Source organism: Equus quagga, chromosome 14, assembly GCF_021613505.1.
Source record: "Equus quagga isolate Etosha38 chromosome 14, UCLA_HA_Equagga_1.0, whole genome shotgun sequence".
In the NCBI taxonomy this organism is placed as follows: Eukaryota; Metazoa; Chordata; class Mammalia; order Perissodactyla; family Equidae; genus Equus; species Equus quagga.
The window spans coordinates 28983368-29127546 of record NC_060280.1 but is presented as its reverse complement, the minus strand read 5'-3'; the positions used below and the strand labels follow the sequence as shown (position 1 = coordinate 29127546).

Sequence of the window (144179 nt, the reverse complement as noted above, 5' to 3'; positions counted from 1 at the left end):
CCGAGGTGCGCGCCACAGGCCGCGGCGGCCTGGCCACCTTCCACGGCCCAGGCCAACTGCTTTGCCACCCGGTGCTCGACCTGCGACGCCTCGGCCTGCGCTTGCGCACCCACGTGGCGGCGCTGGAGGCGTGCGCTGTGCGCCTGTGCGAGCTCCGGGGCCTGTCGGACGCCCGCGCGCGGCCCCCGCCCTATACCGGTGTGTGGCTCGGCGAGCGCAAGATTTGCGCGATCGGTGAGCGCCGCGGGGCGCGGCCTGACCCCTGGAGGGGAGGGCGAGCGCGGGCGCGGGGGAGGCGTGTCTGGCGCGGGCTTTGAATCGGAGCTACCCGCAGCGCGGGAATTTTTAAGCCTCGTTACTGACGTCTCACATTCAGAACCCTCAGAAGGGCCCTCAGGGGTCATCTCATCCAACGCTTGTCTTTACGAGAAGTGAATTGCCAGGTTACTTCCCGTGAATCACAGTCAGGACAATAAGGGCGGTTAGTAGTTTTCAGGTTTTTTTTTTTTTTAAAGCAACACAATCTTTATGTTAAAGGACTTTTTCTGGAATCTCCATAATAAGTGCAGCTGCTGTGGAGCCTCACGTCCCTCCCTAATTTTGTCCCCCTTCCCCGATCTGTGCACGACTCCTTGGGTGCTCCAGAAACAAAGTTGGAAAACCAGTGATCTAGTCCAGTTCCTTCATCACACTGAGGGGGATTGTGAATCCCAGGGACGGAGGGTTCCCATTCTAAGACCCTCTGGCTTGTCTTGCAGGAGTCCGCTGTGGAAGGCACATCACGTCCCACGGCCTGGCTCTGAACTGTTCGACGGACCTCACGTGGTTTGAGCACATTGTGCCCTGCGGGCTGGTTGGCACCGGCGTCACTTCCCTGAGTGAGGAGCTCCAGAGGCACGTCACTGTGGATGAAGTAATACCACTTTTCCTTGAGGCCTTTAAGGAGACTTACAAGTGCTCGTTGATCTCAGAGGATAGCCCCAACTGAAGGACGTTCATGTTACCACAGCTGGGAGGTCCTGCCTTGGAAAGCACCGAGCCTTACTTGGAGTCGCTGAAACCCAGATTCTAGACTTGGTCCCATCATTCACTCACCATGCGACTGAGCAAAGCATGAGCTCTGAGCCATTGTTTCCATTTGTATCCTGGTTTATTTATATCTTTTCCACCTCAAATATAGTAGATGTGAAAACATTATGAAAAGCAACACATTATATGAATAAATATAAGACATTCGCACTACTGTTGACACCATTTTTCAGAGAAACTCAGAAAGCATAGTGTGTCATTTCTCAAATATTTATCACTTCCTAAAGACTGCATTTAATTGGGCAGTTCTGGGCTCCAGTTCCTTTCATGTTGTAGGAATCATATCTCTGTATGGCCCAAGTGAAGGTGGTGTTATGTGGTGCTTCTTCATTCTCAGGAGACCTGGGTGCTTTCCACAATAAAGGGAAAAAGGAAAGACCCTTTTAAAGAATAAAATGGGATCCTGGCTTCCTGGGTTGGATTCCCCAAGCCTGATGGCTATTTTTAGTTAGGTAACCTGAGCTAGGCCAGAGGCTGGGGGAAAGACAAGAATAATTTCTCACACTGTACAAATGCCCAAGATAGAAGTCAGTTTGTCTTATATGAGATCCGTAAGTTTATAAGGCTGTGTGTTAATTATCTATTGCTGTGTAACAAGTCACCCTAAAACTTAACGACTTAAAACAGTAAACATTTATTATCTCATATATATTCTGTGGGTCCAGAATTTGGGAGAAGCTTAGCTGGGTGATTCTGGGTCAAGGTCTCTCATGAGGTGCAGTCAGGATGTCAGCTGGGGCAGCTTCATCTGAAGATTTGACTGGAGCTGGAGGATCAGCTTCCAAGGTGGTTCACTCACATGCTTAGTTGCTGTTGGTTGTTAACAGGAGGCCTCACCTCCTCACCTTGTGGACCACTCCATAGGGCTGCTTGAATGTTCTCATGACCTGGTGACTGGCTTCCCCCAGAGCAAGTGATGCCAGAAAAAGACAAGGTGGAAGCCACAATGTCTTTTAAGGCCCAGCCTTGGAAGTCACACAGTTATTTCTGCTGTCTCTTAATAGGCGAATCCTACTCAGTGTGGAAGGGACTACACAAAGGTGATGAGAGGTGAGGATCATTAGGGGCCATCTTGGAAATTGGCTACCACAGGCAGTTAGGGTGGAAAGAGCCTTGACTGAGAAGTCAGGTGACCTGGTTCCAGACCTGGCTTTATGGGCAAGTCATTTACCCTCTCTGGGCCTCAGTTTCCCCTTATACAAGTATTGTCCAATAGAAGTATAATGTGAGCCACATTGTAGTTTTACATTTTGAAGTAGCCACATTAAAAAAGTAAAAAGAAACAGGTGACATTAATTTTAGTAACATTTTAATTAACCCACTTGACCCAAAATATTGTCAATATAAAAATATTTTACATTCCTTTTTTTATACTTAATCTAGATATTCGGTGTGTATTTTATGCTTAACAGCACACCTCACTTTAGCCACAATTCGAATGGCCACATGTGGCTAGTGGCTACCATTTTGGAAAGTGCAGCTTTAGATAATAGCATATCTAAAGTCCTTTTTGAGCTCCCAGGGTTCTGTGGCCTCACTGGCTTCTAGAAAGAAAGGTGAGTCCTCCCATATCTGAGGTTTGGTTTTTGACCCTGCACATAATTTATATCAGTTATCCAAGCTGAAAGGGACTTTACAGGTATATTCCTGTCTCCTCATTTTACAGAGATAAAATCAAGACTTTGGAAGAAACTTGCTCAAGGCCACACAGTAAATTAACAACAAAGCCAAGACTAGGTCCCAAGTATAAGCCCCTTTCTCACATTTTTCCTGCTGTGCACACTGACTTGGAGCCCAGGACATTATGCTTTACATGTCATGGACACTCAGTCAGTATTAGTTGATTGGTGCTTTGTTTGCCCATAATTTACCCATATCCTTTGTAGGCCTTGGTTTCCCAGCCATGGAGCCAACAGTACTGTTGTAGGAGTGGGCGAGGTAGGGAGTAGTTGATAATTACTTTGCGGTATTACTGCCAAGAAGAGAAATAATTATTCGAGGAAAAGTGGAGTTAGATGCTCATGGTTGGAAGGCTGTGCACAGTGTTGCTACCCATCTGGTACTCAGCCAGCAACCCTAATAAGTGACTATACAGCCTGTTCTTGAATGCCAGAAACATTTACTCAGCATTTATTTTTAGTCTCAGGTACTGTGTTAGTGGTCTGAAGTACATTCTCTCATTCCGCACCCTCTCCTATCCTTCTGGATCAGTGAGAATCATTCTGCCTGGTATAGTGGCTGAGTTACCTGACCTTCCTAAGCCTTGGTTTCATTAGGCTCAGGGATTGGCGTGGAATAGGCAGCAGGAAATGTAAGGTAGTTATTAATATTGTTCACCAAATATTTCAGGCACATGGCAGAACTATTCACAGCCCCCTTGTGGTTGGGTTGGGCCAGGTAACTTGCTATGGTCAATGAGTTACAAATGGAGGTGACATGCCACTTCTGAGCTGGAGTATTGAATTGCTGGTGTCAAACCCCTTAGGGTTTCTCTTTCCCTCTGGAACAGTGACCAACAACATTCAGGATGGTGGCTGCTTCCTAAGGGACTGCAATGAGCAGAGCCCCTGCTGCTGCTGAACATGTCATGGAGTTAAGTCACCGAATTGTGGGTGTTGTTCCTTACCACAGCATAGCCTAGCCTATTCTGGATTGATACGATATGTTTATATTAATTAGGACTCTTGTACGGTGTATTTGCAAGTGTAGAAACCCAACTCAAACTAACTTAAGCCAAAAAAAATTAGAGACAGTGGCAGCATTATTGGAAAAGGTCCTGAAGCTCTCGTAACATCCAAGAGGTGGGCTGCAGCTGGGCTCAAGAACAGAACCAGAGCATGTAGCCCTTTAGGAACTCACATAGTCTTTTCTCTCCTACTCTCTGCCAGGCTTCTTGGTGTATTTGCTTCATTCTGTCTTGCTTCGGTCCCGCTTTCTCTGTTTCCCAGGCCACGTGGTGGAAGGTGGCTGCTGCTGCTGTTGTCCGTGGGTGTTGGAGTCGAGTCAAGGAAAGTCCCCAGGTTTCTGGCTTGAGCAGCTGAGTGGATGCTAGAGGTATTGCTGGGATAAAGAACACTGGATGAAGACCAAGTTTGGAGAGGAAGATGATGTGTTCCGTTTTAGATAAATCAAGTTTGAGACACTTGTGGGAGATGCAAATGGAGAGGCCCAAGAGGTAGCTGGGTGTGTGGATCTGGAGCATGGGTGTGGTGAGTAGCAGTTTAGATCTGGGAGCCCAAGGAGAGAGGAGGGAAGAGGACTGATAAATGTGAGGCACAGGCTGAGGAGGAGCAGGCCAAGGAGACTGAGAAGCAGTAGACAGAGAAGTAGTGAGGGGCCCGGAATGAGGCAAGTGACCATCTCATTCACTCCTCTGGCAGCGCGGCAAGATAGGTAGGGTTATTTCATGGATGAGAAAACAGAGGCTGGGGAGGCTGAGTGACTTGTATGAAGTCATACGGTTAGTAAGGGGTAGTGTCAGTCCCGGCTCCCAGTCTGGGTCTTTCCACAGTTGCCTCTGACAGGTGAGCACGGCAGATGCCCTAGAGGAGACAAGCCTCCAAGAACAGGTGGGCTGTGGGTCGGCAGAGCCAGGGAGGATGCAGAACAGAAGGCCAGAGTTCAGTTGAGCCCGGGCCTGTGGAATCGGGTAAGGCCACTGCTGTGGGTTCCTGACTCTCCTTCCTGCCTGGACAGAGCCCACCGCCAGTTTCCCACTGGGTCCCTTCCTCAAAGAAGGAAGCTGAGCATATGAAGGAGGATATTTAACACCCTGGCTTTCCCGCCTGCAGAAAGCCTCTTCTTTGTGTAGAGTCTTTTCCTCATAAATAAACAGACTGTCCAGGACCCGGTGAACAAGTGCTAAGCGTGAAGACGTGACCAGCTGCAGTGACTGGTCCAGCATCTGGTTCCTCTGGAGAGGCTGGCAGGAAACCAAGCAGAACCAGCACAGGCAACGTGACCAGGTACACCTTGCTTTGTGGAAAAAGCTTCTCTCTGAAAACCCCATGGAAATCAGATTTTTGCAATCTAAATCGTATTTTTCTTCTTACCAAGTTGTAATTTACCATGCATATTATCATACCATATTATAATACCTATAAATTAAAAAAAAGCAACCAGCACTTCCATTCCCACCTAACAACACATCCCTTTCATTTGTGTCTCCAGTACTTGATCATGAACAGACATATTTTATGTACTTTTAATTATTATATGGATAAAATTTTGTGTATTCTTTTAAACCAAACATAATATTACAAACATTTTCCCATATTGCTACATAGTCTTTATAATTATATTTTGGAATGTCTTAATTTTGTTTTCTTTTAAAACAGATCTTTTTTTTAACATAAGTCATGCATGCACATGGAATAAGAAGGTACAAAATGGTAGCATTGAAATGTAAATCTTGCTCCTGTCACTTTCCTCTGTAAACCTAATTCTCTTTCCTGGAGGCCTAAATGATGGTAAATGTCTTTTTGATGTACTTCAGAAATATTTTATGCATATATAAGCATACATGATTATATACATTCTTTCTCGTATGTAGCATAATACACACACAGCACTGCCCTTTGGCGAATGTTTCAGATCAGCGTTTAAGGACCATCCTCATTTTTAAAAATGGAGTATTCCAGGGGCTGGCCCCGTGGCCGAGTGGTTAAGTCTGTGCACTCCGCTGCAGGCGGCCCAGTGTTTCGTTGGTTCGAATCCTGGGCACGGACATGGCACTGCTCATCAAACCACGCTGAGGCAGCGTCCCACATGCTACAACTAGAAGGACCCACAACGAAGAATATACAACTATGTACTGGGGGGCTTTGGGGAGAAAAAGGAAAAAATAAAATCTTTAAAAAAAAAAAAATGGAGTATTCCATTCAGTGGATTTACCATGACTCATTTAGCTAGTGCCCTATGGAGGCCATTTAGGTTATTAATAATCTTTTACTTTTACAAACAAGGCTGCCATGAGAATCCATATGTAAATGTGTGTATGTTTGTGTATTATATCTAACATGGTGAGTACAGAAGTTGCATTTCTAGAAGTGATTTTCTGAGTCAAAAGATATGTGCGTTTTTATTTTAATAGATATTGTCATATTGCCATCCATAAAAGTTATACCAATTTATACGCCCATCAGCAATGTACAGGGGAGATGCCTGAATTTTAAATGTTCTAGAATCTTAGATTTTTCATTTTTAAAATTTTTCATCATAAAATCTTTTAAACATACAATAATGAACCCCCACGTACCCATCATGCAGCTAAAACAGTCATTAACTCATGGCCAATCTTAGTTTATCTAAACTGGTGCCCACTTCCCGCTTCCTCCCTGGATTATTGAGAAGCAAACTACAGATACCATATTATGTCATCCATAAATATTTCAGTATGTATTCCCAAAAGATAAGGACTCTTTAAAAAAACATAACCACAGTATCATTATGACACATAAAAAACCTTCTTCAATAATGACAAATATTCAGTCGATATTCAGATCTCTCCAATTGTTTCTTTCTTTCTTTCATTTTTTTACAGTTGGTTTGTTCAAATCAGGATTCAAACAATGTCCACACGCTGCATTGGGTTCATATGTCTTGTAAATGTCTAAGTGTCTTTTCACCTATGGTTGCCCCTCGATCCTTTCTGTCTTTTTCTCTTGTATTTCCTGAAGATTGAAAGGTAGATATTGACACTTGGTCTGATTCCAGTGTGATTTTTTGGGCAAGTCTGCTTCGTAGGTGGTGGTGTGTTCTTACATCAAGAGGCGGGTGATATCTGCTTGTTTTTTCTTTTTTGTGTTGACCATTCCCTAGATCCATTGTTTTATTAGGGGTTTGCAAAATGTGACACTCTGATTCTATCATTCTTTCTTCACTTACTAGCTGGAATACTTCTACAGAACTGGCAGGCTGAGTGCAAAAGAACTCAACATGACCAGTCACATTCGTGTTGTTGCTAGAATTTTATTTGTTTTTTAGTTTTGTTCATATTCAATAAAAGTTTGTATTGAATGAAAATTGTCTATATAAAAGATTTGCTTTTCCGGTTGGCTTGGAGTTCATACTGAGTTTAAATTTGAACATAGTTAGGTTGTCAGCCCTGAGGACCTCAGTAATTTTTTTCCTTTAAAAGCAGTCCATACATTATTCCAGTCCAAGAGACACTGGTTCAAGGCCATTGTGTTACGTTTTTTCAATTTTCCTAAACTGTGAGATTTTCTAAGCCAGAGACTGTTGGCGTGTCTTTGTATTCTAGTACCTAACACGTAAAAGGAAGGAGTGGCTTAACGACCCTTACAAGGCATTCCCTATAGCCTCCACATTGGTCCTTTCATTGACAGACATCAATATGCAGTATGTGCAGTGGTCATCCTGGCCCTGCTCACCCAGCCCGAGATATGGAGCAGGCAGCTTCCATTCTTGCAGAATTCTGCCGGTTAGAAAGTTAGTCCTTATCTTAAGCTCAAACCTGCCCCCAACATTGTCATAACTTTGTGTTCCTGCAAGGCCTCCTCTGAGGGGTCTTCCCTGGCCACGCCCTACATCCCCCTCAGGTGGCAGTGGCCACACTGCATTGTAGTTACTTGTTTCTATGCCTGACCCCATCCTGTGAGCTCCCCAGGTAGGGACTGTAGCTGCATCATCTGTGGCCCCCTCAGACCCAGCCCAGGGCCTCCTCATACAGAGGAGGTACCCAGATATGGCCTGTTGAGTCAGCGAATGAATCTATCCCAGGAGTGGTGTCTTCTTCAAGTTAAACTTTCCTGATGCTTCTGTTCTGCATAGAACATGGGCTCCAGACTCCACACCACTGCCCTCAGCTCAACAGGCTCCAATTGGCTAATGTGCCCTTAATCTGTGTTGCTTGGAATTGAAGATAACATGCCTGATGTGGTCTGGCCAGTGTGAGGTATGTCAGCCTGAGCTGGGCCCCAGGGGACACAAAGATGGATCAGACTTGGTCCCTGGCTTCAAGGAGCTCACAGCTTTGTAGCGGAGACATGCCTGTAAACAATATTCACCATAAGCTGCTACAAGTACCATGAGAGAAGTTTGCACAGGGTACTGTGGGAACATAAAAGAAGCAGTGACAAATCTTAAAAGGGAGGAGGGGCAGACAGGGCTCAAGGTGACATTGGATTAGACTTCTAGGTGGCAAGTAAGAGAAAACCCAGCTCAAACTAGCTCAAATGAAGAGAGTATCTTAGATCTCATAACTAAAAAGACTTGGGATTGACTTCAGGCACAGATTGATCCAGGAGGAGGTAGCATCTAAGGGTGAGTTGGCCAGGCCTAGGAAGAAGGGTATTCCAGGCAGAGAGACCAGCACAGACAAAGGCCTGGAGGTGACAGACAGCTTGTGGGTATTTCAGGAACTTCAGGCTGTCCTCCTACCCCTTTCTAGGGTAACCAGACTGGGCTTACAGCCTCCTCCCACACTGCTTAGTTCTCCTACTCCTCTATACCACCCCTTGCCCAGAGCAGGCTGAAAAGGGGTGGCGAGGACCCCAGCCATATGACTGTTGTCACTGCCTGTACTCATCCTCCCACTTGCCCCTCCATGCACTCACCACCATTCTCCATCCACCACGGGCCTCCTTGCTCTTGAGCTTCTATCTGGGTTGGGGCAAAGGGAGGCAGTGGTAGACCACAGTGGGGAGGGGAAGGAAAAAAAGGGAGAGGAAGGTACTTATTTCCCCAGCTCTCTCCTTGCTGGGTCAGCATGAGTTGGTGCTGTCTCTGCCAAGGGCCGCAGCTCCAGCCCAGCTGCCCTCTCTGGGTTCCAGTAACCCCTTCCTCCTCTCGCCCTCTCAGCCCAGCGGTGGCTTCCGTCTCCACCCACTGATAGCCAGGCCTACTGCACTATTCATTGTTGGTTTCTTAAACCCTCCTTCACACTCTCTTCAAATTACACAGTTTCAAGGTCATCTGTTTCCTGCCAGAACCCTGACTGACACACGGCCCTAATCTGCAGTCAGAGGCTGGACTGTGGGTGTGCAATGCCCTGTGAAATGTTGGGTGCCTGCAAGGAGGTATTGTTACCCAGCTCAACTCAGTTCCACCACACTCGCCCCTCTCCAGCCCAACCCACGAGGGCCCAGGGCTGTCCTAAGCACTTTCCATGCATTGTTTAATCTTCACAGCAAATAACAGGCCCACAAGCTTGAATTACTGACAGTGTTTTGAAAAGGGGAAACCGGCTCAGATGAAGATTTGCCCGAGTTCCTGTTGTTAGTTAGAGGCAAATCTATGGTTTGGACTCAAGTCTGGACTCCAAAGGCCATGCGGTAAACAGCACCCCTGACTCCCGCTCTGCCCTCCTCACAGGACAAGTGAGAGGACCAAACAAGGCAGTGAGCGTGAAGGTGCTTTTGAGACCCTGAAGAGCCCCCACCCCTGGTTCCCCTGAGAACTGTGGTGGGTCCTGTCCCTCCCAGGAGGCCAGGTTGAGTCTTTCTTTAACAGAGCATTCGCCTTAGAGAGAGAAGGCGTCAGGATCAGGATCGGGGTGGGGGGTGGGGGGAGGAGCTGATTTCTGGACCACAGAATTTCAGATTTGGGAAATGAAAGGGATCTCAGAGCTGATCTAGAAGGCTTCTCTGATAGCCACTCTGAGAAGGAAGCTCTGCTTGCACACCTCCAGTGATGAGAAGCCCATTCCAGCAGAGGCAGCCTGTTCCATGCTCCCGGTGAGCAAAGATCTGGGTCCTGTGACTGCCCCATCCTCAAGCCCACTTGGTCCCAAGTCTTCTCTCTAGGACTCCAGAGAACATGCCTGCTCCCCTGCCCCAGATGCGTGAGTCGGGCTCACAGCACACTTATTCCCCTCTTCTCACTTTTGCTGAGCTCTGAATCTCTGGGGTGCCTTCCTCCCTCCTCTCTGCCTGTCCAACTCGTATCTGTTTTCCACAGCCCACCGTAGAGAACACTTGTTGTTTCAGACTGCACAGCCATTCACCCTACTTCTGATAATAGTGTCCAAATTTTCCTTAGGGAATCATACCCCCTCCCCGCACCAACTTGAAGTTTATGTGGTTTTTTTTTGAGGTATAATGTCAATCATACTTCAAAAAATTGTTATAATTGACATATAACATTATATTAGTTTCAGGTGTATAAATGATTTGACACGTGTATACATATTGTGAAATGATCACCACAATAAGTCTAGTTAATATCTATCACCACATATAGCTACAAAACCATTTTTTCGGGGCCGGCTCCGTGGCCGAGTGGTTAAGTTCACGCGCTGCAGCGGCCCAGGGTTCGGATCCTGGGCGCGGACATGGCACCGCTTGTCAGGCCACGTTGAGGCGGCGTCCCCCATCCCACAACTAGAGGGAGCCACAACTAAGATATACAACTATGTACAGGGGGGGTTTGGAGAGAGAAAGCAGAAAAAAAAAAAGATTGGCAACAGTTATTAGCCCAGGTGCCAATCTTAAAAAACACCTTGTTTTCTTGTGATGAGAACTCTGAAGGTCTACTCTCTTAGCAACTTTCAAATATGCAACAGAGTTTTATTTCCTAAAGTCACCACGCTGTATGTTACATGACTCTTTCTTTTATAACTAGAAGTTTGCACCTTTTGACCCTCTTCACCCATTTCTCCCACTCAAGTTTATGTGGTTTGAATAGAGATGACGCCCCTGCCAGCTTCTTTCCGTGGCTTCTGTGATTGGTGCAGGGATGGGCACTGGGCCTGTATCAGGTCAGTAAGAGTCTGACCCAGGACTTCTGTCAGGAGGGTTTGGGGAAAAGAATTTCTTTCTACTGGTTTTACTGACAGGATAGAGTATACACATGGACCTGAAAGCAGCCATCTTATTACCACAAGTGGTATCCTGCCTGAGAATGGGGAAACTATGAAAAAAGGAGAGCCCAAAGATGCACAGAGACAGCTTCCTGAAGACATCATCTAAGCTCCTGGATCCAGTCATACCTGAATACCTCTGAATTTTGTAATTACATGAGCTATTAAAATTACCTTTTCTACTTAAGTCAGTTTGAGGTGGGTTTTCTGTCTGTTGCAACTAAGATTCCCGACTGATACACCCACCTCCTCTGCAACCCTAGTCCTCACCTACGCCACTTTTGCCTGCATTCCAATAGCCCCTATTGTTTAAACCATAAGATTCGAAAGTCCATACTTACGTGAGCATGAACACACATGCCCTCATTAATAGTTATTCTTTATGGAACATTTTCTAGGTGCCAGGTACGAGGTGAAGCACTTTACATGCACAGTCATGTATCACTTAATGACAAGGACATATTCTGAGAAATGCGTCCTTAGTGATTTCATCACTGTGCAAACATCATAGAGTGCACTTACACAAACCTAGATGGCACAGCCTACCACACAGCTAGGCTATATGGTACTATCTTATGGGACCACCATCGTGTATGCGGTCCGTCATCAACTGAAACATTGTTATGTGGTGCATAACTGTAATTTCTTACTATAATCCACACAACCATAAGATGTAGGTATTTTATCCCCATTCTACAGATAAGGACACTGAGACTCAGAGAAGTTAAGCTCTCACAGCCATTAAGTGGCAGGGCTAGGATTCAAAGCCAGCTCTGTTGGACCCTGAAGTCCGTATTCTGGACCACTGTGCCACCTCACTTACCACAAGCAAGGACACAGTGTGTGTGAGGGTGAGGTGAGAAGAGGCCACCGAGGTCTGCAGTCTCCTGACACCACCCCACCCCACCCCAACTTTGTTCCACCTCTTCCAGTGCTCTTTCCACAGCTCTGTGCTGCCTGCAGAGCAGGAGAAGGGTGAAGCGCAGAACAAAAGGACAAAGCATTCTGAGGGTCAAACTGACAAGCCAAGAGGAGATAAGATCATGGCAGCACAGGCACAGCCTCCTGATGAGTAATGGAATAAAGTAACATGATGTGACCGTTAAACTTCCTCTGTGATTCATGCTGTTTTTTCCCTGGTGACCCAGGCTTCTGAGACTGTGGGCAGACACAATCCATGCTGATCCTACCTCCCAAAGCTTCTCCTCACCTACGAGACAGACATTGAGTTACATCCGGGGTATTCTATGGTGAAGAAGATACCCCTGGTCTGTGTTCTCGTAGTGCTTACAGTCTAATGGGAAAGGCAGACCCCAAATGAGTACTCAGATAAAAAGAAGACTGCGTTGAATTCTATGAAGAAAACGTACGGGGAACTGGATGGAACAAGAGACAATCCCTATGTTCAAAGATCTCACAATCTATATATAGCTGAAATAAATAGTCCTATAAAGTCAACGCAATGCCCTGGCAGGATGTGAGAAGGAACCCTAACTGAGCCAGGGCTGATCTTCAGGGCTGGTCTCAAGAACCACTCCAATCAGAATCATTAGGGAATCCTTTTTCTTTTAAATGCTCATTTCTGGGCTCCATTCCAAATCTCCTGAAGCAGAACCTCTGGAGTGGAACTCAAAATCTGCTTTACTGAGAGGAGCTCCAAGGTGATTCTTAAGCAGACTGAAATCTGAGACTGCACGCCCAGGGTCAGGATGACTTCCTTGAGAGGTGACATCCAGACCAAGAAAAAGGAGTAGCTGGGTCAAAATAAGTAACCACAGAAATAACAAGGAAGTAACGTGTTTTGATGAAGATTAGCAATTTTGGACAACATTCCCTCCAGTTCTAGGTCTTTTTACAATGATAGCACTTTTTAGATATAATCTGAGATTCTGTGATTGAAGGAGGGTATGTGTCTCGGATGTTCTAAAACAGATCTTTGTTTGCAAGGGAGCAAGAGCTCGCCTCGATTTGTTATTAATTATTCTAAGGCTGTAGGCTGGTAAAGAAGGCTCTGACAGGGACTCCCCCAGAGTCCCTGAGCGGCTGTTCCCTGCCCCCCCCCCCCCTACTCCCCTCCCACAGCCTCCCATTTCCCAGCTTTTCTTTTAAATGCTAAAAGAAAAGGCCCTCATTTCCCAGCTGTCCCTGGCGGCCTCTCTTTTCCCGAGCCTGCGAGCCTGCAGTGTCACCAGCAAGGAGGCAATAGTTTGAGTGAGGGCCTGGTGGCCAGAAAGTGAAGGAGTCCTGGGACAGGGACCAGTGAGGTGTGGCTGGACATCGGTTGTCTGGGCATGTGAGGGACTGCTGAGACTTGCAGGGAGGAGACATCGGTTAGGGTGAAGGAGAGAGTGGTGTAGTGGATTCTGAGTCTGAGCTCTGCCACTGACTTCCTTGAAGCCAGTCCCTTCCCCAAACTGAACGAAAAAGAGAGTTTGTGTTAGAATCAGATGACTTCTCTGGTGACCATCGGGCTTTACTACTTTGGATTCTAAGATCTCATCTGACCCTAACATCACTGTGGAGAATGCTTGCAGGAACTGTACCCATTTTACAGCGAGGAAGCCACGGCCCAGAGAAGCAGTGACTTGCCCACCATCACACAGCCTCTTAGGAGCAAACCCTGATTCCACCAGCACCCAACGCTCAGCCTCGCCTTCCGGAGATCAGCCTAGCGCCGGGCAAGCTGAAGTGAAGGGAGAGGCATTTGGTCTCAGATCCAGGAAGCGGGCGCTGCAAGGGACGGAAGGGTCGGAGCCCACAGCCGGGCGAGGCCAGGCCGCTGGGCGGAGGCGCCCGAAGCCAGCCTGGAGAGGAGGAATGGGTGTGCTGGGGGCCGGGCGGGGCCGGAGGAGGGGACGCCCCGGGGAAGGAAAAAGGGAGCCGACAGACTGCAGGTCGGCGCGCAGAGTGCAGGGGGCGCGGGGCGGTGCTGGGCGCCGGCTGCGCGCGGAGAGGCCAGCGGAGAGCAGAGAGGTGCCCTGCAGCGGCACCGCGAGCGAGGGCCAGGTGTCCGACGAGCAGACCGGCGCCCCTCGGAGTCTTGCCGAGAGATAGGTAAGGCGCACCCGCAGAGTTGTCAAGGCTGAGTTGCAGCGGCGGGGAGAGGTGAAGGAGCTTCCCGCCTCCGTTGAGACCGCCGACCGGAGGTGGGGGGCGACTCAAATCCGAGCTGATCCTCCCCAGGACTGAGCCGCAGGGATCCCGCGGCCCCACGTGGGAGTGCGGAGCTGGACTCCTGGCACAGCCCGCCTGAAAACCGTGGAAGCTTGCTCCAGCACTCACAGGTCCCTGGACGGCGCCACTAAAGTTCCTTCCACATCCACAAACATGCAAGCGATCACCTGCGGGTCCCCAGCCAGCGCACACGCGGAAATGGCCCACCCGGACCCAGCGCGGTCTTCTTGCTTGGCGGAGCCAATTGCTCTGCGGGGTTTACTTGCCCGTTCGCTGCTCCATTGGGCTCCTCATCTGGGGACTCCCAAAGGCATCTTCTGCTGCTAATGACATAGGTCTGGGCTGGGAGTCGGGAGACTTGGGTTCTAGTTTACAGGGTGTGTAAACTTGTGGCGGTCCCCCACCGGCTCTATGCCTTGTGCTTTCTCTTCCTAGGTCACCGCCTGTAAAACGGGCCTCCTGGTCCTGTTGCTCTTGCACTTCGTGTGACATGCGGGGAACGGGGTCTGGACCTGGGAGTCTCTTGTCCAGAAAGTGGATGAGTTCAGACCCTTGTGTGAGGACCTATGGAGCATATCTCCTCCCATCCCCCTTCCCTACTCCTCACCAATTTGTAGAGGGGGACCCTGAGGCCCAGGGAAGAGATGGCTTGTCACACGAGGGACCAGACAGAAGTAGAATCCAAGTCTCTCACTCCTAGCCCAGGGCGCTCTCCACTTCACCTACAAAGGTGCCTTGTAAATGTGTGAGCTCCCCATTATCTCCTGGCATCCAGCCATGCTATCGGCTCCAAATGGAGAAGTCTCATGCTGGAAGCATGGAAACTGATTTCAGATTTCCTTGACGCCTTGAGATGATAACCAACAACCTTCTTCATCCCTCACTCACTCCACACTTCCCAAAACACGTGTCTATCCCTAAACTGAATGGGTGGATACTCAAAATACCTACTAAGGGGGAGGCAAAACAAAAAAACCCATCTTACTGATGCGGAAAATGAGGACCAGAGTGGAGAACCGACTTAACCAAGACACACGGTTAGATACGTCAGCAAAATAGAGACAGGTCTCTTGTTTCCAACTCTGGTGTGTTCTCCATCAACTACAGGACTACAGAATGGTACCCCTAAATGGAAAGAGACTACAGGGCTGATCAGAGAGGACTGGAAACAAGAAAGGCTCCTGAAGGAGGTAAGTGTGTCTGAGAACCACAAAGAGTAAGAAGAATCTCCTGGCTTCTTCTGAGGGTAGGAGAACCAAGGGTGGGGAGAGGGGACATGGGGATGGCTGTTCTTGGTAATATTGGGTGAGGGGGCTAGGGAAATAGAAAAGGAAACAAGGTGACTAGCCTGCCTGATAATTACCTCATGTTTATATAATTCTTTGCAATTTCTAAAATACCTTCCCATCTGTTGTCTCCCCCAGTTCCCATGTGAGGTGAGCAGGACAGGGGTGATTATCTCACCTCAGAGATGAGTTCCAGACAAAATAAATACAGTGCTCAAGGTCACACAGCCAAGCATACAGCCAAGATCGGAACCATGAAAGGCACACTTGAAAGGCAGAGCACAGGCTGCGCGACTGGGAGTTGGACTGTGTGTGTGCAGTGGGTCGGGGGGTGGCCACACCCTGGGTAGGTACACAGGAAAGAGGATTGCAAAGCCGCTGCCGGTGTTTTGGGGCCAAGAATGTTTGCCCTTTGGATTGAATGGGGTTCAGGTGCAGGGAAACTCTGGGCTTCCAAAGGAGGCTTAGAATTCCTCCTCCTCTGACTCACCTCCCCACCTGGCTTGTCTTTGAGCCTCCCCTTCCTTGCACCAAATGGAACCTGTTTTGGCCAGCCCTTGAAGTTGCTTTTTTAAAGTACTGTAAGCTGTTTTCATGAATGTGTATGTGTGTGCTGAAAGGGGGATGGTCTAATAAGAAGAGGCATTGATTCATCTATTCTTTTTTTTTTTATTCTTTTTTTTTTTTTTTGAGGAAGATTAGCCCTGAGCTAACTGCTGCCAATCCTCCTCTTTTTGCTGAGGCAGATTGACCCTGAGCTAGCATCCGTGCCCATCTTTCTCTACTTTATATGCGGGATGCCTACCGCAGCATGGCTTGCCAAGTGGTGCCGTGTCTGCACCCGGGATCCGAACCGGCGAACCCCGGTTTGCTGAGAAGGGGAACGTGCGCACTTAACTGCTGCGCCACCGGGCCGGCCCGATTCATTTATGAGTGCTTGCTATGTGCTCAGGCCCAGAGAATAAAGAAATGTATGAGGCACACAGCTCCTTGCCCTCACACCTCACAGCGCACAGTTTAGCATTTATGTCTATCAATATCTATATAGATACACACAATTTCAGTACACCATAGCGCTCTAATAGGGTTTTATGCAAAGCACTTTAGGAACAGACAAGAAGGAGAGACTGATTGGCTAGGGAGTGGAGAGGGGGTGTCTCAAGAGAGGGTGTACAGAGGTGACATTGGAGCTGAGTCTTGAAGGATGAGTTCACCAGGCAGATAAGAAGAGGAAGGGCATTCCTGCCTAAGAAAACAGCATAAACAAAGGCAAGAGGTGTGCAGGTGCAGGAAATGTTTGGAGAATGGCCTATAGCTCAGTGTCATGGGGCACACAGCACTGGGGAGAGCTGTGGTGAGATGGGGCAGAGGCAGGATCACATCCAAAGGAGCTTGAACAATAATCAGAGGAGGTTAGATTGTCCTACAGGCAATAGGGATCTTACAGTGGAAATATCTGTGGACAGGATACCTGTCTCCAGTCCCAGTTCCACTCCTCCTCACTGTGAGAACTTGAGCAAGTAATTTCCTCTCTGGGGGGCCCTCTGTTGTCCCACTGGTTGAATGAGGGAGTTGCACGAACGACATGATTATTAAGATCCCTCCCAGCTCAGATTCTATTCCTGTATCTCCTTCCTACTATATGATAAGGTCCATTGCTTCAACTCCTCTCTCACTCCACCGGTCCCCAGTCCATGGTGGTGATCAGACCACCAGAGGGACTAGTAGCAAAATTGTGTGGTCCCAGGAGGTGTCTTTGCATCCCCTACCTGCTTTATGTGACTTTTTCTCCGGCTTTCTCTGCTACATTTCCAGGCACATAAGACACTCATTCTCAAAGAGTAGCTGAAACAGAGCAACGGGGAAACCAGAAGAACCACTGGTGGAGTTTCCCTTTTCCCCAGAAAAACCTGAAAGAAAATCTCACTAAGATACGCAGCTCATCCTTCAGATCGCAGCTTTACACCTCCACCCCCTAGTTAGAGGTCCGATGAGTTCAAGTCAAGAACATACAGGGAGAACCTGCTAACGTGCAGGGAAAAGTAGCAACAGAATGTGGAGGACGAGAGTGCACCTGGCTTGTCTGGGGGATGAGGAGCAGGTCTGGAGCAGAAAGGGCCGTGGGAGATGAGAATATAAAGGTTATCTCCTCCTCCAAAACTTACCAACTTCCCCCTTTACCAGATCCTCAGTTAAGATTGGCGAGAATCTGTTGTGCAGGGAAAAGCAGTAGTAATGGAGTTAGAGGAGATGATGCCCCAGGACATGAGGAGGCTGTGTTTCATGTGATATGCAGCTCCGATGCCAGGGAATGTTGCCATCTGTAGTGGAAAGAGCACCCAAACAGCATCCCCAAAGACCCGAGTTTTCACCCGAGTTCTGCCATTTACTAGCCGTGTCATTCTGGATGAGTCACTTTCCCACCCTGAGCTTCAGTTCCCTCATCTACAAAGTGAAAGGGTTGGCCTAGAATTTAGATTCTAAATGATCTTCAAAATCTCTTTCAGCTTGGTCAGTCACTGTTCACCTTCCTTCCTAGCTGGTCGACCTCCTGTTTCAAGTCAAGGACTCTCCAGGGCAGAAGCTTTGTCTCTCCCATCCAAAGAGCTTCATAGTCAGTGACCATCCTAGAGAGGAAAGTCAAGGAGCTCAGAAAGAGGAGCAAAATTCCCAATGTTGCCAACTGCCAATCCCTGGCTTGGGACCCAGAGGCAGGTCATAGAGAACCACCCTGACCCTTTATCAGCTCTCTGCCTCTCCTGACCCAATAGGATGCCCTTGCACCCAGGCCCTCACTGCCACCCCAACCCAGCACCTAAAGATATGTAACTATGGCTTCTTTGCTCCCCGCATGAACCACAAACATCCAGGTCTATCCAGAGAGGCCCCAGAAGGAGAATCTGAGGAAGAACAGTGTCATGAATCCTTATTTCCCTCACTGAACTCTGCTTCAGAGCCCCCACCGTTCCCCTACCCCCACTTTCTACACGGAGTCTGTCTCCTCCCCAGGCTAGATCACCCTGGCAGATGAGCTGTTATGAGGAAAAAAGAAGTCAACTGTTTTGGCTCTTAGTTAACCAGATAAACTTATCTGGGCTGGACTATGAGGTACAACTCGGTCCCAGGGCTCAGAAGCATCTTAACCTGTGAGGGAAAAATCTGCAACCTTCTCTATCTTGTGATTTGAGGGGCTCTAAAAAACCCCCAAATGCCTCTCCCCCCAGCCTCTCCAATCTCCCATAATCTCACAGTACGGTTTTGGGATTTGTACCTTCATGGGATGTTAGAGCTGACTGGGACCTTACAAGATTACATAGTAGAACCTCTTCATTTTACAGATGGAGACAGAAGCTGGGGCCCAGAAAAGGGAAGTCACATGGCCAAAGTCACACAAGTAGCAGCTGAACCAAAACAGCTCCTTGGGTTTCCATTTCCTTCACTGTAACATGAGGGAAGTTAGACTACATGGACTCTGAAGGCCCTGCCAGCTTCTGCTGTACAAAAATAAAACCACCACCACGTCTGTGGAGTGCTTGGTGGCAGGCACTGTATAATTTTCTCCTTGATTTTTATAGTGAGCTATGCTATATACAATGTTGATGCTGTAACCACATTTGTACCCTGTCTATCCAAATAGATTGACTGGGAACAGCATTGTTCCTACGTAAAGTATCAGCCCCACTGCCAACTGCCATTCTGCCACTTGCATCATTCCCTTGGGTCTCAGGCCCTTTCAGCCTTTTAGAGGCTCCTGCTAAGATGCCAGTACACTTGGGAAAGGGAATGCTTTAGGCTGCACTATGAGCTGATCCCTGAGCAGGAGTCCACATGTTAAACTGAGGTTTCTCATGAAGTCAGCCAATGGAGACACTGCAGGTCTGGAGTCAGGGATAGCAGTCAGATGTCCCTTGGCCACTGCACAGTTCCTGTAACTGCAACCCTAGGCTAGCCTGACCCAGATGCTGCAGGAAGGGGAGGGGAAGCGGGAGGGGGTCAGGGCCCACAGCAAGGCTATTGCACAACCCTTGGGGCCCGGCCTTGGGCAATCCACCCTGGTTCTGAAGTTTTTCCTGTGTGTCTGGTTCCTTCCTTTCTGCCCCCTCCTCTGCTTTCCAGTACTGGGCCTTCCCAGCTTCTGAAGTCCACACTGAGCCCCTGGATGTGTCCAGAGGCATCCTGAAGAGGCTGAGGGACTGAGAAGCCTAAGGCACCCACAGGGAGATTCCTGAAGCCGACTTAGAGCCAGCGGATTGGCCTGCTGTTGGGGGGGGTCTTCCAGATTGAGTTTGCCCCGCTTCTGCCTGTCAGATAAAACCCTCTTGTAAGGATATCTAAGAAAACTGCCAACAGTGACTGTCCCCAGAAAAAGCCCTGGGCCCTTTGAACAGAGAAACTTCATCTTCATTCATGCTTCAAATTTATTATTATTATTATTATTTACTGTGTAGACATAGTTACCTCTCAAAAATGAAAAATAGATTTTCATTTTAATAAAAAACATGTTTTTCATTAAAATATATTTTTAAAATCCTCTTCACCATAATAAAAGTGCATGGTCAAGTGAGCCTGGAGGGAGGCAGGGCAGGAAGGATAATCTATTTTTTCTTTTAAATTGTGGTAAAAAAACAGATAAAATAAACTTTACCATCTTAACCATTTTTAAGAATACAGCTCAATAGTGTTAACTATACTCACATTGTTGTGAAACAGATCTCTAGAACTTTTTTTATTTTTTAAATATTGGCACCTGAGTTAACAACTGTTGCCAATCTTTTTTTTGCTTTTTCTCCCCAAATCCCCCCAGTACATAGTGGTATATTTTCATTGTGGGTCCTTCTAGTTGTGGCACGTGGGATGCCACCTCAGCATGGCCTGATGAGCGGTGCCATGTCCACGCCCAGGATCCGAACCAGCGAAACCCTGGGCCGCTGAAGCGGAGTGCGCCAACTTAACCACTCGGCCACGGGCCGGCCCCTCTAGAACTTTTTTATCTTGCAAAACTGAAACTCTATACCCATTGAACAACAACTACTGGTGATAATCTTTTTTGGTAGATGATGGAACTGAAGCTCCGACAAGGCAAGAAACTCGTTTACCTCAAAGGGGGCTCCTCCAACACTTAAGCTATCTGCCTGTCACCATCTGTCTGTCGTCTATCTGTAAAACTGTCTGAGGCCCCTTCCTCCCTCAGTCCTCGCATTAGCCCTTCCCTCCCCAAAATGCCTGTCACATTTCACATCTCTTCCCGCCCCACCTTGTCATCCCCTCAGCCCCAGCTCAGGACTCGGCATCTTGCACCTGAAATATTTCAAGACCCTTGTCGCTGGGCTCCTTCCTCAATTCTTGCCCCCTCCAGTCCACACAGCAGCCAGAGTGTTCTTTCCAAGCACAGATCTGATCATTTTACCCCTTTTTAAATGCCGTTCCATGCCTCTTCCCCAACTTCAGGATGAAGTTCCAACTCTGCAGCTTTGCACTCAAGACTCTGCATGATCTGGCTCCTGCCAGTCTCTCCATCCCACATCCTATCTTGTCCTTCCATGCAACTCCTTTATACTACTTTCCATTCTTTTAAATGTTTTATGTGCTTCCTTGTTGTCGTGGCTTTGTTATCTCTTTCCTTCCCTTGCCTTCTCTACTTCCTAAAAACCATTCAACGTCCAAATCAAATACCTCATCACTATGAACACTCTCTGAGCCCTGATCAGAATTCATTACCTTCTTCCTTTAAGTCCCAGTAGCTCCTGGCTTGTTCTTTGCATTATGTAAGAGCTGGCAATGTACCCCTGAGTGCAGGGACTGGGGCGAGCCTCCCCAAGCTCCCAGCATGAGGTCTGGCCAAGAGTGGGCCTCCGGAAATGATGACTGGCTGAATGATTCATTGAGCCATTAATTTCATTGTGCTGCTGCTGCTTTCCATTGGACATTGGATCGTGAGGAAAGAAGAACGCACAAATTTCTTGCCTGACAAGTTAGGTATTAGATGAGAACCTCCACCTCCTAGATCAACTCAGTGAGCTCTTGTTCTCTTCCCCTCCTCCATTCAGACAAGGTAGCCCAAGTACTAGATGGCAGGGGGCCCAAAGGCTTTGCATGATGTCGGCTAGTCCTGGGTGACCTCTGTATTATTTCGATTCTTCCCTCTAACTTCTGCATTCATAGAGCCATTCATGAATATTTATCACAGTCATAACTAACCGTCATCTTTTCCAGGGAAGAGACTTTATGGTTAATAGTCATGTTTATCAACTCTGGTTGGTTGACACCTCTACCTAGATAAAGGAGGGCTTTGGAACCAGTCAGTGAACTCTGAGTGCTTGGCCTATGGAGAAGTTCTTGAAGTGGCCATCTTTACTGGAGACCATTGAGGGAAGGAGAACACCCAGCCAGTCTCAGGGTAGACACCTGGGGAAGAGAACACCCAGCAAGTCTCAGGGTAGACCCTCGGGGAAGGAGAACACTCAGCCAGTCTCAAGGTAGTCTGCTAGACTTGGGGGACCCAGCCTTACTGACCAGGAGCATGTAATCTGCTGATACCTTTATCAATAACAGGAGGACAGCCACACATTGCCTCTATGTAAGTGCTCGGGGAAAGGGAAGGCTGTGATGATAAAGCTTGTGGAGTATGGTTAAGGGGTGGGGAACACTTAATGAGGTTTCCTGAAGGCAGTGAGTGTGGAGACTTATTTAAAGGGAATGACCTATGGTTTTTCAGAGACTGGGATACAAGGTTGTCTTTGGCTGTTTTTCAATATTGTAGACTAAGGATCTCTGAGAGGAAGGAAAAGGAACATTTCTTACCACCTATTATATACCAGGTACATAGTGGCTTTGTGTGGCAAGGCAGGAGAGTTGAGGTGCCTGTGTCTTCTCTCTCTGGGGCAGGTAAAACCCCAAACCAGACTGAGTGCTCCTTTCATGCCCCTGTCCTCAGGCCCAACCCTGTTCTTCTCTTCTCCAATGCCTGCAGTGGTTATCAGCCTCTCTCTGCTTCCCCAGCCACCTCCTTTCCAACAGTGTTTCCCCCAAATAGCTAGGAATACCTAGAGTGACTGGGACATAGGATGCTTGAGAGGTCAAGTGACCCAGCCTCTGGCCTCCAGGTAGGGTGAAATCTAAGCCATCCACAAACATCTTCTAAAGGTGTCTGTGGAGTATTAAAAAGAACTGCGCTGAAGGAGAGTTCTGAGGGATGTCTTCTAATGGTGCCACTCAGTCCTGCTGAGAGCTGGCATGGAAGCTGAAGGGGCTCTGAGCTGGCCATCAAAGAGAGGGGCTCTGTCTTGGCTCTACACCTAATATTCTCTGGGATCACAGACAAGCCATTTATTCTCTCTGGATCTCAGTTTCCCTGTGTGTAAAATGGAAGGAGTTAGATTAAATAATCCCTAAGGTCCTTCTAGCCTAAAACTCAGTCATTTATAGAATCCAAAGAAAGGAGAGATCAGCATAGTTTGCGATGGTCAAGGAAGGCTATATTCCACAAGTACTAAGCACCTACTCAGGGCTGTCAAAAGTGCTCGTATATAGCACTGAGTAAAACAGACATAGTGCCTCCTTCACTGAGTTTGCAATCTAGTGAAGAAGACAGAGAAGTTAACAAGTAGTTAGAATAAACTGCGATGCTGGGACTTTAGCTGGGGTCTGAAGGAATGGGGAGGCCATTCAAGCTGCAGGTAACCAAAACCATCCCCTCTCTTTTGTCACCACCAGAGCATTCTTCCATTCTTCCCTCACCTCAATCCCTGTTGCTATGGAGACCACCAATGGGACGGAGACCTGGTATGAGAGCCTGCACACTGTGCTGAAGGCTCTAAATGCCACTCTTCACAGCAACTTGCTCTGTCGGCCGGGGCCAGACAACCTGACCGAGGAGCGGCAGGCCAGGCTACCTGGCCGTGATGACAACTCCTACATGTACATTCTCTTTGTCATGTTCCTATTTGCTGTTACTGTCGGCAGCCTTGTTCTGGGATATACTCGCTCCCGCAAAGTGGACAAGCGCAGCGACCCCTATCACGTGTACATCAAGAACCGTGTGTCTATGATCTGATGCTGGGGGGCCCAGGCAGCTGAAGATCAAGACACCTGAAGATTGTCTTCTGGAGCCTCCAGAACTCATCCATGGACCACATTAGGCCTCAGTATGCCTGTCTGTAAGATTAACAAGAAACAGTGCTAAAAAAGATCATCATTGGGCTGGGAGGACAGGGGCAGACCTGGGTATAAGGATTTTTTTTTGCAAAGGTCGACTTTATAGACAGTGAGAGCCTCATGAATAAATATATACAAGTAGCAAAGGATAATAACCAATGATTTGTCCTGTGGCTGGCGTATGGGTGCTGGGGGCTGGGGCTGGAGGAAGGAGAAGTTGTAGCAGAGGGACATGGAACAGGAAGATGCACTGAGGACACATTTTTTTATGTGTTATCTTTAATGACCATGAAAAGCAGTGATGATTATCCCATATCACAGATGGAAATCTGAGTAATGTTACTTATTTATATTTGTTCATATTTTATGTTTTTCAACCCATTTAACATTTGGGATTTTACCCCATTAGGGAAGCAGGGCGAGTGCTGTTCTGCCCATTTGGGCCAGAGTGGGGCCATGACTGGAACCCAGGAACTATGTTCTCCTTGCCTAGTGCTTTTCAAAACTCTGTGCCACACAGGAGTGGGTCCAGGCCTGAAACTTACACAATTCTGGGGGCCCTCCTTAAGAAAAAGAGTTAAAAAATATCTTACTTTTGCAAATATTACAAAAACATATTACCACTTTAATACATTGCTAGGGCCCCTCCTAAGACCCTAAGAAGGGGCCATGCAAGCGCAGGGCCCTGAATGTTAAGCCTCCGTATGTCTACGGTTCAAGTGCCTCTCCAGTCATGTCACAGGGCCCTTCCCAGCCACATCTCCAGTCATGGGGACTTCACTACCTCTAACTCAGCCTCTTCTGATTTGAGTACTGTGAGAAATTTTCTGATACCAAGTTGAAATTTGCTTCTAGAAGATTTTATCACACTTAGAAGATTATCTTAAGAGAAGCAGAGTGTGAAAGGCAGGTACCTGGTTCAGTGGAAAGAGGATGAGCCCTGATTCTACCACTAATGTGGTATATGAACTGGCCAGTCACTTCTCTCTCTGATCCTTTTCCCTCTTCAGCACAACAAAATAGCCTTGAAAGTCTCTAAGAGCTCTACCAGTTCTGACATTCAGGGCTTCACATACGTTAGGCTGAACCATATAACACTGCTGTGCTTGTAGGACAAAAGCAGATGAACATCAATAGTTTCATATGGTTCAATCCAATACATGCAATATGGCAGGTGAATACTTTACAAGCTACAAATCCCAGTTTGGGACCTCCTACTGTTCTGTTTGATTCCTGTTCACAGGGTCTCCATGGGGTCTCCAGAAGGCCCTGTTGAAACTTACATATCTGTGTATAGCAAAAACTCTGAGAAATATTTTGATAGCAGTTATCTCTGAGGAGGATTATGGGTGATTTTCCCTTTCTACTTTAAAAATTTATGTAATGTTTGATTTATTTGACCATAAGTATGTTACTTGTATAATAAGGGGGAAAAAGGGGAAAAGCTACTTCCAATTTGAAAAAATAAAAATGAATGCCTATGTGTTTCCTGAATGGAGGATCACAGACCACATTTGCTCCCGTGAGCGGTTAGTTATGTTGACTCCCTGCAAATCTGTGCTGAGCCCCGTGTCTGCTCAAGCCTTTGCTCATCTTTTCTTGAGGGAGAAGGTGGAGACCTGCTTAAGGAGATGTGACATATGGAAAGACAACAGATTTAGAAGTCGACAGCTGGATGCGACTTTAGAGACCACCCAGCCCAAACTTCCAAATAAAATATGAAATGCAATCAAGTGTAATAACAAATGGTCAGGTGACGGATGGTATCAGGGTTTTGAGAAACAAGATTGAGTAGATCTAGAGGAGTCAGAGAGGTAGAACTTGAACTAGGCTCTGAAAGATAGGACAGATCTCAGCGGGCAGAGTGAAAGAAGGGAACGAGACAAGGAAATCTTGGAGGCAGAAATGTGGAGAGCCGTTGGCTGGGGGACAGAGCAGCAAGCAGGCCCAGTGTGGCTTCTCTGGGACTTCAGTGTCCCTATCCATGTAGGCAGCTCCCCTCATACAGTCCTCATACTCAGAGGGCTTAATAATGAAATAATACAAATTCTTTTGTTTGCAAGTTGCAGAAACCCAACGTATATCAGCATAAACACAAAAGGGGATTTACTGAGGAAAGTATGGGGTAGTCGCAAGTTCAAAAGAAGAGCTGTAGATACCAGGGCAACTCCAGGGATCTCAGGGCTTGGGGCTACTTATTTGTCTGCTTATTTTAATTCACAAAGTAGGGGCTTGGTATACCTCATTACATACACCTAGGGTTGGACTAAATAAAATTCTAGGATGTTAAGGTGGTATAATTTAAACATCCTAATGTTCTATGACGTAGGTACTCCTCTGAGGCCTCCCCCCAGCTCTACCCGGCCCCAGCTGTCTGGGAATTAGTTCTATCCCCCTACGGCCCTCAGCCCACAGGATCTTCTGTCTGTGCTGGTTCTGCCCTCTGGTGGCCAGACCCCACCACATCACCTTTAGCCCTCAAAGCAAAACTTCAACAAGCACTCATTCAACAGATACTTATTGAGGGCCTAATATGTGCCAAGCACTCATTTAGGCACACTTGGAAAACATAAGTAAACAAACAAACAAAAAATCAAACAAATCCTTGCTCTCATACTTAAGAGATTTATTACATGTTAGGCAGTAGTCTAAGCATTTTACACATATTAACTCATTTAGCTTTTACCACCCTCATAACCACCGTCATTAGTGGGTATTCCTTACAATTACTTCAGTAGAGCCCACTTTTTCTTCATCTAGCCCTGCAGCACCCTCGATCCAACTTTGGCACCATGGTACACCCAGCCCAGAGTGGACTGAGCAGTCCCTAGAAATGAATGGGAAAGTGATTTGGAAAAATGATGGCCGAGTATTGAGACTAATCGATTGAAGTTGGGTTCCCTAGAAGCAGAGCCTGAGACAGGCATTTACTGAGGGAGCACTTTTCAGGGAAAACCTGAAAGGGAGAGAGTGAAGTAGATAGCAAAGGGGAAGAGCCAAACAAGGTGTGTCTCAGGTCATGTCTAGCCCTGGCCTGATCCACAGGCAACTGTCACACACAGATGGGCATAAACCACATGGCAGGATTACACCCCGTTGAGGCAAGGGGACTGGCCATTTATGTCCCCATATCAGTGAGTCATTGGTTGTGAGCCACCCTGGTGAAAAGGGCGGACAAAAGAAGGGTTAGAAGGAGGATCTCACAGGTTGAGATCAATTCTCTGGAGAAGGGTGGCACCTGTGAGCTACTGCAGGCCAGAGCAGTGGAAGAAAGCTAAGCAAGGAAGTTGTCTTGGTTGGAGATCACCAAGAGCCTGGATCCTCAGGAATGTTCTGAAGCTCAATTTTCATCATAGAATTGGCCCCACCTTTTGTGGCTATCCTTTTCTATCCCATGTCAGTCATCATTGGCTGCTGGCTGCTAGCAGCGGCATTTAACCTTCCAGGGGTGCCTCTATCTGGCTGAGGCCAAATCCAGAGAAGGAAGCAGCTCCAAGCTGATGGCAGCCAACACTCCACAGCAGCTGGGGCAGGGGGCCTACCTGGGGCTCCGTCAGCATCCACTACAGCTGTGCTGTTGGAGAAATGGGAGCAGAAGCAGAGCATCACGTCTTGGGAGCTCCTTCTAGTTTAAGAGAGAAAAAACACCCACCAAATAAAGAGCAAAACAAGATAACACCAAATAGAACCAAGTAGGAGACAATATAGTTAAGTACCAGAAAATGTGGGGAACAGATACTAATGTGATCGTCGAGAAGGGAGAGGGAAGTTTTCATGGATGTTTCCTGGAGATTTGAGGAAGGATATGAAGAACTGATAGGATTTGATTAGAAGGGCCAACGTAGTATGATCCAAAGCAGCATCCCAAGTAGGTGGATGGCTCTGCTCTCCTCAGTCATTCAGAGACCTTTAATAATGGCTGCCATCCTCAGCATGTAGCTTCCAAGTTCACTCTAGTCAAAGCACTTCTAGTTAGTGAGGAGAGAGAAAGAACAGAAGTCCAGGGCTAGAGATTTACTCTTAAGCAAGGCAAAAGCGGCATACATCCCTTCTGTTCATATCCATTGGCAAGGGCTTAGTAACATGGCGAAAACTGGCTGCAAGGGGAGCTGGCAAATGAGGTTCCTATCTGGGCAGTCCTGCCCCAGCCAGATCTCTATCACTATGGAAGGAAAGAATGTATTTTGGTGGACAGCTAGTGGTCTTCACCCCACCCTCCTCACTCTTCCTCCACGACTGGTCACAATCAAAATATGTACAGCCCTGGGCCGGCCCCGTGGCCGAGTGGTTAAGTTTGCATGCTCCACTTCTGTGGCCCGGGGTTTCACAGGTTCGGATCCTCGGTGCGGACACCGCTCATCAGGCCACATTGAAGCGGCATCTCAATGCCACAACTAGAACGACCACAACTTAAATATACAACTATGTACTGGGGAGCTTTGGAGAGAAGAAGAAGAAGAAAGAAGACGGAGAAGGAGAAGGAGAAGAAGAAAAGAAGATTGGCAACAGATGTTAGCTTAGGGGCCAGTCATTAAAAAAAAAAAAAGTACAGCCCTGCCAAGAAGGAAAAAGTGCTGTTACTCTGATAAGATCATGTTTTTTGGGGGTGTGGGGGTGGGAGCCTTGTTGGTCAAACTAATCCTGTCCTTGGGAGTGTGACTTTTGATCATTTTTTTTCTAGCACTGGTGAGTCTGGTTTCTTCTCTCATTGGAATGGTAATATCCAAGATACTGGTTTAGGCATAGGGGAAATAGACAAAGCAAGGCTTTCAGCCAACATTGTGTAGCAAAAAGAATCCTGTTTCAGTGCCACTAAGAAACCGAGAACATGATCTGCCTGATGAAATCAGAGAACCTACCTGTGGCAGTGGTTAAACTGTGACAGAGAATGAGCTCCTGGGAGCAGGAGAGCCAGAAATTAGTGAACAGGAAACAAAAAGGGAAGAAAAACTAATATTTGTTGAGCAACCAATCTCTGCCAGGCAGTGTGCTGGGAATTTGCATGTTACCTTATTTTACCCTTTCAAAACCTCTTGAGATAAATTGGGGTGGGGGAGCAATGCTGGGGACGAAGACTGGCCCTGAGCTAACATCTGTTGTCAATCTTCCTCATTTTGCTTGAGGAAGATTCTCGCTCAGCAAACATCTGTGCCAATCCTCCTCTACTTTGTATGTTGGACCCTGCCAAAGTATGGCTTGATGAGCAGCATGTAGGTCTGTGCCCGGGATGCAAACCCACGAACCCCAAGCAACTGAAGCAGAGTGCACGAACTTAACCACTATACCACTGGGCTGGCCCCTGAGATAATTTTCTTTTTTGAGGAAGATTAGCCCTGAGCTAACATTTGCGCCCATCTTCCTCTACTTTATGTGTGGGATGCCTGCCACAGTATGGCTTGACAAGCGGTGCGTAGGTCTGCATCCCGAGATCTCAACTGGTGAACCCCAGGCTGCCAAAGTGGGATGTGCGGACTTAACCGCTGTGCCACCAGGCTGGCCCCAATAATTTTTTTTAATCCTATTTTATAGATGAGGAAACAGAAGCTCAGAGGTGAAATACTTGTTTAACCTTCACTCGATTAATATGTGGAGCTGTCTAGATTTTAACACAGACTTGCCTGATTTTCAAAGCCCCTGTTTTCCCTACTGTAGCTGGTTCCTTTGATAGTCCTTAGAATTCCTCTCTGTTCTACTTTAGAGATCAGGTAAAGTAGTCACAATCTCGTCCTTGTTCACGTCCCCTACCCCCAGTCAAGATGCCTCAAAGAGAAGATGAGGCACTGTCACAGTGCTTACAGGAATAATAAACCAATTGGGACAGCTCTCAGGTGAGGGTCCCTGAATGCCTACAGCACTGACTCTCAACACTGGGGACAAGGGTAACAGAGAGGCCAGCCACAGAATCTGCTGGGAGATTAGAAAGATTTAATCTCAAGAAAGAATCTAATGTGAATCACTGGGGCATCTCCCTCAGCTGGAGAGAGGATGGGATTATTTAAATACATCTCAATAGAGCTCTGTGGGACAGCTACAGGCTTACGGCTCTGCTCTTGGTTAATCATTCACTCAACAAATATTTATCAAGTACCTAGATGTCAGGCAACGTGTTTGGCACTAAGAATACAGCAGCAAACAAGACAGGCACAATCCCGGCCTTCATGCGGCAAGGATTACCTCACCCGCTTCCATTTTTCTAGAAATCTCCATTTCTATGAAGCTTTACTTTGAACCTCTCTCTGCCCCTCTTCTGCATAGGTTGAGGCTTCATTCACTCATCTTACTGTCCTGCTTATAATTCTATAATAATTTTTATCACATTGGACTCTCTTTGCATGTCTTTTCCCTCCTAGAAACAATGCAAAGGTGCAGGCAGGGACCATATCTAATGCATCTCTATTCCCCCATCAACTAGGATAAGGCTTGCCACAAAATGGATGCTCAATAAATATTGGCAGAATGAATCGATATTATTATGAGTATTGTGCTACATAATCTCTCACCTGTATACGGTGCTTCCAACCTTTCAAAATATTTGTCTCCATTATCTCATTTGGTTTAGAGAGTTTGGTCCAGTGGATTCAATTAAAAGTGGATGTGAGAGCACTTTGTAAAATATAAATGATGAAAAACTGTTATTGAACTCTCTTGCTAGTGCTGAGGCCAGATAATTTAGGTGACATACTTAAGGTCATGCAGCAGGAGTCTGTGGTAGAATCTATGTCTCCTGACTTCCACTTCTGGACTTTTCCTCCCTACGTCAAAAGGAAACTGACAAAAGAGAGATACAAAGTGCTCAGGGAGTCCATGAACATTACTGCAAACTCCCAGGAGTGGACAGAGTGGTGCTCTGCTGAGATCTTTGGGACCAGCGCACCCATTGCCCAGCTGCTGGGAAAGCACACAGCTACATCCCTCGCTGTCTGTTGCCCTGGGCCACAGGGAACTATTTTGCCTCAAGGCTATACCCCCTCCTGGGGGTGGCTCACAACCAATGACAGACTAATGCAGAGATACCGAGGTCTGGTTCCATCACATCAATTTGGGATAACTCTGAGGGGCCATCTCAGCTCCAGAACTCCCTGTGAGATCAGCTGAGGCTGCAGTTGCAGACACATTGTTTGTTAGCTTCTCCATCCACCCACTCCCACTTTCTCACTTCCTTACTGGTGTATCACTCCCCCAAAAAACCTGCACGCTACTCCGCATCTTGGGTCTGTTTCCAGGGGAACCAATCTTTCCCTCAGGAACTGTGTCCTGACACTGAGCCTGTTCCAAAGTAGCTGTCAGTAATGAGAGAGGAATGGGATAATAGAATATAGATGGAGGCAGTTAGTGGTTCTAGCAAAACCAAAAAGAAAACAAGGCAGTGATGGAGACTGGCAGTGTAGAAAACAGCCCGTTACTTGCACTGAATAAGAACCAGCCACTAGAGGGCCCAGTACGACAGGTCTATAGATCTGCTGCTATTTTAGAGCAAGATTCTAATTTTGCCCTTCACCTAGTAGAGACCCAGCATAATTGTCTGCACTAGGGGAAAGAAATTATTGGCCCAACGCTTTCTTTCTTTACCTAATCCACGGAAATCAGTGTCCTAGCCTTTTCCAATATTGTGTCAAGAAGCCCTCTGGGCCATTACATATAAATGTATTCCCATAAATCAAGGCTTCCTAAACCTGTGTTTTTTCCACCCACTGCTCTCATTGTTCCCAGGAAGTTCAGAAGATCAGAAATGTGGAATTCCAAACAGTTGGTTGTGACAATTCTCACCTAGAAATGGAGAGAATCAGCAACATAATCTGGGGGCTGGCCCGATGGCATAGCGGTTAAGTTCTCATGCTCCATGGCGGTGGCCCGGAGTTCGCAGGTTCAGATCCCCAGCACCTACACACTGCTCATTAAGCCATGCTGTGGAGGAATCCCACATACAAAATAGAGGTAGATTGGCACAGATGTTAGCTCAGCACCAATCATCCCCAAGCAAAAGGGGAAGATTGGCAACAGATGTTAACTCAGGGCCAATCTTCCTCATAAAAAAAAAAAAAGGCAACATAATCTGTCTAGTCCTGTCACTTTCTCCACCCCCTCCACTCCCCCTGTTTGCAGTAAAGATAAGACATATAGGCTTAGATGTGAGATATAGTGGCCAAGGGAGAAAAGGGTTATGGGAGTCTTCGCAGAAGATGAAAAGGTTTGAGAACATTGTGTAATTGAATGAATTAAATCAATTAATTTTTTTCTGCTGGGGACTTCATAAAAAGACTTAAGGAAAGTTCTCCTCTGTACCCTTTTTGGAAGGACAGTTAGTCCTTTGTAGGTGGGGTGGCTTTCTTTATCTGAGGGGGAAAACATTTAGAGGTCTCTGATTCCAACAAATACATTCTTGAAGGGACAGAGCTGGATTGTTTGAAAGAGGGAAACTTTAAAGATTAAAGAGGAACGGAGTTGGATTCTACAAAGCAGGAGAATGGAGGGGTAGTGGGACCCGCACTTGGTTCTCTCCCATTATCTCTGGCAGTGATGACTACAGGGACACCCAGGGAATGAACACCAAGGTATGGCTTTGGGAGCCATATAGGAATTCTTGGTGGCTAGATTTAGAATGGAAGGAGTAAATGCCTTGAACAACTGGCCCAGGTACATCCGACTGGAACACACCTGCTTGGACAATGAGCCACAACTACAATGGACTCAAGACAGTTCCCTAGGTTTCCTAGACTGGGTAAGCCCTAGGGTTTCTGCATCCCCACAAAAGTTCTGAAATCGGATGTCCCACCAACCTGGCAGGTGGGGGTGAGGCTAAATTTAACTTGATCTGAATTAGAAAAATAGTAAAGAAATCTAATGTTTTTGCCCTTGTTATTGAACAAATCAAATAGTTCCAGTACTTGAAGCTCTGATATCACAATAGCAAATCTAGCCTGGCCAGATTAATGAAAGAATGGTAATAATCTTTCAAGGGGTTATCATGTGTTAGGCAATGCATTATTTCATTTAATTCTCACAACACACCTATGAGGTAGACGGAGACGGAGAAGTCAAGTGGATTGCCCCAGGTGACATGGCTAGTAAATGGCAGAACCAGGTTTGTTGGACTCTATGCCTGTCTAACTTCTATAGCCATTCATTCACTGACATCTAGTCCATCCCTCACTAATTCATTTAGCCAAATATTCGCTCAGACAGTGAATGGGATTAATACAGTTATTCTGTTACTTGAACAGTGAGATAAATCTAGAAGTAGTTTGAAAAACAAACGAATCTTAGAATCACAGACTGTTTGCACTTGCAGCTGGTCCAGTAGAGAAGAGCAAAAGCTTTAGAGCCAAATGGACTAGACTGGAATCCTGGCTCTGCTATTCATTCCCTATGTGACCTTGAGCAAGTTATTTAACCTCTTTCATTCTCAAGTTCCATAGGTGTGTGTCACAAATAATAATGCACATAAATTCTCAATAGACTGAGGGAAGACTAGAGATAATATCTATCTACCTGTCTATTTATACACATCAGTTACATAATTTGCAGGACCCAGTGCAAAATGAAAATGCAGGCCTGCTTGTTTAAAGAGGATCTCAAGATGGTGAAAGCAGAGGATTAAGACAAGCATGGGGCCCTTTTAAAAAGGGAGCCCAGATGTGCCATCGGTGGATGGCACAGAGTAAGTGTGCAATAAACAGCAGTCTTTTTTTCTCTCTAGGTCATTGATTCTAACCCTCTCCTTTTGCAGATGTGGAAAATGAAATCCAAAGAAGAGCGAAAAATGCAAGTTAGTGGCAGAGCCAGGATCACGACCCAGACTCCTCTATTCCCAGTCAATAGACTTTACCTCAGCATTTCCCAAGCGTGCTCTGTATTATGATAATAGATTTTCCATTAAAAAAAGTTTCCACCAACAAGCAAGTTTGCAAAACATTGGATTAAGGTTGAATAGACATCTTTTGCACAGCTCTTCAGAGACTTCTCTATGAATCTCCAAGACAAGGATATAATATTCCCCCAAAGCATTGATGTGGAATCCTTTCTCAGGAGCATATTAAGTATCTCTTAGAACTCTCTCTGAAATGCTGCTCAATACACTGCTGCAGGGTACTGGAAGTTTCCATGGGTTTTGATCTGTGGGGTGTGGTTTTTCTTATTCTAAATTAGAAGCAAACATATTCCTTCCATTAGGCCTTTCTGTCAGCATCTCTGCCCCGGCTGACTTGTGAGCCTGAGGATATAAAAATAATGAAAACCAGACTCCAGGAAGAGCGTACTTGTTTAGAGCCACCCAGTTCCATCCAAAAGGCAGATGCAATCTGCCCCTCTCCCAGGAGTAGGAATATAGAGACAAAACGTACACTATGACCCCCAAATTCTTTCCATTCTGAGTAATTTGCTCACAGCCATCACATTACAAAAGAAACAGCAAAAGTCCCATATAAAGGCACACAAGGAGCCAGGAAATCATGATTCTCATCTTAGCTCCTCCAATTAGCCACTTGACATAGACTGGTTAATTCATCTACTCATCCCCTAACTTTTATTGAAAACTCTCTTACATCAAATTAACCTCTTGCTTATTTGAACTATCATACATTTATATTTCATCTGTAACACTCCATCCCCCAGGCTCTTGAGAATCTCCATGGAACATAGTTTGAGAACCAGCAGCCTAGATGATCTCTATAGTTCCTTTCAGTTCTGATAGTCTGTGATCCAAATTTGCATTTAGTTTTGCAAGCTCTTGTCTCCATCTGTTAACAAAGGACCCTAGCTCCTTGAGAAATGCTCTTTTTGATTTCTGGGAGGCCCAGAGAGTGATTCTCACTGCTTTGTGGTTGACATGCCAGGTGACACTGACCTTCCTGTGGTCCCCGGTACACAGAACCATCAGATGAATTGTGCAGAGGGAAGAATACCTTTTTCCCCTCATCATGCTATACTTCACAGGAGCTTCCAATAGGTATTATTTATACCCTTTGACTCAAAGTTTTTGTTAAGGCAGCTCTTCTTTATTTTGCTGATTCCTCCTCATCCCCATTCCTTTCCACATTACTAAGCATGAGCCAATGGTGAGGGTAGGGGAAGGGCTGTAGCAACGCCAGGAAACAAACCCGCGTGATAAACCTCATGTTGAACTGAGACTCACTCTTCTTTGATTCTGAAGATTCTGTTACTGGACCCACATTGCCTATCTCCTCACTTTTCTTAGGATGAGTTCCCTCCCAGGAGAGACCTAACGCCCTCATGAAAAAGAGACTTTTGTGAGTTGGGCCTACTAGGTTGGAAGCATCTGTTTGGATCCTCCAGGAAGCAGATGCCAAAATGGAGTAGGAAGTGTGAGAGGTTTACTGGGGGAAACACCTGTGAAGTATAAAGGGGAGAGGGAACAAGAGTAGGGGAGAGGGAACAGGAATAGGTGAGAGGGCCTCAGACTGTGATGCGTTTCTGACATCGATGAGAGGCGGAAGGAAGGAGTGGGCAGGAGATGGCTCAGACTTCACTACAGCTCTGAGAAAGTCTCAGCCGGGCTAATGGGGAGCTGCAGAGCAAAGATTACCCATTAGAGGAGTCTTGCATTGGGCAGGAAAGGCCTGGCTCTAGCACGTCTGCAGTGCTCAGTGATTGACAGGGAGAAGGACAGGGAGAGCATGACCATGGTATAAACACTGATTCTGAAGGTGCTGCAGCCAGAGGCGGTCAGCTAACTACACTCCTGCCAGCAGGCTCCCTGTGTGGGAGACCTGAGCAGCATACTTCCTCCCTACACCTGCCATGCTGGACATGCCCACACCTGTGTGAATTCAAAAAGTGAACAGAATTTAAGCTTAAACTGAGGCCTATTTTGCATATTTATTACAAATATCTGTTGAGCCTACAAAAGGTCCTGCACTCGGTGCTACAGCAGCCGTGCCCTCTCCAGCAGACTGACTGAGTCCCGGAAGGTTTCAGGTAGTCGGGTGAGTTTTTATTACCATTATCATCAACAACAGGCATGTTTTAATAGCCTCTTTTGTCTATTAATACTGTGTCAAGCTTAGTACAATCTTTAGGGAGTTCAAGGTAGGTTTGCAATAAATGTCCCTCACCCTTCAGAAGCTCAGAGGAGACTACTGAAGACTTTCCTCATGCCAGTCATTGGATGCTCCAAGGAGGAAGGAGTCTCTTACTAGAATTGGCCTTGGAGGTTACCAGAGAGACCTTGAAACTGATCTGGCAGCCAACCGGGTGGCACAAGGGCACGCTCCACCCCCAGGACCCTGCCAGCCAAGATTCATGATTTGCTAAGAGGCAGGCCCGACAGCTGTTGTGGCTCCTGGATCAGAGTCAAAATTTGAGAGGGAGAAAGGAGGGAAGAGGAAAGAACTAGGAAAGAGGGATTTGTCGCTGGAGAGATAAGACAGCAGGCTTTTCAGAAGCATGCCAAAATTCATTCCAACCTAATCACCTGGCAAACGAGAGAGTGTCCGCAGTGGAAAGAACGCTTTGACACGACACCTAAGCTCTGCCTCTAACTTTTGGCCTGACCTTTGTCACTCAATTCCCCTCTGGGCCTGTGCTCCTTGGCTGTAATCTGCAGAGCTAGGCTAGACATTCTAAAGTTCCTCCATTTGAACAGTCTAAGATTCTAACAGCTTCCCGAAAATAATCTCGGAAGAGCCTGCCGAGAGGCATGAAAGAGAGGAGGTGTAGGATGAAAAGAATTTCCAGGAATAATATAATATAATGTTGGAATAATATTTCCAGGAATATAAATTTCCAGGAATAATATAATATACACAACACAACATAATGTAACATGACACAACATAACAAGCATTATATTAGGCGGGAGAGTGTAGGAATGGGGACCTATAACATCTCTAAAGTGGAGTTAATTTCACGATCAAGATATTCGGGGCATCGAAATGTGACTCTATTCTATCTTTATATAGAGTTGCAGATGATCCAGGAAGGAAAATAGTTCTACCTGTCAGCTGGTTCTAAAAGATCTGAGATTCATATACATTCCATCAATATAGGAAACCCCAAGTAGTTACCAAAGCAAAGAGGATGGAGTTGTCCCTGTCTTTTACTGAAGCCTCTTCCAGTATTCTCTTGTAAAAACAAACCATTTCTACTCCCCTTTAAGTTTGCATTTGCTGTTTCTTTTTACCTAGGTAAGAATTCTGGGAGGGGAAAGCACACCGTGGGATTTTTCCCAGGCCTAATATTTTAGGATTCTAAGAACAGGGTTTCACGCTCCCTTCTCATTTATTTCTCCTATTGAGCTAAGTAAACACCAGTGAAAAAACAAAAACAAAAACTGCAGTCAAGGGAATGGCATAATTAGCAGCCAATCAGGTGAAGCCTCTACAACTCAGGCCTTCAGACATGGTACCTTCCAGACTAGCCCCTCCCAGAGAGGATCGGGTTTTCCCTTGGGGTTTCTTCCTGTTTGAATTAAGCACCACTGAGGGCTATGGTCCAGAAACATAAACTCTTAACCTAGCATCTGGTAGACAAACAGATCTAGGGAGATTACATGACCTGCAGGGAGAGAGGACTCTGGGCTCCCTGGGAGACGGGCTGCAGTGAAGGGAAAAGGGTGGGGCACCCATGAGGACACAAGAGCAGCCACAGGAGGGCTGTGCTGCCTAAATAAATAATGGCATGTTTGGCAGCAGACTAAATTCTTGGACATGCCTGGGGCCTACCAGTAGGGTGTCTACTAACTTACTTTCACCCTTTAGATCTCAGCCTAAATGTTATTTCCTCTGGGAAGCAGGGTGCCACACATAGTTGTGCAGGGTGCACACTGCACACACCAAGGGTGTGCCAATTGCAGCATAGAATTTACAGATTTATATATTTTATGACAACTTTCCAGCAGTTGGTAGTTAAGTATTTTGAAGAAAGAGCATCTTTTTTCTGATTCACAAAACGGTGCCAGATGGCAGTGACCCTGCTGAGAAGGCTTTCCTAACTCAGGTCAAGTTTAGTGCCCTCTTCTCTGCTTCAGAAGGACCCTGTACTCCCCCCACCATCACATTTGCCACACTTTATTCTAATTGCCAGTTTACTGGTCTATATTCACACTGGATTATCAGCTTCATGAGGGCAGACACTGTGTCTTGTTCCACACTGTATCCTGGGCCTGAGAATGGTGCTCGGCCCTAGCACAGGCTCAATGGTATTTGTTGAACAAATGAACAACATATTCTGAGCCAGTCCAATGCTTTTTCCTAAGTGGACAGAGAGCCTGGCATAATGGAAAGAGTACCAGGCACATCCTGGGTTCAAGACCTTGCTCTACCTCTCACAGACTAGGTGACTTTGGGCAAGTCACTTCACCCCAGTATCCTTGATGCAAAATAGGGGTAACCTTGCCCTGTCCACCACAAATGGTCATTGTAAGGAGCGATTTAAAACTACCACTTGGTAAACTGTAAAAATACTAAACGCGTGGGAAGTGAGGGGCTGTTTCAGGGAACCTGGAACTATGAGGGGACCAGGACCCAGAGAAAACTTATATCTTAACAGAGTAAGAAGTCACCTCCAACAGAAAACTAAGGACTTCTAGGTCAGGCAATACTTTTTTGGTTACTAGGGACAGAAACCCAAAAACGTCAAAAGGAAAATTTATTGCTTCATATGACAAGAGGAAAGTTGCAGCTGGGCCTCCAGTACAACTGGAAATAGGCACAATAATGCTACAAGATAGACTGCATTCTTATTCTCCTCAATCTTCTCACTGCCCCCACGCCTAGCCTTCCTCTCTTGTCAGTCTACAGACTACAGACTGGCTTCCTCCACACAGCAAGGGACATGGCTACCAATAGCTTCTGACTCCATCTCACAGTTTTGCCATCTGAGAGGGCCTGAGCCCCTTCTCTTAATTCCAATTTGCAAAATCTCCCTTTGCCCTGGCTTGAGTGACATCCACCTCTGTGCCAAGGCAGAGGGATACTATGATCTCTAGTCCTTACTGGAACCACAGGATTAGAGTTGGGGAATCAGTGCTCAAACAGAAGGGAGGTTACTGTTCCAAGAAAGGATGGGTGCCAGGCAGACAAAACAATAGATGTCCACCAGTCTTCTAAAGATCATTCCAACACTGAGACCTGAAGTGCCGCCGTTTGCAATCACTTAGCTGTGGTTTGGGTTCTGCTCCTCGAGGCTCATTTTTTCACCACCTTCTCTATAACAGAAGGAGTAGAGCAGAAGTGTGACAAAAGTAGGGAGAGAGACAGGCAGCTAAGTAGAAATCACAGTCCACTTCCCTCTGCAAACCTTCAATAAATAAGCAGAGAGGCGAGCCACAAATCTAGAAAGGTTGGTTCCCTTTCTAGAACTGGTAGCTAGTGACTTCACCTGCTCAACATCAGATCCTAAGTCCTATGTGCTTTGGCCAGGTCATGGCTCAAGTGACAATGTTACTTGTCATGGAAATGGAATACTATTCCCCTAGTCTGACCACTTTCACTTTCTGTTCCGTAGCATTCCTTTCTTGTCTCCTTTCAAATAGTCTGACCCACACTGCTTACAGACAGAGCAACCAGTCTCAGAAAGGGAATATTTCTTATCCAACATCACATACTAAAAGGGAGTTTATGGCCAAATCAAGATCAGACTCTATGTCATCCGACACTCCTTTTTCCCATTGTACCACCCTTTGTTTTTCTGCACATTAAAACCTGAAAGATGAGCAACCCCTTAATCTCACCTTCTTCCCAATCTTTTGTTTCTCTGGGTCACCGATTGAGACGCCTTCTCTAGGTCAGTTTTCCTATATTACTGCTTAGTCACCCCTGGGTCCCAGTTGCCTAGCTGTTGTCTTACCCTCAGCTGTCAGGAGTGAAATTCCAATACCAGAGACCCCCCCCCCCCCAATTATGCAGTATTCTCTTCCTACCCCTCAACCTGAACCTACTACTTAAGCAAGCTAGTCTTGATGCATGGCCAAATTTCAGGCATCACCTCAGCTAACTCCCACTTGTCTCTCAGTTATCCATTTAGACCACTTTATTTCAGGAAGCGAAATATATTTTTTTATTTGGTCTCCCCAGTATGGGTCAGGAATACCTCTTATAAGCACTCGCAACGTCTATCACCCTGGACAGTAACTGCCTGCTTTCTTTGTCTCTATTCTCCACTCTACTGTAACTTCCACGAGAACAGAGAGTATTCCTGTTTCCCCGGACCGTTATTTGCCCCAGGACCCAGCAAAGAGCCCAGCACATGGCAAATGCTGCATAAATATTTATTGAATGAATGCTTAGAACTCCCTGCCATGTTAACAACTATCTATCCAATATTAGTTTCCTTTGCTCTAAGTCATACAGTTACTTGACATTTCTAAGGCCTGGAGTGAATTCTTCCTTCCACTCCCCATAATCTCCCTACAGTCTGCTTAAATCCTATACTTCAATCAAAATGTAGTTCTACTCTCATTTTTACAAAAATTTCCAAAATCACTAGCCTTCAATAATTGTCTGTTAGAAAATTCTAAAGTTCGGTGTCTAAATTAACTGTTCTCAGGCTTTCCTCACAGAAAAACTTACTAGATTAAGTTACATGTTAAACGATTTATTGTTATGCACAATTTGTAATTTCTGGCTAATTGGATGTAATTCTACTCCTTTTTCCCCAATTTAAGAAAGCATACTGAAATGTGAATAAAAATGACTTTATTATCCTTATAATCTGCTCTGATTTATTTTACAAAGGTAAATCATTTGCAAAATTTGCTTCATTATTAGCAACAAATTACTTGTGATGCCTCACTGGTCTAAATTCCTCATTTGGCGCTAAGCACAAACTCTTTTATTTTTAAATCTTTTTTAGGATATGCCTATCTTTCTGACTACGTTAAAAACATCAAGAAAAACAAGGATATTGATATATACGCCTATACATGAATAAATATGCATATATATTTAATTTATCTTGTAGTTATATCATAGTGCACTAAGCATAAGAGAAAGGCAAGACACATTTCCAAAACACTCCCTGTTGAGGTTTATGTCAACAATGAGCATGAAGCAGCTTGGAACAGTAGGAAAGAAAACTGGATTTAGAAGCACAGGCTCCAAGGCAATACGCTGGCTCTGGGATTCCGGACCAAGAAGTTACTTACTTATCCCTTGAGCTTCTCTCATACAATAAAAGAAAACATTGGATGAAAACATTATCTTAGGCCAGTGGGTCTCAATGGTTTGCGGGAGCAGCCACTTTTAACCAAAATACACAGGCCTGATCCTTCTTTTCTCTTGCTCATTCACTACCCTGGGATGGGAGGGCAAGAGAAAACGAGACATATTTGGAAAACTACAGCCTTAGACTCTGAGATTATTCAGTGTAGTGACCTCTGACAGCTTTGTGTAGTTGCAGGGAGAAAGCGTCTTTCACCATGTTTCCATGATTATTCTGATTACTAAGAGCCGTTTTTATTAAATTGAAGTCAGTTACTGTTTTCTCAGAGTTGTCATCTCCGGGGGCTGGAGAGGGAAACAGAGATTCATAGGTGTCCTAAGCTCTCTACAGTCTACTTACAAAACCCACCTTGTGAAATTCCTAACAATATAATTGTTTCCTTCAATGTTTTCCCCGTTATCACAGTCAACTCATAAAAGGCCTTACATTGATAAGAGTTCACATAAAGCCTGGAAGATAGCACAATACATGTTTGCTGCTTGACTAATCTCCAGTTGCACAGAGGGCTGCTGTCTCTGATAATTCACACTAACAGTTTGTTGTGGTTATATTTATATCTAGCACAGTAGGAGACACTAGAAGGTGGTTAATAAGTGCTTCTGAATTTACTAGAATAACCTGTACATCTTGGTTCTTTTTCAAGGTAGTGAGGAAAGCTCTCTAATTTAATCCGACTCTGGCCCTTAGTAGCTCAGAGAGAAGTCTCTTACAAAAAGGGAAGAGGATAAAACCTTGTTAGCAATTTAGCATTGCTGAGTCAGGTGACAGCATTTAATTTGCTCACTAAAGACAGCAACATGATCTCCAGGGCATGGCAAGAACAAAGCTGCTGCTAATAAAGAGCCCTCACATTTGTTTAGTCCTTTATTGGTTACAAAGTGCTTTCATATCACTCATCTCACTTGAGCTCCCAGCAACCTTGTCAGGCAGATGTTATTCACCTTAATTTCACAGAAGCAGAAGCTAAGGCTTAGATGGCTCATATGACATGCCCAAAGTCACACAGCTAGGAAATGGCAGAGGGGACTAGTACCAAGATATCCCTACGTGAATTAATCAGGGTTTTTTTCAAAACAAGAAAGTTAAAATAGTTTAAGCAGCAAATAAATTTTTGGCTTATACAGCTGGTAAGTTATAGAAGATACTGTGGTTATCTCCCCAATATCTGTTCCCTTTTCTCTTGGCATCTCCCCTAACTGTTGTTCATTATCGACTCTCCCTCTCCATCCCTAGCGTGGAGCCCATCTGCTTTTGGGGGAACTGACACACCCCCACCCCCCCCAACCCCCTCGATTCAAGGAGGGCTTATGCTCAGGTTTCCATTAATCAGCATAATCCCACCTCCTGGCCACAGTTATTTGTTCAAGGATGGGCATGTGACACTACATGGACCAATGAGAAGATAGGAGAGGTTTGCTGAGAGTTTCAGGGAAAGAATTTCCTGAAAAAGTATCTGGAAGCAACTGTCTCCACCAGATGTGAGGGGAATGGATACAACTGCCTTTTTACAACTATACAGAAAACCAGCCTTAGAATGAAGCTGACACTGTGGATGGCAAACAGGGTCTTTGATAACACTGTCAAACTACTAATCAACTAATTCAGAAGCACAACTATCTCTGAATCTTGCAGTTTCATACACCATGAGCTGCCTTAGAATACTTCATGGCAAGTAACAGAAAACTCAGATTGGTCTAGACGCTGAAGGGCTTCCTGTTCCTCGCCTGTCTGCCACGGAGTATAACTCAGTTACCTGAGGGAATGGAAGGAAGAGCTGCAGAAACAAGGGCTTTGGGGATCGGAATTCAGGTCTCCAGGTCACCAGGACTTTCCCTTTTCATCTTGCACTTTCATTTTCTTCTCTTGTAGACATGCTTTTTCCACCAGGTGGCAAACAAATGATTACCTGCCACCTCAGTGTATCAGAGAGAGTGCTGACAGGAAATAGAGGCGTTTCACATTGAGTAATTTGAGGAGAGTTTAATAAAGAGATTATATACAAAGATATGGGTGGAAATACCACAAAGGATAATGTAGTGCCCCAGGGCTAGAAACAGCCTGGTGGGAAGATGTTACCTCTCTGAACCCGAAGAGATGAGGGGAGGTAGCAGTTACTGGAATTAGAGACCAAAAGGGCTATGTGGAGAGGGTACCCTGACATGAGTTGTGTCAAGGGATAAGTCAGATTGCATTTCAACATCAATCTCTTCCTTCCTCCAGTTACCTGCTGATGTTTCCCCATTGGCCAACTAGATTGGCAGCAGACGAGAAGGAAGCCTGTGGATGTACTCCGTACAGGTCAACCTCCTGAGGCAGAGTGGGCTGTAGAAGAATGGAGAGTAGATTTAGAGGGGAGTATGGAAGACATCTGGTACACTAAGGTGAGCAGCCTTTGCAGAATGAGAGCATTTCTTTTTCACATCATCTGAATGTCACTACCTGTAAAAGGATTCTGGCCTTGTTTGGGACAGTGGCTTGCTTCTTGGACCAACTATCTAAACATATAAATAATTCCTTGCTCCCAACAAATACTCTATAGAGTTGATCTTGGAAAAGTATATTGGGGAGAGGTTTATTATAAAACATAAACACCACCATGAACAGGCAGAATATTTAGATCTTACCTGGTTTTCCACTAATCTTTTTAACTTATGAAGTTAAATACAAGGCTATGGCTATCATAAAGCAGCTCAGGTCAACGTAGCAGTTATGATGGGCAGTACATTATTATTTTTATTGTTATTATTATTAGATTATAACATTATATTTATTACTGTTAAAACAAATTATTATCATTATTAAATTACAGCTTAATGATTAGAAGCAGGACCTTTGCTCATAATAGCAAAAACTGAAAACAACCTAAATTTTCCTATGTTCTCACAATGGAATATTAATCAGGAATGAAAATGAAGTGACAAAAAAGTTTTAGTAACATAGAAAATCCCAGAAGATAACATAGATTATTAAAATCTTTTTTAAAAAATAAAACGAGTGAGCTGGGGCTGGCCCCGTGGCCGAGTGGTTGAGTTCGCACGCTCCGCTGCAGGTGGCCCAGTGTTTCGTTGGTTCGAATCCTGGGCGCGGACATGGCACTGCTCATCAAACCACACTGAGGTGGCGTCCCACATGCCACAACTAGAAGGACCCACAACGAAGAATATACAACTATGTACCGGGGGGCTTTGGGGAGAAAAAGGAAAAAATAAAATCTTTAAAATAAAATAAAATAAAATGAGTAAAACAAATGACGTGTGTGATAAAAAACCCTCTCCCCAAAAGTAATGATAAAAACAAAATTCAAGAGGGTGGGTGTCTTTGAGGGGGAGGCAAGGAGATGGGATAGGGATGGAGAACATAGGAAGATGTAAGTTATTTATTCTTAGCTTAAGTGGTAGGTTCATAGATGTTCATTTTATTAGTACAGATAAATAAGTGAAAATAAATAAATGAATAAGAGGGCTTTGTACTGGACCAGTGATGACTATATATCATAAACTGAGGATTATATTTAATCTATACTCTCTACTAGGAACAACAACATTCTTCACCAAGAATAATGCTCATAACAGCTTTATTTGTAATAGCGAAAAACCGAAAATAACCCCAATAGCACCAACTGAAATTAGTGACTGGTTAACCAAACTACACATCCATACAGTAGAATACTACTCAGCAATAAAAAGTAACAAACCAGTAATAAACACAACAACCTGGATGGATATCAAGGGCATTATGCTTAGTTAAAAGTTAATTTCGAAAGGCTATTTACTACTCGACTCCATTTAATAACATTCTTGAAATGACAAAATTATAGACATGGAGAACAAATTAGTGGTTGCCGGAGCATGACAGGGTGAGGTGAAAATATAAAGGAGTAGCTCTAGGGAGTTCCTTTGTGGTTATGGAACAGATCTGTATCTTGAATGTGGTGGTGGTCACACAGATGTACACATGGGATAAAAGTGCATAGAACTATACACACACACACCAAAAAAACATATTATAAAGATACAGTATTCTAAGCATGTTGGTACAGACACATGAATGGACAAAAAGATCATTAGAATGGAAAAGAAAGACAGTTATGGATCCAAATACATATAGAAATTAAGTATTTGATGAGATGACTTTTCAAATCAGTGACAAAAAAGATTGGTTATTTAACAAAAATTGTCCTAAATAGATAAAAGACATATATAAGTAAAAAAAGCAAAATAGTTAATGTGCTAGGAGAAAGTATGGGATAATTTTTCTTAAATAATCAAGGAGAAACTGAGAAAACAAAGTAAAATATTTATATAGATTACATAAAATTTAAAATAACGCACAGTAAATAATACAATAAATAAAGTCGAAAGATAAATGACAAGCTGGAAAAAATGTTTGCAAGATATGTGACAGACAAAAAACTGATTTCCTTAACATACAAAGAGTTCTTACATAAGACAGAGACAACCAATATACAAATAGGAAAAGACACAAACAGAAGTAACAAACTAAAAAATGCCTGCAAAATACATAATACGATGTGCAATCTCAAATTTTAAAGATATAAATTAAAATTAAGAACTTTTTAAAAGTTTGATAATTAATTGTTTTGGCCAAGGTTTAAGGAGGAAAAAAAGTCAAATATTTGGCATCTTAGAAGGCCAGAGACCCTAAATCTTACAGGCAATTATCATTTCATTCATACATTTATTCATTCAGCAACTCACAATACTTAGTATCTACATGTGCCAGGCATTCTTGGTGCTGAATATGCAGCAGTGAACAAAATAGATAAAAATCCCTGCCCTGGCGAAGCTCACATTCATTTGGGTAAAGAATTGGGAGGCATGCTGACAGCAAGCTTTGGATGAAGAGAGGAGTAAGATGGGGGAGACAAGGATAAATTTTACCTACTTTACATCTCCATGTTCGAATCTCCTCCCTCTCAATGGTCTGGCAATACCCTACCCATTTACTCCAGAGTTCATTTCTAATGAATCTTACCTCCCTATTTCCCACTCACCCTACATTGTAAAAAATATTTTTTTTAATTATAAAACAGTATATAATGTAGTGTTATTTTTTACTTTTCCTGCAATGTGTACAATTGTGCCTTGGACACAGCAGATGTTTGTTAAATGAATAAGTGAATTTTTGTCAAAGGCAGTATATGGAATATATAAGCAGTAGAGCTGTTACGAGAGCAAGCAGATGGCTTGCAGGGAGGGGCAGAAGAACAGATGACCAGGTTGCTGCTCCAAGATGCACAATATACCTCATATTAACTGTGTAATAAATGTGAATCATCAATACCATGTCAGCAAATATGAAATCACTTTTAATACGCCATAATGTAGCAAAAAGAAATAATGAAATACAGTAAATGCAGCCCAACATGCATATCCATTTTTGTTTGACTATTTGAAAACAAAGTATTAATAGGTAAGGCTATAAACAATGAAATTATATTTAATTAATAGTTAAATAAAAATACTATAGAGTCCAAGAATTACTTTTTAGGCTTTTCACTACCCTAACTTTAATTAACTAAAACTCTTTTGAAGTAGAAACTATTCAGTCTTTTTGAAATAAAATATTTTCCCCAGTGCTATTATTATAAAGCTGGAACACAGCATCCTTGTCCTAGCATGTCATAAAATCCGCTTCTTTTGCGTGTACTTGTAATTCAAGCGTGCAGCAAAGAGAGACTGCAGATCATTCAGGAATCAAGACTGAGAACAAGCAGAAAAGAAACATAATAAAAACCAGGGTTCTAATGTTCAAGTGACATGGTGCTGAGAGCCTTAATGAATGCACTCTTCAAAGGGTAGACATCACCAAACTCCCTTTTCACCAACAGGAAGTCAGTGAAATAGAGGAAGTAACATAAAAGGTAGATTTAGAATAGAGACGTGATATAATTCAAGTCAGTGATTCATTAGGAAATAGTTTTTGAGGATCAAATGACTCATCCTCAATTTTAAGCAGTAAAATTTTCCAACTCTTATTTTGGGGAACAAGTACAGGGCTCTACCCCTACTTGGAATCAGTAGTACAATAAATAAACATATAAAAAATGTTTTTTTGAAAAATTTTTAAATAAAAAATGAGGGAGTGGTTCTGTATCTGTGATAGGTAGAAACCAGAATCAATTCTGAAACTGTTTGTATGGCAGCTGGAGCCCAGGGGGTGTCTGTGCCCGGGGTGGAAGTGGAGAGAATGAATAGCCAAGAAGGGCACCCAGTGTGAGGAGCAGTCTTTACCAATATGTACCAAATTAGGCCAGTTCCAAATTAGGTCAGATCCAACTTGGGAACAACAGCCCTCTTCTAAGTTAGTCTCAGCTTGCCAGTTACCAGCATCTACTCCCGGTTGGAGACGTTGTTCCCCAACATCCCTTGGCTGCTCCATCAGTTGGGGACTAGCTAGCTTCTGCACCTTGGAGAGCACCTGTCAAGGCCAGCTGCTGCTACTCTGCCACAAGTCCCTTCCCCTGAGAGCATCTCAGCAAGATAGGATCAAGCTGGTTTGTGTTCTTCTACTCAAGACACCCTGATAACATGGAGTGGGGGCCAGCAGGGATTTTTATTTAGCACCAATTAGATATATTTTCATTATGTTACTTGCCTGCCTGATGCATTGGGTGCATCAGGCACCTGCACTCTGGGGTGGACTAGGGCACAAAATCTGTGGAGAAAGGGGCACACTGTGGCTACACAAAACTTTTCTGCCCCATTGGCCTCTAGGTTTTCCATGTCCTACTTGTGTACGCTGCATTGTAATATCATTCAGCAGTATGCCTGTGTTCCCTACAAAATAACATAAAATGCTCAGCATGGACACACCACATAGCCCCCGGCTCTCATTGTTCCCTGACCTAAATCCATGTTTCTACCCTTGTCTGGTCAGCAGTCAAAACAATCTTTCCTCACCCTGAGCTTTCCAGTTGTCATGGTAACCAAAAGATAGGTACAAAGAAAGACACAGCAAAGCCAGACACAAAATTTGAGCTATCCCCAGGTGACTTGAGGAGACCACTTCATTTCTTTTCCTCTTGAATGCATGTAAGATAAAAACTACAATCTGTGTGGTTAAACTGTTTAACTTGATTAGTTAAAGAAAGGGGAGGCAGAACTGGCCCAACCTGTTTTAAATAGGCTCGCTGCCAACCTTGAAGGCAACTTGCTTTAATTGTCTCAGGTTTTTGAAGACCTCACACGAAAACTTCAAGTGACTCGCAGAGAAATGTAATGAATTCCACTCGTTTCAGAAAAATAATATCCCATTTCTTGGTGATAAAGAATGCTCTAAGTAAAAGCAGGAAGTCCACAGAGCTCCATCCTTGCTTACTTTGCCTTGATTGAAATCAAACATAGAAACGATTTTTCCGTGTTCCATGAGCACATATCGTAGGGAAAACAGACTGCTCTTGGGACAGACTTTATACCAAATATTTGAAAAAGTATTTCACGAAGCCACTTATTATTTCCTCTAGCGTAAAAGTTCATGCACTCAAAAATAAGAATTAAGCACCTACTAATTTTACATCAGCTCATCTCTCTCTCGAGGTTCCTTTGGGAGATGTACGATGATTTGATGCCCTCCCCAGGAAATTTTGATGCCACAGTGTGTTCAAGAGCTTAGGATAGTGTGGCTTCTCTGTCTCTTGCTCTGTCTTTTGGTGTAACTTTCTCTCTCTCTACTTGTTGTTATTTTTCCTGTCTCTCCTTGTCTTGAGCAGATATTGTTGGAGATTTTGTGTAAATAATGGCCACAAAAGAAAATGCATAATGGCAGAAGTTATGGAAACATTTGATATGGACAAAGACTGATCAATGAATTAAATCTTTGTTATAAAATGTAAAGAGAGAAGAATTTCTGTGAAAAAAGTAATTTTAGAAAAAATCAAAATAAGTGAGGAAAAGTGGAAATGGTTTAAAATATAAAATTTATCATGGCATTAAATCAATTTGATAGACTTTACTCCATGAAATATTTTCTTAATGGAAATTCATCAATATTGACCTAATTCTGATGAGATTCTTTATATTCAAAATGTCCTCACGGTTGAAATAGTGGTGTTAAAAAAAGTATTAGAAAATGAAGTCAGAATACTTTATTCTTGTCTGTGAGATATTTACTTGATAGCGTTCTCAAGTTAGAAGAGAGACAAAGGCTGAAGTCATTGGTTTTAGAAACATCACCAATTAACTCATAATTGAAGCCACAGGAAAACAAAAAATCACCCAGGACAAATGTGAAAATTAAGAAAGGGGCTTCAGATAGAACCCAAAAGAATACCTATTTACATAATGGGCTCTTAGAAGAAAACCCACCAAAGAAGATAGAAAAGAAAACCATAAATTGTAGGAAGAAGAGTAGGAGAATGCGGTGTTTTGAATGCACCTTACAGACTTCCAACTATAGGAAAGGTAACTGAACATGACTCCCACTGCTAGACTCTGAAATCCGCTGCTGTGTTTGCCAGAGAACCACACCAGGCATTGAGCTAGGTGTTGGATAAATGATGCTAATATGCTCTTCACCTTTACAGGATACATGTGACAGTTTCTAAAGAGGTTAAGACGATGAACTCTTAATTATACATAATATAGTTTGTAGATGATCCAGATCTTAAGCCACATCTTCTTTCTTCAATTGTCACTGGTGGCAGCACTGCTAATTACCTACCAAATATCCATTCTTTTTTCCTTACCATTAGAAATTGATTTCCCAGGAGTAGCCATATGACATACTTCTGACCAATGAGATGTAAGAGAAAGGCTACTGGGAGGGGCTCATGGAAAGCGATTGCTTTTCCTGATTAAAAAGACAGGTGGACAGACTTGGTTGACATACACCCTTTGCTCTTCACCCTTCACCCTTCTTCTTGCCTACAATCAGATACAATGCAAAGGTAGTGTAGTCATCTTTTTTTAATAGACTTTATTTTTTTAGAGCAATTTTAGGTTCATAGCAAAATTAAGCAGAAGTTACAGACATTTCCCAAATACCCTCTGGCTCCACACATGCATAGCCTCTCCCACTATTAACATTCCCCACCAGAGTAGTAATTTGTTACAATTAACGAGCTTACACTGTGACACATCTTAATCACCCAAAGTCCATAGTTTACGTCATGGTTCACTCTTGGTTTTGTACATGCTATGGGTTTGGACATATGTATAACGACATATATCCATCATCATCATATAGAATAGTTTCATTGCCCTATAAATTTTCTGTGCTCTGTCTATTCATTTCCCCCTCCCCACTAACTCCTAGCAAACAATGATCACTTTACTATCTCCACAGTTTTGCCTTTTCCAGAATGTCATATAATTGGAATCATACAGTATGTAGTCTTTTCAGATTGGCTACTTTCACTTAGTAATATGCACTTAAGTTTCCTCCATGTCTTTTTTTTTTTTTTGGCTGCTTCTCCCTAAAGCCCCCAGTACATAGTTGTGTATTCCAGTTGTGAGCATTCTGGTTGTGCTATGTGGGATGCCACCTCAGCATGGCTTGATGAGCTGTGCCATGTCCGCTCCCAGTATCCGAACTGGTGAAACCCCGGGCTGCCCAAGCAGAGCACGGGAACTTAACCACTCAGCCCCAGGCTGGCCCCTCCTCCACGTCTTGATAGCTCATTTCTCTTCAGCACTCAATAATATTCCACTGTCTGGACATACTACAGTTTATTTATCCATCCACCTACTGAAGGATATCTTGATTGCTTCTAAGGTTCGGCAATTATGAATAAAGCTGCTATAAACATCCATGTGAAGGTTTTTGTGTGGGCATTAGTTTTCACCTTTTGGTAAATATTAAGGAGCAAGATTGCTGGGTCAGATGGTAAGAGTATGTTTAGTTTTGCAAGAAATTGTCAAACTCTTTTCAAAAGTGGCTGTAGCATTTTGCATTTCTACCAGCAATGAATGAGAGTTCTTGTAGCTCTACATCCTTGTCAGGACGTGGTATTGTCAGTGTTCTGGATTTTGGCCATTCTAATATGTGTGTGGTGGTATCTCATTGTTGTTTTAATTTGCATTTTCCTGATGACATGTGATGTGGAGCATCTTTTCATATGTTTACTTGCCATCTGTCTATCTTCTTTGGTTAGGTGTCCGTTAACATCTTTGGTCCATTTTTTAATTGAGTTGTTCATTTTCTTATTGTTGAGTTTTAAGAGTTCTTTGTATATTTTGGATATCCTTAATCAGATATATCTTTCGCAAATATTTTCTTTAAGTCTGTGAGTTGTCTTCTCTTTCTCTTAACGGTGTCTTTAACAGAGCAGAAATTTTATTTTAATGAAGTCCAGGTTACCCTTTCTTTCTTTCATGGATTTTACCTTTGGTATTGTATTTAAAAGTCATCACCAAACCCAAGGTCATTTAGATTTTCTCCTATGTTTTCTTCAAGGAGTTTTATAATTTTGTGTTTTATATTTAGGTCTATGATTCATTTTGAGTTAATTTTTGTGAAGGGTGTAAAGTCTGCATCTAAATTCTTTTTTTTTTTTTTTTGTATATGGATGCCCAGTTGTTCCAGCACCCTTTGTTGAAAAGACTGTCTTTGCTCTATTGTACTGCCTTTGCTCCTTTGTCAAAGACCAGTTTACTATATTTATGTGAGTCTATTTCTGGGCTTTCTATTCTGTTCCATTGCTCTACTTGTCTGTTCTTTTGCCAACACCACACTGTCTTGATTACTGTCATTTTATAGTAAGTTTTGAAGTCAGGTAATGTCAGTCCTCCGGCTTTGTTCTTCTCCTTCAATCTGGCTATTCTGGGTCTTTTACCTCTCCATATATACTTTATGATTAGTTTGTCAATATCTATAAAATAACTTTCTGAGATTTTCATTGGGATTGTGTTGAATCTATAGATTAAGTTGGGAAGAACTGACATTTGACAATACTGAGTCCATCCATGACCATGAAATATCTCTCCATTTATTTAATTCTTCTTTGATTTCTTTCATCAGTTGAATAATTTTCCTTATATAGATCTCGTACATATTTTATTCGATTTAGATCTAAGTATTTCATTTTTGGGAGTGCTAATGTAAAGAGTATAGTGATTGTAATTTCAAATTCCACTTATTCATTGCTGGCATATAGGAAAGCAATTAAGTTTTGTATATTAACCTTGTATCCTGCAAACTTGCTATAACTGCTTATTAGTTCCAGGGTTGTTTTCGGTCAATTCCTTTGGATTTTCTTCATAGACAATCATGTCATTTGCAATCAAAGACAGTTTTATTTCTTCCTTATGTATCGGTATACCTTTTAATTCCTTTTCTCATGTTACTGCATTAGCTAGGCTTTCTAGGACAATGCTGAAAAGGAGTGGTAAGAGGAGACATCCTTGCTTTGATCCTCATCTTAGTGGGAAAGATTTGAGTTTCTCACCATGAAGTATTGTTAGCTGTAGGTTTTTTGTAGATATTCATTATCAGCTTAAGGAAGTTCCCCTCTATTCCTAGTTTACCAAGAGTTTTTATCATGAGGGGCTGGCCCCGTGGCCGAGTGGTTAAGTTCTCGCGCTCTGCTGCAGGCAGCCCAGTGTTTCGTTGGTTCGAATCCTGGGCGCGGACATGGCACCGCTCATCAAACCACGCTGAGGCAGCGTCCCACATGCCACAACTAGAAGGACCCACAACAAAGAATATACAACTATGTACCAGGGGGCTTTGGGGAGAAAAAGGAAAAAAATAAAATCTTAAAAAAAAAAAAAAAAAAGAGTTTTTATCATGAATGGGTAGTTGGATTTTGTCAAATGCTTTTTCTGCATCTGTTGATATGATTCTGTGATTTTTGCTCTTTAGTCTGTTGATATGGTGGGTTACATTAATTGGGTTTTGAATGTTGAATCAGCTGTGCAGGCCTGAGATAAATCCCACTTAGTCATGGTGTATAATTTTTTTTATGTACTTTGTTGGACTTGGTTTGCTAATATTTTGTTGAAGATTTCTGCATCTATGTTCATGACACATATTGGTCTGTAGTTTTCTTTTCTTGTAATGTCTTTGTCTGGTTTTGGTAATAGGCAATGCTGGCCTAATAGAATGAGTTAGGTAGTATTCCCTCTGCTCCTATCTTCTGGAAGAGACTGTAGAGAATTGGTACAATTTCTTCCTTAAATGTCTGGGAGAATTTACCAGTGAACCCATCTGGACATGGTGCTTTCTCTTTTGGAAGATTATAAATTACTGATTCAAAAATTTTTTCTCTGAGTAAGATTTGCCCTGTTGCCAATCTTCCTCTTTTTGTTTGAGGAAGATTCACACTAAGCTAACATCTGTGCCAATCTTCCTCTACTTTGTATGTGGGTTGCTGCCACAACATGGCTGCCAACGAGCGGTGTAGGTCTGTGCCCAGGATCCGAACCCACGACCTTGGGCTGCTGAAGTGGAGCAAAGTGAACTTAAACACTAGGCTATGGGGCAGCCCCCTGATTCTATTTCTTTAATAAATATAGAGCCATCCAGATTGTCTATTTCTTCTTATGTAAGTTTTAACAGATTTTGTCTTTGAAATAATTGGTCCATTTCATCTAGACTATCAAATTTGTGGCCACAGAGTTGTTCATAGTATTCTTTATCATCCTTTTAATGTCCACAGAATCTATAGTGATATCCTCTCTTTCATTTCTGATATTAGTAATTTGTGTCCTCTCTCTTTTTTTTCTTAAGTAGCCTGGCTAGCAGCTTATCAATTTTATTGATCTTTTCACAGAACCAGCTTTTGGATTTGTTGATTTTCTCTACTGTTTTCCTGTTTTCAGTTCCATCAATTCCTGCTCTAATTCTTATTATTTCTTTTGTATACTTACTTTGGATTTAATTTGCTCTTCTTTTTCTAGTTTCCTAAGATGGAAGTTTAGATTATTGATTTTAGATCTTTCTTTTTTCTAAAGTATGCATTCAATGCTACAAATTTCCCTCTAAGAACTGCTTTCACTGCATCCTACAAATTTTGATAATTTGTATTTTAATTTTCACTTAATTAAAAATATTTTTAAATTTATCTTAGATTTCTTCATTGACCCATGTGTTATTTGGAAGTATGTTGTTTAATCTCCAAATATTTTGGGATTTTCCAACTATCTTTCCATTATTGATTTCTTTCTAGGTTAATTCCATTGTGGTCTGAGAGCAGACATTGCTTTAAATATGTTAAGGTGTGTTTTATGGCCCAGAATGTGGTCTATCTTGGTGAATGTTTCATAGGAGCTTGAGAAGAATATGTATTCTGCTGTTGTTGAATGAAGTAGTCTATGGATTTCCATTATGTCCAGTTGATTGATGGCACTATTGAGTTCAACTATGTCCTTACTGATTTTCTGCCTGCTGAAAATGCCAATTTCTGATAGAGGGGTGTTGAAATCTCCAACTATAATAGTGAATTCATCTATTTCTCCTTGCAGTTCTATCAGTTTTTCCCTCACATATTTTGACGGTCTGTTGTTAGGCATATACATGTTAAGGATCATCATGTCTTCTTGAAGAATTAACCCCTTAGATTATGTAATGTCCACCTTTATCTCTGATAACTTTCCTTGCTCTGAATCTGTCCTGTCTGAAATTAATATAACTACTCCTGCTTTCTTTTGATTAGTGTTAACATGGTATATCTTTCTCCAGTTATTTACTTTTTAATCTACGTGTGTCTTTATATTTAATGTGGGCTTCTAGAAGACAACATATAGCTGGCTCTTGTTTTTTCATCCACTCTGAAAATATCAGTATTTTAATTGCTGTATTTAGATTATTGACATTAAAAGTCACTGTTATAGCTGGATTAATATCTAACATATTTGTTACTGTTTTCTATTTGTTGCCCTTGTTCTTTGTGCCTGTTTTTGTCTTCCACTCTTTGATTGCCTCTTGTCATTTTAATCGAGCATATGATAAGATTCCATTTTCTCTCCTTTTTTAGCTTCAATTATACTTTTTTTTTTTTTTTTTTTTACTTTTTCTAGTGGTTGCCCTAGAGTTTGCAGTATTCCTTTACAACTAATCCAAAGCCACTTTCAAATAATCCTATTCTGCTTCACAGGTAGTATGAGTACCTTATAACAAAACAATCCTAATTCCTCCCCCCCTTCCATTGCATCATTGCTATTATTCATTTCACTTAACCATAAGGATATATATACATACATAAGCACACATAATCAAATACAGTGTTGCTATTGTTTTGAACAAACTGTTACCTGTTAGATCACTTAAGAGTAAGAAAATTAAAAGTTTTTATTTTATTTTCACTTATTCCTTCTCCAGTGCTCTTCCTTTCTTTATGTAGACCCAAGTTTCCGACCTGTATCATTTTCTGTCTCTCTAAAGAACTTTTAAAATTTCTTGCAAGGGAGGTCTACTGGCAACAATTCCTTTCATTTTTGTTTGTCTGAGAAAGTACTTCTCTTTCACTTTTGAAAGATTAATTTGCAGAGAACAGAATTCTAGGTCAGATTTTTATTTCCCTCTCAACACTTTAAATGTTTCACTCCACTCTCTTCCTGCCTGCATGGTTTTTGAGGAGAAGTTGGATATAATTCCTATCTTTGCTCCTCTATAGGTAAGCTGTTTTTTTAACTCGGTTCTCTCAGAAATTTTTCTTTATCTTATATTTTCAGCAATCTGAACATGACATGCTAGAGGTATAGGTATAGGTTCTTTTTTGGCATTTATCCTGCTTGGTATTCTCTGAGCTTCCTGGATCTGTGGTGTGGTGTCTGACGCTAATTTGCGGAAATTCTCAGTCATTATTGTTTTAAACATTTCTTCTGTTTTTTTCTTTCTTTTCCTCCTGTATTCCCATTATGCATGTGTCACACCTTTTGTAGTTGTTCCACAGTCCTTGGATATTCTGTTATTGTTGTTTTTCAGTCTGTTTTCTCTTTGTTTTTCAGTTTTGGAAGTTCCTATTGAGATACCCTCAAGCTCAAAGATACTTTCCTCAGCTGTGTCTAGTCTACTGATAAGCCCATTGAAGGCATTCTCCACTTCTGTTAGTGTTTTTCATCTCTAGAATTTTTCTTTCTTAGAATTTCTCTCTCTCTTCTTACGTACCCGTCTGTTCTTGCATGCTGTCTACTCTATCCATTACAGCCCTTAGCACATTAATAATAGTTGTTTTAAATTTCCAATCTGATAATTCTAACATCCCTACCATATCTGAGTCTCGTTCTGATGCTTGCTCTGTCTCTTAAACTGTTTTTCGCCGTTTAGTATGCCTTGTAATTTTCTCTTGATAGCTGGACATGATGTACAGGTATACCTTGGAGATATTGTGGCTCGATTCCAGATCACCACAATAAAGTGAATATCACAATAAAGAGAGTCACATGAACTTTTTTCCCCAGTGCATATAAAAATTATGTTTATTCTGGGGCTGGCCTGGTGGTGTAGTGGTTAAATTCATGCCCTCCACATCGGTGGCCCGGGGTTCACAGGTTTAGATCCTGAGCGTGGACCTACACACCACTCATCAAGCCATGCTGAGGTGGCATCCCACACAGAAGAACCAGAAGGACCTAAACTAGGATATACAACTAGGTACTGGGGCTTTAGGGACAAGAAAAAATATGTTTACACTATAGTCTATTAAGTGTGCAATAGCATTATGTCTTAAAAAATAACATGCATACCTTAATTAAAAAATGCTAACCATCTTCTGAACCTTCAGCTCAGATTGTAAGAAACACAACATCTGCAAAGTGCAATAAAGTGAAGAGCAATAAAACAAGGTATGTCTGTACTGGGTAAAAGAACTGCAGTAAATAAGCCTTTAGTAACATGGTGGTAAGTGTTAGGGGGGAGGTAAAGTGTTCCGTAGTCCTATGATTAGGTATCAGTTTTTTAATGAGCCTGTGCCTCTGGAGTGTGAACTTCACAAATACTTCTTGATCGTCCCCCAACTCTTTTGGGGTTGGGGTATTTCCCTTCCCCCATGTCAGTCAGGCTCTTATAATAGACCAGCAGATTAGGTTCTGGTTAAACAGTTTCTCCTGAGGGCAGACCTTGCTAAGAAGAAGAGATGCTCTGGTGTATTCAAAATCACTACTTTTCCCCTTGCTCTGCCAGAAGCATGAGGGATTTTTCTCCAATATTCACTGTGAGAACCTGACAAACCTCCTGGAGGTAAAACTGACAAAAGTGTAGGACCCTCCCATATGACTGGGCCTTCCTGGAGTTTTTGATTCTCAGACTTGTCCACACTGAGCCTCCAGCAATTCACCAATTAGACTTTAGGTTTTCCAACCTTTGCACTGGTTCCTGAGAAGGTTTCTGCTCTGGTAAGTTGTGGTTCTTTGTATAGGCCTGTCTGCATCTCCAATTTGGGGGCAGCAGTTTGTACTGTGACCTCACTTCTCTGATGGATCCAAGAAGAGTTTTTGATTTTTCAGTTTTCTCAGCTTCTTACTTGTTGTTAGGATGCAGTGATGACTCCCAAATTCCTTACATGCCAGACCAGAAACAGAAGTTAGTAGTCATCTTTTGACCATAAGGATGAGAGCCACACATTAAGGATGACAGAGCAGGAAAATAAAAGGAGGCTGGTCACTGATGATGTCTTTGACTTGTTGCCCTTGGATTGCCTTCCTTGGGACTTCTTGTTATTTGGAAAACAAAAATACTCCTCTCTTTGGTTAAGCCACTGTAGTTTGGTTTTCATTACATGTAGCTGAACGCTATCACAACTGATACATACTTTTGGCCATGTCACTCCTCACTGATATTCCTAATTAAACGGTGGGCAGAAAAATTAGAGATCATATTATATATGTGGTCATGTGTGACTGAACAACATTTTGGTCAATGATGTACCACATATATAACAGTGGTACCGTAAGATTAGTACCATATAGCCTAGGTGCGTAGTATGCTATACCATCTAGGTTTGTGCAAGCACACTCTATGATGTTTAGACCATGATGAAATCGCCTAATGACACATTTCTCAGAATGTACCCCTGTTGTTAAGTGATGTAGACCGTGTACATATATGTGTGTGTGTCTCTGAGTGTGTGTATGCATGTGTTTAATTTGTTCCAACTTGTGATTTATAAAGAATTGTTTTAAACAATAAAATCCACAGAAAATAATGCCATTTAGTCCTCCCTTTACCAAATAATGTGGGTTTTTTCCCGTTGCTTTGAGTCCAGAATGTGTCATTTTCTTCTAATCCTAGAAATTTCCAGGATATATCAGGCTGAGGACATCACATCATCATAAGAATCACAGCTTCTCTTACAGAGGCCAGAGCTGACTCCAACAGATTCAATTATCCTTTGTCTACAATACTATACTGTCTGCATATTATAACAGAAGATGATCTTAGATTTCCTCAAGAAATGAAACATTGTTAGGAACAGAAAATTGACTACAGGCTACCAGTTCTTTCATGAAATAAGTAGAATACAAAAAAAAAAAAAAGAATTATAAGAAAACAAGGTACCATACATTTTATAATCATCTAGCATCCACAAGCACAAAGACGTTTTCTAAAATAGAAAGCAACATGAGGCAGCCCTGATGACCGACTGGTTAAAGTTCAGCGCTCTCCACTTCAGCAGCCTGGGTTCAGCTCCCGGTTGTGGAACCACACCACTCATCTGTCAGTAGCCATGCTATGGTGGCGGCTCACATAGAAGAATGAGAAGGACTTATATATAACTATGTACGAGGGCTCTGTGGAAGAAAAAAATAAATAGAAAGCAACATAATATACTATTTCAAAATGAGCTATCAGGTATGCAGAAAATGAAAATGAACACAAACTGGGTAAGTCAAGGTTTAGAACTGAAATAAATACAAGATACTTCATGATTTTTAAAGTTCAGAATGACATATACATATTAAGTGGCTCTAGGTAAAGAATAGTACTACATCACTAAAAGTGGAAGATTATTTTTGAGCTTTCAAATGCAGCAGACATTTAACATTGTTCTTTTTATTTTTTTTGAGGAAGATTAGCCCTGGGCTAACATCCGCCACCAATCCTCTTTTTCACTAAGGAAGATTGGCTCTGAGCTAACATCCGTGCCCATCTTCCTCTACTTTACATGTGGGACGCCTGCCACAGCATGGCTTGACAAGTGGTGCGTAGGTCTGTGCCCCAGATCCAAACCAGTGAACCCCAGGCCACCAAAGCAGAGCACACCAATTTAACCACTGTGCCACTGGGCTGGCCCCTTAACATTCCTTTCAACAGAAAAAAAAAGTTTCTTTACTGGTGTTGTTTGGATATGGCACAATATGAAGCTGGCAAATACTTGCATATGAAAGGGAAAATCATTCATGGACAAGAGTACGGGGACTTTGACTTGTTCCCCACTCTCTCCCCAACATATAGAAGAGCGCATGGCACAAGAGTAGATGCATGATATAAAGATGCTGAATAAATAAATGAAGATTAGAATATTTCAGAAAGAATTGAGAAAGGTGATGGACAGATGGTAAAGAACTTGTTTAAAGTCAAAGAGGAGAAACCAAATCTATACTGAAGGCATCTGTTTTTTGTGTTTTGTCTGTTTGGTGCCCTCTTTCCCCTTCTTCCCATAATAGAACCCTGCCCTTCCTTTGAGGAACTGTTCCTCCTTCACTATTCATTTTATGTGATTCTTCTGGATTAAATCAATCCTATTACCCTTCTTCCCATGGCCAAGGGCTGGTGGGACCAGGACCCACGCTGAGCCAATCATTCCCTGAAATTTACACCTACTGAAGCAGAGAGACAAATCCTCTTTCTTTTTGGTGTTGCTAGCTGGGATGAGGATTGCCACAAGCTGTGTGTAACCAATACTGTCTTCTTCCAAAACATTAAGTAGGAGAGACTGAGTAGGGGACAAAGAGTGAAGCTGAAAGATGGAGACAAGAGTCTTCATGTCAGGATGCAGGGGTGCCTGAAGCTAGCTCCACTCCTGCCTTTCTCAGGTACACAAGCCAATACATTCAATCTTTTTTATTGTGGTAAAATATAAATAACACAACATCTACCATTTTAACCATGTTTAGATGTACAGTTCAGTGGCATTAAGTACATTCTCTCTGTTGTGCAAAAATTGTTTTCTACTTAAGCTATATTAAGGTTATTTTTGTCAATTGCAATAAAAAGATATGAGGTTTCTTCTTTTAATATTGTATTTTAGGAGTTCTATACATATTCTGAATACTAGTTCTTTATGAGATATATATTTTGAGAACATTTTCTCCCAATCTGTAGCTTACCTAATTCTTTTCTTTTCTTTGCTGAGGAAGATTTGGCTTGAGCTAACATCTGTTGCCAATCTTCCTCTTTTTCACTTGGGGAAGATTCGCCCTGAGGTAACATCTGTGCTAATTTTCCTCTATTTTGCATGTGGGTTGCTGTCACAGCATGGCTGCTGATGAGTGGTATAGTTCCACACCCAGAAACCAAACCCAGGCCACTGAAATGGAGCATGCCAAACTTAACCACTAGGCCACAGGGTTGGCCCTCCCACCCTCAATTATTTTCTTAAAGCTATCTTTTGATGAGGAGAAGTTTTAATTTGATGACAACTAACTTATCAATTTTATCTTTTTGTGATTAATGCTTCCTCTATCCTAAGAAACCTTTTCCTATTCCCAAGTTGCAAAGATATTCTGGTTTGTTTTCTTCTAGAAGCTTTATGGATTTAGCTTTTTGTTTCAGTCTATGATCAATCTAAAATTAACTTTTAAATTAGGTGTGAAGTAGGGGTCAAGGTTGATTTCGTTTTTTTGCAGCCGAAGATTCACCGTGAGCCAATCTTCCTCAATTTTGTATGTGGGTCACCTCCACAGCATGGCTGATGAGTGGTGCAGGTTCACACCTGGGATCCAAACCTGTAAGCCAGGACCGCCAAAACAGAGCATGCCAAACTTAACCACGACACCACAGGGCCAGCCTCCAAGGTTGATTCCTTTCCCCCAGATGGATATTCAGTTGTTTCAACATCATATGTTGAAGAAACTTTACTTTCCTTATTGACTTGTTTTGGTGCTTTTGTTGAAAATCTAGTGACTCTAAATCTATTTCTGGGCTCTTTAATTTGTTCTACTTATCTATTTGTCTCTCCTAATGCTGTACAACACACAGTTTTGGTTGCTGTAGCTTTATAGTAAGTCTTGAAGTCAGGTAGTAAAAGTTCTCCAAATGTATTCTTCTACAAAAGATTTTAAACTAACTCATCAACTTATTAGATATTATTGTTCTATTGTTAGCTAATACTATCTACCTAATAGACATTATTAGATGTTATTATTATTAAGTGTATAACTGCAGACCTTAGAACTCAAAAAGAAGAATACGTGTTCTTTGTTGCTGCTGTTATTCACCTCAGCAATATTTCTTCCGTGTGAGCATGAAAAAAGGGGCTTATGGCAGATATTTGTCATTTTGAGCTCTCAGCATCCAAATATCCTTCCTATTTTGCTTCCTTTGCCTGGAGTTCCAAATCCCCTTCCCCTGTCTTAACTCCTATTTATTCTTTAGTTCCAGGCTATGCTATAAAATGAAACCATTTACATTTGCATTAAAAATAAAATATTTAGGAATATGTTTAAGACTTGTAAGACCTCTACACTGAAAAATACATAACATTGCTGAGAGAAATTAAAGAAATTCTTTCAAAATAAAGAGAAATACCAGTCTCATGGATCGAAAAACTCAATATTATTAAAATGTCAATTACCCCAAATTGACCTAGAGATTTAACACAGTCCTAATTATAAACTCAGCAGGCTTTTTTTTTCGTAGAAATGAACAAGCTTATTCTAAAATTTATATGGAAATGCAAAGGCCCTAGGAAACTCAAAGAATCTTGAAAAATAAGGACCTAGTTGGAGAACTTAGGCTCCCTGACTTCAAGACTTAGTATGCATAGCTGTTCCTTCCCCTAGGATAGCTTCCATGGCCCTCTCAGTCTGGGTTAACTGCCTCTCTTCCGTACTCCCATACTATTCTGGACTACTGTCGTCAAAGCACTTATCACAGTATATTTCAATGATGTGTTATTTGTCTGTGCTCCTCACCCTATGTTTCATAAGGGTATGGACCAGAATCTCTTTTTTTTTACCACTGAATTTGCACCACCTAGAAGGATGCCTACACACACTAGACATGCAAGTATTTGCTACATTAAGTTGAACTTAAATAATTTATGTAAAAGAGTTAATATTTTAAAAGAAAACTCATAAAGGGCCATCTTTTGCCTGAGAACTATTTACACAGGTGGCCAGGACTAGTTTATTGGACTTCGTTTTAAAAGATATTAATAATACCATGACAGAACTAAAAAGATTACCAGCACGCAATTTCATTCATAAGAAATTAGTTCAATTCTTTGCGAATCAAATGTCCTAAACATTTATAGTATATTGCCCAGTAACTGTACTCCCAAGAAGTTAGATGTATGGAATACTGCAGAAGGCAAAGACAGCTTTAAGCACAAAGATGTTCATTGTTATTGTTATTTATTATGGAAAAAAAATGAAGACAAGCCAGGAATCTTACTAAAGGAGACACATTAAAAAAATAACATGGTAGATCAACTTGATGTAATATTTTACAGACACAAATTGATTATCAAACTAAAAGAATATAACGTTTCTCAAAATGGCAGACCAGGTTATTTGTATTAACATTAACGTTCCTGGTATAACTAAATAACAAAGCTGAAAAAAAATTTTTTAACCTTCTTTTTTAAATCACAGAGGAAAGGTGACAAGCCAGCAAGAAATTACCAGGCCATGAGTGAAGGGAAAATGTCATCCCAGAGAGGTAACTATGGAAAATGAGGCTTTTGCTCTCAAAGCATTGAACAATCCTGAAAATTCTGAACCTTACTTTTAAAACCCTTGTGGGCAAGAAAGACGGAAAACAAAGCCCAGGGTCTGCAAAAGGTTGAGAGTCTAATAGAAGAAACTTCTCATAATATGTTGAGACTCCACAATATGTTGGGATCTCATGCCCAGAGTGAGGGTGAAGAGAAAGGAATACCATACATGGACTTACTGCCTAAATAGGGTGACAAGAACAGGTGAAAAATTCAAGCCTTAAAGTAGTTGAATACCCAGGCATTTGGCAGAGGCAAATGCAAATCTTCTCTAAAGAAAAGTACTTTCATTGCAAGTCTAAATTTATTCCCACAAATATTTGTCAAATATAATGTCCAACACACACACACAAGCACAAGGCTCACAAAGAAACTAGAGTCTATGAGCAAGAACTATCAAAAACAATAGACAAGAGAAACCGATTCACAGAGATTTTGGATATTGAACAACTATGCTGACTATAGTTAAAGAAGGAAAAGACAAGTTTGAAGATCACTATAGAGAATAGGAAATCATAAAAAGAGCTATGGCAAATTTGCAAAAGAATCTAAAAGAATTCTAGAAATAACAAATATAACAACTGACATTAAAACTCCAAAGATTCTGGTGAACACACGAGGCACTAGGAGGGTGGCATGCCCTCAGAGGGCATGGAAGCTCCATACCACTTCATCCCTCCATACTTTGGCTTATGCATCTCTTCCATTTGGCTGTCCCTGAGTTGGAGGAGAAGGCCATCTGAAGACAGAGGCAGAGGTTGGAATTATGCAGCCACAAGCTAAGGAACACTTAGATCCACCAGAAGCTTCAAGTGGCAAGGAAGGATTCTCCTTTGGAGACTTCAGAGGGAGCATGGCTCTACGGACACCTCAACCGGGACTTCCGGCCTCCAAACTCTGAGATAATAAATTTCTACTGTTTTAAGCCAAAAACAAACAAACAAAAAACCTAAAGGTCAGATCCCCACTCTGAAGAGATGGCTCTCAGCCTCAGCTGCACATTGGAAACACCTGGGAGAGCTTAAAAGAGAAATAAGCCAAAAAAAAAAAAAAAAAAAACCACTGATTATAAAGGAATACCATGTTTATTGTATACCAACAAATTAGATAACCTTGATGAAATGGACAAATTCCTACTAAGAGACAAACTACTGAAAGTGACTCAAGAAGAAATAGACAAATGAATAGAACTATAACAAGTGAAGAGATTGAGTTAATAACCAGAAAACTACCCACAAAGCCCAGACTCAGATGGCTTCACCACTGAATTCTACTAAAAATTTAAGGAAGAATTAATGACAATTCTTCACAAACTCTTGCAAAAATTAGAAGAGGAGAGAGCACTTCTCAACTCATTTTATGAGGCCTGTATTACTCTGATCATCACAAGAAAAGAAAACTACAGACCAATACCTATTACGAATATGGACAAATTAATCCTCAAGAAAATACTAGCAAACTAAATGCAGCAACACATAAAAATAATGAAATACATAAAAATTAACTCAAAAGGGATCAACAACCTAAATGTAAGAGGTAGAACTATAAAATTCTTACAAGAAAACAAAGGGTAAATCTCCATGACCTTAGATTTGGCAAAAGATTCTCAGATATGACACCAAAAGTAAGAGCAACAAAAAAAACCCAGACTTCCTCAAAACTAAAAACTTTTGTGCTCCAAATGGTATCATCAAGAATGTGAAAAGAGAACCCACAGAATAAGGGGAAATATTTGAAAATCATATCTAATGTGTATCAGGGACTTATATCCACAAATATAAAGAAATCTTACAACTCAATAATAAAAAAACCCCACAGTTTAAAGAACGGGCAAAGGATGTGAATAGATAGTTCTCCAAGAATGATATACAAATGGCCAATAAGCACATGAAAAGATGCTCAACATCATTAGTCATTAAGGAAATACCAATCTAAACCACAATGAGATATCACTTCACCCTCACAAAAATGACTAGAATTGAAAAGTGAGATAATAACAAGTGTTGGAAAATCTGTGGAGAAATTGGAACCCTCATACACTGCTGGTGGGAATATCAGTGGTACAGCCACTTTGGAAACCAGTCTGGCAGTTCCTCAAATGATTAAACATAGAGTTAACACCTAATACAGCAAATCCACTCTTAGGTATATATCTAAGAGGAATGAAAACATATTCCATACAAAACCTGTACATGAATGTTTATAGCAGCATTATTCCTAACAGCCAAAAGGCAGAAACAACCCAAGTGTCCATCAATGGACAAACAGATGAACAAAATGTAGTATACCCACACACATGAATATTATTCAAGTATAAAAAGGAACGAAATATTCATAAACGCTACAACATGGATATGGATGAATCTTGAAAATATTATGCTAAGTGAAAGAAGCTAGTCACCAAAGACCACATATTATAAGATTCCACTTATATGAAATGTTCAGAACAGGGAAATCTATAGAGATAGAAAGCAGATTACTGGTTTCTTAGGCCTGGGAGTGGGAGATATGGCAACAGGGGACTGATAGCTAAGGCATACAAGATTTCTTTTTTGAGGTGATGAAAATGTTTTAAAATTGACTGTGGTGATGTTTGCACATATCTGTGACTATAACAAAAAACCAATGAATTGTATATATTAAATGGGTGAGTTGTTTGGTATGTGAATTATAGCTCAATAAAGCTGTTTAATAAAATGTAATGAGGCACTCACTCTCAGGCACCAATCCTGCACTTCCACAAACCTGAAAGGGAGTGCCTCTAGATAGAAAGGGAGTACCTAGGTTCTTTGCCTCGCTTCACCCTAATCCCAAGTGTGCTCTGCATTCTTTCCCCCTTACACAAAAACAGCCACTTTTTATTTGTTGTTATATCCCCTTCCCTCAGCAGAGGTTTTATGTAAGAGGGCTAAAAGTAGAAAGTTGCTTGAAAGATACTCAACTTCCTTGCCTGACTTTTTTTTTTTTTAATACAGAGTTCACTAGAGTTTATGCAAGCATCTTTGTGAGCAACAAGAAAATACTTCCCTTTTCAGAGTAATCACATAGCAGATTGATAGATTTCCTCAAAATTTAGAGTCTTAAAATAGGAGAGCAATGACAGAGAGAGGTCCTGAGCCCTGCCTGGTGGCAGCACTTCAAGGAACTGCCAAGATTTTAGAGGGGATGGCCATGAGGCTTTGGGGTTCACAGCCTCAAACAAGTTTCCTGGCCATAGCTTATGAATAGGATGCAAGGACAAAGCTGTCAGTTTTCCAGAGACCACTACGACTCCGGACAACACAGATGTTAGCAGAAACCTTGGTGAACTACAGCTATCGACTCTTTCTGTTTCCCCAGCACCATATAACGCCTGGGTGGAGAGGGGAGCCCCTGATATTGATGAAAATTTAATTTCTCACTACCCTGGTAGAATGAGTCTCTTAATGAGATTTTTTAAAACAATAAAGAAATGGATATTTCTTATACACTTGAGGTTTTTCTTTTACATTTTTATTTAAATTTCATTTGGAAATAATTTCAATGAAGTTGCAAAAATTAAAATAGTGCAAAGAATGTCCATCTTTCATCTACCCAGATTCACCTATTGTTAAAATTAACCCCATATGCTTTATTATTTGTTTTTTTCTAACTATATGTTTGTATTATGTTTATATTATATAAACACACAGTATTTTTCTGAACCATTTGAGGGTAAGTTACATATATCATGATCCTAAAATATATATGTATATGGACCAAGAGAGATACTCTCTTTCATAACCACAGTTAGGGTTGCCAGATTTAGCAAATTAAAATACAGAATACCCTGGGCAAATTCCACCAGAAATTAAAGCTTCTGAGCTTTCCTTGACTAGGAAAACTAATACACTCCCTCTTCTGGACACACTTAGACACTGTTCCTGGATTTGATGAGTTCTGGTCTCCTTGGTTACCCTTCAATTCCTAAGCAATAAGTCAAAGACACTAGGCAAGGTTTCTGGTAATCAGCTTATATCTGTCACGATCTTGCTGATAAAAGTGAGGGCTCATTGACTCTGGCATTGAATTAAAACTTGTATTTCTGTCTTTTATACTTGCCCTACATAATTCCATCTCTTGAAACTTCTATTATTTAGTAGCGTTTCTCAGAATTCAATTAACTTGAATAAGAATTCCTATAAAAACCACTTCTTATCAAATTAAAATGCATATAAATCAGCACTGGCTCTTGTTAAAATGTAGATTCTGAATCAGTATAATTGGGATGGGGCCTGAAATTTTGTATTTCTTAATAAGCTCCCAGAGGATGCAAATACACTAGTCCTCCTATCATACTTTGAGTAGCAAGTTTATAGTCACCTATGTCACAATCAATAGGTGTTTGTTAAATATGTAGGCACCTTGGCCCTAGCTCGATAACCTGACTCAGAATCTCGGGGGTAGCGTCCAAGAATATACATTTTAAACAAACTCCTAGGGAGATTTGAGAACCAATGGTCTATGGGTTTGAAACGCCCTCTACCTTTTTCTGTATTTATTAATTTTTGTCCCTCAAAGCCCAGTGCTGGTCCCTCCTGCTACTTGTTTTTATTGACCACCTCAGACTGTGAATTCTTTAACAGCTGTCTGCAGCAAGCATTTACTGTTTATCACTGGCTATCTTTGCTCGCACATATCCTGTTCCCAGACAGATTTTACTCTTTGAAACGAACAATTATGTTACATACTTTCTTGTAGCCTCAACTCCTAGCATAATGCTCAGCACAGAGTAAAAGTTTAATGTTTGTCATGGACAACAATGGTGATGATAGTGAACGATGAATTTCTCTCCAGGACATATGGTTGTTTCCCAGGCCTTCTGTGATTAACAGAACCTGCTGACTCCACAGAGGAAACACGTAACTGCTTAGCTAAATCTCTAACTCCCAACTAGGCGCGTTATTTTTCAGGAATTGGCTCTACGATCATGTTGTACCTTGGGAGTCTGAATTTTATTATGGTAAATGGCACTTTAAAGGAAAGAAAGTAATACTTTGAATTTATTATGTCTTTTATCTGTGAACCTCAAAACACTCTAAAGCCATTTATTAAGTTATTGTAGCCAAGGTGTAAATATTATTACATCCTCCTTACAAAAAAGCTGACTAGGGAAAGAGTTGTAAGATACTTGGTCAAAAATCATAGAGCCATTGCAAGAAGGCCAAACCAAGAAAGTCAGGAGCAAAGAGCGAGAGGTAAGCACTTCTCAGCATCTCCCACACCTCAGGTTGTGTGACTTGAAAGGTGAACGTTCCATAGAAGAGAGGAGGCCAAACGAACAAGAAATTTAAAATTATTCCAATAATCTTTCTTCTTCCCACGTATCCCTGTCACCATTGCTCTTTGTCTCTCTCTTTTGATGCTTACGCGTCCTCACTTACGTTAGGGTTAAAAGGTGACCCATCTTCCCTCCTTCACAACTTGTTCTCTCTACCTCCTCATCCACTGCAGCAGCACAGCAAGAAGTGCCAGCGGAGGAGATCTGAAAGGAGGCTGGAATGCTGGCTCCATCACTCAGGAATTCCTTCTCTTTGAAAAAGTCGGTTCACTGTGAGGGGCAGTTTCCTCTTTGTGTGTAAAATGGGGATGGATCACGCCCACCTACCTCGCAGGATGGTTGAAGCGATAGAATGCGATTCGTAAACTGTAAAGCACTAAATGGATACCAGTTGTCCCCTCACTGTATCAGTCCTTGTTTAATTTCAGTGCAGGGCCACATTGCGTACATAACAGTGACAGGGCGTGCCCGTAAGAAACAGCCTCGAGGGAGATCTTTCTCCTTTGAGGAAAGGGAGAGCGCGGAGGTGCTGGGAGTAGTAGTCTTTACGGCAGTCTCCGCAGACCTGGGGGAAAGAAAAGAACTACAATTCCCGTGAGGCCGTGCGGGGACAGCCCCGCGCACCCTCCCGCCAGGCGCGTTCCCCTAGGCGAAATGGGAGGGCGACCGGCGCGCGCGCCGGGGATCCGCTGAGCGAGCGCTGAGGCGCGGGGCTCGTGGTGGTTGTGGCAACTGATCGAGAAAAGGAGACACGTGGGAATGTGTGGGGGTTGAAACAAAAGACGTGTGGCAAAAGGCAAATTAAAAAATAAAAACAGCCGTGTTCCAATCCCTCGCCACCCGGGCGGATCCTAACTCGCGCTACTGCAGGAGGTCGGGAGCGCGCTCCCGGGCTCGCGCCTCAGGCCCCCGGGGCTTAAACCAGCTGGGGCGGGGCCGGCGGCGCGGGGGGCGGGGCCTGAGGCGGCGTGTGTGCGGCGGCGGCGGCGGCCAGATCCAGACATCTGGGACTGTTGTTGTTCTTTCGCGGCGAGACCGCTCCAGTCAGCTCGCCCAGAGGGAAACCGGGAGCTGGTCTGGTGGGGAGCGGGTGGCCGCATCCCCCGTCTCTCCTGCTTCCCCAGAGCCGCGGCGGCAGCTGGCGCAAACATCCTGAGGTTGGTCTCCGATGCCCTTCAGTGAGGAGCGGGCGTCGGGACCCTGGTGAGCGCACCTCAGGCCCTCCCCCGCAACTCGGTGTCTTCGTCGCCCCCCAGGCGCGCACACCCCAGTCTGGCTGCCATGTCTGAAAACGCAGAGGGAGACCTGAACTCCAACCTGCTGCATTCCCCCTACCACACCGGGGACCCTCAGCTAGACACGGCCATCGAGCAGTGGCTCCGTTGGGATAAGGTGGGTACCTGGTCTGCCCCGCCTCCGCCCCCTCCTCCCGCAAGCTCCCCTCGCCCCCCAGTCCGCCCTTCCCGTCCCCACCCGAGCTCGGCGGGCTGCAGAGAAGATGGTTCAGGCCGCGGGGCGGGGGCCAGCGGAGCCGGGCGTTGCCACCCACCTCTGCTCGGCTGCCTCCCTGGGACCGTCAGTGGCTTCCTTTTGCAGCGCGTGAAATTGCAACACCCCTCCTTCAAGTGCGTGTCATTTCTCTTTCTCAAAAAAAACAAAAAAAAAACATCATCGCAAGTTACACCCTTCATAGAACTATTTCCTTTCCCCTTTCTTCTCCCTTGGCTTCCTTCTCTGCAAACCTGTGTGTTTTTTGGCACCCTGCTTGGATGTTTCTAACCGCTGTCCGCCTTAGTTCTGGTCTGGTGTGTTTCCCCCTTCCGTCGCTAGGTAATCGCTGGGATTTTATCACTCCCTCCTGTTCTCCTGTATCACCTTTTCTCTTGAGAAAGGTAGAGGTTTTTCTGCCGCTTTCTTTCCCGTGCCGGGAGTTATTTTCTGGAAGTATCTTGTTCAAAAAATCGTGTTTTTCAGGTTTCATATGATGTCCCTGATACAGAATTGGTTTTGCTTTACCCATTCCTCCTCTATTCCCCCCACCCCCTCCAAGTTATTGCGGTGATTTCATCTTGTGCAGACATATGGGATGGATCTGTGAGAGCCAGAATTAAAATGCAGCTCTCTGACTTGTAAAAGAGGCCCCTGGTGGCTCCAACAGAGGAAGATGAGCCAAGCTTTTGCTTTGTCAAGTGCATTAAATGCATTTGTTGAAGTAGAGAAGGCAACATATTTAAAGTGAAATTAATGATACTGAATTAAAGAATTAGTATGGTAGTAGGTGACATAACGTGCAATTTCCTAGAGGATTAGCTTTCTGAAAAAGCTTTATTTTCACTTTGTTCAGTCATTTATGCATTCAGCAAAAAATATTTTTTGAGTACTGGATAATGTTCCAGGGCCTGTTAGTCCCACAGAATACTAGTGGTGAGGAAGATTGCAAGGGTTCCTCCCCTCAACAAGCCTTAGTTAGCAGATAAGGAAAACCAACAAATAAGCAATTACAAGTTAGTATTACTTGGTCATATGTATCTTGAACATTCTAATTCTTCCTTTGGAGTCTAAACCAGTGCTTCTCAAATCTGCAAGTTCTTACAGATCACCTGGGCATCTTAAAATGCAGATTCTGGTTTAGGAGGCTTGGGGTGGAGCCTGAAATTCTGGCTCAGAATGAGCTCCCAAGTGATACTAATGCTGCTGGTCTGTGGACCACACTTTGAGTAACAACACTCTAGAGTATTCTGATTGAGTTACTGAACTAGAGAATTATATAGTTACTTGTTGTGAAAGCATACAAAAAAGTGAAGATTCAAGGATTGCTCTTCTGCTTTTAATCCATTAAGGAGGAGGAAACCTAATAGAAATAGGGGAGCTAAGGCTTAGCATACAGGAAAATGATATATACCACAAACTGACTATTTAAAGGTCTTCAGCAGGGAAAGTTAACTAAATTACAAGTGAATGTTATCCTTGTATGTTTAATATAATTAATCGTTTTTGCTTAAAGCCATCAGCTTTCATTGGTATTGTCAGTAAATGAATGGTTGCACTTATGTCTCCCTAAATTGAAAGGAAGATTTATGAAATTCAAAGACACATGTAGAATTGCAACACAGTTTTTACTAGTGACTATTATGTATGTCAAAGCCTTTGGCCCTTCAACAATAGAAGTTTGTTTTTCATTGCCATGGATGAGATCTTTTGTTCTCTTTAGGTGCCAGTTTTGACTATTCTTTTCCAAACGAGTCTCTTGATTGATTTTTTTTAAAAAGATTGGTTGAATGAATTAATATTTATTAATTGTCTATGCTGTGCCTAGATATTGTTGGGATATACTGAAATATAACAAGACTATAAAATACGTATACACCCAAAAAGACAATGCTAAGATAGCATTGGTAGTAATTAAATAGTTTAGAGGCAGTTTTTATAAGAGTTTGAAAGAGTGACCTGTGGACTGGAATGGTCACGGAAGACTTTATAAGAAGACAAGATACAAGTAAAAAGAATGAGGAGAACCTTCATTGAAAGTGGAAGAGAAATTCTTAATTTTTATGTAAAATGTCCTCTATATACAAAGCACTGTCTGAAAACCTGTGGGAAATACAAAGATGAAATAGATATGGATCATATCTTCAAAGAACATAGAAGGGCGAAAATAAAACAAAAGCTCACAGGTGTAATATAAAGAACAAGTAATAAGTGCCCTTAACAGAGGGATAGATTTAAGTAATCTTAATAATTATTTAATAAAAATAATAAATACTTAATTGATTCTTCTCTTAATGGGAGAATATACTTTTAGTTGGTAGATAAAGGTGTAGCGACTGCAGATTCATGGTGTAGGTAAGCTAGGCTGTGTCCCAGGGCACTGAAATGTAGAGTGCAGAAATGTGGAATAATAGATCAGACTTACAGCGTTTATTGCGTTACACATTGACAGCATATGTAGTCTTTTAGCGTAGAGAAACTGAGTTTAGTACCTGATTAATACTTATTTAGTGAAAAAAGGAACCTATCAAATGGTGCTGATTCTTAATGACTCTGGTGAGGCACATAAGAAGTTATAAATTGATGTGAGGGCAATTTGTTACTTGCCTAGGTCACCAAAATGGCTAGTTTTACCCTTGGTGGAGTGGTATACTTTGAAAAATCTTCGTGAAAAAAGTGTTGCTTGTGCTGAACTTTCAAAATTAGTTAGAATTTAGACTTGCCAACATTGAGAGGAAGACTATTTCAAGCAGAGATAGAAACTTTAATGTGTGTACTTAGAACATTTGTTTCTTCTATAGCTTAGAGAAATTGTTGGAAAGACATGTATAGACCAGGTCATAGAAGGGCTTTAGCTTGTCTTTAGTGGCCTTGAATAAGGTGTGTGTTAAATGTTAACAAGAAAATAGTGCAACAAGACAGGGTGTTTATTGGGGTTGTCCAGGATACCCCATGTAGTTTCTGTGGAGTGGCATTCTCTTGGCAAATTTACCATAGTCCAGGATCTGACCCTCTGGTTCCTTTGCCTTCAGAGGAATTTGTTAGTCTATCTTGTCTCAGGATGGACTCACCCTACTCAAGGTCATAGAAGCTGGTGGCAGAATTCAGGATGCTATTTTATTAATTTAGGTACAGATGTAATATAAGGGGATTTGTCTCTAGTCAGGGCATTTTCTAGATGAACCCTAAGGTGGGGTCAGAGAATCAGAAGATTTTTAGTGATCACAAAATCAAATCACAGGGAGTCAGATATATGGCATAAATGTTTAACAGCATCAGCCTGTAATAAGTAAATGCATCCATCTCCATGATGGGACTATCCTACCACTGGAACCCAGGAAGTCCGTGGATCAAGATGTTCCTCCTCCAGGCCATGCGCCAATGACTCTTCTACAGTGCTCTCTCCCTTCTGTGCTCTAGGGCTGACTAAGGTTCCCACTTCCTTTCTAGTTCTTCCTTTCAGTGCTTTTGTGCATTCTATCAAATTACAGGCAAGTCTTGCTGGCCTAGAAGCCAGGTTCTCTTTAACATGACAACTATGTCCTGTATCTGATCTACTGTAAATGTTAACTTTTTGAAAGCAGTGTTATATTCAAGATATAAAGCACTGGCTAAAATTTGGGTGTGCGAATGTGTGGTTGGGGAGTAAGACGGGACACAGGGCAGAGCTGCTCAGCTAGCTTGTAGCAGCAGCAGCTCTATATTGACCAATAATGTAGAGGCAGGAATTGGCCATGGCACTTTGACATCTAGTGAGTAGAGCACTCTTGTCTCAGAATGTAGGTCTATGTTGAGAAAGAATAAAGTGTAAAGTTAAAGATAGCTTAAGTTAGGGTTATGAAATGCCGTGAAATAGAAATAAAAGACTTCAGTCTAATTCAGTGATTTTCAGACATCTAGCAGTGCAAGTTTTTCAAGCAAAATATAGCCCAGATTAAAAAAAGTGGTGAACAGATTCTCTTTGAAGTCATCATTGTGCGATGGAAAATATACCTATGAAGCACCTGTACCAGAGTGGTCTAATCACATTTTATTGTGTAGAGATCCAAAGAAGTTGTGGAAATTATCCATTTGTGGTACAGCCTGGACCAGAACTTGGATCTGCTACCTAGTTCAGTCCAATTTTTACAGTACTAGGCTATATTACATTTTTTTAATACTTTACTTAATTTGGTACTTAATCAATGAAGAGAACAGAATACATATGACTTTTGTAATTTTGGGAAATGTTAATACTTATTCCTTGAATTTGTGTAGTGTTTCAAACTTTATAAAATGATCTAAGTCTCATTTGATATTCACAGAAACCCTGCATGGTAGACAGGCAAGGTGATCGTTATCTCCATTTTTACAAGTAGAGAAACTTGGGCTCAGAAAAGGAAAATGACTTGCTCAAGGACATATGGCTTTTAAGTGGTAGGGTTGGGACTAGAATCTAGGTCATCTGACTTTTACTCTAATTTTATTATCACTGTACTAGACTCTATAACCTGAATATTTAGTAAATGTTAGTAACTTGTAAACCAAGTTTCAGGGACCTCACTGAAACCATATTATTGGCTCTTGTAAAAGCTGGAGTAGGATGTAACATTCTGCAGAATAAATTGTCATGGAATTTTTTTAAAGAGCTGAATATGCTGCTCAACAGCTGCTTTGTTCTCCTTGGCAACAATATTTCTCTAAGAAATTTAGTACATATAAATAAGAGTTTGGATTTATGTCCCTTTTTAGAAATAAAATTCATTTTTTTCTTTTTATTTCCAAATTTCTTAAATTTTTCCCTCAGTTTCCATCATTTTATTTTCAATTTATTTCAAAGAAATACATGCTTATGATAAAAATATAGTACAGAAAGGGATTATAATGGAAAGCAACGTTCCGTTCTAGGCAGAGTTCCTAATTGCCTCTTCTTATCCTTGATTTGCTCCTTAGAAGCCCTTTTTTTTTTTTTTAAAAGATTGGCGCCTGAGCTAACATCTGTTGCCAGTCTTCTTTTTTTTTCCTTCTTCTCCCCAAAGCCCCCCAGTACACAGTTGTATATTCTAGTTGTAGGTGCTTCTGGCTCTGCTGTGTGGGACGCCGCCTTAACATGGCATGACGAGTGGTGCCATGTTGGCACCCAGGAGCGAAACTGGCAAACCCCCGGGGCTGCTGAAGCGGAGCACACACTTAACCATTGGGCCATGGGACCAGGCCCTAGAAGCCATTTTTAACTGTTTATTTTTAATTGTTCTTACGGTTACTATCAAAAGACTAAATAATATGGTAGTACCACTATTCCTTGGTTTATTTTAAAGCTTTAGCTGTTATCTGTCAGATTCATGCTATGAAAAATGAAGCGCACTCGCATTATTTATTCTCCACCCCTCCTAAAGTTCATTATGCTATTAGTTTTAGTTATTCTTTTGAAAGTTTAAATAATGTAATTGCTAACAAAGTCTGAGGACAAGTAGTCCAGCTCACAAACAGAGCTCCCAATTGGCCATTCTATTTAAGGGGAGACTAGCAGGAAACATACCTGTATACACAAAAACAGAGAAAACCCATAGCGGCTTCCCAGAAAAATTTATGGATATCAATGACTAACCAAGGATCAAGTTAGATAAAGAAAGCAAGCAGCATGAAAAATAAGAAAAACAAAGTCATGGGCCAAGAAAAAAACTGAGGTAAATCAGGGAACATAAGATCTTAAAATTTTTAAATTAAATTTAAGAAGATAATTATCCCATCAAATAAGGAAAGAAGCTATGAAAAAGGAACAGGAAATAAGAATGAGCTCTTGGAAATTAAGAAAATTAGTTACTTAAAAGCTAATTATTTAAAAATTACAGCATCCCTCCCACCACCTGCCAAATGCAATAGAAAATACAAAAGTTAAAGTTGAGGAAACCTACAACAAAAGGAAATAAGAAATATGAAGGGAGTTGACATGGAGGAACTACCCCCCGGAGTCAAGTGTAAAGAAATCCCAGATGACAGCAGTACACCAGATCCACATTGGGCTTCAAGAAATGTCTTTTGAAAAACAAAGTAACATCTATGCCATAAATAATGAAAAGCTAGAAGATGTTAATGATATGGTGAAGATGGCATGTTATTTCTGGCAACAACAACGTCAAAAGAAGGAAAGCACTTATCTGTGAATGGAAGAGAGGAAGGGAGGGGAGGATGGAGGGAAGGAAGGAAGGAAGGAAGACCTGAATAAGCAAGTTATGGTCCAAAAGTGAAGCAAATTAAAATAGGGCATGATTTTGAACAATTAATTGGTGGAGCTTAAGTTAAAAATCCTTTTGATCTTAACACCTTCAGAAGACACAAGGTGGGCCAGAAGAGAAGGAGATTTTATCTGAGCCCGCTGCGGAGGTCTGCAGTGAACTATATTTAGGTCTTAACCAACTGCTTACATTATTTTCAATTTTAAAAATGAACCTGAAGACAAAACACAAGATCTGAGTTTTTTTATTGTGGTAAAAGACATATAACTAAAATTTACTATCTTAACCATTTTTAAGTGTAAAGTTCCATAGTGTTAAATATATTCAAATTGTTGTAAAACAGATCTCCAGAACTTTTTGATCTTGCAAATCTGAAACACTGTACCCATTAAATAAGTCCCCTTTCCCCGCTCCCCTAAGCCCCTGATAACCACCATTGTATTTTCTGTTTCTATGAATTTCACTACTTTAGATACCTCATATAAGTGGAATCATACAGTGTTTGTCTTTTTGTGACTGGCTTATTTCACTTAGCATAATGTCCTCAAAGTTCAATGTGTTGTATCATGTGACAGGATTTTCTTCTGTAAGTCTGAATAATAATGTATATACCACGTTTTGTTTATCCCTTCATCCATCAATGGACATTTGGATTGCATCCACTTCTTGGCTGTTTGGAATACTGCTGCTATGAACATGGGTGTGCAAATATCTCTTCCAAACCTTGCTTTCAGTTGTTTTGGCTAAATACCCAGAAGTGGGATTGCTGGAACAAAATGTAGATGTTATCAGCACAATTTGGGTTTTGGCTTATTGTGCTTTGTTTCATGCTACTTTCTGTCTTTCAGAAATTTGTTGAAATCTCATCCACTCCTCAGTACCTGCTGATCCCTTCCCCAGTTCTTTTTGCATAAGTTTAGTCTTTTTATCCCTTTGTTGTCATTTTAATAAATTGTCAGGAGGAAGAGGAGACAAGTACTTGAGTCTTTCATCTTGAAACTGGAAGCAATCAAGATGTCTTTCAATAGGTGAATGGATAAACTGTGGTATGTTCATACAATGGAATATTATTCGGTGATTTAAAAAAAATGATCTATCAAGCCACAAAATGAAATGAACTATCAAGCCACAAAAATATGAAGAAACCTTAAATGCATACTGCTTAGTGAAAGTAGCCCTTATGAAAGAGCTGCATACCATATAATTCCAACTGTATGTCCTTCTGAAAAAGGCGGAACTACAGAGACAGTAAAAAGATCAGTGGTTCATGGGAGAGGTGGGAGGTAATGGAGTACAAGGGATTTTTCGGGGAGTGAAGCTGTTCTGTGTGATCCTATAATGGCAGATATATGGCGTTATGTATTTGTCAAAACCCGTAGAAGTGTACAGCCCAAAGAGTCAACCCTAATATAAACTATGGACTTTAGTTCATAATACTGTATCAATATTGGATCAGTTATGACAAATGTACACACTAATACAAGATGTTCCTTCCGAGAGGGCAGTTTATTGGAACTCCCTGTACTATTGTTCAGTTTTCCGTAAACCTAAAACTGGTTTAAAAAATAAAGTCTATGAATTTATTTTTTAAAAAATGTATATAAGAGAGGGGATCCGTATTTGAAAGTGCTTCCTTTTTTTCCCACCTTAAATTTTCAAAATAGGGTAGACAGGCTACTTCCGCTTTTTCTTTGGAGGTCTTCTTTACCCTATTTTTTCTTTCATAAAGGACTGTTGTTTAGTTCCTTTTAGTTTTCTACAAGGCCATTAGAAAGCCTATATCTTTGATCTAGAATTATTTTTCCCATCCCTTCCTTTCTTCCAATTTAAAAAATCAGAGAGATCCTGGAGAACCTAATGAAAAGGAATTTATCTTCATTTGGTTCTTCCAGGTTTTACTTGTAAGATACATTGAAGTAACCAAAGAATGTAAATATTTTATTCCACCAGCTCAGATTTTCATGGTCCCTCCCTGGATGGTCTAAATTAGATTTCTTTCATCTGTCCTGGTGGAGAGAGAGCATGATTTGCTTCTTTAATTGTTTTTACCTATTTCATATGTCCTGTTTTTTAGAAATATTTTTTCCCAAATAAAAGGTTGATTAGTAGTTTAGTGCAGAGTTTACGGAGGGAGTGCTTTTTCATCATTCAGTTGCTCTCTGCATTATTGTTGATTAGTACTGAGGCTGCTGCCCTCTGGTGTTGAGAGCTAATGAAGACCATGATTAATGCTGGTAGAAAGAAAGATCCCAATCCTGCAAGGGCTCTTTTACACCAGATAATTTAATGAGCGGTGTATCTTACCAAACAAAACTATGAAAACAGTCATAATTAATGCCAGAAAGAGTATGCAAATTATAATGGAAATGAAAAATACTATGCTTCTCAGATACAAAGGCGTTTAGGCATTCAGCTAACTAGAACTTACTGTTAGGAAATCTCTTCAATGTAAGTAGTGGTTTTATTTTGTGGTTTCTGCTTCATTTTCTCTCTGAAATATTTCTTTATTTATGCAAGTAAAACTTAGAAAAAACCTAAATGCTTGCCAATAGGGGAAAGGATAAATAAACTGGAACACTGCAGCAGTTGAAAAGAATAGCATAGATCTAAATGCATTGAGGAGTGAAGTAAGGAAGTTATACAGCAGTATGTACATTTTGATACCATATAAATAAAATAAAAAGAGATAAAGCAAAACTACATTTCTGTAAGTATGTAGATACAGGTAAAAGTCTGGAAGGATGCATCACAAAAACAGTACTGGCTCCCCCAAAGGAGAGTCTGGGAATGAGGATAATAGTCAAAGGAGTCTGTAGCTTTATCTGTATCATTAGTATTTTTGAAACAAGGATTATGTGTTGATGTAGTTTGTAATGAATAATTAAAAATAAAATTTAAAATATAATCGAAGAACAATTAAGTGGTCAACTGTCTGACACTGGTTTTTAAGTACAACAGGAGTTCAAAGTCAGGGAGACTTTATGTAAGAAGTACAACTTGAACTGGGTCTTGGAGGATAAGTAGGATAGGAATAGATGATGGATATGGGGGCAGAACACTTAAGGTGGGAGAAATAGAATAATAAAATGCAAGGAGAAACTGATCAGGCAAATAAAACTGAACAGGAGGCATGCAAGAACAATGAAGAGGTTTTTTTAAAAAAATTTTTATTGAGTTTATGATAGTTTACAATCTTTTGAAATTTCAGTTGTACATTATTGTTTGTCAGGCGTGTTGTGGGTACACCGCTTCACCCTTTGTGCCCACCCCCCACCCCCCTTTGCCCTGGTAGCCACTAATCTGTTCTCTTTGTCTACATGTTTAACTTCCACGTATGAGTGGAGTCATACAGAGATTGTCCTTCTCTATCTGGCTTATTTCGCTTAACATAATTCCCTCAAGGTCCATCCATGTTGTTGTGAATGGGACGATTTTATTCATTTTTATGGCTGAGTAGTATTCCATTGTGTATATATATACCATATCTTCTTTAACCAATCATCAGTTGATGGGCACGTAGGTTGCTTCCATGTTTTGGCTATTGTAAATAATGCTGCAATGAACATAGGGGTACATGGGACTTTTGGAATTGCTGACTTTAAGCTCTTTGGATAAATACCCAGTAGTGGGATGGCTGGGTCATATGGTATTTCTATTTTTAATTTTTTGAAAAATCTCCATACTGTTTTCCATAGCAGCTGCACCAGTTTGCATTCCCACCAGCAGTGTGTGAGGGTTCCTTTTTCTCCACAACCTCTCCAACACCTGTTACTTTTTGTTTTGGTTATTTTTTCCATTCTAATGGGTGTAAGGTGATATCTTAGTGTAGTTTTGATTTGCATTTCCCAGATAATCAGTAATGATGAGCATCTTTTCATGTGCCTACTGGCCATCTGTATATCTTCTTTGGAGAAATGTCTGTTCATGTCTCCTGCCCATTTTTTGATCGGGTTTGATTTTTTGTTGTTGAGTTGTGTGAGTTCTTTATATGTTATGGAAATTAACCCTTTTTCGGATATATGACTTGCAAATATTTTTTCCCAATTAGTGGGTTGTCTTTTTGTTTCAATACTGTTTTCCCTTACCTTGAAGAAGCTCTTTAGTCTGATGAAGTCCCATTTGTTTATTCTTTCTATTGTTTCCCTTGTCTGAGAAGACATGGTGTCCGAAAAGATCCTTTTAATACTGATGTCGTAGAGTGTACTGCCTATGTTTTCCTCTAGAAGCCTCATGGTTTCAGGTCTCACCTTTAGGTCTTTGATCCATTTTGAGTTTATTTTGTGAATGGTGAAAAAGAATGGTCAATTTTCATTCTTTTACATGTGGCTTTCCAGTTTTCCCAGCACCATTTGTTGAAAAGACTTTCTCTTCTCCATTCTGTGTGCATAGCTCCTTTGTCAAAGATTAGCTGTCCATAGACGTGTGGTTTTATTTCTGAGCTTTCAGTTTTGTTCCATTGATCTGTGCACCTGTTTTTGTACCAGTACCATGCTGTTTCGATTATTGTAGCTTTGTAGTATGTTTTGAAGTTAGGGATTGTGATGCCACCAGCTTTGTTCTTTTTTCTCAGGATTGCTTTAGCAATTCGGGGTCTTTTATTGCCCCATATGAATTTTAGGATGCTTTGTTCTATTTCTGTAAAGAATGTCATTGGGATTCTGATTGGGATTGCGTTGGATCTGTAGATTGCTTTAGGTAGTATGGACACTTTAACTAGGTTTATTCTTCCAATCCGTGTGCATGGAATGTCTTTCCATCTCTTTATGTCGTCATCAATTTCTTTCAGGAAAGCCTTGTAGTTTTCGTTTTATAGGTATTTCACTTTCGTAGTTAAATTCACCCCAAGGTATTTTATTCTTTTTGTTGCGATTGTGAATGGTATTGTGTTCTTGATTTCTTTTTCTGTTAGTTCGTTATTAGAGTATAGAAGTGCTACTGATTTATGTAAGTTGATTTTATACCCAGCAACTTTGCTGTAGTTGTTGATTATTTCTAAAAGTTTTCCAATGGATTCTTTGCGGTTTTCTATATATAAGATCATGTCGTCTGCAAACAGTGAGAGTTTCACTTCTTCCCTCCCTATTTGGATTCCTTTTATTCCTCTCTCTTGCCTAATTGCTCTGGCCAAAACCTCCAGTACTGTGTTAAATAAGAGTGGTGATAGGGGGCATCCTTGTCTCATTCCTGTTCTTAGGGGTATGGCGCTCAGTTTTTGCCCATTGAGTAATAATGTTGGCTGTGGGTTTGTCATATATGGCCTTTATTGTGTTGAGGTAATTTCCTTCTATCCCCATTTTGTTCAGAGTTTTTATCATAAATGGCTGTTGGATCTTGTCAGATGCTTTCTCTGCATCTATTGAGATGATCATGTGCTTTTTATTCCTCAGTTTGTTGATGTGGTGTATCACGTTGATTGATTTGCGGATGTTGAACCATCCCTGTGTCCCTGGTATGAATCCCACCTGATCATGATGTATGATCCTTTTGATGTATTGCTGAATTCGGGTTGCCAAAATTTTGTTGAGAATTTTTGCATCTATGTTCATCAGCGATATTGGCCTGTAGTTCTTTTTCGTGCTGTCCTTGTCAGGCTTTGGTATCAGAGTGATGTTGGCCTTGTAGAATGTATTAGGAAGTGTTCCATCCTCCCTAGTTTTTTGGAATAGCTCGAAAAGTATAGGTATTAAATCCTCTCTGAAAGTTTGGTAGAATTCCCCAGGAAAGCCATCTGATCCTGGGCTTTTATTCTTTGGGATGTTTTTGATTGCTGTTTCAATCTCTTTCCTTGTGATTGGTCTGTTCACACTGTCTGCTTCTTCTTGACTTAGCTTTGGGAGATTGTAAGAGTCTAAGAATTTATCCATTTCCTCTAGGTTATCCATTTTGTTGGCATATAGTTTTTCATAGTATTCTCCTATAATCTGTTGTATTTCTGTGGAGTCTGTTGTTATTTCTCCTCTTTCATTTCTGATTTTGTTTATTTGAGCTTTCTCTCTTTTTTTTCTTTGTATGTCTGGCAAAGGGGTTGTCAATTTTATTTATCTTCTCAAAGATCCAGCACCTTCTTTTTGATCCTTTCTACTGCCTTTTTTGTTTCAGTAGCATTTATTTCTGCTCTGATTTTTATTATTTCTCTCTTTCTGCTGACTTTGGGCTTTGTTTGTTCTTCTTTCTCTAATTCAGTTAGGTGTAATTTGAGATTGCTTATTTGGGAGTTTTCTTGTTTGTTAAGGTGTGCCTGTATTGAGATGAATTTCCCTCCTAATACAGCTTTTGCTGTATCCCATATGAGTTGGTATGGCATGTTATCGTTTTCATTTGTCTCCACATCATTGGACAGATCATCCAGACAGAAAATCAACAAAGAAACAGTGGAAATAAATGAAAAGCTAAAACAGTTGGACTTAATAGACATATATAGAACACTCCATCCCAAAACAGCAGAATACACATTCTTCTGAAGTGCGCACAGAACATTCTCAAGGGTAGACCATATGTTGGGAAACAAGGCAAGCCTCTGTAAAGTTTAAAAAATTGAAATAATGACAAGCATCTTGTCCGATCATAATGCTGTAAAGCTAGAAATTAATTACAAGTAAAAACCTGAGAAAGGGTCAAAGATGTGGAGACTAAACAATATGCTATTGAACAAGCAATGGATCATTGAAGAAATTAATGAAGAGTTTTATTTTTTGAAGAATAGCCTGTGTGTTGGACTGCTCTGGCAGTTAAGAATAGATGAAAGAAAGCTGGTGTTTATTGAGTGATCATACGCCAGGCCTGGTACTAGATGCTTTCATGTAAAAAGTCTCTTTTAATCCTCCCAAGGATTGTTTGACGCAGTTATTCCCATTTTTTAACCTATACACAAACTCAGGCTCACTGAAATAGAGAGAGTATTTGAATCCCAAAAGGTTTTGAACTCCTCTGCCCTTTGGGATCTGATCCCACCCTTCCTCACCTTTATATCTGATGTAGACAGAATTGGACTCTGTTGTTGGTTCTTGGATGATTGGTCTGGCTGCAGTGTGTAGTTAGGATGAGAAGGATTGGAGTTGTGGAGGGCAGCCTGGAGACTCTTCTGGTAATGTGGATATCAAAGCTTTACATTAGGATACTCATAGAGCCTTCTAAGAAAATTAAGAGGTAATGAGATTTATTGGTCAGCCCTGGTCAACAAAATGAGACTTATTAACAAATTGATTTCTCTCCCCTCTTTAAAAACACAGAGAATGGTAAACAGTTCCCATTTTGTTAAATCATAACATTTTGCTAAATTTGAATCAGATCTCCTTTTTAAAGAAATTACAAATTCAGTTTAAATTCCCACATCCAGTTCCTGATCCCATTCTCCGTCCTTCTTCTTTTCCCCCAAGGAACCAAGGCATATCTAGGAATGCTAGGGTTTTGTCTAAATTTCCTGTTTGGTTAAAAAATAGTTTTGTTTTTCGCTTAATCGAATAAAGATAACCCTGAAATTTAAACAGCTCCTTTAAAAAAAAAATCACTTAGTCAAAACTATTTTAATGCCTGAAAACACTCAAATCAAATTCAAAATATTACGTTTATTTTGTATATATATTTTTAGTATATAACTTTTGAAAATGTGGATGTTATTAACTTACCCCGAAATAGTACACTATAAGATTTTTTAGAAGCTGTAGTTCCTTAGCAATATGAAAGTCAGCAACAAAATAACATATCAAATACAGTCTAATGTGTTCTCTAAGTAAAAATGTCATACTTTACAAAGGTAGTAAGTTCCACTTATGGTTTCTTTAAAATTAGATTCATGCTTATGCAGAAAAAATGACTTAAACATCCTGTCTCCCAGATATCAAGGAAATTTTACATAATTATAGAGAAAAACTTAAAAATAAGAGAGTTGGTATTATACTGCAATTCAACTCATACCAACATGAATTTATTTTTGTAATTTGCATGTCTTTTTAAAACTGCTTTATAAAGCAACTGAGAAGTCAAGCATCTTTCAAGTATTGTATTTTTAACATTAAATTATATTTTCCAAATGTTTTATAAAGGGAAATGAAAAAACTCTCCAATATAGTTTATCATTAATTCATACTTTATACGGTAAAACACTGTGCAAATGGATTTATCTATGTTTCCTCCAATGTCAGTTTTAGACAGAGCTTTTCTGTTTATGTACTTTTTTTTAAAGTCAGACTTGTTGAGGTATAATTTACATTTACATAATTGACAGTAAGTTTCATTCTTTTAAGTGTTCAGTTTAATGAGTTTTGACAAGTGTAAGTAAACAGTTACATAACCAACACCACACTCGAGATATAATAGAGCATTTCTATCACTGCAGAAAATTCCCTCATGCCCTTTTGTAGTGAATTGCATCATTCCAGCCCTTGGCAGCCACTGATTTAATTTATGTCCTGTAGTAGTTGTTGTTTTTAATTGAGATATAATTCACATAACGTAAAATTATAAAATTCACCATTTTAAAGTGTATAGTTCACTGGATTTTAGTATATTGAAATGTTGTGCAATCATCACCACTATCCAAAACACTTTAATCACCCCGAAAAGAATCCCCATACCCATTAGTAGTCACTCCCCATTCCTCCCTACCCACAGCTCCTGACCACCACTAATCTGCTTTCTGTCTCTATGGATTTGCCTGCCTATTCTAGACTTTTCGGATAAATGGAGCCATATAATATGTGGCCTTTTGTGTCCTTCTTCTTTCACTTAGTGTGATTTCAAGGTTAATCCATGTTGTAGCATGAATCTATACTTGTTACAGCTTATTAGCTATTTATTTTCTTTAATGAAATGTCTATTTAAATCTTTTGCTCATTTTTTAATTGGGTTCTTTTATCGTTGACTTGTAATAGTTCTTCATTATTCTGACAGTTTGCCTTACAGAAATCATACAGTATGTAGAACTTTGGGGTCTAGCTTCCTTTACTTAACATAATGCTTGTGAGATTTATCCATTTTGTTTTCTGTATTGGTAGTTTATTTCTTTTTATTGCTGACTAGTATTCCATTGTATGGATATAGAACAATTGGTTTATTCATTCACCAGTTGATGGACACCAAGTTTCAACTATTATGAATAAATCTGCCATTAAAATTCATGCACAGATCATTGTGTAAACATGTTTCATTTCTCTTGGGTAGACACATAGGAGAGGAATGACTGTTCAAAATTTAGTGAGAAATTTTGAAATTATTGGGTGTTGAATTTTTGTCAAGTGCTTTTTCTGCATCTGCTGAGATGATCATGTTTTTGTTTTAGTTTTAATTAAGACTTTATTTCTTTAGAGCATTTCTAGGTTCACAGCACAATAGAGGGGAAGATACAGAGATTTCCTGTGTCCTCCCTACCCCCATTCATGCATAGCCTTCCCCATTATCAACATTCCCCACCAGAGTGGTACTGGTACTGAACCTTCACTGATACACATTAATCACCCAAAGTCCATAGTTTCCATTATGGTTTACTCTTAGTGTTGTACATCCTCTGGGTTTGGACAAGCGTATAATGACATGTATCCACCATTATATTCTCATGAAAAATAGTTTCACTGACCTAAAAATCCTCTGTGCTCCTCCTATTCATCCTTCTCTCCTCTTCCACCCTGGCAACCGCTGATCTTTTCAGTCTCCACAATTTCGTCTTGTCCAGAATGTCATATAGTTGGAATCACACAGTATGTAGCCTTTTCAGATTGGTTTCTTTCATTTAGTAACGTGCACTTAAGGTTCTTCCGTATCTTTTCATGGCTTGATAGCTCATTTCCTTTTAAAAGGTGTTAAATAATATTCCATTGTCTGGATGTACCTTAGCATTTTAAAAAATTTTACATTGTGATATGATGGGTTATGTTGATTTTTGAAGGTTGATCCAACTTATATTCCTCAGATAAATACGACTTGGTCGTGATGTGTTATTCTTTTTATATATTTTGTTAAGGATTTTTAATAAATCTGTTAGATTTTTGTAGTAGGATTATGCTGGCCTTATAATGAGTTGAAGTGTTCCCTGCTTTATTTTCTGAAAGAGTTTTTGTATGATTGATATTATTTCTTCTTTAAATATTTGATTGAATTTGCCACCCAAACAATGTGGACCTGAAGTTTTCTTCATGAAAAGCTTTTTGAGAACAAATAAAATTTCATTAATAGATATAGGACTTTTTGGATTTCGTTTCAGTTTTGGAAAATTAACTTCATAATCTGTTTAGAGTTAATATTGTACCACATCTTGTGAATTCTTGCAACAGTGTTGGCCCATTTTTATCATCACTACCACCTCCATCCTTTATCATTTGTATCACTTCTATAATACAATGTTATAATTTTTGCTTTAATCACTCGTATGCATTTTAAAGAAAAAAGTCTTTTTATGTTTATCCAGATATCTACCATATTCACTTCTCTTCTTTCTTTACCAAAATTTCAAATTTCCAAATGCTATTACTTCCCTTCAACCTGAAGAATTTCCTTTAGCGTTTATTGTAATACATGTCCACTCTCAATGAATTATTAGTTTTCTTTACACATATGTTAGATCTCTTGGTACTGTCTTACAGGTCTCTAAGGCTCTATTAAATTTGTTTTTTAATCTTTTTCTCTCTGTAGTTCAGATTGGATCATTTCCATTATCTGTCTTCTGGTTCATGAACCCTTTCCTCTTTCATCTCCATTCTGCTATTAAGACCGTTCAGTGACTTTTTAATCTCAGGTATTGTATTTTTCAGTTCTCAAATTTCCACTTGGATCTTTTTTATGGTTTCTGTTTCTTTTCTGAGATGTCTCATCTTTTCCTCCATTGAAAGCATATTTTCCTTTAAGTCACTGATAATAGTTGCATTAAAATCCTTGTCTGCTAATTCTAACATCTGAATATCTTGGAGTTGGTCACCACTGTATTATCTTCACTCTTGAAAATGGGTCACATTTTTCTGGTTCTTCATTTGGTAATTATGGATTGCATTATGGACACTGTGAATGTTATATTGTGGAGACCCTGGAATCTGTTATTCCTCAGGAGAATTTGACTTTTTTGTTTGTTCTAGCAGGTAATTAACTTGCTTGAATTCAGACTGCAAACTCTGTTTCTTGGGAGGCTGCTCAAATCTCAATATGTTCTTTTATCCGTAGCTGGAATGTGTCCCACACATACATAGAACAGGAGTTAGCCAGAGATTTGGGCCGAGTTTACACACAGAATGTGGGGTTCTCCCTCTCTAACTCTCTCCTTTCTGGACAAAGTCTCCGGTGGCTATGATTGCCCTGAGGTCTGTGCTCTGGTTCTTCAGCAGGCCAAGGACCATGGGATTTTTGTTGGTGTTTTAGTGCATGGCTTTTCCTACTACCTGCCCTTAAATTAAAAGCCATAAAAATGGGAAACTCACCCCATGCTGGCCCCTTCTCCCAAGTGTTAACCCCCTTTTAGAATCAAGCCTGCATTTATTCATTCTCTAGTACCTTCAGGTCTTTGTGGATTTTGGTTGTATTTCTTTTTCTGTGTGTTTTGTCTAGAGTTTATAGTTGTTATCTGTGGGAATGTCAGGTATGGTTGGCGTTTACTTGGCCGTACAGGAGATAGTACATGATATTCTTTATGCCATTTAAAATTATTTCTTTTTCTTTTTGCTGATATAGAGAAACACACTTGGCTTTTGTATATTAACCTTATATCCAGCAATCCTACTATATTCTAATTAATTCTAAAAAGTATTTACTCTTTTGGATTTTTTTATGTACTCAATAATTTCATCTGCAAATTATGTGTTTTGTTTCTTCTTTTTCAATTTTTGAATCAGGTATGTACCTTTAAATTTTTTGATAGCTATTCCCAAATTGCCCTCCAGAGAGGATGTATCAATTTATTCTTCTATCAGCAATGTATGAAAGTGCCTGCTTTCCCAAATTCTTAACTTCACAGTGTAGTATCAAATATCTTTCTTTGCCAGTGTGAAAGATGAAAACTATATTTTATTTTAGTTTTAATTTCCATTTTTCTTATAAATGAGGCTGAATATATTTTCATATATTTAAAGGACATCTGCGTTTTCTTTTTTATGAACTGTCTTCATATCTTTTGCCCATTTTTCTGTTGAGTCATTGGTCTTTTCTCTTTTTTATTTAATGTTAAAGAGATAAGTCTTTGGTTAATTTATTACAAATATTTATTCTCAGTTTGTCTTTTGGATTTGTTTATGTAATTTTTATCCTGCAGAACATAATTACAATTTTCTTGACAACATGGTACTTGGTAGATATATCATACTTAACCATTTCCAGTTTTGATTGTGTTTTTGATTTTTTTCAGTTTTATTGAGAAATAATTGATGTTAACATATAAGTTTAAGGTGATGGTTTGATTTACATGTATTGTGAAATGATTACGGCAATAGATTTGGTTAACATCTGTCGTCTCATGTAGATACAATAAAATGTTTCTGATTTTTTAAAACTGTTTTAAATAATGCTGAGAGCATCATTTTGCATATAGTTGTTTTTCCTTTTTGGATTATTTCTGTAGAATATGTAAAGATGACAAATACATGAGATGGAGATATTTAATTTCTGAGAAATGCAGTCAAACCATAATTGTAGCATGATTTCAGAAGAATATGAAAATTGGGCCTTATCAAAAAAGAAAAAAACATACTATTGTTTCCTTTGTTGGTAGTTTTCAGGCTGATGGGCAAGGTTCTCCTGATTGGTAGTATTTTTACCCTTCTAAAATACATATTAAACATCAGGCCATGAATCTTTGTCTAGTACAAATTAAATTAAGTATAGAATTATGGAATCTCAGTTGACAGGGACCTAGATATCATCTTGTTTAAGCTCCCACTCAGAATAAAAATATGTCTGTACTATCTCTAATAGGTAACTTCAGTATCTGTCCCTGGTATAGGGAAGTCTTGTCTTACTTGGGAGTTAGATTCTAAAGACGATAAATAATGAAAAGCTCATAAAGTAAAAAATTACCCTTGGAAACCCTTAAATTGCCCATGAACTACAGGATGCATGATTTGAAGTATCTAACCTAATACAGTGATATATAGTATATAATGTGCATAGTAATTCACCATTTATAATGGAGCACATTCACAAAATACAATTTTTAGTACTGCTGTGGAAGGTAGAGCTAAGTACATACAGTTGGATATGTGTAAGTTAAGTGTATATACAACTGTACTATGTAGTGCAGTATTGGATAGTAGACCGACTTCGAGTTCTCCTAATGACAGATAAGGTAATGTGGACAATTTTCCTCTAACAGCTAGAAAAGATAGACAAAATATAGATTTAAAAACCTGTTTGAAGGCGTTGAAGGCTCAACAAGTTAGTCAAGAATTTCTAGTTCAGGAGCTGAAAGGAGATAGAAATTCCAGGCCACAATCCTGAAGACAGGAATTCAGATAGCTGAGGTTAGCATTTAGGGCCACTTTTGCCCTGAGTGCATTTGTTGGTCCAGGATAGGCAGCCAAGTGATTTAGCAGTCTTTTTATTAGCTGTGCTGGGATAGAGGAACAAAAATTGGAATTTAGGGCCTGCCACAGGTGGGGACCCTGAAAACACTTCCACTTTGGCTTGGGACACCAAAGGGCTGCCCTGTGACTACTGATGAACTCTTAAGTAAATATGCCTCACACAGCTCTGAGTCATTTGGAGCCTGAAAAGGGTTAAAGTGAACCTGGATTACTGGTGTCTTCAGGTGCCTAGGAAGAGCAAAAACAGTCTTCCCTGGAGGGAGGTACCCTCATCCCAGGTTTCAAATTTTTATGTCTACTAACAGTGTTTCAAATATAATATTCAGTACAGAGTCAAAGATAACCAGACACACAAGGAAACAAGTCAACATGAACAAGACCCTGAAGAAGCAACAGATGATGAAACTGACCTGCAGGGGCTCCTTATACTGCAGTTATCAAACGCAGGCTTTAAAATAACTGTGCTTGCCAAGTCCAAGAAGATAGAAGATTAAAAATTGGGCAAAGGCAACCCACCAGTTGGGAAAAAATATTTACAAGTCTTATATCTGACAAAGGGTTAAGCTCTATACTATAGAAAGAACTCACACAACTCAACAACAAAAAAATCAAACAACCCTATCAAAAAATGGGCAGGGGACATGAACAGACATTTTTCCAAAGAAGATATACGGATGGCCAATAGACACATGAAAAGATGCTCATCCTCACTAATCATCAGGGAAATGCAAATCAAAACTACACTAAGATGTTACCTTACCCGTTAGAATGGCAAAAATAACCAAAACAAAAAGTGACAAATGCTGGAGAGGTTGTGGAGAAAAAGGAACCCTCATACACTGCTGGTGAGAATGCAAACTAGTGCAGCCGCTATGGAAAAGAGTGTGGAGATTTCTCAAAAAATTAAAATTGTGAGAGCAGAGACAGTGTCTTTTGTGCCTAGCACATAGTATGTGCTTAATAAATAGATATTTTTAATTAATTCAACAAACATTTGTTGAGAGCCTACTGAGTCCCAGGCTCTGTTCTCAGTATTGAAGATATAGTAATATTTAAAGTAATATTTTTGAGGTTTGCATCAAGTGTATATTTGTGACTTAATTTAGCCTGAAAGAAACGCATGAAATTATTTGTCCATAGGCCTTTATCTTAGAAAATATATCCACTTAGGGGCCGGCTCCGTGGCTGAGTGATTAAGTTCCCACGCTCCGCTGCGGTGGCCCAGGGTTCAGATCCTGGGCACGGACATGGCACCGCTTGTCAGGCCACGTTGAGGCGGCATCCCACATCCCACAACTAGAAGGACCTGCAACTAAGGTATACAACTGTGTACAGGGGGGTTTGGGGAGATAAAGCAGGAAAAAAAAAAAAAGATTGGCAACAGTTGTTAGCTCAGGTGCCAATCTTAAAAAAGAAAAAATATATATATATATATCTATCTCCACTTAAATAGGAAATTCATTTCAATTGGGAGTTCTTATGTTTGATTGCATAACTTAAATGTATGCTAATATTTTCTTTCTCTAATGTTTGCTTTTCCTGAAAGAATATGGCTATTTTGTCACTGTTACTGATGCGTAATCATTGAATATATGCTAAGCATCTTCTGTGTACAAGGTATGGGTTAGGTACTGTGAAGGAGGCAAAGTGTTTAAAAAATAGGCTCTGCTATCAACTGAAGGTACTCCCATTATGGGAGTAATTGATTACTGTTTTTAAGGGAATTCCCACTGTTGTCTGTTAACTTTTTTCGAATACTTGTTTTTGAGTGACATTGCACTTGGGGAATATAGGAAAAATATAGAATACCAAGAATATATAGTTATTTCTCTCAAAATGTTTGCAAAATACGGACTTTGATGAATGTTGGTGTAATCTATGAATGGCAAGAAGAATGCTTGGATAGGCAGGAGAAGGAGGAATGATAGGGGATGGAATTCAGTGTGTAGAAAAAGCATTAGATTGGGAGTCAGAAGGGCCCGGCCTTATTTCACAGTGGGGCACAGACTTTATCTACTGTATTAGTTAGGGTACACTCTGAGCTACTGAGGCAAAGACTATAAAATATAGTGGCTTAAAGCAGAGAGAAGATAATTTCTCTCATAACATTCAGAAGTCAGTAGCAGTCCAGGGCTGGTGGGGTGGCCATGCTATCCTCAATATGTGACTTGCACTATTGATCCAAGATGGCTGCTCCACTATCACATCACTCAGCCAGGAGAGGAGAGATGACTCAGGAGAGTGTACGCTTAATCCTTTTCAGGGCAAGATCTGAAAGTGGAACATATCATTTCTGTTTTCATGCCATTGGCGAGAACTTAGTTACATGGTCTCACCTAGCTGTAAGGTAGACTGAGATATAGCCCCTAGCTGGGCTGCCATGAATGTACCCGACTAAAACTCTATGACTAAAGGAGAGAGAAATATTAGGAGACAACTAGCAATTGTGTGCTGTTCCACATCTGGGGTCCTCAGATTACTGAGTTACTGTCAGCTTTTTAAAATACCTTGTGAAACTTAGAAATATGTGTCTGTTTATAATCCAATAAAAATAGTGGTTTTTTTGCTTTTGATTGGAATTAGGAGTGTGTATGTGGTAGCAGTCAAGATACAGTCAGTTTTTAGCAATTGGCAATTATCCTTGATTTTTGAAAAGTTTTTGAAAGCAAATTGATGTATTTTATTGGGTAAAAACAATTCCAAGTATGAGGTTCATTGGAGAAAAAATTAAATAGAAAGTGATGAGGGTGTTGAGCTCTTGACTAGATTCCAAAGTGAGTCTTGGGTCTAACAATCAAAATGTTAGAGTTTGAAGGGATCTTTTCTTTTCTTTTTTTAATGCATTTAAAGAAACTAGAAACTAGAATGGGATCTTTTCAGATTAAATTCAGATTGTACTGATAAGCCTCAGAGAGAAATGACCTGTCCAAAGGCTCAGAGTTTATTTAATAGAAAAGACTGGGTAAAGAGCTCTAGTCCTCTAAGTGTTAGTCTGTAAAGAAACTGACAACATTGTGGAAAGAGTAAGCCCAACCAGGATACTTCATAAGCCCTGAAAATACAACCGTGGAGAGTGAAGCAATTTCATGCAACCTACCACATTATGAGAAGTTTTGAGGTGTATGTGAGTATCCTCTCTGAATACTAACTGTATTAAACAGTGCAGATTAACTGTGGTAACAAATACTGCAAAATTTCAGTGGCCCACAAATGAAAGTCTGTTGCTTACATTACAGTCCAATGCTGATCTGTGAGGGGGGAGGCAGAGGGGGAATTTTGCTCCATGCAATCTCTTATTCTATCTTGTTGCTACATACTCGTCTAAGTCCCTGGCTGGATGGGCAAAGAGAGGATTATGGGGGCAGAAAAGGGGTTAATGGACCAGGCCTGGAAATGGCACACATCTTTTCTACTCAGATCCATTGACCAGAAGTCTGTCATGTGATCTCATCTAGCTCTAAGGGATGCTGGAAAATAGATTCTAGCTGTGTGCCCAGGAGGAAGAGTAGAACATTATTCCTATTTTTTTGCAGGTGAGAATACTAGAGTGAAATTACCTGTTCGAAGTCATAAAGGTAGCAATAGTTTCTACTAACTGGAGTCCTTTCATTTAGTATATTTAGTTGCTCACATGATCTGTTACTGATAAAACCTGTAAAGCTTGAAAAGATAACCTCAAAAGTCTTCACACTCTAATTAGAATCTAAAGTCCAGGAGGAGGTCAAGTAACTTGTTTGGGATTATCTGGCTAAGCAATTGCAGACTCAAGATCAGGGCCAAGCCTTCTAAATTCATAGGTTAGTGGTCTTTCCATTATGCTGCAGTCACTGTGGAGCTAGTTGACCAACAATTGGGTCCTTCATTTGTCAAAAAAAGTACAATGTGTCAGCATATCTATAGAAAAACAAACATTTGAAATGTTTTAGTTTGACTACCTTATATGGGAAATATTTTTTATTTAAAACTTAATATTGAGACAAGCATGTAGTATATTACTGAACAGTAAAATTCAACTCAGTGTATGTGCTCTGTTAGAAAAAAGTCCATAAGTTAAAAGACTATGTCTACATAATCTTAAATTTTGAAATAAAATAATTAACATTTTTAGCTTTCACACTAATCTTGGCATATGCAGTATTATACTTAAATGACAACAGTATATTATATTTGAAAGCTTATTTTCTGTTTTCCTGGGTATGATTTTTATATTCATTAAGTGGTGATTATTCAAATATTATTAAGCCAATTATTAAGCAAATCTCATTTTATATGACAAGTATAGTCATTCAAGTTTTTTATCTAAGCCAATTTAATTTATGCTAGTTTCTTTTATTCTATTATTTATGCTAATTTTTTAAAGAAGGAGATATTAAATTTAGAATTACACAAAGCTCCTTTAAATGGGAAAAAAATATTGGTTTAGCAACAGTGTATTTTGGACTCAATGAGAAAGTATCTGGTTTGGAAAACATGTTCTGCTTCAGGACTCAAGACTTGGCTGCTCAAGCTGGCTGACCCTCAGAAGTAAATGTCAGTTGCATTCAACCTTCAGATTTTCAGACTGCAGTTTCCTATTTTAACTTCTGTTTAGAAATAAACTTAATTTTTTTTTCTCTGTAGTTATATAAAACTGGAATTTGTTATATAGACACCAGTTACCATCAGTAATATTTTAAAATGTCATTTACAGTTTTGCAATTTTGGATATATTTGAGTTACTGAAAAGTCAATTTTGTATGTTTGCCTCCTTTTTAGATGTATAACAATATTAGGATTTGGGGTTGTTAATATATATTATGTTCTTTTAGATCTGTTCAAATCTTTTAAACAATGCAATTCATAGTTTAGATTGTTTTAAGTTAGGTTTAGTACTAGAATGTTAATAGAATAGATTCAAGTTGTATAAGAATTATACAAATATTAGATTCATGAAAGTAGTAGGACAAAATTTACAAATGAATTCCTCATTGACAAACTTGATTTGTTTTATGTAATGATTAATTACTTTTTCTACTACTTTTATACACATTTATATTTATTACACATAAATAATACAGAAGCCCCCGAATTATGAACAGAATAGGTTCAGAAAAACTTGGACGAATCCAAAATGATCCTTCATAAGTGAATGCTAATACTTTCATTTGATGTCAGGCACAGTTGGCTGCTTTGGATCTGGCGTGTAGCTTTCTTCACATCTATGAAAGTTTTTAAGTTAAGTTTATTAGAAGGGGCTCTTCTGTATATTTAAAGTGTTGGGTTTTTTTTTTCTTTTTGTAAATCAATTCTTTCATGTTTTCTTTGAATTTGGGCCTATGGACCTACAGTATGGAAAAAATAAAACTCCACGCAGTATTATGTAAGAAGACACTTTCTTTTCTTCATTTCAGCTGTATAAAGTTGCAGCAATCCATAGGATTAGAACCTAAAGGAAAATTTTTAGTATACAGGTAAAATTTGAAAATAATGCATGGCTTTAATTCTGTATTCTTTAGCTTACTGATTTCATACTAAACAATCAGCTTTATCCCTGATGAAGGATAGAAAATGCTAGTAGTCACTAAAATCTCTTTGAACTTTCTGCAGGATTACTTTTTTGGAGTACTAAAATGATTAGGATTCTAAAATATGCTAGTCAGAGCAAATTTAGTTCAGATTGAATGCATTTACTTTCTCAGTAGTTAATTTTCATTTTATATAGTAGAACAGTAAGTATATTTCCAAAAAGTATGTAAATCAGATAATTTTCGTACTGACTTACATTGTGATTTTAGAGTTGCTTTTTTACAATTGGCATCAGTTGAACAATTTTTTTTTTTTTCTGATTAGGCTTCTTCTACCCTCAAGTTATGAATGAAGCGTAAATAAGAGAGCACATTTAGAAAGCAAACAATATTTTGTATTTGAGAAAGCTCAAATGTATGTTTTATAGAGTCAGATCTTATTAATAGCTTTCTGTGGGTGGGGAGAAAGAGAGCACTTTGTGAGATAAAAACTATTCATGTAGACGCACAGCTAGTGGTTTTTCTCGGCCATCATGGATACCTAACCAGTGTTCACCATAAAACAAGTAATACATACATAAAATATCCAAACAGTACCAAGGCTGTACAATAAAAAGAAGTCACTTTTCTACCTCAGACCTGGCCCCTGATTTCCCCATCAGAGGTAATCCCTATTTTTAGTCTCTTCTATTTGCTTGGAGTATTTCTGGAATGATAAGTATACACATACCTCTTTTATGCAAATTAAAACACTTTATATACTCTTCTACTTTCATTTTCATTTAATATATCTGAGTTCTATGTGGAAGAAGTATTTAAAAAATAGTTTGTAGGGCTGGCCCAGTAGTGTAGTGGTTAAGTTCACATGCTCCACTTTGGCGGCCCAGGTTCACCCATTCGAATCCCAGTCACAGACCTACACACTGCTTGTCAAGCCATGCTGTGGCAGGCGTCCCACATATAGAGTAGAGGAAGATGGACATGGATGTTAGCTCAGGGCCAATCTTTCTCAGCAAGAAGAGAAGGATTGGTGGCAGATGTTAGCTCAGAGCTAATCGTCCTCAAAATAATAATAATAATAATAATTTGTAGCTCTTTAGAACCTTCATATATTATAGTTTATAAAAATCATAGTTATATGAAGATTTTTTTTTTTAAGATTGGCACCTGAGCTAACATCTGTTGCCAGTCTTCTTTTTTTTTCTTCTTCTTCTTCTTCTCCCCAAAGCCCCCCAGTACATAGTTGTGTATTCTAGTTGTAGTTCCTTCTATTGTGCTATGTGGGACACTGCCTCAGTGTGGCTTGATGAGCAGTGCCATGTCTGCACCCAGGATCCAAACCAGCGAAACCCTGGGCTGCCAAAGCAGAGCATGCGAACTTAACCACTTGGCCACGCGGCCAGCCCCGTATTTGAAGATTTTTAACAACAAAACACAAACGTAATTTCATCATCTGAGTGGAAACTATGTGATAATCACAGCTACAGAGGTAGCTTTTTGGTTATATTTTTAAAGTTTGTAACATCAACATCTGGTTTAATGTCTAGCTATGAAATAGTGGAGAAATCTGAGTTTAAAGTAGATTTCAAATGCTTGTCACCATAATCGCTTAGCTCTTTTTACCGTAGAAATCTACTTATGTCTGATGCATCGTGATTCTTTATCCATTTTTAGTTTTCTCTAATATACAGGCTCTTTCAGAGCCAGGAATTAGGTTAGTACTGGATGTAATGTTTATAACAGCAAATGGAATTTTTAGGCACTACTCTAATAGCTGTGCAGTTAAACATTAGGAAGTATACTCAGTAAACCAATAGCATTCGTGTCTGGTGAATCATCTTTATATTTATATACAAAAGGAATTGTTTTTGCTGTGTAGGTGAAGTTAGTTTTTATTAGAAACCTTATTAACCTGCCTTACATAATGCTTTTGTTTGTAGTGAGAAGGTGTAGACTTTAGAGCCAGACCAACCTGGATTCAAATCCTGTCTAGACTCCAGCATTAGCTCAGTGTTACTAGACTCCCTCTCTAAATCTTAATTTCTTCATCAATACAATGGTAATAATACTACCAGTAAGATGCTGCAATGACTGTTCTTGTATGAATAAATCTCTTTGTTCATGTGAAAGTATTGCTGTGGACAGAGAGATGTACGGGCCAAAAGGCGTGTGCAGTTTAAATTTTGATAGTTGCTGCAAAATCATTCTAAAAAGACCATCCCAATTTCAATGCCACTAACAGTATATGACAATGCTGTGTACCCTCTAGGTACTGAAGTGCCTCAGTCTTTTTAGTTTTCGCCATTCTTATGCCCATTTGTAAATGTTAACCCTCTCCAAGTCTCTTTGACCTCTGTATCAAATCTGGTAGTATCTTAGACATTGAAATAATATGATGGTAGCCTAGATGGTCTTATTTAGATTTTTCTCTTAATAGCTATTCATATTTTTATGTAGACTGTGTATTTGTTAGTGTATGCCATTTGTAAAATGGAGACTCTTTGAGTCTAGATTATAACATCCATCCATTTTAAACAGGTTGCAGTTTCAATTAATCAGAATTTCCATGGCTTCCCATTAATTTGTAGCATGCATTCTGGTTAATGTAATTTCTACTATAACCAGAAAACCTTTTTGTTTAAATTATATGTTAGTATGTTCTTATTTCTTTACAAGTACAAACTTACTCTAATATTTAGCACCTTTCAGGTGCCTTGGCTTATTATTCTGAATATTTATTATTGTACGTGTAGGCTATAGATGTCGAAGATCTAAGCAGATATTATGGACTAAATCCATACTAACCTGAAAGAAGTATGGTTCACCTTATTATCTTAATATTTTACTCTTTCTCCTAAAAAAAATGCTGGAAAATTACATTTAAGTTGTATGCTTATTATGATTGCATTTCTGTTTGAAACTTGCTACTTTTTTGTGAAGCACTATTTTCAGTGATAGACATCCTTGAAATTTATGAAAATGAAGAATGTGCTAATGAAATCCAGAATCCTAAAATATTGTTGTTTGTATGTCTTGCCTCATGTGCCGTGTTTGGACTGAATTTTCATTCTCATTCTTAACTAAGTCCACAATTAACACGTTAGACATTTTTAGGGTCAACTTTTACTATAGATAAATTGAATGTGACTTTAAAGAGCAATAAGGCTTATCTGGTCATTTTGAATTACAGAGGTTTAGGTAGGTAGTTGGTAGGCATGTTTTGATGGCATTCATCCGGTAGCTTCTATATTTCTTTTAAAACTTAATATAGACTCTAATTTAACTGATGTTGGTTTTGACTAAGAGGTTTATTTTGGATCCGAAGCTCTTATCAATTTGTTAAAAAAAATTCTTGACTGTGTTACAAAAAATACTACGACAACTAGAGATAATGTAAACCATCCTCAATAGGGCCTGGCCCTTCTGGGGGTTCAGTAAGTGGCAAGTATTGTTTTATAGACATACTGATATTACTAAGTAGCACCATGGAATTTATAGTGAATGTAGAACCTTGTGTGATGCATAGTACTTATTGGCTCCTCAAGAGGACTTCCTATTTGGACTCTGCTTATGATCCTGATTAAGTTTTAATACTTCTTTCTTATAGAATCCCAAGACAAAAGAGCAAATTGAAAATCTGATACGGAATGGGATGAACAAGGAGCTGCGAGATCGTCTTTGTTGCCGAATGACTTTCGGGACTGCAGGCCTTCGTTCTGCAATGGGGGCAGGATTTTGCTATATTAATGACCTTACAGTAATACAGTCAACACAGGTAAGTTTTATAAAGCATTATGTGTGCAGTTTTTATCACTCTATTTTTTTGCTTTATAAATTAGGTAGTACCTTTCTTAAAAAACAAAAAACCTTAATATCCAGGTACGTATTCTCTTGTATGTAAAAAATGTAGAATAAATTCTGATGTTTGGCCTTGCCCCAGATTTATATTAGAAGTCGTTTATGTATCTTCAAGGTCACGGATTCTGATTGAGTTATTTTGGTTGCCATTGTCAACTTTATGACAATGTTACTTTGCATTTGAAACCAGGAAATGGATATTGACATTTCCAGTTAATACAAAGAAACAAATTTAGATAGAAAGATGATGATTACCCATTTTGGCATATGGCCATTGGTAAAGGTTAATCAGAGTATTTGGAAAATTTAGTTGAAAATATTTCCCTTTAACATAGTTTTCCGTTTCCATTTGAGAGTTAAGATAATGCGTAATATGATACAATTTGCTTTATTTCTCTTCAGTTTTATACATCTTACTCTAGAAATAAATTACTTCTCTTTCCAGTGAATCATCCTCACTGCTTCAAGAAACTGCACTTTCCTTGAAGGCCAAAATGCATTGAGCATATACTAAAAATAGTTCTAGACTAGAGATATGTTCCATCGACTTAACTCTAATTGATACTGCCAAACAGTAAATCATCTTTAGCCTTGTTCTGAGGGAATTCTCTAAAGCCAAGCACTAATACAGGGATAGAGGAGAAAGGATGACAGGATGACTGAATGGGTGGGGTATATGCCACCTTCCCCATCCCCGTCCCCTTTCTGTTCCTCATCCAGAGATGCTTCACTTCAGTTTTTCCTATATACTGGGTTTCCTCAGAAGCTTTCATTTTAAATGAGGATTCCTTGGCTTTACAAAAAGGGGTGGAGAGGTGTTCGAAAATCAATTTCTATAGAAGTGCACATTTTTACAGGAATTGAGATTGCATTGTGTGAAGTAGAAAAGCTGGATAGAATCTGATTCTTAAACTCTGGCCCTTTTCAGAGTCTAGAGATAGGGGGATAAGATGGATTTTCATACCAGAGGATAATATGAGGTTTTAGGATAGTATCATCAATTAGAAATAAATAAGTTGGTGAAACTGGCCAATTTGGGCTATATTAAGTGTTGTGTGTGTGAACATACATGCATGCACGTGCGCGCACACGTACAATCAGTGATAGGGAGTAGGTTGGGAAGAATAATTATACTTGAGAGAGCTATGGAAGAAGGGTCCAGAAGTCGCTGAGGCTTCATTTGGTGCTGCCACATAGTTATTTAGTGTGCCTGCTGTATAGTAGGTCTTCAATAATCAGTATAACTTAGTTTTACCTGAATGAATGGCCTTGGACAAGTCATTAAATGGAGCTTCAATCTTATTCTGTCTTCTGTTTTTTTTTGAAGAGATGTTGAAAGAGACAAAAATAGAAACGGTATCTGCATTTCTTTCTTTTCAGGATTATTGTAAGGATTAAACGTGGCAACATTTGTCAAAGTAGTTTTGAAGGATTGTAACAATATGAAGCGTTATTTTTAGAAATGAAAACATTTATTAAATTAGCAAATCACTCGTAAGATAGTTTTAGCTTATCATTGTGATGTTTTCAATGTTAAATGCTTCATTTAATGTTTTTTCTCACCCTTCAACTGCAAGTTTTCCTAGTTTATGAGATTTTTCTTTCTGTGAGATTTTAAAACTAAGGAATTACGAATGGGATCAGCCATCTTAAGAAATGTTCTAATGAGGGTGTATGTTGCTGATTAAAAATGTTTGTGTCATAAATAGGTCAAATCTCTTGGTTAGCTTCAACCTTATGATTTACCAAGATCTAAAATGGTCAACAGTCTGTTCTCTAGAGCCTTAAGGCAAGAAATAATTTCTTTTGGCTCTTCTAACCATTTTTTTAGCATACTGACTCTCATGTCTCATCTTTTTTCCCCTAATGTTTTATGTATTGTATTAGATTTAACAGTTACTTAATTAATATTTCTGTGGTATTAAATGTGTCTGAAATGCCAGGAAATAGATGTTTGTCATCTCACATTTGAGATTTGAACAGCATTGTTCCCACATTGGTAAACATGGGCGAAAAGGCAGAAGCCGCTTCCCCAGGAGCCAGTAAGCTACACACGACATGTAAAAATAATAGATTTTTAGTCTAGACAAGTCAGGCATTCATCAGGAGCTAATCTTTGGTCTTTTTCTGCTTCAGGGGATGTATAAATACCTGGAGAGATGTTTCTCAGACTTCAAGCAGAGAGGCTTTGTCGTTGGGTACGACACACGTGGCCAGGTAACCAGCAGCTGCAGCAGCCAGAGGTACCGTGTTCATTGCTTCAGAGATTCATTTGGGTTGGAATATCACCTTCAAAAAGGTGGTCTTTTTTTTTGGCCAATAGTAGGATTTCTGAAACAGGAAACTGTCAAATAGAAATGTGATCACATGCTAATAATGTTTATTTTAGAGCTGAAATAGAAATATTTCTAAGATAAGCTTTTACAGAAAGGAATAAAATTTTAAAGTATTTCAAGTTAGTGTTTTGAATTACATCATATCTTATGTTGTGATTTTAATATTTTATTGAAGGCAGTGGGTAGGAGAAATTATGTAGCTGGTATTCTCTTATTATAGTCCCATAGGGTATTTTCACACATAGATAATCATGATATAGTGACTCTTTTTTTCAGGGTGTAATTATGCCTATTGTGTTTATCAAAGTCTCTTATTTCACTTTCCTCTGTTCTTTTTGCCTTTTGCAGGTTTTATTTCTTAGTAAAAAGCTACCAAAAGATGAATGAGGAAAAAGGAAGAAATTAAAATGTCAATTCTGTTCATTGTTAAGCTCCTTTTTAAAAAATTTTATTTAACATTTTTAAGTTGGAGCATGAAGCTTGAATAAGCAGTAATTATAGGAATTGGTTATATTAAGCTACTATATATTCAGAATAATTGTAATGTGAAATATTCATTTTGTGGTAGGTTGGTTTTTAAAAAGTATAATAAGCTAAGGACTAAGTGAAATCTCCATCTTTTTTTAAGGCTTGCTGAACTCACTGCTGCAGTCTTACTGGCCAAAGATGTTCCTGTGTACCTTTTTTCAAGATATGTTCCTACACCTTTTGTAGTAAGTGTGTTGTGGTGGTAATCGTATAGTTTGCTCCTCTCAAAAAGATTTCTTAAATCAACCAGGATTCAAATGTTTGTCATGCATGTAGTTCTCTATTAAGTAATATGAGGGACCAAAGGAAAACAAATTGTGCTCTGAGTTTATTTTCATTCAGTGAGCGTGTGTCGAACACCTGAGAGTTTGATCAAGTTAGCAAGTCCGCAGTCATGGTGGGATGTTTTGATACTCTTCTTTCAGAAACTGATTTACCAGACAGGCAAAAATGATTTAGGATATATTTGAACACGCTATTAGGTGCTTGATCTGCTGTGTGTGTGTGTAACAACCCTGTATTCAGTGATGTAGGATATTCCTTCTTATCAAGCAGGGTCACAAGGGAAATCTCAACAAAAACCAGAGAATTGCTTATCAAATCTTAGCCCTGGACCCCAGTGCAATAAGATTTGAAATAAACCCACAAAAGCCCGTATGTTTGGAATTTTTAAAACACATTTATAAATAATTTATGGATTAAGGAAGATACCGTAATGAAGATTAGAAACTACAGGCAGTCGTTGCTGTGCATGATAGAGTAGGACTGTGAAGATAACTATGTAAGCTAAAACCGTGCAAAGCATCTTAATAATCAATGGGAAAAATTATGATTGTCTGGGACTTTTAAAGTTTTGGTTAAAAATGTACAGGGAAAAGAAAAAAGTCGTGAAACTAATATTTATATAAGTATGCTATAATTTAAACCATTAGAAACATTGAGAACTAAAGTGTTTATTTCTTAGTAAAAAATTTATCAAGAGTACAAACAGTGCTTGCTTCTTGTCATGTAATCAATACGAGTGAGCATCTTTTCTGTGTCTTGGCACATCGTCACACTCCTTTCTAAGTTTGGATCAGCTTCAAACATATTATCCTTTGTGCTTTCAATGTGGTGGAATTCCTCTTCAGTTCTGTGAGAATCCTTTTTTTTGGAAATCTCTGAGAATTCCTTTTTTTGACAGTATCACTTCCTCTGGAATACCTTCATCCTTTTCATCACAACCACATCCCTCATTTATATCCATGAATTTGCCCTCACTAAGCTCATCAGGTTACATATCTCGAGTCACTTGAATGACGGCAGCGTCAACATTCTCAGCTATTAGTCTATGACTCCATTTATGTTTGATTCAAATTTCACTTCCACCATTATCACTTTCTCTTTCTTTGCTACACTTTCATCTTTGTTGGCCAGTTCCTTCTTTCAATTATCCATTTTTGCAAACTGTCACATGGGTTTATCACTGGGAGAGAAGGAGGCAACACAACTACGTTCTTTGCTGTCTGTTCGAGAACTGAATAACAGATGTACGGTGACCAATCACTGACAGACTTTAACAGAGCAACATGATTGGTCACTGATCGTGATGGATCTCTTATGCACACAGTTATTTTGGACTGAAGAGCTAGCAGCCAGGTTTGTACTTGATTCAGTACAAACTTTATTCAGCTAATCACAGTTAATATAGCACAGTAACTGAAAGTTGAACGTGTTGGGAGACTAGTATCATTCAACTAAAATATAGTATCGGAAATTCATGTCTTTTGGAACTGAGCAAAGTATGGACTGCCTGTGTTTAAAACTGAACAACAGTGAAAACAATAAATAGCAAAAATTATGGGATGTAACTAAAGCCATACTTAAAGGGAAGTTTATAGTCTTAATGAATATATTAGGAAAAAAGATTTTAAAATAATGAGCTAAGCCTTTAACTTAGTATGTTAGAACTAAAACAATAAATCCAAATAAAGTAAAATGAAGGAAATAACAAAGATATGAGGAAAAACCAATTAAATAGAAAATAAAGAGAGTATCAACAAAAGCAAAAGTTGGCTCTCTGAAGAGACTAATAAAATAGACAAATCTTTGGCAGTGGTGCTCAAGAAAAAAAGAGAAGACAAAGAAATTAAAAGGGTACATAATAAATACAGTAGAGATTAAGAAAACCACAATATTTTGAACAACATGATACAAATAAATGTGAAAGCTTAGATGAACTGGCCAATTTCCTAGAATAATTGATACATCAAAACTGATAAGAAATAGAAAACCTGAATAGACCTATAACCGCAAAAGAAAGTGAACTGATGTTTAAAAAAATCTTCTCAAATTAAACATGCCAGGTCCAGATGATTTTATAGGCAAATTTTATCAAATGTTTGAGGAATAGATAATGTCTCTATAAACTATTCCTATTGGTTTATTGGAAATATACTGAGTGGCTCAGAGAATTGAAGGAATTGCTAAACAGTTAACTCTTATGAATGACAGAAACCAGGGAGGGTTCAGAAATTTAGGACATTTTTGTAGGATTCTGCCACTAGTTTGCCAGTTCCAGCTACCATCAATCCTGGTGTATTGACATTCCTCTCCTATTGCAGGTAGGTTTGCTCTAGCTAGTAGGGAAGTCCCAGATTCACACCCCTTATCACCATGACTTCAAGTCAAAAAAGCAGTCTTCCTTCACTACCTGCAGCAGAAACATCTTGGAGAAGGACTGTGACCAGGCTTAGGTTATGAGCCAGTCTCTGAATTAAATCATCAAGGGACTAGATTACTCTGATCAGGCCTGGGTCATGTGTCCACCTCTGCATGGCCAGGAGGAGAGAATTCAGATATGATGGTAGGAGTAGGGGGAACATCCTACACAGACAAGTAATAACTACTGCAGACAAGAAGGGAAATCCAACCTGGCAATTAACTTTAGGGCAGAAGATGGTGAATTGACATTTGTATGGTATAGAGGCCACAGAGCATATATAAAGATCTTCAAATTGGAAGGCAAGAGACCTATGTTCTACACTTGAATTTTCTCCCTTATGAGTGTATAGTGTTGGATAAACCTCAATGTATAATGTGCTGGATTAGATCATTTCTAAATTTAGTTCCAGCTCTAACATTTTATGATTATATTCACCACTCATATCTCCAGAGTCTGCCGGAGTGTCTGGCATATAGTAGGTGTTCATTAAATGTTTGTTAAATGAACAAAATAATGAGAGATGTTTATAGGACTAAGTTAAATGAGAATTTGGGGGTGGGGGGAGCCATTCAATCTGACAGTTAGGTGTTTATTGGTGACCTTTTAGAAATGGGCCCCAACCAGTGAACCTAGAGTTGATTGTTGAGGTTTTAGGCTATTTATATCTTAATGTCTGGTATTTAATCAGAGATATTCTCATGTCAAATGTATGAGTAGCTAGGAAACAAAATGGAATTACGGTGTTACTGTCTTTTCAGCCATATGCAGTCCAGGAGCTCAAAGCAGTTGCAGGTGTGATGATTACTGCATCTCACAACCGCAAAGAAGACAACGGATATAAGGTAAACCCTGGACTCCTGACCTTTGCTTATTTCATAGTTCTTATTTTATTTAAATAATATGTGCTGAGTATATTTTCCACACTGGGGAGCAGGGCTAGACAGTGGGGACAGAAAGATAACATTGAGGCCAGCCCTCAAAGAATGGGTATCCCTCATGGCCTCATTACTTCTCAACATGTACTATCACAAAAGTATCTTCATTGGTCTTTTTACTTCTCACATCTTACTGCCTTTGATTTTCCCATCCTATCCCAAATCTATCCTCTCTGCCATTTCAGAAATAAAGTCATATTGTACCAAGAACTTGAACAATGAATAGGAACTTGCAGGAAGAGAGCCAGAGGAATAGTACCTTGACCTCGTTCTCCTCCCCCTCCCACCTGCTACCGGGGCTCCCCACTGGCCACAGGATCCATTTGCTGTGTCAGCCTCTGTGGCAGAAAGGGTGGAGAAAGGTGAAGAGTGGCTCTGGAGGGGCAAACAGAAGAAACAGCTCAGTATTGAGCCAGTGTTTGGGGCTCCTGGGTGATGAGTCCATGATCTTATATTTGTTTTTCATCTTGTGTGGGAGATCTCCAGGTACACTGAGCTGTGTTTTACTGAGAAAAAGAAGATTTAATACTAATCTAAGATTTTGGCCCTGGCCAGCTAAGTGGATAGTGTTACCATTCAGAGAGGCAGGGAAGAAGCATGATTAATTCAGTTTTGGACATACTAAGTTTGAGATATTTGTGGGTCAACCAGGTAGCAATGTCCTGTAGGCAGTTGCATATATAGATCTATTGCTCAGGGGAGAAATCTGGGCTGGAGTCATAGATTTTGGGGTCACCATATATATTAAAGCATATAAGAATATTTGGAAGTCCTTTATTTGGACGAGCAGCCCAGAGACAGTGTATAGTAGAAAAACAAGTACAAAAGGGATCAACTTTAAGGGAAGGGAGAAAGAAGAAGTGCTGGAGCTAGGAAAAAGACCAGAAGAGATTGGTGTCATAAAAACCAATGGATAAGAAAGTCTCAAGGATGGAGCAGTCAACTGTCAAAAAGAGCTAAGAACTCAAATCTCTCTCTGAGCATCAGACTCCTATATCTAGCTGCCTACTCGATATCCACTGGGACGTCTGAAAGCCATTTCAAAATTAGTGTCTCCAGAACAGAGGTCTTAATCCCCCCGACAGCCTGCCACAGACACACCCAAATGTGTTCCTCCCCATTTCTTCCCCCTCTGTAAATTGAAGCTACCACCCAGCCAAAACCCAAAAATCATTCTTGATTACTCCTTTTCCTTCACTCCTAACATTTAATCTACTAACAGGGTCTACAAATTCTACATCTAAAATATATGTTGAATATATTTACTTCTGCCCATATCTTCTAGCTCCGCCATCCTGAAGCATTATTGTCTTCTGTCTGAACTACAGCATCCTAGCTGGTCTCTTTCCTGTGTCCATTGTTCTCCCCTGCAGTCCATTCTCCAGAAAGCAACCAAATGATCTTTTAAAATATGAACAGGTCATGTTACTTTTCTGCTTCAGATTCTTCAGTGCCTTCTCATTCTTCGAATAAAATCCAAACTCCTTACCTTGGGGCTTACAGGACTCTGTCTCCTGCCTACCTTTTCAACCTTGTTTCATTCATTCCTCTCCTGTGCTCACTATGTTGCAGGCACACTGCCACTCCTCTCTGTTCTTCCAGTTCTTCCAGTGTACCAAGCCCTTTCCCACCTCTGAGCTTTTGTAATTGTTTTTTCCTCTGCTTGGATTGCTGTTTCCCAAATCTTGCAGACTTGCTTATTTTCATCCTTCAGGTTTCTGCCCAGATGTTCCTTCTTTGGAGAGACATTTCTGGCCACTTTATCTGAAGTGGCTTCCCTCAGTGACCTTCTCATCTTGTTTATTTCCTTCACAGAACTTATCACTCTCTCTAATTATCTGCTTTCTTTATCATGAATTAGCTTGTTTGTTTATTGACTGTTTGACCCTCCCCACCCCATTCCCAATATAAGCTTATGGGTGGAGGGACTTAGTCTGTTTTGATATTCATTGCTGTTGAACGTATATTTGTCACATAATAGATGGTCAAAGATTTTTTTTCTTGAAATGTAAGCACAACATAAAAAGTATGAAAGTTAGGGCCAGCCTGGTGGCGCAGCAGTTAAGTTTGCATGTTCCGCTTCTTGGCGGCCCAGGGTTCGCCGATTAGGATCCCAGGTGCAGACATGGCACCACTTGGCAAAAGCCATGCTATAGTAGGCATCCCATATATAAAGTAGAGGAAGATGGGCATGGATGTTAGCTCAGGGCCAGTCTTCCTCAAAAAAAAAAAAAAGTTAAACAATGTAAAAAGTTAACAATAAATAATATCTTTCCGGCCAACCCAGTTGGCCTAGTGGTTAAGTTCGTCTCGCTCTGCTTTGGTGGCCTGGGTTCAGTCCCCAGGCATGGACCTACGCTACTCGTCTGTCAGTGGCCGTGCTGTGGTGGTGGCCCACATACCAAAAGAGCAAGATTGGAACAGATGTTAGCTCAGGGCAAATCTTCCTCAGCAAAAAAAAGTCTTTCTCCCGTCCTTTTCCTCTAGTGCTCCTCTTCAGAAGCAAATATTGTTTCTGGTTTTAGTTTCCTTCCAGAGATAGTCTATGCATGTGGAATCATATATGTGTTTGTCACCCCCTCATTTTTTTCCCATAAGTGGTAGGGCACCATATACAGTGTTCTGCACCTTGCTTTTTTCACGTAACAGCATGAAACAGTCTTAAAGATCATTCTCTCGACTGATTGATTGATAGGTCTGCCTTACTCACCTTAAAAACCTATATAGATAAATCCTAATTTATTTAACTGATCTTCTGTTGATGAACATTACATTTCTTTCTGATCTTCTGCTACCTATAAACAGTGCCACAGTGAATGTTCTTCTACGTATATCTTTGTTCATATGTGCAAGTAGATTTATAGAGTCAGTATAGAATAGTGGTTAAGACTGTAAGTTGGGTTTGAAACCTACCTTTGCTGCTCAGAAGCTTTGTGACCTCAGACAAGTTATTTAATTTCTGTGTGCTTTAGTTCCCCATCTGCAAACTGGGGATAATAGTAGAACCAATATAGGGTGAGAGTGAGGACTAAGGAAGACACTGCATGTAAAATGTCTAGTGTAGTGTCTGGCTCCAATAAATGCTCAATAAATGTTAATTGTTGTTTTCATTCTTATCACCTATAGCTGAACTGTCCAATATGGTAGCCACTATGACAGTAAGGACCTATGGCTATTCAACATTTGAAATATGACTAATCTGAATTAAGATGTGCTGTAAGTGTAAAGTACACACCAGATTCAAAGACTTAGTACAAAAGAAGAGTGAAACAATTTGATAATTTTGTATTCAATGCATGTTGGAATGATATTTTGGATATATTGGGTTATATAAAGTGTATTACAGTTAATTTCACCTATTTATTTTATCTTTTTTTAGTGTGACTACTAGAAAATTTTAAATTACATAAGTGGCTTGCATTGTATTTCTATGGCACTGCTAATCTATAGGATAAATTTCCAGAAGTGAAATTTCTGAGTCAAAGGGAATATGAAAGAAAATTTGTCATTCTCTATTCAAGGTGGTTATACCAATTGATGCTCTCACCAGCAATGTATGAGGGTCTTTATCCCACACCTTCCATTATTGTGTTATCAAACATTTTGATCTTTGCCAATCAGATAGGTGGAATGTTATGTTTAATCTGCACCTGTCTTCTAAGTGAGGTTGAGCATCTTTTCATGCACTTACAAGATACTTGTGTTCCGTTTCCTGAAAAGTCTGTTAAAGGTGTTGCCCATTTTTCTCTTGGGTTGTTGATCTATTTCTTACTGATTTGTGGGAACTTTTATGTGTAAAAAGTAGTTCATGCTCCCCCCATACTATCATTTGCCTTTTGACTTTATTTATGATATTTTTCCATGCAGAGTATTATGGAATTTTTCCATTTTGAAAATAAGTTATTTTGACATTTTTATTGGTATCATATTTCATTTGTAGATTAATTTAGGAAGCTTCAATATTTTTATTTATTTATTTATTTTAAGGTGAGCCCTCAGCTAACATCCACTGCCAATCCTCCTCTTTTTGCTGAGGAAGGTTGGCCCTGAACGAACATCTGTGCCCATCTTCCTCTACTTTATATGTGGGACGCCTGCCACAGCATGGCTTGAGAGCAGTGCATAGGTCTGCGCTCAGGATCCGACCCAGCGAACCCTGGGCCACCAAAGCGGAGTGTGTGAACTTAACTGCTACAGCACTAGGCTGGCCCCAGGAAGCTCCAATATTTTTATAATATTATTGATGCTTCTTATTCATGAACAGGATGTAGCTTTCTATTCTTTCAAGACTTCTTTTAGATCCTTAGTAACATTTTAAAGATTCTTTTAAATAGATCTTTCACGTTTCTTTTAAAGTTTGTTCCTGGGTATCTTTTCTTGCATGGATTTTTCTGCTACTATATCAGGTTGGGATACATTCTGCTGCAGGTTTAGAAAACTCATAAAAATGCCTTCAGCTGATAGGAGTTTATTTTTCTCACATAACAAAAACTCCAGAGGTGGGTGGCGGCTAGCATGGTTCTGTAGCTCAGTGTTGTTGGGTGTGGCATCTCTGCAGTTCTTTTGGCCCTTCCTGCCAACGTGGCCATCATATAATAGTTGCTGTACCTCTAGGTAGCACGTCCACATACAAGGCAAGAAGAAGTGGGCAGGGGAAAAGGCCAGGATTTTTTCCTCATGTTTTATAAATTTTTACAGAAAGCTTTCAGGGCCTATGAATAGAATCTTTTCTGTGCCTTGGACTGTGGGGGCCTCCCTTCAGAGCAGTTTTTGCTGTTTTAATCTCTGCGGGAACCTCAGGAGTTTCATTGACTGGGAGCAATTTCTGTGTTAATTTAGACCTCAGATTTGAATTTTTTTTAATAACCCAGAACCCAAGAAGAAACAGACATGCTTCCACATCATCTTTCTATAATGGTGGGCCGAACTTTCTCTAGTCTATATTTCCACTGAGAGGGGGGTCTCATTTCCAATTTCCTGCCTTCCACTGGGCCTTGCACCTCAAGAATCAGATAAACGGACAGTTCCCAAATCCCAGGCAGCCACAGCATCACCGTTATTACTCTGGTTTCCAATTCTTTTCTTTTTTTCCACTGCCTAGAGTTTTCCCTTTCCTTCTTGTGAACTAAACTATGCATTTTAGATAATGCTTTTTCTACTTTTTCTAATATTTTGAGGAGTTTATAGAGTGGGAATTTGCAGGTCATCTAGTCTACCATATTGCTTGGCACAGAGCTTAGTACACAGTACGTACACATAGTGCATAGTTAAATGTGTTCTTTCTTTCATTCAGGATACAATAGAAGAGATTCATGTCATACACATGGTAGAAGTCAGTACAGGCCTACCTCGGAGATATTACAGGTTCAGTTCTATATATATGTATTAAGTCCAACTGGTCTAGCTTTTCATTTAATTCCACTGTTTCTTTGTTGACTTTCTGTCTGGATGATCTATCCATTGATGTGAGTGGAGTGTTGAGGTCTCCTACTATTATTGTGTGATTATTATCTCCTTTTAGGTTTGTTAATAGTTGCTTTATGTACTTTGGTGCTCCTGTGTTGGGTGCATAGATATTCATAAGTGTTATTTCTTCTTAATGGAGTGTCCCCTTGATCATTATATACTGCCCCTCTTTGTCTCTCTTTTCCTGTCTTATCTTAAAGTCCACTTTGTCTGCTATAAGTATTGCAACACCTGCTTTCTTTTGTTTCCCATTAGCTGGGAATATCATCTTCCATCCCTTCACTCTGAGTCTGTGTTTGTTGCTGGAACTGAGATGTGTTTCCTGGAGGCAGCATATTGTTGGGTCTTGTTCTTTAGTCCATCTTGCCACTCTGTATCTTTTTCTTGGAGAATTCAATTCGTTTACATTTAGGGTGATTATTGATATGAGTGCTTAATGCTGCCATTTTATCACTCATTTTCCGGTTCTCCTGCATTTCCTTTGTTCTTGTCCTGTGTATTTCAGTCTACCAATTGAGTTATATAGTTTTTATGTTGTGTTTCTTAGTTTTCTCCTTATTTATTATTTGCTTCTCTGCTCTGCTTTTTTGTTTAGTGGTTATCATGAGGTTTGTATTCAAAATCTTGTAGATAAGATAATCCATTTTCTGGTGGCCTCTTATTTCCTTAGACTAAACTGATTCAGTCCTGTTCTTCTTCCCTTCTTATGTTGTTTTTGTCACATCTTATTCCATCTTGTGTTATGAGTTTGTGGTTAAAATGACAAGATTATCTTTGTTTTTGGTGTTTTCCTTCCCTTTATCTTTAATGTTATACTTGAGTATTTGCTAACCTGTTCTGATGTATAGCTACAATTTTCTGATTTTTGTCTACCTATTTATCTCCTTACTCCAGGCTTTGTAAGCCCTTTATCCCCCCTTTTTTTTTTCAGGTATGAGGGCCATCTTGAAGATTTCTTGTAGGGGGCGTCTTGTGGCTACAAACTCCCTTAGCTTTTGTTTATCTGGGAAGGTTTTTATTTCTCCATCATATCTCAAGGATATTTTCGCTGGATAGAGTGTTCTTGGCTGAAAGTTTTTGTGCTTCAAAGATTTGAATATGTCATTTCAGTCTCTCCTAGCCTGTGAGGTTTCTGCAGAGAAATCTGCTGAAAGCCTGATAGAGGTTCCTTTGTTTAGGTTATTTTCTTTTACCTTGGTGCCCTTAGTATTTTTTCTTTGTCATTTACTTGTGCCAGTTTCACTGCTTTAAGCCTTGCAGTAGGTCTTTTCACATTGACATATATAGGAGATCTGGTAGGCTCTTCCACATGGATTTCCATCTCTTTCCCCAGTTTGGGAAGTTCTCTGCTATTATTTCTTTGAACAAACTTTCTGCTCCCTTCTTCTCTTCTCCCTCTTGAAGACTTATAATTCTTATGTTGCATTTCCTAATTGAGTCAGATATTTCTCAGAGACTTTCTTCATTTCTTTTTATTCTTAGTTCTCTCTCCTCCTCTATCTGGAGCATTTCAATATGTCTTATCTTCAGTTATGCTGATTTGCTCCTTGATGTTATCCACTTGAGCATTTAGGGAATTCATATTTTGTTTTATCTCATCCATTGTTTCTTTCATCTCCACTATTTCTGATTGGTTCTTTATACTTTCAATCTCTTTTATGAAGTAGCTCCTAAACTCGTGAAATTGTTTGTCTATATTCTCTTTTAACTTACTGAGTTTTTTGATGATAGCTATCTTGAATTCTCTGTCATTTAAATTATATATTTCTGTGTCTTCAGGATTGGTTTCTGAGTCCTTGTCATTTTCTTTCTGTCCTGGAGATTTAATGTAATTTTTGATACCGCTAGAGGGTGTGGCTCTGTTCTTGTGCACTGTGGTATTATTTGGTCGTAGTTACCACCTATTGCCACTGGATGGGGTTCAAGAGCTGCGTATTCTGAGCCCTGTGTGTTCTGCCAGCATCCCAGGCCCAGGAGCTGGCGCTGGTGAGGGGAGGGGCACTTTATTCTGCATGCTCTCAGGGCGTTCCTGCTCTGCCCTCACTATCTGGTCTCCTGGGGTGTTGGCTTGATGAAGTCACCCCCATGGTAGCTTTCACCTCAGTAGGGGGCTTCCCCCTAGGCTGTGAGGGACCTTAGGGATCTTTGATGTTCCCATGAATGGGTGCCCCTTCCCCACTTCCTTCCTTCTCGGGGCCTTCGTGTAATCCCTGGATTGCAGTCTTTTGGAGAGGGAGAAACACTTTCTCTTACCCCGTTCCACCTCCTTTAAGGGGGGCTCCAGCCTCTCCACCTTCCAACATATGGCTGCGTGGGTCTCTCAGACATATTTTGTGTGGTGTGGATGTTCTCTGTTGGAATATGAATGTCTTTTTCGTTATATTGTGGAGAGGAGAGTTCAGTGGGAGAGCTTATTCCACCATGTTGCTCATATCACCACAGGTTCAGTTCTAAACCACTACAATAAAGCAAATATCGCAATAAAGCGGATCACATGAATTTTTTGGTTTCCCGTGCATATAAAAGTTATGTTTACTCTATACTGTAGTCTGTTAAATGTGCAATGACATGTCTAAAAAAACAACGTACATACCTTAGTTTAAAAGTACTTTATTGCTAAAAAATGCTAACAATCATCTGAACCTTCAGTGGGTTGTAATCTTTTTGCTGGTGGAGGGACTTGCCTCGATGTTGATGGCTGCTGACTGATCAGGGTGGTGGTTGCTGAAGATTGGGGTGGCTGTGGCAGTTTCTTAAAATAAGACAGCAAAGAAGTTTGCTGCACTAATTGACTCTTCCTTTCACAAATGATTTCTCTGTAGCACACGATGCTGTTTAATAGCATTTTACCTACAGTAGCACATCTTTCAAGATTGGAGTCAGTCCTCTCAAACCCTGCCACTGCTTTATCAGCTAAGTTTATGTAATATCCTGAATACTTTTTTATCATTTCAACAATCTTTACAGCATCTTAACCAGGAGTAGGTTCTATCTCAAGAAACCACTTTTTTTTGCTCGTCCATGAGAAACAAACTCCTAAATTTCATCATGAGATTGCAGCAGTTTGGTCACATCTTCAGGCTCTACTCTTAAGTCCAATTCTCCTGCTATTTTCACCACATCTGCAGTTACTTCCTCCACTGAAGTCTCGAGCCCCTGAAAATCATCCATGAGGGCTGGAATCAGCTTCTTCCAAACTCCTGTTAATGTTGATATTTTGACCTCTTCACATGAATCATGAATGTTCTTAATGGTATGTAGAATAATGAATCCTTTCCAGATTTTTGAATTGCTTTGCCCAGATCCATCGGACTAATCACTGTCTATGGCAGCTGTAGCCTTACAAAATGTATTTCTTAGGGGCCGGCCCAGTGGCACAGTGGTTAAGTGTGCACCTTCCACTTCGGCAGCCTGAGGTTCGTCAGTTTGGATCCCGGGTGGGGACATGGCACTGCTTGGCAAGCCATGCTGTGGTAGGCGTCCCACATTAAAGTAGAGGAAGATGGGCATGGATGTTAGCTCAGGGCCAGTCTTCCTCAGCAAAAAGAGGAGGATTGGCAGCAGTTAGCTCAGGTCTAATCTTCCTCAAAAAAAAAAAATGTATTTCTTAAATAAGATTTGAAAGTTGAAATTACTCCTTGATCCATGGGCTGCTGAATAGATGTTGTATTAACAGGCATGAACAACATTCATCTTGTGTATCTCCATCAGAGCTCTTGGGTGACCAGGTCATTCTCAATGAGCAGTAATATTTTGAAAGGAATCTTTTTCTGAGCAGTAGGTCTCAACAGTGGGCTTAAAATATTCAGTAAATCATGTTGTAGACAGATGTGCTGTCATCCAGGCTTTGTTGTTACGTTTATAGAGCACAGGCAGAGTTGGTATAGCATCGTTCTTAAGGGCTCTAGGATTTTTGGAGTAGTAAATGAACATTGGCTTCAAGTTAAAGTCACCAGCTGCATTAGCCCCTAACGAGAGAATCAGCCTGTTGTTTGAAGCTTTGAAGCCAAGCATTGACTTCTGCTCTCTAGCTATGAAAGTCCTAGATGGCATCTTGTTCTAATAGAAGGCAGTTTCACCTACATTGAAAATCCATTGTTTAGTGTAGCTGCCTTTATTAATTATCTTAGCTAGATCTTCTTGATAACTTGCTGCAGCTTCTACATCAGCATATGCTGCTTCACTTTGCAGTTTTATGTTACGGAGATGGCTTCTTTCCTTGGACCTCGTGAACCAACCCCTGCTACCTTCACACTTTTCTTCTGCAGCTTCCTCACCTCTCTCAGCTTTCATAGAATTTAAGAGAGTTAGGGTCTTACTGTGGATTAGGCTTTGACTTAAGGGAGGGTTGTGGCAAATTTGATCTATCCAGACCACTGAAACTTTCTCCATGTTAGCAATAAGGCTGTTTCACTTTCTTATCATTTTGGTGTTCACTGGAGTAGCACTTTTAATTTCTTTCAAGGACTTTTCCTTTGCATTCACTCTTTGGCTGTTTGGCGCAAGAGGCCTAGCTTTCAGTGGCCTTCGACCTGGCTTCTTCACTAAGCTTAATCATTTGTAGCTTTTGATTTAAAGTAAGAGACAGGTGACTCTTCCTTTCACTTGCAAACTTAAAGACCGTTGTAGTGTTATTAATTGGCCTAATTTCAATATTATTGTGTCTCAGCGAATAGGGAGGCCCAGGGAGAGGGAAAGAGATGGGAGAATGGCCAGTCAATGGAGCAGTCAGAACACACGAAACATTTATCAATTAAGTTCACCGTCTTATGCGTGCACGATTCATGGCACCCCAAAACAATTACAGTAGTAGCATCAAAGATCACTGATCACAGATCACCATAATAATATGATAATAATGAAAAAGTTTGAAATATTGTGAGAAATACCAAAACGTGACACAGAGATATGAAGTGAGCAAATGCTGTTGGAAGAATGGTGCTGATAGGCTTGCTTAGATGCAGGTTTAACTACAAATCTTCAATTTGTAGAAAACGCCAATTTTACAGAGCACAGTAAAGAAAACTACAATCAAATGAGGTATGCCTGCTTAGAGAGAGTCTCTAAGCAGTGCCCTTTTGACTTTGAGATCCTGTAAATTACAGTAGTACATTTTCTTGCTTTTTTTGTTAACTGTTCCTGTCTTGTTGATCAAGCTACTTGACAAACTGACAACTTAATGAAATATATTTTTATTAAATACTGAAAATTCGTATATTGAAATGTAGAGGGAATAATGAACATATTAACTGTCTTTCCCGATATTTAATTTGATGTGACATAAATTCTACTTTAATTTATAACTGAAAAATGATTTCTTAGAACCACTTTATAATGCTTAAATTTCGTAGTCTCAAGTTCTATGGATATTTCATGGTTTCTTAGATTATCTTTGTTATGTATGTTATTGTTATGTGTATATATATACACATAATATGTATATAATATATATAATATATATTAACATATATAGTATATACATATTATAACATATATGTTATATAATATATAATATAATAATATGTATAATTATAAAAATTATATATAATAGAAAAGATATATATAATTATATATAAATATAAAATTTATATATAAAATTATGTATAAATTATATTAATTATATATAAATATAAAAATACATAATTATAAAAATAATAAAATTATATAATAATATTATATAATATAACATAATAACATATAATATATACATATGTATGTAATATATACAGTATATATACATACTATGTATATATATGTATTGTTATTAAAGTATACTTCTAAAAGAGAAAATAATACATGATCATTTTATGGAAGAGTCTGTGGAATCATTGCCATCAATATCCTTTAGTATTTATTAAGTTAGTCTCATGTTGACATTTTCTACTTGATTAAGTTGGTATTCTTCTTTTTAAAGTCACATATCTCTGCTGTAACTAAGAAAACATCTGGCCAACATTTCAAATATTTATAGCTGTATTTACCTATCATTTAGGTTTATTGGGAGAACGGTGCTCAGATCACATCTCCTCATGATAAAGAAATTCTGAAATGTATAGAAGAATGTGTGGAGCCCTGGCATGGTTCCTGGAATGATAATTTGGTGAATACTAGCCCACTGAAGAGAGATCCTCTGCAGGACATTTGCAGGAGATACATGGAAGATCTGAAAAAGATCTGTTTTTACAGGTATCCAAATGGGAGTATACTATTACCTTAGAATAAGATTAACAAATAAAGGGAAGAAATAAGAATAAGAAAGTGTTAACTGCTCATTATATTAAATTTATAGCTACATAGTACTATTCGTAGTAGTTAGTAGTCAAAAAGTGGAAATAACCCAAATATCCATCAACTGATGAATGGATAAATAAAATGTGGTATATCCATACAATGAAATATTGTTCAGCAGTAAAAAGAAATGAAATACTGGTACATACTAGACCATGGATGAACCTTGAAAATATTATGCATGTTAAGTGAAAGAAGCCAGTCACAAAGGACCATGTATTCTATGATTCTGTTTATATGAAATCTCCAGAGCAGGCAAATCTGTAGAGACAGAAACAGACAGAAAGTATGTTAGTGGTTGCCTATGGCCAGGAGGAATGGGAGGGTTGGGGGAAGTGGCTATGGGGTGCAGTTTCTTTTTGGGGTAGTGAGAATGTTCTAAAATTGACTGTGGTTATGGTTGAATAACTCTGTGAATATAGTGAAAACCATTGAACTGTACACTTTAAATGGATGAATTGTATAGTATATTAATAACCTCTCAATAAAACTGTTAAAAATTATAGTTAAATATATGTATTCTCTCTGTATAAGATCAGGAAATTTCCTCTAAAATTTGATTTTTTCCTACCTATTTCTGTATTTCCGTAACTATTCCATAAATAGCTAACACTATTGCTAGAAAGCATCCTGGCTTGCTGAGTATATTTTCCCTATCCTATGAAATTTATTTTAGCTTTTTCTTTAGCTTATTTTAATTATATCACAAGTAATGAGTTTTATGATATTAATTGAATGATGACTTTCCTTTACAGGGAATTAAACTCACAGACCACCTTGAAATTTGTACATTCCTCTTTTCATGGGGTCGGACATGACTATGTGCAGTTGGCCTTTCAAGTGTTTGGTTTTAAGCCTCCAATTCCAGTACCAGAACAAAAAGATCCTGATCCAGACTTTTCTACTGTTAAATGCCCAAATCCTGAAGAAGGAGAATCTGTGCTGGTATTTTTTTTTCTATATTTAAATTATTAGTAGTATATTAAACTTCATTGAATAGATAGAACTGATTGACCATTCTAATATTACTTACAAAAGCAGAAACCGCTTTAGTTTACGTCTTTTAGATTATATTGGAGCCGTATATTCTGTTTTGTTTGAAATCTCTGTGGCGGATATCCCTACTTCTAGGCTTATTTTAAATTCAGCTAAACTATATTCCTTCTAAAATTCATGTCACTAACATCGTTCCTACATTTAGGAATATTGACATTGAATTTCACATTTTCAATGCAATCCAGCTTTTTGGGTCACTGTTTCAGGAACTCTCTTTGAGACTGGCAGAGAAAGAAAATGCTCGGGTCGTGCTAGCCACAGATCCTGATGCAGACCGACTGGCCGTGGCAGAACTTCAGGAGAAGTAAGTAGAACCTGTTATTTGATTAAAAGCTTAAACTTTGAAAAGCAGTTTTTGATTTTAAGTCTTATGTTGGAAGTAATAAAAAAATAAGAAAATAAATCTCCTGTAAGTCCCACTATCCAGAGATAACCACCTAGGTTGATATTTTGACATTTCCTTTCTATGTTTTTTCTATTCAAATATTTGATATATTTGTTTTTATAAAATTGTGATAATACTAGATATGGTTTCAGATCTTTTTTTTCTGAGAAAGATTCGCCCTGGGCTGATACCTGTTGCCAGTCTTTCTCTGTTTTGTATGTGGGCCGCCACTACAGCATGGCCACTGACAGGTGGTGTGGACCTGCGCCCAGAAACCAAACTCAGGCCGCCAAAGCAGAGCGCATCAAACTTAACCACTAGGCCACTGGGGCTGACCCTGGTTTTATCTCTTGATTATTTTCCACTTAATATTGTATTGTGAGTATTTTTCTCTATCCTTAAATATTGTTTTAAATATCAGTTTTTTAAATGACATAATATCCCAACAGATTACTTTATCAATGTAGTCATTTCCTAATCTTAGTACTTTGGGTTGCTATGTGTTTTTGCCATTATAATGTTTTGACAAATGTCCTTACCTAAAAAGGACATCAGATTATAACCTTTTTCTCATTAAGTAGGAGAGTAAAAGTAACAATGTAATAATTTTTCAGAAGATGTTGCTACCATTTCTACCCTAAGCTCACCCCTTGTCAGTTAGAAAAGCAATAGTAAATGTTTTCTCAAAAATCTCATCCAGTAGTTTTTGGGTTTTCCTGTGTGGAAGATGGTAATTTGTAGGCCTTAGGGTCAAGAAGTTTTCATGAGAAGTTATAAGATCTTGACTTGAATTTTCATTCTCTCTACAGTGGTAATTGGAAAGTTTTCACAGGCAACGAGTTGGCAGCATTGTTTGGGTGGTGGATGTTTGATTGCTGGAGGAAAAATAAATCAAGAAATGCTGATGTGAAGAACATTTATATGTTAGCCACCACAGTCTCTTCCAAAATTCTGAAGGCGATTGCCCTTAAAGAAGGATTTCATTTTGAAGTAAGAATAGTTAATATCTGTGTGCTACTTTTCTAAACCTATTTCTATAAATTAAAGCCATCTTCCCACCAAAACTGACTTATTGATCTCATTTATAATTCCCCCTTTTTTTCTGATTCTGTTAACACTTGCTTAATCTTTTTGATAGTTTAGACACCTTGAGACAAATTCATCCAGTATGTGAATTTCTGAAACTAAGATAAGATGTTCTCTAAAACTTGCATTAATGCTTGTTATTCCATACAACATCTGGTTTTCATACTGAGAAATCTGACTCCTTGTGACCTCATCAGTCACATAAACTCCACTCCAGAGAGTTGTCTGGTGTCATCGACCGCTTGTTTAGGCTCTTCAAGTTCAAATCTTAAGAAACCTTAAGTAGTCTTCTAAATTGCCAATTTATCTAATGATTCTACATCCAAAAAAAAAAAAATAATGACTCTCTCAGCACAGATCATTAACCTTTGTGAACCTCAGGAAGTTAACCTGACCGTTTGTACAGCTGCTGGGACTAATGCCACTTAAGTTGCTTTTCCTCTGCCATCTTTGCCAAATGTCAGTGAAAATGTCATCTCTGGGCATTTTTCTTGAGCCACAATCAAGCTACGGTCTTAACACTAATTGGCTGAATAAAAGAAAATGGTACCTGTCTTAATGAAGTAGAACTTTCAATCTCAGATTTTCTAAAATACAAATAGCAAAACAGAAGAAATTGAAAATTTATTAAGCCTAAGATTCTGAATTATGGTAATGTTAACATTTTCCTCTTTTATATCTACGGCAAGAAAAATGTATAATGAGCACAAAAGAGAAAAAAGAACATGATTCCGAAGACCATTGTTATAAATTTGCTTCCTTGTTTTTGTTGTTGGGGGTGGAGGGTGGGGGCGGCAGCGGTTTTGGGCTTTTATTTATCTTTTTTTTCCTAGTGAGAAGGTAGAGCAGTGAAGGAGCAATCTTAAATTAGTAATGATGAACTCCACAGTCAGTGTGTATCACACACCTTCTCTTGACTCTAAAACAGTTTGTGTCTTTAAAGTGAACAGTAGCTCATCAGATGACAAGTCCTCAAATCTAATGATCAAAGAAGAACTTAGTAACGTTCTTGATGGTTTTATTTAGGCCATCGTGTTAGGGTAAGGCACGCTTGGTTCAAGCATATGTTGTGATAATGTTGTAAGTGCATCATTAAAAAGCTTTATGGCCTTTGATTTTTCAGGAGGACTAAATCACAACCTTTATGGGTATTTTTATATTAGTGCTTATGACACAGTTTAAAGGACAATTTCTGAGAAGCAGGGTAATTGAATCCTGGCTCCATCTCTTATATGCAGCATAATTTGGGGCAAATTGTTGAATCTCTGAGCCTCTTGTTTCAGCAACAGTTGTGAGCATTAAAAAAAGATAATGATGTAAAGAACCTGTTACAGTGGTTGATAAATAATAGATGATCATAATACGTGTGTATTTATGTTACTTTGTGACAATATGCATCGTCAGTTATAAATACTGGATTATATTTGGTATAAATCACCTATTAGTGTGCTCGATAAATAGTAGGTCATCAGTCATAGCACTGTGTGTATCCATGCACTTTATGACTGTGTGTTTGCCACTGTGTAAATCTTTGTGGAACGAAGACCATAACAGAAGATTTCTGAGAGTGTTATGTGCATTTAGTGACAAGCTTTTCTCTAATATGTATTTATGAGAGAGTCACTTAACTAGAGTGGCCTCTTCTGCATTTCAGGAAACATTACCAGGTTTTAAATGGATTGGAAGTAGGATAAAAAACCTCCTGGAGAATGGGAAAGAAGTCCTTTTTTCATTTGAAGAGTCTATTGGTATGTAGTAAATATTAAAATATTTGAAATTTGAATGAGAGCATTTTTTAAATGTAGTAATTTTATGGAGACGAATTTTTGTCTTCTGGTTTTGCATTTTGAGTTGTAAAAACCACAGAGAACTCAGAAATGTGTAGATGCATTTCTTATCAGAAAAAAAAAAAAAAAACCCTTAAAGGTCCCCTAATACCTTCGGTATCAGTGGGTTTCAATTATTACTAGGCTTTTAAATTCATTGGTCCCTCTGAAGAAATGTCAAACTATTGAAATTATTATAGCTTTAAGTTTTGCTCGTTTTTAAAAGTTTTTTTAATTCTCAGGTTTTCTGTGTGGAACTTCGGTTTTGGATAAAGATGGGGTGAGTGCGGCCGTTGTTGTTGCTGAGATGGCATCTTACCTGGAAACCGTGAATATAACATTGACACAGCAACTGATTAAGATTTATGAAAAGTAAGTTTTACTGTTACGAATTTCACATGCTAAATTTTTTATTTTTTTGTCCTACTTTTAGCTTTCTAAATTTGTTTTTGAGAAATAGTCCTTTTTCAAAAGTACTAAAATTGTCTGCCACTTTCTTCATAATACTATAATAGGCTTATCTTTAATATACACTTTTTTAAAGAGTTATCTGAAATCTGATTTTAACACTTTAAACCTTTGTGCAGATATGGTTATCATCTTTCAAAAACTTCGTATTTCTTGTGTTATGATCCACCTACCATCAAAAGTATATTTGAAAGGCTTCGCAATTTTGATTCTCCAAAAGAATATCCAAAATTTTGTGGAACATTTGCTATTTTGCATATACGGGACGTTACCACTGGGTATGACAGCAGCCAGCCTAATAAGAAATCAGTAAGTATGCTTTTTTTAAAAAAAGTATTTAACAATTTATAATAATTCACACTATAGTGAAGTAGTGGAAGTTCAAGCCTGTGCGTTTCTTGAAACTAGGATCCATTGTTTTTCTCCAGGGCAGTTGTAAGTCCACTAAGTGTCTCTTTGAGTCTGTCCTTATCACGCCCCAAGTGTGTGCTTCCCCCTAGGGTTGTGGAAATGGGAAGGAGAATGAGAAAGACAGAGAGACAGAAAGAGAAAGGGCAGGAGGGAGGGAGAATGTATAATGATGCTAAATAATATTGAAAATAAAGCCTAAAAGCCTATAATTTCAAAGCTATGCATATTTCTAGTTGTAACTTCCCTTTTCTACCTTATTCCCTACACCTCCAGCCAGATAGAACAACTTACAGTTTCTTACATACACACATTTTTTCTATTTCTCTCAAGCTATTTCCTCAGTCTACCTTTTCTTCCTACTACTGCAGGTCCATACTTTAGCCATTATTTAATACTTAAGGTCAGTGTCACCTCCTCCACATACCATCCAGATCCCGTAGTCCGATATCTTCCTCCTGAGGTTTCATTATATATTGTGCCTTCCTCTCGTCATTTATCACTTTCTATCTGATGTTATCACTATGTTGTACATGGCAGATCCATTTCTGATAGCGTTTACGCCTCTCAAAGCTTCTGCCTAGGTGGTGGGTGCTCAACAAATATTCAAATGCCATGGATTGCTGATCATATTTATTCTGTCATGACTATTTGTTATGACTATTACTAGCCTAAGTTTCCACTTACAATTATTCTGTGGTTTTCTCGGGATTCAAGGGGCATAATATATTTTGGGAAATCTGCAGCTTCTCGTGTAGAATACTACCCATATTCCTTTTGTGTATATTCATCCAGTCAACAAATATTGGTTCCCAGTTGTTGGTATTCTGTGTATGTGCGTGTATGTATGGATCTGTTTTTCTGTCTTTGTAAACTACTTGAAGAGAAGAACTAAATTTTTTCTTTCTTTTTATTTCTCTAATGTTGCTGTGCTTAGAGTAGTTCTTGGTGTGATCTCTTTTTCCTCTTAACTCCCTTTAAAGTTTATGATATTAGTTATTCAAAGTGCTTTTCTATCTGTTCTCCATGGATTCTTAGAACAATTTTGTAAGGCAGGTAGTATAGATATTATTAATCCCCTAAGATCACATGGTAAGTGTCAAAGTCTTCCTGAGTTCGTTCTTCTCCATATTCAGACTGTCATCCATCTGTGTGTTCAACAGGCATTTATCAAAATCCTTCTGTGCCACAGGCACAAGCACACTGGGGATGCAGCAATGACAAAGGCACTCTTTCTGCACTTGGGAGCCTAGTGGGGAAATGGACAAGTCAACAGTGATTACTTTACAAAATGCTAAGTGCTACCAGGGGGTGCATAGGGTGCCATGGAAGAGGATGGGAAAGACCCTTACTCAGATTTGGGGGGCTTATGGAAGACTTTCTAGAGGACTTTTGTGAGCTGAGTTGTAGAGTATGAGTAGGAGTTATCCAGATGTAGGAGGAACAGAGGCTGTTTCAGGAACAAAAGGAGTAGCAAATGCTAGGTCTGGAGGTGAGAAGGCATGTTTGCCTTCAAAGAACCGCAAGCAGTTCTCCACAACTGTAGTATGGAGTGTGAGGAAGAATGACATGTACAGCGAGTTGGTGGAGGGGGCAAGCTTCCAGGCAGGAAGGTCAGTTAGCATGCTATTTCAGTAATTGAGATGATAGACGATGGGAGCCTGCATTTAATAAAGTAGCAGTCGTGATGGAGAGACTGGACAAAGTGGAGTTAAATACAGGATGGAATATGCAGGACTTGCCAGCTGATGGTCTGTGAGTGACAAAGAGGGGAGGAAGGTCTCTGTCTTCAGCAGTTACTGTAGAATAGTACCCCTGACCGAGAGAGGCATCTGAAGGAGAGGACCAGGCTCGGGATGCCTCAGGGAAGGCACCCCTGTCAACCCCTGTGTCCTAGTACAACCCCCACCGTTCCCTCAAGATCCCTTCACAGACTGCTCTGTCGTCTAGGAAGAGTGCCAGTGTCCATTCATCTTCAATGTCAGGAAAGCTTCATTTCTTTTTTTAATGTGTAGGTAAAAAACATAAAAAATTTTTTGTGCCACGTGGATTATTTTGCCTGTCCTCTAGGACATGTGCACATTGCTTTGGAGACTATTGATAAACTGTCTGTGAAAGAGCTTTGAAATTGTAAAGCACTTCGCAAATGTAGAGGCAGTTTGGACCTGGATACAGACAGACATGGTTTCAGCTTCTTGCTCTGCCACTCAGCTGGTTACCTTGCATGGGTCGTTTACTCTGAGTCTTGTCCGTAAATTGGCAGTAATACTTGCTTTGTGGGAGTATTGATGAGGCCCAGAGCTCATGTATGTAAAGTATATAACCTAATGCCTGTACTATTATAAATGTCCAGTAAATGGTATATTTATGAATTATTTTGTGTTTAATCTTCTTTTGTATTTTATAGTTCTTTTTAAAATATTTTTTATTTTTAATTGTGGTGAAAAACACAGAACATAAAATTTCCCATCTTAATCATTTTTAAATGTATGGTTCAGTAGTGTTAACTATGGTCACATTGTCGTGCAGAGGATCTCCAGAACTTTCTCATCTTGCTAAAATGAAACTCTCTACCCATTAAACACTTCCCTATTCCCCCCTCCCCCCAGCCCTTGCCAACCACCCTTCTACTTTCTGTTTTTGACTGAATTTGACTACCTTAGATACCTTATGTAAGGGGAATGTATTTTACAACTCTTGAAATGAAAAAGGTACCAAGTGCAATTAAGGTGTTGTTACAATTGTGCCTAGGTGCTGCCTGTGAGTAAAAACAGCCAAATGATTACATTTACTTTCCAAAATGGCTGTGTTGCCACTCTTCGGACAAGCGGGACAGAACCAAAGATAAAGTATTACGCAGAGATGTGTGCATCACCTGAGCAGAGGTGAGGATTGGCTTTTTAAATATATATATAAAAACTTTATTGAGATAGAATTCACATACCATAGAGTTCATCCATTTAAAGCGTGTAAGTCAGTGGTTTTTAGTATATTCAGGGTTGTGCAGGTATCATTACAATCAATTTTAGAACATTTTCATCACCTCATAAAGAAAACCCATTTCCTTCCCTCCCTCTTAGCCCCAGGCAACCACCAACTTACTATCTGTCCTTGTAGATTTGCTTATTCTGGACATTTCATATAAATGGAATCATACACTGTGATCCTTTGTAACTTACATCTTTTACTTAGCATAATGTTTTCAAGGTTTCTGTGTTGTACCATGAATCAGTACTTTATTGCTTTTTTAAAAAATTTATTTTCATGGCCCAGTAATATTCCATTATATTGATATACCCATTTTTTTAATCCAGTTTTGAGGTGATGGACATTTGGGTTGTTTCCACAGTTTGGCTCTTATGAATAATGGTGCTACAGACGTTTGTGTACAGGTCTTCGTGTGGACATACGTTTTCATTTCACTGGGATATATATCTAGGAGTGGAATTTCTGGGTCGTATGGTTGTTCTATGTTTAACCTTTTTAGGAACTGCCAGACTGCTTTTCAAAGCAGCTACATCATTTGGGAATTGAATTTTTAAATTTTAGTGAATTTATATTCCTGAGAATGCTCTCTGAGTTTTACCTAGTATATGATGAGTATAAAGAAATGATCAACAAATAATTTGGTTATTGCCAAATATTCATTTTCTACATCTAATATGATTTGACTTGATCTGCCCAATTTATTTCCTTTTAACATTATGAATTGTGACTAAATTAACTTGACTTTAATAAATATATTCAAAGCCCATTTAAACTTATTAAAAGTAATACCTCCTATGATGTTGTCATTGATCAATATATTTTTGGGAAGGCGATTTTTTGAAATTGCCTTCAGAGCCCAAGGTACATTATTTTGTATTTCCCTAAATCTTTGTGTTTAAGAGTAGATTTTATTTCCTTTGGGGGAAGAAAAGACCTCCTGAAGTTGTTTAAACCAAACAAACGAACAAAGTTTAAACCAAATTGGGTAATGCTATATTTGGTTAAAAATGAAGAATTATTATTAAAGTAATAAAAACTGATTTGTTGTGTAGCTTGTAAAGTGACCGTGAAGGCAGTTTAAAAGAGGCTGTCCTAGAAATGTTTTGGGCAACAAGAGCTCATCAGGTGATGACTTTGAAGGGCGTCTTTGTAAGTGTGTATTTATCTTTTAGACATCTCATTCTTTTAGCCGTGCCTCCCTCTGCTACTTGAAATACGTGCTATATCACCCCGTGATATCTATACTGGCTATTCTTCAAAGTGTTTCAGGAAGCTATTTTATCTTAATACCTGGTATTGATGTTCTAAGCCATTAAACTGCCTGACCCAGGAGAAATCTTTAGATGCCCTATAACTCATCCATGTATTAGGGACCAAGGAACTCCTTTTAATGCAGTTCTACATGAGTTTGTGATAATGGTGTTTTTTTGTATGTGATTGCCCCTCTCTTTGTTTTGTTTTTTTGTTTTTTCGGTTTTTTTTATTGAGTTAATGATGGTTACAATCTTGTGAAATTTCAGTTGTACATTAATGTTTGTCAGTCATGTTGTAGGTGCACCACTTCACCCTTTGTGCCCACCCCCCCACCCCACCTTTCCCCTGGTATCCACTAAACTGTTCTTAGTCCATAATTTTAAATTCCTCATATGAGTGGAGTCATACACAGATTATCCTTCTCTTGCTGGCTTATTTCACTTAACGTAATTCCCTCAAGGTCCATCCATGTTATTGCAAATGGAATGATTTTGTTCTGTTTTACAGCTGAGTAGTATTCCATTGTATATATGTACCACATCTTCTTTATCCATTCATCTGTTGCTGGGCACTTAGGTTGCTTCCATGTCTTGGCTATTGTAAATAATGCTGCAGTAAACATTGGGGTCCATAGGACTTTTGGTATTGCTGACTTCAAGCTCTTTGGATAAATACCCAGTAGTGGGATGGCTGGATCGTATGGTAGTTCTATTTTTAATTTTTTGAGGAATCTCCATACTGTTTTCCATAGCGGCTGCACCAGTTTGCATTCCCACCAGCAGTGTATGAGGGTTCCTTTTTCTCCGCAACCTCTCCAACATTTGTTACTATTAGTTTTAGATATTTTTGTCATTCTAATGGGTGTAAGGTGATATCTTAGTGTAGTTTTGATTTGCATTTCCCTGATGATCAGCGATGATGAGCATCTTTTCATGTGCCTATTGGCCATCCGTATATCTTCTTTGGAGAAATGTCTGTTCATGTCTCCAGCCCATTTTTTGATTGGGTTGTTTGATGTTTTGTTGTTGAGTTGCGAGAGTTCTTTATATATTATGGATATTAAGCCTTTGTCAAATATATGACTTGCAAATATCTTTTCCCAGTTAGTGGGTTGTTTTTTTGTTTCAATCCTGTTTTCATTTGCCTTGAAGAAGCTCTTTAGTCTGATGAAGTCCCATTTGTTTATTCTTTCTATTGTTTCCCTTCTCTGAGAAGGCACGGTATCTGAAAAGATCCTTTTAATACTGATGTCAAAGAGTGTACTGCCTACGTTTTCTTCTAGAAGCCTTATGGTTTCAGGTCTCACCTTTAGGTCTTTGATCCATTTTGAGTTTATTTTGGTGAATGGTGAAAAAGAATGATCAATTTTCATTCTTTTACATGTGGCTTTCCAGTTTTCCCAGCACCATTTGTTGAAAAGACTTTCTTTTCTCCATTGTATGCCCTCAGCTCCTTTGTCAAAGATAAGCTGTCCATAGATGTGTGGTTTTATTTCTGGGCTTTCAATTCTGTTCCATTGATCTGCGCACCTGTTTTTGTACCAGTACCATGCTGTTTTGGTTACTGTAGCTTTGTAGTATGTTTTGAAGTCAGGGATTGTGATGCCTCCCATTTTGTTCTTTTTTCTCAGGATTGCTTTAGAAATTCAGGGTCTTTTGTTGCCCCATATGAATGTTAGGATTCTTTGTTCTAATTCTGTAAAGAATGTCATTGGGATTCTGATTGGGATGGCGTTGAATCTGTAGATTGCTTTAGGTAGAACGGACATTTTAACTATGTTTATTCTTCCAATCCATGTACATGGAATGTCTTTCCATCTCCTTATGTCGTCATCCAGTTCTCTCAGAAAGGCCTTGTAATTTTCATTATATAGGTCCTTCACTTCCTTAGTTAAATTTACCCCAAGGCATTTTATTCTTCTTGTTGCGATTGTGAATGGTATTGTGTTCTTGAGTTCTTTTTCTGTTGGTTCATTACTGGAGTATAGAAATGCTACTGATTTATGCAAATTGATTTTATACCCTGCAACTTTGCTGTAGTTGTTGATTACTTCTAACAGTTTTCCAATGGATTCTTTGGGGTTTTCTATATATAAGATCATGTCGTCTGCAAACAGCGAGAGTTTCACTTCTTCCCTCCCTATTTGGATTCCTTTTATTCCTTTTTCTTGCCTGATTGCTCTGGCCAGGACCTCCAGTACTAGGTTAAATAAGAGTGGTGATAGAGGGCATCCTTGTCTCGTTCCTGTTTTCAGGGGGATGGCGGTCAGTTTTTGCCCATTGAGTATGATGTTGGCTATGGGTTTGTCATATATGGCCTTTATTATGTTGAGGCAGTTTCCTTCTATGCCCATTTTGTTCAGAGTTTTTATCATAAATGGCTGTTGGATCTTGTCAAATGCCTTCTCTGCATCTATTGAGATGATCATGTGGTTTTTATTCCTCAGTTTGTTGATGTGGTGTATCACATTGATTGATTTGCGGATGTTGAAGCATCCCTGTGTCCCTGGTATGAATCCCCCATGATCATGATGTATGATCCTTTTGATGTATTGCTGAATTCAGGTTGCCCAAATTTTGTTTAGAATTTTTGCATCTATGTTCATCAGTGATATTGGCCTGTAGTTCTCTTTTTTCGCGGTGTCCTTGTCAGGTTTTGCTATCAGCGTGATGTTGGCCTCATAGAATGTGTTAGGAAGTGTTCCATCTTCCCTAATTTTTTGGAATAGCTTGAAAAGGATAGGTGTTAAATCCTCTCTGAAAGTTTGGTAGAATTCCCCAGGAAAGCCATCTGGTCCTGGGGTTTTATTCTTTGGGATGTTTTTGATTGCTGTTTCAATCTCTTTCCTTGTGATTGGTCCACTCAAATTGTCTGCCTCTTCTTGAGTGAGCGTTGGGAGATTGTAGGAGTCCAAGAATTTATCCATTTCCTCTAGGTTATCCATTCTGTTGGCATATAGTTTTTTGTAGTATTCTCTTATAATCTGTTGTATTTCTGCAGAGTCTGTTGTTATTTCTCCTCTTTCATTTCTGATTTTGTTTATTTGAGCTTTCTCCCTTTTTTTCTTTGTAAGTCTGGCTTGGGGTTTGTCAATTTTATTTATCTTCTCAAAAAGCAGCTCTTTGTCTCATTGATCCTTTCTACTGCCTTTTTCGTTTCAATAGTATTTATTTCTGCTCTGATTTTTATTATTTCTCTCCATCTGCTGACTTTGGGCTTCATTTGTTCTTTTTTCTCTAGTTCAGTTAGGTGTGCTTTAAGGTTGCTTATTTGGGATTTTTCTTGTTTGTTAAGATGTGCCTGTGTTGCGATGAATTTTCCTCTTAATACAGCTTTTGCTGTATCCCATATGAGTTGGTATGGCATGCTATCATTTTCATTTGTTTCCAGGTATTTTTTGATTTCTTCTTTAATTTCTTCAATGATCCATTGCTTGTTCAGTAGTGTGTTGTTTAGTCTCCACATCTTTGTGCCTTTCTCAGCTTTTTTCTTGTAATTAATTTCTAGCCTTATAGCACTATGATCGGAGAAGATGCTTGTTATTATTTCAATTTTTTTTAATTTGTAGAGGCTTGCCTTGTTTCCCAACATATGGTCTATCCTTGAGAATGTTCCATGTGCACTTGAGAAGAATGTGTATTCAGCTCTTTCAGGGTGAAGTGATCTATATATGTCGATTAAGTCCAATTGTTTTAGTTTTTCATTTAGCTCCACTGTTTCCTTGTTGATTTTCTGTCTGGATGATCTGTCAGTTGATGTGAGTGGGGTGTTGAGGTCCCCTACTATTATTGTGTTGTTTTTAACATTTTCCTTTACGTCTGTTAATAGCTGCTTTATGAATCTTGGTGCTCCTGTCTTGGGTGCATAGGTATTTATAAGTGTTATTTCTTCTTGATGAAGTGTCCCTTTGATCATTACATATTGTCCCTCTGTGTCTCTCTTTACCTGTCTTATTTTGAAATCCACTTGGTCTGATATAAGAATTGCAACACCTGCCTTTTTTTCCTTGCTATTTGCTTGAAGTATTGTCCTCCACCCCTTCACCCTGAATCTGTGTTTGTCCTTGGGGCTGAGGTGTGTTTCCTGGAGGCAACAAATCGTTGGATCATGTTCTTTAATCCATTTTGCCACTCTCTGTCTTTTTATTGGAGAGTTCGATCCGTTCACATTGAGAGTGATTATTGATGCATGTGGACTTAATGCTGTCAGTCTGTCGCTCATTATCTTGTTTTCCTGCATTTCTTTTCCTGTTTGCTTTAGACTACCCATGTAATACTGCGATTTCTTATGCTGGGTTTCTTGGATTTTTCCTTATTTATGATTTGTGACTCTGTTCTGTACTTTATTTTAGTGTCTACCTTGAAGTTTGTATTTAGAATCTCGTGTATAATATAGTCTATTCTCTGGTGGTCTCTTACTTACTTGACCAATACTGATTTAGACCCTTTGCTCTTCCCCTCCTAAACAATTATTTTCATTTTTTATTCCAACTCGTCTTATTAATTTGTAGTTAGAGTGATAAGATCGTCCTTGCTTTGGTAGTTTCCTTACCTTTACCCTAATGCTATAATTGAATAATTGCTATCCTGTTCTGGTTCTATCCATTGGTCTCCCTAGTCTGTGGATTGTGTCCCCTTTCTCCCTTTTTTCTTTTTTCAGGTATGAGAGTCTTCTTGAGGATTTCTTTTAATGGAGGGCTTTTGGTTACAAATTCCCTTAACTTTTGTTTGTCTGGAAAAGATTTAATTTCTCCCTCATATCTGAAGGAAATTCTTGCTGGATAGAGTATTCTTGGCTGAAGATTTTTATCCTTTAAAGCTTTGAATATGTCACTCCATTCTCTCCTAGCTTGTAGGGTTTCTGTAGAGAAATCCGCTGACAGTCTGATAGGGGCTCCTTTATAGGTTATTCTCTTTTTTTTTTCTTACTTCCCTGAGTATTTTTTCCTTATCTTTCCTTTTTGCCAATTTTACTACTATGTGCCTTGGGGTAGCTCTTTTTATATTGACAAATCTAGGAGATCTAAAACCCTCCTCTACACACATTTCTCCGTCGATCCCTAGATTTGGGAAGTTCTCTTCAATAATTTCGTTAAGCACACTTTCTGCTCCATTTTCCTTTTCCATATTCTTGGGAATTCCTATGATCCTTATGTTCTTACTCCTCATTGAATCCATTATCTCTCGGAGATTTTCCTCGTTTTTTTTAAATTCTTAGTTCTCTTTCTTCCTCTGTCTGGAGCCATTCAGCCTGTCTATCTTCAATTATGTTACTCTGCTCTTCTATGGTGTCTACACGGGCATTCAGGGAATCCGTATTCTGTTTTATCTGGTCCATTGTGTTTTTCATCTCAAGTAATTCTGTTTGATTCTTCTTTATCATTTCAAACTCTTTTGTGAAGTAACTCCAGAACTCGGCTTGTTTCTCTATCTTTCTCTCTACCTCATTGAGTTTTTTGATTATAGCTGCTCTAAACTCATTATCACTTAGTTTACCTAATTCCAAATCCTCAGGACTTAATTCTGTGTTTTTATTGTTTTCCTTCTGGTCTGGGGCTTTTGTAAATTGCTGGATGGTAGAGGAGCAGTTTTTTCGCATGGTGGTAGAATTTGGTTGCAGTTACAGCCTGTCGCCACTAGATGGGGGTCGAGAGCCACGTGTTGTGAGCTCTCCACCTTGGGACAAGATGGCTGCGCCCACTGGCTTTGTGGGGGGAGGGGCTGTTACACACGCTGCTCTGGGTTCAGATCAGTTCTGTTCTCTGGTCTCCCAAGGCCCTTTGTTTATGGGGTCCACGCAGACGGAAGCTTCCCCCCGTCAGTGGGTTTCCACTGAACCAGGGCAGGAGTCCTGGATGATCCCCCGGTCGTGCAGCCCCTCCCCTGCTCCTTCCCAACCCGCGCCACAGGGATCGCAGACTCTAGGGGAGGGAGCCATGTTCTCTCCTACTGTTCCAGCGCCTCCGAGGCTGTAAGTAGGGTTTATGATCTCCACCTTCTTGGTATTGTAGGTCTCTAACGAGCTGGCATTATGTTTATTCTCTGAAATTCAGTTCTTCCAATTTTTTGTTGTATTTTGGAGGGGAGAGAATCCCGGGTCAGCTCACCCCGCCATTTTGCTCCACCTGTGTTAGTTCTTTCTCCTGTTTTGTTTTGTTTTAACTGAATGAATTTCTCTTTCGTTTACCAGTTGCTTAGTCATCCCATCAGGTATAGGCCCTCTTAAAAAGTCATAACAATGTAAGCAAATTTTAAGGCTATGAGAATAATTTCTAAACTCTCAATCTTTCTCCTCAGTGACACTGCCTTACTAGAAGAGGAACTGAAGAAACTCATTGAGGCTTTGATTGAGAATTTTCTTGAGCCCAGCAAAAATGGCCTGATCTGGCGTTCTGTTTAGTGCCCACCAGGACATCATTACTTTGCACTGGCGTATGGAACAGGACTACCAAGGACTCCATGCGTTTGAACTCATGTTAGCTTTCTCTCTATTTTATCTGGCCAAGTATCTGTTTGCTTTTATAGTCTTTCTTTTTGGTTGGCTGACTAAACAAACTGTGTAAATTTGAAATGAAGTGGTCTGGAGAGAAATTATTCAAATGTTTTCATAATCTTGAACAAAAGTCATTACATTAAAAGTATTATGGTAACACGTTTAACAGAAACAAAACATTACAAAAGTGAGTGTTCTTATTAAAGTGTGATTAAGCTTAGTTCTGTATTCTTGTAATTGTGTATAGCATGGTTTTAAAAGAAAGCAGATAAATGTTATATAATTGTAGAGTTGGTTAAGGAAATTAATCCATAAAATTGGCAAGAAAATGGCATTGCTCCCAGAATACTGTGGAAAAGTGTCATTGTTACATCACAGGTATTAACTTACAAATTGGAGTATTTGAAATAGGGTATTTAGCATTTCTAGCTTAGAATGGATGTTTCATTATGTGGTTTCAGCACCTGTTTTGGGTGCTCTTGGTGCAGTGTAAATTTATTGTATGTATTTAAAATTCTGACGTTTACTGAACATAAAACAATAGTGGCAACGCTCCCAAAGGCTTTGTTCTTAGCAGATTTCTTGGTGCCTTCTCAGGGTATGGGTGAACTGAAACAGTGTTCCTGCATTGAATATAATTGAATCAGTTAGTTTTAAGACAGTTAAGGAAAATCTTCCAAACTGGATAGGTGCTTTCCCTCTGTATCAAATAGGTTTGCTGATTTTAAAATCTTATGAATGTAAATAAAAATCTTAATAATAACAGGCTCAACATAACTGTAGTTAAGGATCTTCCTGTTAGAATTGTCAGTTCTCACAGCCTTTAAGTAAAGAAAAAAATCTGAACTGAAAAAGGAGCTCTGAATTTATTTAAAAGTTTAACTTTTGAATTACATTTTTATAAGTAGATTTATTCCTTTATCAGATGAAGGAATGCTAATTTTACTAAGAAATAAAACCTCCAGGTTTTGGGTGTTATGAAACACTAAAACTACGTGTTTTAAAACTAAGGTCCAGTTTATCCTGACACCTTTCTGGCTTCTATAGAATTTCTGATCACAAGAGTACTATTTATCTTTTTTAATATGGAAAAAAGAATTTGGAAGGTCACTTTGGTTGATTCTGCAGTCTTCTAAGAAAAACATAATAGGGGAGTGCTGTTTAATCTCTTCAAGTGTATCTTGTCCTGCGTAGCTCACCAAAAGCTTAAACACATGAAGTATAGCTAAAAGGTAACAGTAACAAGGCCTTGGCGTGTAATTATTCTAAACAAATTGCCTATGGGAGATAACTGGTACTAGAGAATTTACTTCCTAAAATATCATAATAATACACAATTTGAACTGATTAGAATATGTATTAAATCACGGTTTGGTTTGTTGCAACTATCAGCTAACATTTGGTTGAACCTATATAATCCAAATATAATTTTCAAATTATTGTATTGCCACTATTGTTAATTTGTTCGTTGCTTACTCTCTTATAGCTGGATCTTGTATGGCTGTAGATAATAGCTAGCTAAATGTATTTCTGAATGAGTTTGTTTTCAGAGGCTTTGCACTGAAGAAGAAATGTGTAGAATTTTTTGCTTAATTTGCTTTTAGGAATGTAGATTGTAATTTAGTAAATGGCCTATATTCTACAGAGGTGTGAACAATGCTATATATATATATATATATATATATAAAATATGTATATTTGGTTTTAGTATCTGTTTCAGTGACTGACGAACAAAGTGGAGCTAAAATGATATGATAGCCCATTCATAATCACTAAAGCCATGTCACGATTGTCGTTCTATCATAAAGAGAACAGTTCTGAGTGCGTTAATGTAATACAACATTTAAGTCATCTGAATCAAGGTGAAAAGTTAGTAAAGCTTGGATTCTTACCACAAAAATTTTAAAATCCAGCTAAAATTAACAATGTTTAGGAAATTATTTGATTCTAGCCAAGCTCTCGAATCTGGCTGAGCATGATATTTAACGTGAACTTGACAGCATAGATATACACTTGCCTAACAGGATAAATTCAGTAGCCTAACCAGGAGAGACAGAAGTGCTGGCCAGTGGGTCTCAGCCATGGGCTCTACGTTGTTTATCTTTTTCTTTATAAACGATATCATGGAAATGAATGCATTCTCATTGAGGTGTAGATCAAAGCTGGGATTTTCTAGAGCTTTGGGGAAAAAGAAAGAGTTAGTGGGGCAAGATCAAAGCATACATTAGAAATAAACAGTAGAAATTAACAAACAATAGAAAGGTCAATAAGGTGGCAAAGGAGATGCTTCTTGTGAAGGGCAAACTTACCATCCTCAAAGTAAGGAATAAACTGGCTATGGGCAAGTTGTTTACTTGTGTTTATTTGTTATTATGTGCAGATAGTGACCCTTCTGTTTACCTTTATTAGCACCACTAAAAACAGGCCAAGTTTTAGGAGGTGAGACAAGTACCCCTCTTACTGATTCAATTCCTGCTAGGATGTTGTGTCTTAGGATTGTATGGGAACTGGGGAGGGGAGGATATAGCAGAAATAAGGAGAAATAAAATGTAAGTTGGAAGTAAGACTGCTGAGAAAAAGCTTGAAGCATTAAGATCATTTAACTCTGGAGGGGGAAGCTGTAGAGACAGTTTAGTAAGTGTTAACTTATTACTTGAGTCTTTTATTGAGGGACTCAAAGTGAGAAATAGTATGACAAACTGTTCGTCATCTCCAGTGAGGACAGAATAAGAGGGAATAGTGATCTTTTTAAAAAAATAAAATAAAAATTTTAACTGTTTATATACTAAATGGATTTGTAAGGTTCCTTCCAATACTTTTTTTTTTAAACTCAGGTTGGAACAAAGATGATGTCATAAAGAGCACTGAAAGTAACATTTGAGTTTCACTTCATATCTAGAAAAACTTAGCTCCCAGGACAGTTTTTGTATATGGTGAGTAGTAGATGCATGAGTGCAGTCTTTATTCACTGCATAAAGCCCTGCTTGATAGTATTTTTAATTTAACTTGGCAAATTGAGACTTGAACATGATTTTGTTCATCTTGAAGAATGTATAAGCATTATAGGATATTTGAGGGGTTTGTTTTAAATATTAGGTATTCTTATTTGGATGTAGTAACTTCTGCAGGATGTAGTTACTTCAGTAACTTCATAGAGGTTATAAGAGATTGGATACTTTGGAATATCTTTATATAGGAAATAGACCACCTGTTTCTTAAGAAGATTGCTTCTAGAGTTGATGCAACAAAGATATTAGCTGGAGTTCAATGGAGAATTTCATTGTTCTATGAACTGCTGCTATTGGTACTTTTTTCAGATGTTTTCCATTGATGTTTGTGATGCTTGAAAAATCCAAATTCCTCTTGGACAAATTTATTTTATGCCTTTTTCTCTCTACCTCCCTCTTCCCTTAGGTGCCCTCCCACATTCTGCTACTGTGAAAAGCTATTGTCCTATTACCTCACTGATAAGAAATCTTAACTGTATTCATTCAGAATGCTTTAAACTTATTCATAAACTATGTTTGTTTATTGACTTTTTGTTATTTTGTTATTGTGAGAATATTTAGGCATTATAAGAAGTAATGTTAAGTCTATTTCATAGCCTTTTTTTTTGGTCTGTCTGGATACTACTGTGTGTTAATTTATTATTGTCTTTTACAATTCACTTGTTTTCTGAGATTGCTCTAGAAACTGGTGAGGAAAAAGTCATACTAACAAAAATGGATGGTCAATTGATTTTATTTCAGGTTTCCTTGTACTTTGAGCATCCAAAGCACAAGATTTGAGGAAATCTTTTTTCACCTTTGTCCCTCATAGCATCTTACCATGAGCCATGAGAAGTCTCAGTGGAAAGAAGAGACTCTCTTTTTGTCTGACTCTTTACGTAGCATGACTTTACTTCTAGTTGGAAACAATGTTCGTGTTTGCCATTGGTTACTTTAAAATATTCACCATACTGTTACAGTCATTACCCCATCTTTCCTCTTTGTTAACTCAAAACTATGTACTTGGAAAAGAGAACATATAAGAATGCATAAAGTGGCCAAGAGGAGGGCAAAGTGACATATCTAAAGTTTGCTTCTCACATTTTTCCACCAGCATAACCCTGAAGTGGAGGAGCATGAATATGTGGGGGAAGGGGCCTGAGAGCAAAATCAGAAGCAGCCTACTAATCATGAAATTTCATGTTCTGTCTTAAAAATGTAAGTGAATTGTGCATTCTCCATAATAAAACTGCTTTAATATAAAAACGATTCCTTCAATCTTCACGGACTGGTGCTCCCAGGAAGGAGCACTGTGTTTATCACGTGGCCTCTCAGTTTTCTCCCCCCAGTCCCCCTCAGTTGCTGCATCTCCCTAGGGGTGCACACGCTGACTTTAGTGTGAGAAATATAAACAGAGACCATATCTAGGATACTCGTTGCCCTTTAGAAGCTGATCTTTGAAAGTGTTCTTGCCAAATTAAACTGACCTGGAACAGTTATGTTACCGCTGAACCTTAGGATATAGTCAGAGGTGGCGGCCAGTGTGTTCTGTAATTCATGGCACTCCCTGACTAAGAAGGAGCACCTGGCTGTCGGCTCCCTGAGAGCAGGGGTGATGATTTGTCATTTTTCACCTGTGTACTACCGGGTGTAGTGCCTGTTAGGGAGTGCTTAGTTGGTGACAGTAGGAATTAAGGGATTTTATTTTAAAGAAGCAAATAGTTTAAGACACGATCAGAAACAATTTCTAATTCAGTTTTTAAAACAATTCTCATTCCTGAAATCAATAATATGCAATGTTAATTGAGCACGCATACCCTTCAATACTCAGTTTCTTTGAAGAGGGCAGAGCATATTCCTATTTAGAAATTGTCTACAATGCCTAGTATTTTACACTCCAAGCAAGATATTGGCCAAGGAGACTCAGCAGGTGTCTATGTGGACTTCACATCACTAGTGTAAGTGCCATGTTGAGCACTCGCACTACCTTCCAGTGAGTCACAACTGATTTGATACTATTTGGTATATTTTTGTCCAGTATTATGATTCATCTGTATCTTAGAAGAGCCACTCAAGCAAGAGTCTGCATCTGTATGTGGTGAGGCCTTCTTGTTAAAGGCTAAAATAAATTCTTTGTATACATCATTGAATATGCCAGATAAAATATGTGCAGTTAAGAATGAATTTCTTTTCTGAGTGTGTAACAGTAGTTCAAAATTGTGCCCTTGTTTTAATAGTTTCTGTCAACATCTGCTCATTTTTCCCTACAAAAACACCAGGATGTATCATAAGTACTGCCTGTGAGAATTTGCACTTTAAGTATTTGTGTGTGAATTTCTTGTGGTTTTAGCCAAATGAAGTGTTATCAGTAATAAACAGGTCTCTTCATAGGCATGAGTTTCTGCGTAATTTTTATTATTGTAGATAATGTGTAGTTTATAAAGTTTGCTATGCAAACTGAACATGTTCTTGAAATATATACATGGCGTACCCTGGAATCTTCTTTAAGCCTAAATGAATATTCTAGCTCATTATTCAGTAAATATTTCTTGATTGATTCATCAGAAGTCCCAGAAGAAAGAGCTAATATTAAAGTTCTTTGTTTTATTTTTCTCTTTCTTTCCTTCACTTGACCTAATTTGCCCATGTTAGCATCAGCTAACATAATAAAAAGTTAAAGGTTTGAAAATCCCTCAAAGTAACAACTGTATCTCTGTGACACAGTAGTGATCATGGAGTGAGTTTCCAGGGTTGTTATGACTCTGTAGTCCTGGTCTCCATTGCCTGGCTTCCTCTGATGAGAGTGGCATTCTACAAGGTCATTTTATCACCTTCTACATTGAAGATTCTGAGAACCATGCTGACCCCATCCTTACCCCTAACTCTATTGTATTGTTCATAGCACATAAACAAGTGAACAAATAATTTTAAGTAGTAGTATTATCTGTCTCCGTGAGTGTAGCTTTCTAACCAATTTACCACTGCCTAGAACCTTGCATGGCACATAGTACGTGCCCAGTAAATACTTATTGAGTGAATGGACCCATCTCATATTTCTGCCTGCAGAAGTAAAACACCAAATTCTTGATTCTGCGTTTGCACAGAGTAAGATGCATGTGATGAGAAGTATGCAGTAGCGATACTACCAGCCTTTAGAGATTTATAAACCTGTTTTTCAACATCTCATCCAGGCAACACCTACTTCTTGCTGCCTCCGCATCCTCTCTACCCACATCCTGCTGAAATTTCCAGCTCAGCATTTTCTTCCTGCCTTCTCTTAGTGGCCCCATATCCTCCTGGTTTGAAACCTCCAAGTCATCTTTGATTTCTCCTGCCACTGGATATGTGCTGTTTGACAAGTTCTTTAAATTGAACATTCTCTAAAGATAAGGACATAGCCGTTGGCCTGAGACCCACCTTTACCCACCTAAACAGGGACCAGGAGCTGACTCAACCTAAAATCATAATAGGACTGTTATCATCCCCACAGGAGGAGAGTTGATGTGTATATAAATGGAGATGTCTTGGAGAAGAGATTATAATAAAAATATTTTATTCCCTATCCTTCTTCCCTCTCCTCCCTAAACTAGCACTCCCTCATTTCTGTTTAGTGATGTAACCATTCTCCTGTTTATTTCCATCTCTTTCCCTCTGGTTCTAATCATTAAATGGTCTAACCTTGTATGTAATTTGTGTTAAATTAAGTCTTTGACCCTTATCCCTCTACTTCATTTATTCATTTTATAAATATTTATTGACCTGGAAATATGTAGGAACCAAGAGCACTCCAGAAGACTCAGAAGTAGGAAGAAAAACCACAGCAACCATGTTATGCTAGAACAGCCTGTTCAGGACACTGTTCCCCCTGCCCCCAACCACCAGATCACCTCTATCTATTCCTTATGTCTTTGGATTCAAAGCACCTGGAGAGAAAGCCCAGTTGGCTGGACTTCTGTCACATGCCTGCCTCCTAGCTGAAACTAGAGACGCTAAGGGGAGGACTTGACCCCCTCAGCTTCCTTCTGAATAGTAGTAGGAGGTAGGCCCCTGCAGTTACCCTTCCATCAAGACGCAGTGGGAGAGAGTTAATTGACCAAACGGAAATTATGGTGCACACGAAAGGTGACAAACGCCCACTAGAGTGCGAGAGCAAAGTGTTGAGAGTAAGTAAGTGCTGGGCAAAGAGGGAGGGCATCCTAAGCACAGAACACAGCGTGAGTGCTCAGAGAAGCATAAGTGGTTTGGTATTGCCATGTTGTGAGCGGGGATGTGAGTGAAGAGGTGGGTGAGGGGCCTGTGTGCTGTGCTGTGGAGCTTGGACTTCAATCAGCAGGTGCTGAAAGTCAGGGAAAGCTTTCAGCAGAAGGTCTCTAAGAGACCATGGTGGAGGTGGGGCGTGGTATGAGAGACTCCACCCATGGAAAGAATTTTAAAGGTCGTCTTACCCAACTCTCATCATTTTCTACAGTATGACTGCCAAATGGGGATATATATTTGAACCTGTCCAGTGACAACTTGCCAAGACACGTTGTTCTCTTTCGAAGAAAGGCCAGTGGAGAGTTCTTTCTTGTGTTCAGCTGAAGTTGCCTCCTGCCCTTGGGAACTCAGTGTTATATAAAAATCCATTTCCTTTTTACCCAGTCTTTTCTCTTCAGTCTAAATATGCGTAATTTATCTACTGTTCCTTATATGACTGATTCTAGGTTCCCAGTCACTCTCTGGGCAGTTTTCAAAGAGCAGGAGCCAGAGTTAATATAATACCCTAGAAATGGTGGTGGCAGCCCTGAGTAGAAAAAGGTGGAATTTCTACCTGACATGGAGGTAGCACAACACACACGCATGGCGGGGTGGGGGCTCTGCCTGCAGCACACTTCTTGACACCTCTTCATTTTGCAAACAACTCCTCCTCTTACCCTCAATTCAAGCACCATCCCTTCCAAAAAGCCTTTCCTGCCCGTCCCACCCACCATGCCGCCGGGCAGGGGCCCAGCTCTGTCCGCCATAGCTGCCTTCGCTGACCTCTCTTACAGCACTTCCCACACCATGAGGAAATGATCTATGTGTTGGACTCTCCCAGCCCATTGTGAGCTCCCGAGGGCTGGAATTGGCTGACTCAGTGCACCATCCCCGGTGCCCAGAACTGAGCCAAGCAGAGAATGAGCCCTCAGAAAAAAATAAAGGTTCGGCTGAAATGAACTGAATTGGAATTTGAGCTGAGTTTTTAAAGGCAAGTAGGCTGTGAATAAATAAAGGGGAGGGGGCACACATGGTATATGAGTACACTCAACTCAAAGCAGAAGAAATAGATGAGTGAAGACTGGGAAGCAGGAGTACTTGAGGCTTGCCAGAGGGCTTCCGGCCGGACTTTGGCTGCAGCCAAATCGTAAGCTGGAGAGAAAAAAAACAACCTGAGGCTAAATAGGGAAAGCTGGAGTCGGGGAGGGGTAGAAGAAATGTATTCCCTTGTGGGCAGGAAGCAAGGGCAGAAAAAATAAAACTGCAACTTGATCAGAGCTTTTTCCAGTTGGTCACCATTCCCACATATGCATGCTTCCCCCTGGTGGACAGGGATCCGTGTCCCCTGAAATGAACTCAGAACCTCTGCTCTGGAAGGAACCCAGGTTCAATGAAGCATTTCTCTTTACAGTTCGGGAAGCCTGAGAGTTGGGTTGGGGATCCACTAGCGTCCACAAAGTGGACTTCTGCAGAACCCAAGTCATCTTATTCCCAATCTGCTGCTTTCTCCCCCACGACCTGAGGATGGCTGGTTGAAATTCATTCGATGAATCTTAGTCTTCAACCAGAAGGGGCCCTCCCTACTTCTATTCAGGAGAAAACAAAGGACAGAGAGAAGTGATCCCCTGAGTCACAGAGCAGATCAGTGGCAAACCTGGGACTAATACTCAGGTCTCCTGACTGGTAGTCCCTTCTTTCTTCTGTATAAATATTTACTAACCCTCTAGGAGTAGGACAGTGAATAACAAGTTGATAAAATGAAACCCACACCTTTAAGAAGACAAAAACAACTACAGTGCAATATTAAGTGCTGTCATGGGGGTAAGTATAGAACAGTGCAGGAGTAGAGAGGGGCAACTGTGCGGGATCCAGGAAGGGCTCGAAAGAATTGATGGGACTAGAGTGGAGCCTTGAAGGAAGAGCAGGCATGTTTCAGGCAGAGAAAAGAGGAAAGTCCCTGCAGACACAGGAGACAGCAAGAAGAACGCAAGAAGAAGCATCCTGGGGAGGCTGGGTAATAGGTTTCTGGTCTCAGCCAATGGCACTTCAGATTTTACACACTCTCTCTGGGTGAAATGCCCAAAGTACCAACTATCGCTCTAAAGCTGATGACCTCCAGGTCTATGTTTTTAGCCCAGACCTTCCTTCTAAGCTTCAGTGCCACGCATCCAACGGTTTTCAAGTCACTTCTGCCCGGATGTCGTCCCAGAACACTTCAAACTTAAGTCGTCCAGGCCTAAGCTTTTTCTTTCTCACCCTTGACTACCCCCACCAATGCCACCAAGCTTGCTCCTTCTCCTGTGTGGACTGTCTTCGTGAGTCATCGTTCTTTATTTCTTCTCCCTCCCTGTCCTTCCCCCACACTGAGTTAAGCACCTGGTGCTGCCAATTTTGCTTCCTAATGCATGAAAATCCCTTCTTAATGCCACAAGATGGAGGCGAGGATATTTTTTTCTATTAAAACTGCATAAAATATGGAGTCATATGATTACAGTACTCTCCCCTTATATGCAGTTTGCCTTTCTGTGATTTCAGCTACCCATGGTCAACCACAGACTGAAAACAATGCACCACAGTGCCTGTGTCCTTCACTCACCTCATCTCATCACATAGACGTTGTATCATCTCACAGCATCACAAGAAGGATGAGTATGGTACAGTAAGATATTTTGAGAGAGAGAGAAACCACATTCACCCAACTTTTATTACAGTATATTATTATAATTCTCCTATTTTATTGTTAGTTATTGTTAATCTCTTACTCTGCCTAATGTATAAACTAAACATCATAGGTATGTATGTATGGGAAAAAACAGTATATACTGGGCTCGGTAGCACCCGAGCTTTCAGGCATCTACTGCGGATCTTGGGACGTATCTCCCGTGGATAAGGGGGCCTACTGTACTAGGGCAATGGAGCTAGCCTGGAGTTCTGGGAGTTCGGTTGTGCCATCTAGATCTGTCCAGCCCTGACTGTAGCTTAGCACCACCCGGAAACAATTCCTGGTTCTAAGACTGGCTGAGACTTTGGGATGGCAGCAAGGATTCTGGAACTTGCCTGCTTAGTTGACAGTCATTTAGTCAGTTGATCTGGGGAGACTGGCTCAGTAGAAAACTGGGAACACTGGGAGCCCATCCTCTACTTTCCAGTTTTCAGAGTTGGGGTTGTCTTGTGATTTACCTACTGAGCTTTGCCCTCCCCTCCAGTAATTTTAGTCCAGCCAGTATTTGAGATCCAGCTGTAGTTGTCAACTAATTCAGTTATTGTGGAGTTTCATTGTACAGTATACATAAAACTTATCCCCTCTTTTTTTCTTTACCCTGTAGTAGTTAAGAACACAGATTCTGGGGGCCGGCTCGGTGGCACAGCAGTTAAGTGCGCACGTTCCGCTTCTCGGCAGCCCGGGGTTCGCCGGTTCGGATCCCGGGTGCGGACACGGCACTGCTTGACAAGCCATGCTGTGGTAGGCGTCCCACATATAAAGTAGAGGAAGATGGGCACGGATGTTAGCTCAGGGCCAATCTTCCTCAGCAAAAAGAGGAGGTTTGGCAGCAGATATTAGCCCAGGGCTGATCTTCCTCAAAAAAAAAAAAAAAGAAAGAAGAAAAAAGGACACAGATTCTGATGTTGGGGTGCCTAGTTTCAAATCCCCTTTCTACTAATTTCTAGCTGGGAGACTTTGAACAATATGGTAGCCAGCCTCCATGAGGGCCCCCACAATCCCTGCCTGGCAGAAGTGATGGCATGCCACTTCCAAGATTCAGTTATAAAAGACACTGTGACTTCCATCTTGGTCACTCTTTCTCAGGTCGTTTGCTCTGGGTGAAGCCAGCTATTATGTCATGAGCAGCCCACTGGAGAGGCTCGTGTGGTGAGGAACTGAGGCCTCTTGCCAACAGCCACATATGTAAACTTGGAAGCTCCAGCTCTTTCTATGGATTAGGAATATGGGTGTTGTTTACTTGGTGGTGCTGGTTCAACATCTCCATGGGATTGCAATCAAGATGTCAGCTGCAGCTGCAGTCATCTGAAGGTTTGATTGGGGCTGGAGGATCAGCTTCCCAGAGAGTTCACTCACTTGGCTGTTGGCAAGAGGCCTCAGTTCCTCACCACATGAACCTCTCCATAGGGTTGCTTGAGTGTCCTCATGACAAAGCAGCTGGCTTCCTCCAGAGTGTGTGTTTCAAAGAGAGAGCAAGGCACAAGCCACAGTGTCTTCTATGACTTAGCCCTGGAAGTCACACACTGTCATTTCTGCAAAATTCTATGGTCACACAGATCAATCCTGATACAGTGCAGGAGGGACTACACAGGAGATAGGCATCATGGGGGCCATCTTG

General features: G+C 40.0%; 3 protein-coding genes across 3 annotated transcripts in view; all 3 read left to right on the top strand.

The window, feature by feature from the left end:
* LIPT2 (lipoyl(octanoyl) transferase 2) overlaps nt 1-1233 on the top strand; it is a 1465-nt gene extending 232 nt beyond the window's left edge. Inside the window, exons 1-2 of the mRNA XM_046637807.1 lie at nt 1-234; nt 759-1233. The exon at nt 1-234 is cut by the window's left edge and continues 232 nt beyond it. Of these exons, the coding sequence (XP_046493763.1) occupies nt 1-234; nt 759-988 (464 nt within the window). The 3' untranslated portion in view covers nt 989-1233. The remainder of the gene's footprint in view (nt 235-758) is intronic.
* Nucleotides 1234-13822: 12589 nt separating this feature from the next.
* KCNE3 (potassium voltage-gated channel subfamily E regulatory subunit 3) lies at nt 13823-25005 on the top strand. The gene is made up of 3 exons (XM_046686036.1): nt 13823-13963; nt 15191-15273; nt 23083-25005. Exon 3 carries the CDS (start codon nt 23123-23125, stop codon nt 23420-23422), a length of 300 nt encoding a protein of 99 aa, XP_046541992.1. The 5' UTR covers nt 13823-13963; nt 15191-15273; nt 23083-23122; the 3' UTR covers nt 23423-25005.
* A 43816-nt stretch (nt 25006-68821) lies between these two features.
* On the top strand, nt 68822-132836 carry PGM2L1 (phosphoglucomutase 2 like 1). The gene is made up of 15 exons (XM_046638419.1): nt 68822-68995; nt 69095-69230; nt 98146-98313; nt 100533-100639; nt 101361-101445; nt 104723-104806; nt 116358-116551; nt 117409-117598; nt 117916-118013; nt 118904-119084; nt 120835-120928; nt 121249-121378; nt 121594-121783; nt 124634-124767; nt 132421-132836. The coding sequence occupies exons 2-15, from the start codon at nt 69120-69122 to the stop codon at nt 132521-132523; spliced, it is 1869 nt and encodes a 622-aa protein (XP_046494375.1). The 5' UTR covers nt 68822-68995; nt 69095-69119; the 3' UTR covers nt 132524-132836.
* Nucleotides 132837-144179: the final 11343 nt, after the last annotated feature.

Bases quoted from the DNA above. Each gene is read 5' to 3' on its own strand.
- PGM2L1 (XM_046638419.1), top strand. From the start codon at position 69,120: ATGTCTGAAAACGCAGAGGGAGACCTGAACTCCAACCTGCTGCATTCC. The intron at 98,314-100,532 runs GTAAGTTTTATA...TTTCTGCTTCAG, and splicing joins CAGTAATACAGTCAACACAG to GGGATGTATAAATACCTGGA. The intron at 104,807-116,357 runs GTAAACCCTGGA...CCTATCATTTAG, and splicing joins AAGAAGACAACGGATATAAG to GTTTATTGGGAGAACGGTGC.
- KCNE3 (XM_046686036.1), top strand. From the start codon at position 23,123: ATGGAGACCACCAATGGGACGGAGACCTGGTATGAGAGCCTGCACACT.